This window comes from Coregonus lavaretus (assembly GCF_964263955.1).
Source record: "Coregonus lavaretus genome assembly, chromosome: 22".
In the NCBI taxonomy this organism is placed as follows: Eukaryota; Metazoa; Chordata; class Actinopteri; order Salmoniformes; family Salmonidae; genus Coregonus; species Coregonus lavaretus.
In genome coordinates this window covers 42,953,715-43,097,893 of record NC_140009.1, presented here as the reverse complement: position 1 = coordinate 43,097,893, position 144,179 = coordinate 42,953,715, and the positions used below count along the sequence as shown (strand labels likewise).

General features: G+C 44.0%; 2 protein-coding genes across 2 annotated transcripts in view; both read right to left on the bottom strand.

Annotated features, from left to right (window-relative positions):
- The window catches only part of LOC311149438 (mitogen-activated protein kinase 13-like), a 16,017-nt gene extending 6,470 nt beyond the window's left edge, over positions 1-9,547 (bottom strand). The window contains exons 1-8 of the mRNA XM_084186640.1: positions 9,030-9,547; positions 5,462-5,591; positions 5,147-5,205; positions 4,450-4,555; positions 4,237-4,266; positions 3,682-3,729; positions 3,478-3,592; positions 2,427-2,498 (exon numbers count right to left, since the gene is read on the bottom strand). Coding sequence (XP_084042766.1) covers positions 2,427-2,498; positions 3,478-3,592; positions 3,682-3,729; positions 4,237-4,266; positions 4,450-4,555; positions 5,147-5,205; positions 5,462-5,591; positions 9,030-9,142 — 673 coding nt within the window. The 5' untranslated portion in view covers positions 9,143-9,547. The remainder of the gene's footprint in view (positions 1-2,426; positions 2,499-3,477; positions 3,593-3,681; positions 3,730-4,236; positions 4,267-4,449; positions 4,556-5,146; positions 5,206-5,461; positions 5,592-9,029) is intronic.
- A 64,590-nt stretch (positions 9,548-74,137) lies between these two features.
- On the bottom strand, positions 74,138-141,310 carry LOC311150049 (chemokine-like protein TAFA-5; the record flags this gene model as incomplete). Its single annotated transcript, XM_084187294.1, has 4 exons — positions 74,138-74,161; positions 106,865-106,992; positions 111,870-112,019; positions 141,226-141,310. 4 exons carry the CDS (start codon positions 141,308-141,310, stop codon positions 74,138-74,140), a joined length of 387 nt encoding a protein of 128 aa, XP_084043420.1.
- Positions 141,311-144,179: the final 2,869 nt, after the last annotated feature.

Sequence of the window (144,179 nt, the reverse complement as noted above, 5' to 3'; positions counted from 1 at the left end):
CAGTCTATGAAGTTGGCTTAGTGGTAAACCTCTTTTTAATGGGCGAGGGTGATAACTATTAGCTGTCAATATAGTATTTTTTTCTGTAGGTTTTCTGTAAACTTTAGTACTTAGAGATTGTCCCTTCTTTGTAACAAGTACATCTAAGAAATGTATAAAGTTAATCTTATTTTTCATAGTGAAGGAAATTGATTGTACTCTAGAGTTAATGTAGCTAAGAAATTAATTTAATTTAATTTCGGAACCCGTCCAGAACATAAAGCAATCATCTTTGTGTATTTAACATGATTTTTGTAAGGATAATTTTCATAAATAAAATAAAATTCGAATTTCCCCATTAAGGGATTTGCAGAGTTGGGAGCTAATGGAGTTCGCATTGTGTCACGAATTCCGCCGAGACTGCTCCTCCTCCTTGTTCGGGCAGGCTTCGGCGTTTGTCGTCCCCGGAGTACCAGCTACTACCGCTTGATGTCTCGATGTTTGTTTGGTCTTGTCTTGTTAGTGCACCTGTTTCATGTTATGTATTGATTAGGTCACCTATAAGTTTCCTTTAGTTTTGTTTGCAGTTGTGTGTGATTGTCCGCCTGTCCGTTGGTGTCTCTGTACGTTCTTATTGTGGAACGAGTATTTTACGCACTGTGTTGCATAATCGTTTTGCCTCCTGTGTTTTCGAGGCCATTTGATTTTGTTCTCTATTCAGTCTGAGTAAAGTCGTTTTGACTGAGCCTCTGTGTCCTGCGCCTGACTCCTACACCGCATCCACATCAGCTATTGTGACACATTGCTGTTCCAAAAGTCTGTAGATAGTAATATTTATCAAATAAAAAAGTATTTTTAGCAAGCACTAGTTGTGCAAGCTCATTGATATAATTTGTAGGCACATTGCTTAAGTGGTTGGAGAGGAAGAATTTGAGGGCCTCCATACCTCCATCATTCGGTATATTGGTATATAAATTATATACCAATATTCAGAAATCTCAGGATATAAAATTAACATGGAAAAATATGTAATAATGGCTATAGGAAATTTTTTAATAATAACTCACGATCTACAGCAATCCTTTAAGTGGACCACAAAAAATATAAATACATGTATTCCAATACTCAACAATATGAAAGCAGATCTAATTAAATTGAGTTATCGTCCTATAAATCTTACAGGCTGACTAAACCTCTTTAGAATGGCATGATCGCTCCCAAAGTTTTAGTATTTATTTTCGGTTATAGCAATTACCCCACCGAAGACATTCTTTAAAAAAAGTATACTCGTTCATAACAGACTTTGATAAAATTAATATAATAAAAAGGAAAGTTTTACATCTTCCTAAATCGGAGGGTGGTTTTAACCTTCCAGACATGGAATTGTATCAACTCGCCACCCAAGGCTTTAACTTGCGACATATAGTTAAATGCATTAAAGAGGAACAAATTGAAGATGCGCATGCTCATCACCAGAATCTTTTTACGTGTCTATTTTCAAAGGATAAAGCTAAGAACATTAACAACTTCATAGTTAAGAACACTATAACAATATGGAAGAAAATTACACGTATTCTACAAGAACCAATATCACTCCCTAAAAACAACCTTATGGACCAATCCTTGGATAGCTTTTCAGAATTTACTGATAAATTGATCCACATGGAAACCTAAAGGCATAGATACCATAAAATGATGGGGGTGTGAGCATGCGGGTCTGGGCAGAGGAGATGTAGTTTGTAAGTTGTTGTTCGTATGTGTATGTTTGTATTTGGCATAAAAAATCTAATTAAAAATGAAAGATTAACAATATTACTTAAAAAAGAAGACCGATAGAAGTGTTGGCTACACATACAGTATGGGATGAGGCTAATCATTAATTTTACAATTACATAATCGCAATATTACTATATTATAATGATACTTTGACTCCCAAGTATCGATTTGTAAAAATATAAATCATAATAATAATGTTGTTGCTAGGTAGTGTTATCTAGCGCTAGTCAGCTGTACCTGCACAAAACTCTGGTATTTTTCATCCTAAAGCTTGTTCTCCATCTTCTTTTTAAATAGTGAGCCAACATGTTTTCAGCACTTTTATTTTCATGACTGATAAAAACTCATTTTCTCATGCTCTTGTCTCTGCAGCAGACATATAGTGAGGAATATGTTTGGAACATCAAATCGCAAACAAAATTGCCAAATCAGATCGCAATACGTATAGAATCTTGAGAATCGCAATACATTTCATATCGCCACCTACATTTCGTGATAATATCGTATTGTGAGGTCCTACGCAATTCCCGCCCTACTAATCATAATCTATGGGTTTGTCATGCTTTGATTTTCCATCATTAATAAATGGCTGGCTTGAGTCAGGTCACAGAGTATGTGGTACAAACATTATACAGATAAGAAAAGAGCATAAGTAGAGGGTAAAAGGATACAGTCTTTCCCTTTGAAAAGGGTCTTCCCATTGATCATCTCTCCCATGATACAGCCCACAGACCAGATGTCCACTAGAATGGAGGAACAGATATAACCAATCAATTATTGACAAATAGAAAACAAATTCACACCAAAACGCTATGCTGTTTGCTCAAGGGATTGTATTCTCAAAACAACCCTGTGTACAGAATTGAGTGTAGTAGTATTATGGAGACAACTAGACTCCAAGGCCAGACCGCTCGTACTAACCGATAACACTGATAACACAGCACTCATTGTGAACATACAACTACAACTGTCCCTCATAATGTAACAAATCATTGTAAAAGAGCACATACAGAACCTTATATTACACAGAGGCCTTATTCCTCAATAGTGACTGAGGTGTGACTACTTGTAATACCCTCTACTAAGTAACAAAGTACATACTGTTGCATAAAAACATATTGCACAAATGAAATGAAAGTTGACTTGTGTCAGCTCAGTAACAACCTGTCAGCTCTGCAACATTTCAGGCTGTAGGTAAAACATTCTGCCAGCTCTGTAATGTTTCCGGCTCTACGTAACAGGGTGTCAGCTCTGTAACGTTTCAGGCTTAATGTCAAACAGCCTGTCGGCTCTGTAATGTTTCAGGCTGTACGTAAAAGCCTGTCAGCACTGTAACGTTTCAGGCTGTACGTAAAAGCCTGTCAGCACTGTAACATTTCAGGCTGTACGTAACAGCCTGTCAGCACTGTAACGTTTCAGGCTGTACGTAACAGCCTGTCAGCACTGTAACGTTTCAGGCTGTACGTAACAGCCTGTCAGCACTGTAACGTTTCAGGCTGTACGTAACAGCCTGTCAGCACTGTAACGTTTCAGGCTGTACGTAACAGCCTGTCAGCACTGTAACGTTTTAGGCTGTACGTAACAGCCTGTCAGCACTGTAACGTTTCAGGCTGTACGTAAAAGCCTGTCAGCTCTGTAACATTTTAGGCTCTCAATAAGTTGAGCAGATAGGCCTTTGGAATGAATGAGGGTGAGAGTTTGTAACAGCTATGTTTGTCTTGCCGGTCTGGGTGTAGTGCATCCAGTTTAGAATGACCTCAGGCGCCCGGTACCAGCGGGTCACAACATAGCCCGTCATCTCTGCCTCAGCATGACGAGCCAGACCAAAGTCCAGGATCTGCATCAATAGCAAAGCATAATCTTACACAAAATCCTGGGATTTTCCCCACATTAATTTCTCTAATGAATTTGTATTCATGGACAAACCTTTAATTCACAGTCTTGATTGACAGCCAAGTTACCAGGCTTTAGGTCCTGCAAAATAAACAGTGTGGCCCTTGGCTGAGATTATGTTGCTAGCTTTATGATCATATTCAGCACATTAACTTAATCAATAATGTAATTCCACAAAAAATGGTAAGGAGTTTAGATGAAGGCAAAACAATATTGATGAGGCCAGACCTACCGTATTTTTTTTTATGACATTGTTTGCGATCAGGAAAACTGCAGGTTTGCTTTACACATTTTATTTTAGTTAATGGCCAAGCTAACCCCTTCAATTCACCACACATTACAAATGAACACTGATATTAGTACACACATGGGTGTTGTTCCACAGAGCAACAGCATTGGGCAGGGTGTGTCTTAACAATTCTAGACACGCAGGAAGACAGAGGCATATCTGAGGGAAGCCTACTCATCCTACCTGTTAGGGCAGGGTTAGCCATAACTGATTTAAATAACATTCTCATGCGCCACAATAGAAATAGTGCTGGTTTCAGATGCTGCGGCTGGGTGTTTCCAATGGAGCAGCAAACTTACCCTGTGGATGATGCCAGCTTTGTGAATGTACTGTGAAGGCCAGAAAAACAGAGAAGACATAATTATTGTTAATTGCCGTGATTAAGCATAGCAATGATGATTAACTAAGAGTAGCATTTAATTAACATTGAAATAACATCTGACATAAACATAATCACATTACAAAATACTACATATTTGGTCTGATTGCACATTGTGCACAAACAATCTCACCCTTAGTCCACACAGCATCTGATAGACAAGGAACTGCACACGGTCTTCAGAGAGAAGCCCTTTGACTTTGGAGAGGTCTGTGAACATGTAAGGCATCACCAGGTAGCTGTGGACAGAGACATCATCACTCCATCAATCTAACGCCCCATCACCTATAATGTGAATAATGACACCTGGGTCGCGTTCAGAGGGGTCCAATGTTAGAGAATGTCCAGACAGAAATATAGTATTAGAACAGATGCTTCTCTGTGGTGTATAAGAGGGAATCATGTCAGCTCTATACAATACATTCCTAACTGCAACTTTCAGTATGATGCTTTACGTTGGGGTAAATTCATAGGCCAAGGAGTCAATTTCAGTGCGTGGGCAATATGGATGTCTGTGATGTCCTTAGGGTTCTTCTAATTGGGAAGATAGTGCCTCACAGGGTTATCTGACCTATAGTGTGTTTGGGTTGGCTCTGTCCTGAATAGTGAGAAAGATGTAGGTTACCCTATAGTGCCTGTTCATATTTGTCCTAGGAATGCCCATCCTATTGTTGTGTTATCTAAATAGGAATCAGTACTCGCTCCAAGGGGTTGAGTTAATGATATAGGCCATTAAATCTATATGACCCCCGCCAAATCACCAGACATCCTCCGCCTCTGAATGCCATAGGCATGATTCTGTGTCTGATATCACTGCGGTAAATACTCACAAATCTGTGAAGTCATTGAGCCCAGCGGCAGGAGTAAACACATCCAGAAGCCCTATCACCTGGAGGGAGTTTGCACAGGAGAAAATAAGAAGTTGAGGAATAGGTCCCACGAGAGGGAGGGAGAGAAATGGCTCCCATCATGCCAGCTATACAGTAGCTATTAGACTGAAATTGTGAAACTATGTCAGTTTGCTGCAGTGCAGGCTAAGACATCAAATCTGGGAAGAGCAACACATCGTGGGTGGAAAGATGTGTGAGTCAAAGAGTCTGGAGGGATCAAAGACAACGATAGTGCCAGGATGTGTACATACTCACATTTTCATGTTTCATGTGCTTGAGCAGTCGAAGCTCCCGATAGGCCCTCTTGGCAAAAATCTCGGACTGGAAGGGCCGGTGAAGCTTCTTGATGGCCACTTTCTCATTGGTCTTTACATTTATGACTGAGCTGAGGCAGAACAAATATTGTTATTGCATAACAAAACATCTCAAGAAAAATGTGGCTTCATCCCTTATGAGAAGGTTAGTTAAAAGATAATAAGGTTATAAGGTTACTGAATCAAAGTGACAGATTGAGATGAATACCACATGCTTTCATTTGTTCAGACAAAGATTCTATATTGTACCTCAACATGTTCACTTAAGCTCTGCAACAAGTCATCGTAGGAAAAGCCAGTCATGCTACTATACACCATATCCTGAACACTGTGTGCACAGCCCCCAAGGGAGCCTAACTGGCTATATGAAAATTAGCTAACACATTTAAAGAGTCATTTTTTAATTTATTTTTTACAATAAATCTGGCCTTCATTTTGACAGTTTGTTGCAAAAGTGATCTACCATTGAAATCGTGATGCCTCTACGTTATCTCAAGGGAGGGGTTCGGTATGAAATACACTCCTAAATGTGCTTGATGGTACCATCTCAAGGCCAACTATAAAAGCAGGTGACAGAGCACCTTATTTGGCAATGGTCTTGGTAACTGGAGTGTGCCAATATATGTTGCATGATGCTTCTTTGACTAGACTACTGACGTTACACAAAATTCAAAAGGCAGTAAGGCACATTTCTGCATATGATCAAATGTAAAAATTTTCCTTACCGTTACATACACATCTATGTGCTTTTACGAATAAAAAAAACAAGTAGGCTATGATATTTATACGTTTATATTCGTAGCTACATCAATCGTAACAAGAAATACTGTAGATGACACTTTTTCCCCAACTGCTATGACTGATTGGTGGCGCAGTCCGCTAAAACAGTTGGCTCATAGCTCAATGGTTGCGAATTCTAATCCCACATCTCTCATTTAACTGGACCCACTTCACAGTCACCTAGTAAATAGAGAAGCTATTTCAAGTATTTTGCTCTATGCTCTATGCGATCCGATCTGAAGCGCACTTTAACGGTAGAACAGACGGTTCACCTTTTCCATTGACGTTTGTAGACTACGTCTGAATACTGTAATGTCAAATATCTTAATTAGACAATATTTCATTTTTCAAACATAATACATATCCAGTGCATTCGGAAAGTATTCAGACCTTGACTTTTTCCACATTATGTTACGTTACAGTCTTATTCTAAAATTGATTAAATTGTTTTTTCCCCTCATCAATCTACACACAATACCTGTTTTTATTTCTAAAAACAGGTTTTTAGAAATGTTTGCAAATTTAAAAAACAAAAACAAATGAATTATCACATTTACATAAGTATTCAGACCCTTTACGCAGTACTTTATTGAAGCATCTTTGGCAGCGATTACAGCCTCAAGTCTTCTTGGGTATAACACTACAAGCTTGGCACACCTGTATTTGGGGAGTTTCTCCCATTATTCTCTGCAGATCCTCTCAAGCTATGTCAGGTTGGATGGGAAGCGTTGCTGCACAGCTATTTTCAGGTCTCTCCAGAGATGTTCGATCGGGTTCAAGTCCGGGCTCTGGCTGGGCCACTCAAGGACATTCAGAGACCCGAAGCCACTCCTGTGTTGTCTTGGCTATGTGCTTAGGGTCGTTGTCCTGTTGGAAGGTGAACCTTCACCCCAGTCTGAGGTCCTGAGCGCTCTGGAGAAGGTTTTCATCAATGATCTCTCTGTACTTTGCTCCGTTCATTTTTCCCTCGATCCTGACTAGTCTCCCAGTCCATGCCACTAAAAAACATCCCCCAGCATGATGCTGCCACCACCATGCTTCACTGTAGGGATGGTGCCAGGTTTCCTCCAGACGTGATACTTGGCATTCAGGCCAAATAATTGAATCTTGTTTCTCATGGTCTGAGAGTCCTTTAGGTGGCTTTTGGCAAACTCCAAACGGGCTGTCGCGCCTTTTACTGAGGAGTGGCTTCCATCTGGCCACTCTACCATAAAGGCCTGATTGGTGGAGTGCTGCAGAGATGGTTGTCCTTCTGGAAGGTTCTCCCATCTCCACAGAGGAACTCTGGAGCTCTGTCAGAGTTACCATCAGGTTCTTGGTCACCTTCCTGACCAAGGCCCTTCTCCCCAGATTGCTCAGTTTAGCCGGGCGGCCAGCTCTAGGAAGAGTCTTGGTGGTTCCAAACTTCTTCCATTTAAGAATAATGGAGGCCACTGTGTTCTTGAGGATCTTCAATGCTGCAGAATTTTTTTGGTAACCCCAGATCTGTGCCGCGACACAATACTGTCTCGAGCTCTACGGACAATTACCTGTTTTCGCTGTGAATAAGGCTATAATGTAACAAAATGTGCAAAAAGGGAAGGGGTCTGAATACTTTCCTTATAAATTCCAACAAATTACCATGCACATCTCTCATTGAATTAGGCCTATTAGATAGGCTATTATAAATGTAAAGTTTTTGCTCTCCTTGCTCTCTGAAAGGGAGCACGGTTAATAACATACAGTCGAATTTAACAGGTGAACAGACAGTTGATCTTTTGCGTTGAAGTGTGTAGGCTACCACTGTAAGTATGGCCTACTGTAGTAAAAATATATATATAATCGGAGCAGACAATGTTTCAGAATTCGTGGACAGTGCAGCATATTTAGGTTCGGGAAAAAGTAAATGCAAAACACAACAATTTGCAATCGTTTTTGTCTTTCAGAAACAGCCAGATGGCTACAGCAAATGTCACTGAAAAGAAAACATTCTGCCAACACCTCCAAAGACATTTGATCAAGTTCGCCATTGCTACTTCCTTTATATACTGTCTTGGCCTACTTCCAATACTTCCAGTATACAGTATACAGCAAATAAGCACATTATTGTCACCATAAAAGGTAAATGATGGCGTTTTTCAGGCAGAGTTATAATGCTTGTTCACGCAGTTTTACAACAAGTCTGATTTCTAACAGGAAACATGCGTGTGTCAAGTTCATACATCTCAATATTTTTGTGCGTGAGCAGTCTTTTCAGAAATGGCCATGCAGATATTTAGTGTAAAATTTATGCAACGGTTATAAATGAGGCCCCAGAGCTGTATTTGGTCGAGCTGCAAATCATTTTATTATCAGTGTGCCAGTGCACTTATGTAAGTATGCTTTAGTGAGAAAGTGTTGGGATCAGGTACAACTACATTTACCGACCCCCAAAATGAATATTTATGAGCAATTCCCCGCACCCACAACTTCTCACCTGAATGCATTTTTTGACATTTTTAAGGGGTTGGGCAAAGGCTTAAATTGGGTTTGAGAGTTACTCTTTAAGTAGGTTGCCTATATATTGGTATTGGAGAATCATATAAATGCAGTGACCGAGATTGATTCATTCTTTGTAAGATTGTAACAATCTCGAAAAGCAATTGATGCATTATTGACAGAGTTGAAGAAACCCGATATATCTCTCTCTGTATGGCCTTCTTGAAAACAACAACCATCAGTTTGGGATAGCGATATTGTCAATGACTCACCATACGGAACCGTACGCCCCTGTCCCGATCTGCTTCAATCGCGTGTACTTCTCCGGGATTTCCCATACCGTGCTGTTGATCTCCTCTCGGATGAAGGGTGGCTGAGACTCCATGTTGCTGCGATATGGTGAAAATTCGCTCCACAAAGACAACGAGCTAAAGTATTATACTTTCCCACCTCCCACGCGCTCTTTCTGCAACTTCTTGTTAAAAAGGTCACGGTACCAATCCCAGCCGCAATAATAGCCTACAGTCAATTGCTCACTTGGATAGTGAGGTTTGCCAGGAGAATGAGTGTTGCAAGAGCAGTAGGATACAGTTGTGAGTTGAATGGCGTAACCTACAATTGTACTATTTACGATAGCCTTATACTAACAGTACCCTATCCTCCATAAAGACATCTGACGACCCAATAATGATATAGTCTAATCGTCATCGCCCTTCCAATAATCGTGCTGTTTGACTGCTCGGAAAGCTTGCTAAAAAACGTGCTAAAACGTGTCAGCTGCTATGACTCCGATTTCCGTTCACACCCACACACATAGACAGTAGGTGGGACTGTACTTGTTATGAATAATAACCTCCATATGATTAAATTCATATTAAAATAGTTAAACAAAAATAACATCCTATGAAAATGAAGTCTAATTACTGATTAATAAATTAGGCCTATTTACTTGATTTGATTTAAAGTATTTGTATTAATGGCTAATGTTACTGTATTTATGGGCAAATTTCAACAATCTCACCTTTCAGTGAATATGAGACCTCTGATTAGTCAACATGACTTCATCAGACAGACAAGAACACCTAGGCTCACACTTCCTGGTGGATCAAAAAAGGTTGAGCTAAATAATATTGTTTACACCAATCAATTTCTTGCAGATCTACCAGGGGCACCAAAATGTGTGGCAATACAGGTAGATTTTGGATTGTTTCTAGTATCCAACCTCTACCTACCCTGGGCCTGAATTCACAAAGACAAGACTAGGAGTGCTGATGGGCCTATATGATACCTTTAGTTCATGATTTATAAGATTACATGGACGGGGGGACCTGATCCTAGATCAGCACTCCTACTCCTAGACAGTTATGAATACCTACCCTGTTCTCTACAGTTGGCCGGAGGACAATTCCAAGCTGCCAAGCAAAAAGTTATTAATTGTGATTAGTCATAGTTGTGGCTGGAAGATAATCAGTCACACCACATGAGACTTGTCAGCAATGGTTTAGTGCAGTCGATGTAACTGATTATATATGAAATAACATATAGATACATAAATCTAGTTTGTGGTACTACATGACATGTTATGAAGAACATAGTATACAGCCAGCACTTGTTCTGAGTGGATGCCAAAAGCATTCAGTCTACTCTTTTGAAATTGTTCAGATATTGACCACAAGATGGAGGCAAAGCACAGAATAAAAGAATTGGTGGTATGGGATACCTTTTTGGTCTATGGTAAATAAAAACAGTATTGTCAATTATCTCTCTCTCTCTATCTATCTCTCTCATGTACAAACACACACACACACACACACACACACAGACTTGTCAGGACACACACATACTTCACATGCGCGGTTAAAAATGATGTTTCTATAGATCATCTAATTTTACTCTAAATACATATCTTGTTTTGTGTATGTGAGGGAGAGAGAGAGAGAGAAAGAGGGAGGGAGATAGGAAAGACAAAGCTAGAGAGGAGACAGAGAGGGAGAAAGATAGATAGATAATTTCATCTGATGACCCATGAAAGAGTAGTTTTCAGTAACATGCCCTCTTTTAGAAGGTTGAACTTAGACGTCCATTTTCTGATGTACAGTCGGAAGTTTACATACACTTAGGTTGGAGTCATTAAAACTCGTTTTTCAACCACACCACAAATTTCTTGTTAACAAACTATAGTGTTGTCAAGTTGGTTAGGACATATACTTTGTGCATGACACAAGTAATTTTGCCAACAATTGTTTACAGACAGGTTATTTCAATTATAATTCTTATACTTATAAACTCAGTTTTTCACAATTCCTGACATTTAATTCTAGTAAAAATTCCCTGTCAGTTAGGATCACCACTTTATTTTAAGAATGTGAAATGTCAGAATCATAGTAGAGAGAATGATTTATTTCAGCTTTTATTTCTTTCATCACAATTCCAGTGGGTCAGAAGTTTACATACACTCAATTAGTATTTGGTAGCATTGCCTTTAAATTGTTTAACTTGTGTCAAATGTTTCGGGTAGCCTTCCACAAGCTTCCCACAATAAGTTGGGTGAATCTTGGCCCATTCCTCCTGACAGAGCTGGTGTAACTGAGTCAGGTTTGTAGGCCTCCTTGCTCGCACACGCTTTTTCAGTTCTGCCCACACATTTTCTACAGGATTGAGGTCAGGGCTTTGTGATGGCCACTCCAATACCTTGACTTTGTTGTCCTTAAGCCATTTTGCCACAACTTTGGAAGTATGCTTGGGGTCATTGTCTATTTGAAAGACCCATTTGCGACCAACCTTTAACTTCCTGACTGATGTCTTGAGATGTTGCTTCAATATATCCACATCATTTTCCTTCCTCATGATGCCATCTATTTTGTGAAGTGCACCAGTCCCTCCTGCAGCAAAGCACACCCACAGCATGATGCTGCCACCTCCATGCCTCACGTTTGGGATGGTGTTCTTCGGGTTGCAAGCCTACCCCTTTTTCCTCCAAACATAACAATGGTCATTATGGCCAAACAGTTATATTTGTGTTTAATCAGACCAGAGGACATTTCTCCAAAAAGTACGATCTTTGTCCCCATGTGCAGTTGTAAACCGTAGTCTGGCTTTTTTATGGCGGTTTTGGAGCAGTGGCTTCTTCATTGCTGAGCAGCCTTTCAGGTTATGTCGATATAGGACTCGTTTTACTGTGGATATAGATACTTTTGTACCTGTTTCCTCCAGCATTTTCACAAGGTCCTTTGCTGTTGTTCTGGGATTGATTTGCACTTTTCTCCCCCAAAGTACATTAATCTCTAGGAGACAGAACGGGTCTCCTTCCTGAGCGGTATGACGGCTGCATGGTCCCATGGTGTTTATACTTGCGTACTATTGTTTGTACAGATGAACGTGGTACCTTCAGGCGTTTGGAAATAGCTCCCAAGGATGAACCAGACTTGTGGAAATCTACAATTTTTTTCTGAGGTCTTGGCTGATTTCTTTTGATTTTCGCATGATGTCAAACAAAGAGGCACTGAGTTTGAAGGTAGGCCTTGAAATACATCCACAGGTACACCTCCAATTGACTCAAATGATGTCAATTATCCTATCAGAAGCTTCTAAAGCCATGACATCATTTTCAGGAATTTTCTAAGCTGTTTAAAGGCACAGTCAACTTAGTGACCCACTGAAATTGTGATACAGTGAATAATAAGTGAAATGTCTGTAAACAATTGTTGGAAAAATTACTTGTGTCATGCACAAAGTAGATGTCCAAACCGACTTGCCTAAACAATAGTTTGTTAACAAGACATTTGTGGAGTGGTTGAAAAACAAGTTTTAATGACTCCAACCTAAATGTAACTTCCAACTTCAACTGTAGCCTTGTATTACCACTTACAGTGCCCATTTGCTCCCCCTCTCATTTCTGGCACAGGAAGACTGGAAAGTCACTCTGCATGTGGCCCATGAATAAGTCAGCAAGGTGGAGAATTCATGGGCATTGTTAAGTTTGGTTTTAGAGTAGAGCACTGTAAGCACCCACATAAAAAAATACTACAGTTTACTATAGTCCCCTGTAGCTCAGTTGGTAGCGCATGGCGCTTGCAACGCCAGGGTTGTGGGTTCGTTTCCCACGAGGGGCCAGTATGAAAATGTATGCACTCACGAACTGTAAGTCGCGCTGGATGAGAGCGTCTGCTAAATGACTAAAATGTAAATGTACACTATAGAATTCTGTAGTAAACTGTAGTATACTATGCCACACACTGTAGTATCCCTCGATAATGTGTAGTACTTACTGTAGAATACTATAGTAAATACTACAGTATTATCCATAAAACAAAACTGTAGTAAATACTACAGAAACGTCTGCAAAAACACTAGATATTTTAAACTATATAGTAAATACTAGAATATTACATTTGCATATATCCTGCCCATTCCCTCCTGCAAATCCCAATTTGTGCCACCCGTAAGTGAGAAGCCAAGTATAGAACATATATTATTTTCCCTACAGACGCATACTTGGGTTCAAGTCCGGGCTCTTGCTGGGCCACATTCAGAGACTTGTTCCGAAACCAGTCATGTGTTGTCTTGGATGTGTGCTTAGGGTTGTTGTCCTGTTGGAAGATGAACCTTCGCCACAGTCTGAGGTCCTGAGCACTCTGGAGCAGGTTTTCATCAAGGATCTCTCTGTACTTTACTCCATTCATCTTTCCCTCGATCCTGACTAGTCTCCCTGCCACTGAAAAACATCCCCACAGCATGATGCTGCCACCACCATGCTTCACCGTAGGGATGGTGCCAGGTTTCCTCCAGACGTCACGCTTGGCATTTAGGCCAAAGAGTTCAATCTTGGTTTGATCAGACCAGAGAATCTTGTTTCTCATGGTCTGAGAGTCCTTTAGGTGGCTTTTGGCAAACTCCAAGTGGGCTGTTATGTGCCTTTTACTGAGGAGCGGCTTCCGTTTTTAATTGGTGGAGTGCTGCAGAGATGGTTGTCCTTCTGGACGGTTCTCCCATCTCCACAGAGGAACTCTTGAGCTCTGTCAGAGTGACCATCAGGTTCTTGGTCACCTCCCTGACCAAGGCCCTTCTCCCCCATTGCTCAGTTTGGCTGGGCGGCCAGATCTAGGAAGAGTCTTGGTGATTCCAAACTTCTTCCATTTAAGATTGACGGAGGCAACTGTGTTCTTGGGGACCTTCAATGCTGCAGAAATGTTTTGGTACCCTTCCCTAGATCTGTGCCTCGATACAATACTGTCTCAACCTCATGGCGTGGTTTTTGCTCTGAGATGCACTATCAACTGTGGGACTTTACATAGACAGGTGTGTACCTTTCCAAATCATGTCCATCAATTGAATATACCACAGGTGGACTCCAACCAAGTTGTAGAAACCTCTCAAGGATGATCAATGGAAACAGGATGCACCTGAGCTCAATTTCGAGTCTGATAGCAAAGGGTCTGAATACTTATGTAAATAAGGTATTTCTAGTTTTATTTGTAATAAATGTGCAAAAATGTATAACAAGCTGTTTTTGCTTTGTCATTATGGGGTATTGTGTGTACATTGATGAGGAATAAAATTAATTTAATCAATTTTAGAATAAGGCTGTAACGTAACAAAATGTGGAAAAAGGGAAGGGATCTGAATACTTTCCGAATGCATTACCTACCTTCCTAACGGTTATAAAAAATTTGCTCTTTTAGTATTTCTCCAGTAGGTTTCCTCAAGGAGAAACCCTCCCACTTCTATGTCATAGATAATAAAACACAAACACTTTAGTAAATACTACAGTATATTACAATCCGCAATAACACTACAGTAAATACACTGAACAAAAATATCAATGCAACATGTAAAGTGTTGGTCCCATGTTTCTTGAGCTGAAATAAAAGATCCCAGAAATGTTCCATGCGCACAAAAAGCTTATTTTTCAGGAACGTTATGCACAAATTTGTTTACATCCCTGTTAGTGAGCATTTCTCATTTGCCAAGATAATCTTTCCACCTGACAGATGTGGCATATCAATAAACTGATTATTAAACAGCATGATCATTACACAGGTGCACCTTGTGCTGGGTACAATAAAAGGCCACACTAAAATGTGCAGTTTTGTCACACAACACAATGCCAAAGATGTCTCAAGTTTTGAGAGAGTGTGCAATTGACATGCTGGCTGCAGGAATGTCCACCAGAGCTGTTGCCAGATAATTGAATGTTAATTTCTCTACCATAAGCCGTCTCCAACGTCATTTTAGAGAATTTGGCAGTACGTCCAACCGGCCTCACAACCGCAGACCACGTGTAATCACGCCAGTCCAGGACCTCCACATCTGGCTTCTTCACCTGCGAAATTGTCTGAGACCAGCCACCTGATGAAACTGTGGAACTGCACAACCAAAGAATGTCTGCACAAACTGTCAGCAAACGTCTCAGGGAAGCTCATGTGCGTGCTCATCATCCTCAGCAGGGTCTTGACCTGACTGCAGTTCGGTGTCGTAACCGACTTCAGTGGGCAAATGCTCACCTTCGATGCCCACTGGCTCGGTGGAAAAGTGTGCACTTCATGGATGAATCCCGGTTTCAACTGTACCGGGCAGATGTCAATGTTGTGAACAGAGTGCCCCATTGTGGTGCTGGGGTTATGGTATAGGCAGGCATAAGCTACAGACAATGAACACAATTGCATTTTAGCGATGGCAATTTGAATGCACAGAGAAACCGTGACGAGATCCTGAGACTGATTGTCGTGTGTTGCGGGTGATTTGGACGGTGTCAGGCCAGGAGGGTAAATCACAGAATAAATGGTTTATTCGCTAAGACAGTGGTACTGTCACGGTTTCGGCCGAGGCTGCCTCTCTTCCTTGCTCGGGCAGGCTTCGGCGTTCGTCGTCTCCGGAATACTAGCTGCCACCGTTGCATGTTTCTATGTTCGTTTGCTTTTGTCTGATTGTTGTTACACCTGTTATCGTTCGGCTTACGAGGGGGTCCATCTCCTGCACCAACTGTGGTCGGGGAGGACACACCGCGGCTAGGTGCTGGGGATGGCCTCCTAGGGGAGAGGACGACAGGTCCCGCACTGGGGAGTCCTTACAGGTGAGTAGGCGCCCCACTCACCCAGAGCTCTCTGTTGCACATTTCTGTATCCCTGTGCGTTTTCCACAGGTAGCACCTCAAAATCCCAGCATAAGGCGCTGGTAGATTCAGGCGCGGCTGGGAATTTTGTTGATAAGAAGTTTTGTTTAGCCTCAGGGATTTCCCTTCTCCCTGTTGACGTCCCCTTCCCCGTTCATGCCCTAGATAGCCGTCCGTTGGGTGCGGGCTTGATCAGGGAGGTCACTGCGCCACTTAGGATGTGTGCGCAGGGGGGTCATCAGGAGATGATCCAGCTATTTCTGATCGACTCGCCTGCGTATCCGGTGGTGCTGGGCATGCCCTGGTTGAGTACCCATAACCCATCTATTTCGTGGCAGGAGAGGGCTCTGATGGAGTGGTCTGCCCAGTGTGTGTGTTGATGTTTAGGCGTTTCCATAGGGGCTACCTCGGTGGAGAGTCCAAACCAGGTGCCCGCATTGCACGTTCCCCCTGAGTATGGGGATTTGGCTATTGTGTTCAGTAAGTCGAGGGCGACGCAGTTGCCTCCCCATAGGCAGGGAGATTGTGCGATAGACCTCCAGGCAGGAGCTGCGCTCCCACGGAGCCATGTGTATCCTCTGTCTCAGGAGGAGAAGAGAGCTATGGAGACATACATAGACGAATCTCTGAGACAAGGATACATACGGCCATCCACTTCCCCTGCGTCCTCGAGTTTCTTTTTTGTGAAGAAAAAGGATGGAGGATTACGCCTGTGCATTGATTACCGTGGTCTCAATCAGATCACGGTGAAGTACAGTTATCCACTCCCGCTGATTGCGACCATGACGGAGTCATTGCACGGGGCGCGTTTCTTCACTAAATTAGATCTCAGGAGCGCGTACAACTTGGTGCGCATTAGGGGGGGCGATGAATGGAAGACAGCCTTTAGTACCACCTCGGGCCATTACGAGTATCTTGTCATGCCATACGGGTTGATGAACGCTCCTTCAGTTTTCCAATCATTCGTGGATGAGATCTTCAGGGACATGCAGGGGCAGGGGGTGGTCGTGTACATCGATGACATTCTCGTGTACTCGCCTACCCGAGTCGAGCATGTGGCCCTGGTGCGCCAAGTGTTGCGGAGGCTGTTGGAGCACGACCTGTATGTCAAGGCAGAGAAGTGTCTGTTCTTCCAGGAGTCGGTCTCCTTTTTGGGTTATCAGTTGTCTGCGTCAGGGGTGAAGATGGAGGTAGACCGGGTGTCAGCCGTGCGTAATTGGCAAACGCCAACCACTGTGAAGGAGGTGCAGCAGTTTTTGGGGTTTGCGAATTATTACCGGAGGTTTATCCGGGGTTTTGGACAGGTGGCAGCTCCCATAACGTCTCTTTTGAAGGGGGGTCCGGTGCGTCTGCAGTGGTCAGCCGAGGCGGACAGGGCGTTTGGGAGGCTGAAGGACCTGTTTACCTCGGCTCCGGTGCTGGCGCATCCGGATCCCTCTTTGCCATTTCAGGTAGAGGTGGACGCGTCAGAGGCCGGTATAGGAGCCGTGCTGTCGCAACGGTCCGGCGCGCCACCTAAACTCCGCCCCTGTGCTTTTTATTCCAAGAAGCTCAGTCCGGCGGAGCGAAACTATGACGTAGGGGACAGGGAGCTGTTAGCCGTGGTACAGGCCCTAAAGGTGTGGAGGCACTGGCTTGAGGGGGCTCAACACCCTTTCCTCATTTTGACGGACCACCGTAACCTGGAGTACATCCGGGCTCTGAGGAGGCTGAACCCTCGCCAGGCGAGGTGGAATATGTTTTTGACCCGGTTCACATTTAAGATCACGTACATCCCTGGGTCACAGAACGGTAAGGCAGACGCACTGTCTCGGCGGTATGACACGGAGGAGAGGTCCGTGGAGCCCACTCCCATACTGCCGGAGTCTTGTCTGGTGGCACCGGTAGTGTGGGAGGTCGATGCTGAACTCGAGCGGGCGTTACGCACCGACCCTAGTCCACCTCAATGCCCGGAGGGTCGGAAGTACGTTCCGCTCGAGGTTCGGGATCGATTGATCTATTGGGCTCACACGTCACCCTCCTCTGGACACCCTGGTATCGGCCGGAGAGTGCACTGTCTTAGTGCCAAGTACTGGTGGCCCACGTTGGCGATGGATGTGAGGGTTTATGTTTCCTCCTGCTCGGTGTGCGCCCAGTGTAAGGCGCCTAGACATCTGCCAAGGGGTAAGTTACTACCCCTGCCCGTTCCACAACGACCATGGTCTCACCTCTCGGTGGATTTCCTCACTGACCTTCCTCCGTCACAGGGAAATACCACTATACTGGTCGTTGTGGACCGGTTTTCTAAGGCCTGTCGTTTGCTCCCTATGCCGGGTCTTCCTACTGCCCTGCAAACCGCCGAAGCACTATTCACCCATGTGTTCCGGCACTACGGGGTACCCGAGGATATTGTGTCTGATCGAGGTCCCCAATTTACCTCCAGAGTCTGGAGAGCTTTTATGGAGTGGTTGGGGGTCTCTGTGAGCCTCACCTCGGGTTACCACCCGGAGAGTAATGGGCAGGTGGAACGCGTGAACCAGGATGTGGGTAGGTTTCTTAGAACATACTGCCAGGACCGGCCGGAGGAGTGGGCAAGGTACGTTCCCTGGGCCGAAATGGCCCAGAATTCCCTACGCCATTCCTCCACTAACCTAACCCCTTTCCAATGTTTGTTGGGTTACCAGCCGGTTCTGGCACCTTGGCAGCAGAGCCAGATCGAGGCTCCTGCGGTGGATGAGTGGGCGCGGCGCTCGGAGGAGACATGGAACGCTGCACACGTCCACCTGCAGCGGGCCCTCCGTCGTCATAAGGCGAGCGCCGATCTCCACCGCAGTGAGGGACCGGTGTACGCACCTGGTGATCGAGTCTGGCTCTCTACCAGAAACCTGCCCCCCCGCCTGCCCTGTCGGAAACTGGGTCGGCGGTTTGTAGGGCCATTTAAAGTCCTGAGAAGGTTGAACGAGGTGTGTTACAAATTACAACTACCTGTTGAGTATAAAAGTATTAACCCCTCGTTCCATGTGTCTCTTCTCAGGCCGGTGGTAGCTGGCCCACTCCAAGAAAGTGAGATCAGGGAGACTCCTCCGCCCCCATTGGACACCGAGAGGGCACCGGCGTACTCTGTGCGGTCCATCTTGGATTCGAGACGTCGGATGGGGGGTCTCCAATATCTAGTGGAGTGGGAGGGGTACGGCCCGGAGGAACGGTGCTGGGTGCCGAGGAGAGACATTTTGGACCCGTCTCTCCTGACGGAATTCCATCGTGGGCACCCGACACACCCTGCTCCGCGTCCTCCTGGTCGTCCCCGAGGCCGGAGTCGGCGCACGTCTGGAGCCGCGCGTCAAGGGGGGGGTACTGTCACGGTTTCGGCCGAGGCTGCCTCTCTTCCTTGCTCGGGCAGGCTTCGGCGTTCATCGTCTCCGGAATACTAGCTGCCACTGTTGCATGTTTCTATGTTCGTTTGCTTTTGTCTGATTGTTGTTACACCTGTTATCGTTTAGTGTAATTAGTGTCCTATATAGTTCTCGTTGTGTTTGTCTAGTGTTGTGTGTGATTGTTTTCACTGTCGTGCGTTTAGCTTATGTATTTACTGTTTGCTCGGTTGAGCTGCTCTCCATTCTGTGTTTGGAGTATTTTGTCGCACGTGTTTTGTGCGCCCGCTTTATTTCGCCTGCGTGCGGAGTTTCTTGCCTCAGGGCATTTGTTTTCGTGCTGTGTTTGCTGCAAACTACTAAAGTATTTTGGACTTACTTTGTGCGTCCTGCGCCTGATTCCACCACCACACCCACCTACAGCTACACTGACAGGTACGCAGCAATGCGTAAAACATTCCAGTGCGGTATTACGGCGCACTGTAGAAAACAAGGCACACGGGTGAATATCCCGGCGATACAAAATACAAGATACAGTAGCTCCACCGAGCTATAGTAACCTCCACAATAAACAATCACACACAAAGACAAGGGGGGCAGAGGGAATACTTATCCAGGTACTGATGAGGGGATATGAACCAGGTGTGTGTAATAAACAAGACAAAACAAATGGAATGATGAGATGAGGAGCGGCGGTGGCTAGAAGGCCGGTGACGACGAACGCCGAAGCCTGCCCGAACAAGGAGAGGAGGCAGCCTCGGAGGAAGTCGTGACAGTACACCCCCCCCCACCCCTTGACACGCAGCTCCAGCAGCGCGCTGACACCGGCCTCGGGGACGGCCAGGAGGATGCGGAGCAAGGCGGGCCAGATGGTGGAAATCCCGCAACAGGGAGGGATCGAAGACATCCCTCACTGGGACCCAGCACCGCTTCTCCGGACCGTACCCCTCCCACTCCACAAGGTACTGTAGGCCCCCCACCCGACGCCTTGAATCCAGGATGGAACGGACGGAGTATGCCGGGGCCCCCTCAATGTCCAGAGGGGGAGGAGGGACCTCCCGCACCTCCGACTCCTGGAGCGGAGCAGCCACCGCCGGTCTGAGATTCCGGGTCGAGAGCCAGACCTGATCACCCGGTACAAAGACCGGGGCCTCACTGTGGTGGCGGTCAGCATTGGCCTTCTGTCGATGCACGGTGCGCTGGAGGTGGATGTGGGCAGCATTCCGCATCTCCTCCATGCGTTGAAACCAGCTCTGATGCCACGGTGCCAGGACCGGCTGATAACCTAAAACACATTGAAATAGAGATAGGTTAGTGGAGGAGTGGCAGAGACAGTTCTGGGCATATTCGGCCCATGGCAAGAACACCGACCACTTCCCCGGCCGGTCCTGGCAGTAGGACCGCAGGAACCTACCCAAATCCTGATTCACCTGTTCCACCTGTCCATTAGACTCGGGGTGAAACCCAGAGGTCAGGCTGACCGAGACCCCCAGACGTTCCATGAACGCCTTCCAGACCCTGGATGTAAACTGTGGACCCCGGTCAGACACTACGTCCTCTGACACCCCGTAGTGCCGGAAGACGTGAGTAAACAGGGCTTCCACAGTTTGCAGGGCCGTGGGGAGACCGGGCAGAGGAAGGAGGCGGCAGGCTTTAGAAAAGCGGTCCACAACAACCAGGGTGGTGGTGTTACCCTGAGAGAGGGGAAGATCAGTGAGGAAGTCAATTGACAAGTGGGACCATGGGACGTTGTGGAACTGGTAAGGGATGTAACTTACACTCTGGGAGGTGCCTAGGTGCCTTACTCTGGGCGCACACCGAGCAGGAGGAGACATACACCCTCACGTACTTAGCCAAGGTAGGCCACCAGTACTTCCCGTTCAGGCAGCGCGCTGTACAGTTGATACCTGGGTGACCAGAGGAGAGAGACGTGTGCCCAATAGATAAGATGGTCACGGACAAGAGACGGCACATCCTGCAGCCCAGCTGGGCACTGAGGTGGAGATGGCTCTGTGTGTAATGCCCACACTACCGGTGCCACAATGCAGGGGGCCGGGAGTATGGGGGTGTTGTCTATGGGCCTCTCCTCTGTGTCGTACAGCCATGACAGTGCGTCTGCCTTCACGTTCTTAGTACCTGGTATGTATGACAACATGAAATCAAACCGGGTGAAGAACAAGGCCCACCTGGCCTGGCAAGGGTTCAGACACGGTTACGGTGGTCAGTCCAGATGAGGAAAGGGTGCCTCCACATTGTCAGGGCTCTGACAACCGCCAACAGCTCCCGATCACCAACGTCGTAGTTCTGCTCCACCGGGCTGAGCTTCTTAGAGAAGAAGGCAGAAGGCACAGGGGCAGAACTTGGGTGGCGTGCCTATCCCTACCTCGGACGCATCCACCTCCACTACGAACGGTAATGATGGATTGGGATGGGCCAGTACCGGGGCTGAGGTGAACAGTGCCCTCAGGTTACTGAAAGCCCTGTCAGCCTCAGCAGACCAGCAGACCAGTGGAGCTGGGACGGCCCACCCTTCAACAGAGAGGTGATGGGAGCTTCGACCTTGCCAAAGCCCCAATTAAACCTCCGATAGTAATTGGCAAACCCAATAAAGCGCTGCACCTCCTATACCGTGGTTGGAGTCGCCCAATAATGCACGGCTGAAATGAGGTCTCCCTCCATCTCCACACCTGAGGTGGTGATGTGGCATCCGAGGAAGGAGACGGACTGTTGGAAGAACAGACACTTTTCTGCCTTGAAATACAGGTCATGCTTCAACAGTCAGCCCAGCACTCTGCAAACCAGAGACACATGCTCGGCGCGCATAGCGGAATACACCAGAATGTCATCGATGTAGACCACCAAACCGCGACCAAGCATGTCCCGAAACATCTCGTTCACAAAGGACTGGAAGACTGATGGAGCATTCATCAACCCGTACGGCATCACCAGGTTTCCGTAATGCCCCATGGTTGTGCTGCATGCTGTCTTCCACTCGTCCCCTTCCCGGACACGCACCAGGTTGTATGCACTCCGGAGATCTAATTTCGTGAAGAAGCGTGCCCCATGCATTGATTCGATAACAGAGGAGATGAGGGGTAGAGGGTAACTATAGCGAATGGTAGTTTGATTAAGTGCCCGGTAATCAATGCAAGGGTGCATACCTCCGTCTTTCTTCTTCACGAAAAATAAACTTGAGGAGGTGGGCGAAGTGGAGGGTTGTATGAACCCCTGGCACAGGGACTCGGAGACGTATGTCTCCATCGCCTCCGTTTCAGCCTGCGACAGGGAATATACATGACTCCTGGGAGGCACAGCGTCTAACCAGAGGTTTATCACGCAATCCCCTCCCGATGAGGTGGTAATTTGGTTGCATGCGTTTTGGAAAATGCGTGCGCCAAGTCGAGGTATTCGGGGGAATGCGCACGGTGGAGGTAATGTCAGGACTTTCCACCGTGGTTGCACCAACGGAAACAGCTAGACACCTACCCTGACACTCTCGCGACCACCTCGTGAGAACCCTCTGCGGCCATGAAAAGGTGGGGTCGTGTAGTGCGCGCCAGGGAAGACCCAACACAACAGGGAAATCAGGGGACTCAATAATAAAAAAAGGCGATTTGCTCCCTATGTTTCTCCTGCATAATCATTGTGACTGGTGCTGTAACCTCCCTAACATAACCTGACCCTAATTGTCGACTGTCAAGTGCTTTGATGGGCAATGGAATGGGTAGGGGAACCAATGTGATACATAGACTGTTAGCTAAAGACCTGGCCATGAAGTTCCCAGCTGCGCTTGAATCGACCAGCGCCTTACACTGGGGAACTACCGTGTGCTCAGGGAAGGTGACGTGTATGGTGAAGTATGCAGCAGAGGGCTCTGAACGAGTGTGGGTTTGCCCTACCTGGGGTGACGCGAGAGTGCCCTGCCTGTCGCCTCCAGACCCAGAAGAACTCTGACGACAGCGTGCAGCAGAGTGTCCTCTCTTGCCACAAGAGTGACACTGGAGCTGTCGTCCTTCGTTCTCCCGGATCGTAGCACCACACAGCTCCATCGGAACGTAATCCGGGTTTAAGGGAGGTGAAACGGGCAGGCCCCTTCCAGGACGTCCTCTTGAAGCCAGCAGGTTGTCCAACTGGATGGCCATGTCCACCAGCTGGTTGAAAGTCTACGTGGATTCCCGGCAGGCTAGCTCCATTCGGATGTCCTCTCACAGGCTGCACCGGAAGCGGTCGATGAGGGCCTACTCATTCCACCCGGACCCAGCCGCTAGAGTTCTAAACTCCAGGGCAAAGTCCTGCGAGGTCCTCATCCCCTGCCTCAGATGGACCAGCCGCTCGCCCGCTTCTCTTCCTTCGGGAGGGTGATCGAAGACTGCCCGGAAGAGGCGAGCGAACTCCCCGTAGTCCAACGCGTCTCCTCCTTCACTCCAGACCGCGTTGGCCCACTCCAGGGCTTTCCCCGAGAGGCAGGAGACAAGGACGGACACCTTCTCCCGCTCTGATGGAGCCGGGCTGATGGTAGAAAAATAGAGGTCCAGCTGCAGGAGGAATCCCTAGCAGCGAGCAGCTGTCCCATCATACTCCCTCGGTCGGGATAGGTGAATCCCTCTGTGTGCTGGGTGTGGGTGGCTGTTTGCTCAGCTGGTCCCGAAGGGTCGGGTCCTCTCCTCTCCAGGCGTTGGACGACCTGGAGAACCCGATCCATCGCTTCGCCCAAGCTGGCTAGCATGTTGGAATGCTCCCGGACTCGCTCCACGACTCCAGGCATATTCCCGTCTCCTGCTGACTCCATGATATTAGGTGTGTGATTCTGTGGCGGGTGATTTGGACGGAGTCAGGCGCAGAAGGGTAAATCACAGAATAAACTGTTTATTCGGTAAGACAGCGGTATTACGGCGCACTGGAGAAAACAAGGCACACGGGTGAATATCCCGGCGATACAAAATACTCCACCGAGCTATAGTAACCTCCACAACAAAATCACACACAAAGACAAGGGGGGCGGAGGGAATACTTATACAGGTACTGATGAGGGGATATCAACCAAGTGTGTGTAATAAACAAGACAAAACAAATGGAATGATGAGATAATAATAATATAATATGCCATTTAGCAGACTCTTTTATCCAAAGCGACTTACAGTCATGCATGCATACATTTTTAGGTATGGGTGGTGCCGGGGATCAAACCCACTACCCTGACGTTATAAGCGCCATGCTCTACCAATTGAGCTACAGAGGAGCGGCAGTGGCCAGAAGGCCGGTGACAACGAATGCCGAAGCCTGCCCGAACAAGGAGAGGAGGCAGCTTCGGAGGAAGTAGTGACATCGTGCCATTCAGCCGCTACCATCACCTCATGTTTCAGCATGATAATGCACGGCCCCATGTCGCAAGGATCTGTACATAATTCCTGGAAGCTGAAAATGTCCATGTTCTTCCATGGCCTGCATACTCACCAGACATGTCACCCATTGAACATGTTTGGGATGCTCTGGATTGACGTGTACGACGGCTTATTCCAGTTCCCGCCAATGTCCAGCAACAACCAATGAAGAGGAGTGGGGCTACATTCCACAGGCCACAATCAACAGCCTCATCAACTCTAAGTGATGGAGATGTGTCTCGCTGCATAATGCAAATGGTGGTCACACCAGATGCTGACTGGTTTTCTGATCAATGCCCCTTCTTTTTTTAAAGGTATCTTTGACCAACAGATGCATATCTGTATTCCCAGTAGTGAAATCCATAGATTAGGGCCCAATTTATTTCTTTCAATTGACTGATTTGACTGAATTCATTGTTTAGTCTACATTTAGGTTGAGACTATTGCTATTATTGCTTTTCATATGACCACTGGGGACCACATTTGGACTGTACTGGCAGCTGTAAGAGAAAGAGTGAGAGATTCTGATAAGTAAAATATGACTTATACTACATTACATTCATCTAGACTTACACGCTATATACGACATACTGATGACAGCATAATCCATTTGATTCCTCTAATCTTTTTCACTCTCGTTACTCAGCTTAATTTGTGATGTGTGTGTAGATCATGTTCACACCACAGTAATTAGTCCCTATCCCAATATATTTTTGCTATGTGAAGCTTAAACCTAGAGTCCTTAATTGAAACAATAACAAAGTGGTTTGCCTGCCTCTGTTTTGGTAAAAAGCTGAGGGATGGGCCTCGAGAAATGTAACCACTCTCAAATTAATAGACAGTGCTATGGATGCAAGGACTGACCATTTCATTTCATTTCGTTTTCGTCATTTAGCAGACGCTCTTATCCTGAGCGACTTACAAATTGGTGCATTCACCTTATGATAGCCAGTGGGACAACCACTTTACAATATATATATATATATATATATATATATAAAAATTGGGGGGGGGGGGTGGGGTAAAGGGGGGTAGAAGGATTACTTTATCCTATCCCAGGTATTCCTTAAAGAGGTGGGGTTTCAAGTGTCTCCGGAAGGTGGTGAGTGACTCCGCTGTCCTGGCGTCGTGAGGGAGCTTGTTCCACCATTGGGGTGCCAGAGCAGCAAACAGTTTTGACTGGGCTGAGCGGGAACTGTGCTTCCGCAGAGGTAGGGGGGCCAGCAGGCCAGAGGTTGATGAACGCAATGCCCTCGTTTTGGGTGTAGGGACTGATCAGAGCCTGAAGGTACGGAGGTGCCGTTCCCCTCACAGCTCCGTAGGCAAGCACCATGGTCTTGTAGCAGATGCGAGCTTCAACTGGAAGCCAGTGGAGTGTGCGGAGGAGCGGGGTGACGTGAGAGAACTTGGGAAGGTTGAACACCAGACGGGCTGCGGCGTTCTGGATGAGTTGTAGGGGTTTAATGGCACAGGCAGGGAGCCCAGCCAACAGCGAGTTGCAGTAATCCAGACGGGAGATGACAAGTGCCTGGATTAGGACCTGTGCCGCTTCCTGTGTAAGGCAGGGTCGTTGTTGGGCGGCCGGCCGTCACAAGTCGCAAGATTTCATCTGGAGAGAGAAGGGGAGAAAGAAGTCAAAGCATAGGGTAGGGCAGTGTGAGCAGGACCAGCGGTGTCATTTGACTTAACAAACGAGGATCGGATGTCATCAACCTTCTTTTCAAAATAGTTAACGAAGTCATCCACAGAGAGGGAGGAGGGGGGAGGGCAGCCAGCCATGATATCAACATTATAGTTTTAACCATGTTTTGAGCCTATACGATGTTTGTTTATATTTACAATGTTTACAAACATTGGACTAAAACAACCTTATATTTTAGATTCTGATTGGGTACGACAGTTGAACTAAGCGCATGAGGCATTTATAAGTTATAGTTTTCTGAAAATATTAAGACCCCTTGATGTTTTCCACATTTTGTCACGTTACAACCTTATTCTAAAATTGAATAAATTGTTTTTCCCCCTCATCAATCTACACACAATACCCCATAATAACAAAGCAAAAACAGGTTTTTGGAAATGTTTGCAAATTAAAAAAACTAAAACAAATGAAATATCACATTTACACTACCAGTCAAAAGTTTGGACACACCTACTCATTCAAGGGTTTTTCGTTATTTAAAATTGTTATTGCATTGTAGAATAATAATGAAGACATCAAAACTATGAAATAACACACATGGAATCATGTAGTAACCAAAAAAGTGTTAAACAAATCAAAATATATTTTATATTTGAGATTCTTCAAATAGCCACTCTTTGCCTTGATGACAGCTTTGCACACTCTTAGCATTCTCTCAACCAGCTTCATGAGGTAGTCACCTGTAATGCATTTCAATTAACAGGTGTGCCATCTTAAAAGTTACTTTGTGGAATTTCTTTCCTTCTTAATGCGTTTGAGCCAATCAGTTGTGTTGTGACAAGGTGGGGGGGGGGGGGGGGGGGTCAGTCAATACGGAACATGAAGGTCAGTCAATACGGAACATTCAAAGTTTATTCAAGTGCAGTCGCAAAAACCATCAAGCGGTATGATGAAACTGGCTTTCATGAGGACCGCCACAGGAATGGAAGACCCAGAGTTACCTCTTTTGCAGAGGATAAGTTCAATAGAGTTACCAGCCTCAGAAATTGAAGCCCAAATAAATGCTTCGCAGAGTTCAAGTAACAGACACATCTCAACATCAACTGTTCAGAGGGAACTGTGTGAATCAGGCCTTCATGGTCGAATTGCTGCAAAAAAACACTACTAAAGGACACCAATAATAAGAAGAGACTTCCTTGGGCCAAGAAACACGAGCAATGGACATTAGACCAGTGGAAATGTGTCCTTTGGTCTGGAGTCCAAATTGGAGATTTTTGGTTCCAACTGCCGTGTCTTGGTGAGACGTGGTGTGGGTGAACAGATATCCGCATGTCTATTTTCCACTGTAAAATATGGAGGAGGAGGTGTTATGGTGTGTGGGTGCTTTGCTGGTGACACTGTCTGTAATTTATTTAGAATTCAAGGCACACTTAACCAGCATGGCTACCACAGCATTCTGCTGTGATAGACCATCTCATCTGGTTTGCGCTTAGTGGGACTATCATTTGTTTTTCAAAAGGACAATTACCCAACATACCTAAAGGCTGTGTAAGGGCTATTTTACCAAGAAGGAGAGTGATGGAGTGCTGCATCAGATGACCTGGCCTCCCCAATCCCCCGACCTCAACCCAATTGAGATGGTTTGGGATGAGTCGGACGGCAGAGTGAAGGAAAAGCAGCCAACAAGTGCTCAGCATATGTGGGAACTCCTTCAAGACTGTTCGAAAAGCATTCCAGGTGAAGCTGGTTGAGAGAATGCCAAGAGTGTGCAAAGCTGTCATCAAGGCAAAGGGTGGCTATTTGAAAAATCTAAAATCTCAAGTATATTTTGATTTGTTTAACACATTTTTGGTTACTACATGATTCCATATGTGTTATTTCATAATTTTGATGTCTTCACTATTATTCTACAATGTAGACTATTGACAAACTATTGACTGGTACTGTACATAAGTATTCAGACCCTTTACTCAGAACTTTGTTGAAGCACCTTTGGCAGCGATTACAGCCTCGAGTCTTCTTGGAGAGAAGAATGGGAGTAACTCCCCATAAACAGGTGTGTCAAGCTTGTAGCATCATACCCAAGAAGACTCGATGCTGTAATCGCTGTCAAAGCTACTTCAACAATGTACTGAGTAAAAGGTCTGAATAGTTATGTAAATGTAATATTTCAGTTATTTATTTTTTATAAATTAGCAAAAATGTCAAAACAACAGTTTTTGCTTTGTCATTATGGGGTATTGTGTGTAGACAGATGAAACAATTTAATTTATTTTAAAATAAGATTGTAAAGTAACAGAATGTGGAAAAAGTAAAGGGGTCTGAATACTTTCCGAAGCCACTGCACCAAAAATGAATGTAGCAACTAAGGATTCTAGCTTTAATGCAGGCCAAAATTCCCATCTGGACAATTTAATTGGATGGACAGACAACGTTGTTATCACAACCCGTCTAATGCTGCCTCGATGCTGCTAGGTGTAAAGGAGGTCACACTGATTGCTTAGCGAGTATCGCTTCCTCCTGATTTGGCTCATACTGAGGCTCGAACCCAGGACCTCTGCCTTGAAATCACACACGCCATCGATAAGCTAGTTATTCGGCAGCGCAAGTGGAGACATTTATGGCTGAAAAAGATCCCCGTCTGATACATTCACACCCAAAACCCACTCCACAGTGACCCCAGCTTTGAGCTGAGCGCAACTGCAGATTTGAATCATTTGGCACCATTGTAAAAGATGCCACACTGCTTGCATAGCCAGTATCGCTTCCTCCTCATTCGGCTCATACCGATGCTCAAACCCAGGACACACATGTCCGACCTCCTGAAGCATCTTACCCACTTGTGCAGTTGAAAACCTAACAATTCTGCAGTGCAAGTGGAGCTAGCTATTCTGCTACATAGGCAGATACCTGATTCTTTGATAAAACAACTGATATTGAATGAGAATTGTGGCCAAGCACTGAGAGAGAGAGAGAGAGAGAGAGAGAGAGAGAGAGAGAGAGAGCGATACAGAGATAGAGATAGAGGGATAGAGAGAAGGTAGCCCACCCTTTCATGAAAGGCCACGGCGTGAGGAAGACATCCATTCTCTACATGCCATGGGTCTACGGCCTCTAATTAGTCTTCCCAAACAAATCAAATCAAATTTTATTTGTCACATGTGCCAAATACAACAGGTGTAGACCTTACAGTGAAATGCTTACCAACAATACCTTAACCAACAATGCAGTTTTAAGAAAGAATACCTAAAAAAAAGAGAAATAAAAGTAACAAATAATTAAAGAGCAGCAGTAAAATAACAATAGCGAGGCTATAGTTGAAGTCGGAAGTTTACATATACTTAGGTTGGAGTCATTAAAACCCGTTTGTCAACCACTCCACACATTTCTTGTTAACAAACTATAGTTTTGGCAAGTCGTTTAGGACATCTACTTTGTACATGACACAAGTAATTCTTCCAACAATTGTTTACAGACAGATTATTTCACTTATAATTTACTGTATCACAATTCCAGTGGGTCAGAAGTTTACATACATTAAGTTGACTGTGCCTTTAAACAGCTTGGAAAATTCCAGAAAATGGTATCATGGCTTTAGAAGCTTCTGATAGGCTAATTGACATCATTTGAGTCCGTTGGAGGTGTACCTGTGGATGTATTTCAAGGCCTACCTTCAAACTCAGTGCCTCTTCGCTTGACATCATGGGAAAATCAAAAGAAATCATACAAGACCTCAGAAAAAGAATTGTAGACCTCCACAAGTCTGGTTCATCCTTGGGAGCAATTTCCAAATGCCTGAAGGTACCACGTTCATCTGTACAAACAATAGTACGCAAGTATAAACACCATCGGACCACGCAGCCGTCATACCGCTCAGTAAGGAGACACGTTCTCTCTCCGAGAGATGAACGTACCTTGGTGCGAAAAGTGCAAATCAATCCCAGAACAACAGCAAAGGACCTTGTGAAGATGCTGGAGGAAACAGGTACAAAAGTATCTATATCCACAGTAAAACGAGTCCTATATCGACATAACCTGAAAGGCCGCTCAGCAAGGAAGAAGCCACTGTTCCAAAACCGCCATAAAAAAGCCAGACTATGGTTTGCAACTGCACATGGGGACAAATATTGTACTTTTTGGGAAAAATGTCCTCTGGTCTGATTAAACAAAAATATAACTGTTTGGCCATAATGACCATCGTTAAGTTTAGAGGAAAAAGGGGGGCTTAGAAGCCGAAGAACACAATCCCAACCATGAAGCACGGGGGTGGCAGCATCATGCTGTGGGGGTGCTTTGCTGCAGGAGGAACTGGTGCACTTCACAAAATAGATGGCATCATGAGGAAGGAAAATTATGTGGATATATTGAAGCAACATCTCAAGACATCAGTCAGGAAGTTAAAGCTTGGTCGCAAATGGGTCTTCCAAATGGACAATGACCCAAAGCATAATTCCAAAGTTGTGGACAACAAAGTCAAGGTATTGGAGTGGCCATCACAAAGCCAATGCAATGCAAATAGTGTGGGTAGCCATTTGATTAGATGTTCAGGAGTCTTATGGCTTGGGGGTAGAAGCTGTTTAGAAGCCACTTGGACCTAGACTTGACGCTCCGGCGCTGCTTGCCATGCGGTAGCAGAGAGAACAGTCTATGACTAGGGTAGCTGGAGATTTTGGCAATTTTTAGGGCCTTCCTCTGACACCGCCTGGTATAGAGGTCCAGGATGGCAGGAAGTTTGGCCCCAGTGATGTACTGGGCCATACGCACCACCCTCTGTAGTGCCTTTCGGTTGAAGGCCGAGCAGTTACCATACCAGGCAGTGACGCAACCAGTCAGGATGCTCTCGATGGTGCAGCTGTAGAACCTTTTGAGGATCTGAGGACCCATGCCAAATCTTTTCAGTGTCCTTAGTGGGAATAGGTTTTGTCGTGCCCTCTTCACGACTGTCTTGGTGTGCTTGGACCATGTTAGTTTGTTGATGATGTGGACACCAAGGAACTTGAAGCTCTCAACCTGCTCCACTACAGCAACCGCCGATGAGAATGGGGGCGTGCTCGGTTCTCTTCTTTTTCCTGTAGTCCACAATCATCTCCTTTGTCTTGATCACGTTGAGGGAGAGGTTGTTGTCATGGCAGCACACGGACAGGTCTCTGACCTCCTCCCTATAGGCTGTCTTGTCATTGTTGGTGATCAGTCCGACCACTGTTGTCATGAGTCATGAGTGAACAGGGAGTACAGGGGGGGACTGAGCATGCACCCCTGAGGGGCCCCTGTGTTGAGGATCAGCGTGGCAGATGTGTTGTTACCTACCCTTACCACCTGGAGGCGGCCCGTCAGGAAGTCCAGGATCCAGTTGCAGAGGGAGGTGTTTAGTCCCAGGGTCCTTAGCTTAGTGATGAGCTTTGAAGGCACTATGGTGTCGAACGCTGAGCTGTAGTCAGTGAATACCATTCTCACATAGGTGTTCCTTTTGTCCAGGTGTGAAAGGGCAGTGTGGAGCGCAATAGAGATTGCATCATCTGTGGATCTGTTTGGGCGGTATGCAAATTGGTGTGGGTCTAGGGTTTCTGCGATAATGGTGTTGATGTGAGTCATAACCAGCCTTTCAATGAACTTCATGGCTACAGACGTGAGTGCTACGGGTCGGTAGTCATTTAGGCAGGTTACCTTAGTGTTCTTGGGCACAGGGACTATGGTGGTCTGCTTGAAACATGTTGGTATTACAGACTCAGACAGGGAGAGGTTGACAATGTCAGTGAAGACACTTGCCAGTTGGTTAGCGCATGCTCTGAGTACACGTCCTGGTAATCCGTCTGGCCTTGCAGCCTTGTGAATGTTGACCTGTTTAAAGGTCTTACTCACATCGGCTACGGAGAGTGTGATCACACTGTCTTTCGGAACAGCTGATGCTCTCATGCATGTTTCATTGTTACTTGCCTCGAAGCGAGCATAGAACTAATTTAGCTCGTCTGGTAGGCTCGTGTCACTGGGCAGCTCGTGGCTGTGCTTCCCTTTGTAGTCTGTAATAGTTTGCAAGCCCTGCCACATTTGACGAGCGTCTGAGCCCGTGTAGCATGATTCGATCTTAGTCCTTGATGCTTTGCATTTTTAATTGTTTGTCAGAGTGCATACCGGGATTTCTTATAAGCTTCCGGGTTAGAGTCCCGCTCCTTGAAAGCGGCAGCTCTAACCTTTAGCTCAGTGTGGATGTTGCCTGTAATCCATGGCTTCTGGTTGGGGTATGTACGTACAGTCACTGTGGGGACGACGTTATCAATGCACTTATTGATGAAGCCAGTGACTGATGTGGTGTACTCCTCAATGCCATCGGAAGAATCCCGGAACATATTCCAGTCTGTACTAGCAAAACAGTCCTATAGCTTAGCATCTGCTTCATCTGACCACTGTTTTATTGACCGAGTCACTGGTGCTTCCTGCTTTCATTTTTACTTGTAAGCAGGAATCAGGAGGATAGAATTATGGTCAGATTTGCCAAATGGATGGCGAGGGAGAGCTTTGTACGCGTCTCTGTGTGTGGAGTAAAGGTGGTCTACAGTTTTTTTCCCTCTGGTTGCACATTTAACATGCTGGAGGTAAAACGGATTTGGTGTCATCTAAAGGTGTCATCTGAAAGGCGCAAAAGATAATTAATTATTGGTATTAATCTATGATGCTATCTCTCAGTGTGTTTTGGTTAAGGCAGGGGGAGACAGGGATGGAGTCCCAAATGGCACCCTATTTCCTATGTAGTGCACTACTTTTGACCTGAGGTGTATACTACAAAGCAGGATCAATGTGTTAGCCAGCTATATATATATTTTTCGGTTCAATAAGAAAGCCAAACTTAGATACTGTGTTTTTGGTTGATGAGTCAATTAGACCATGCCCATTTCAAGCTTATCTTTATAAAAAAAAATACTTTATTTCAGAATATTTAGGCAGGAAATCTGGCATACTCATTGATTCCTCGTTGTAGTATACCCCTAAGGGCCCGTGGGGCTTTGGTCAATAGTAGAACACTATATAGGGAATGCCATTTGAGACACTGTCAGGGTGACAGTGGCATTTAGTTCTGATTAATGAAGTGACTTTTCCTACAGCCTCGGCTGTGTCACCGAAAATCTATTCCTCGGGGTCTCGAAGGAAGACCCTATGCACTCAGCATCCAAATGCACTAGACACTAGCATAGTGTTGACCTCCAGAGCGGGCAGCTATGATTGTTGTCCTGCTGCTGAAGCAGATTATGTGTATTCCTCTTGTTTTAATTTACATAATACAAAGCAAGCTATAATGACACTAAAGCCAACTCAAAGGCCTGCTCTCTCAGTCTATACACGGATGATGAAGATGATGCTGATGATGATAGTTATGACGACGATGATTGGATGGTGACAGTGATGATGATAGTGATGACGCACACACACACACATACTCTATGGTCACTCACTATTCCACTAAGTGTGAACACCATAATCAATCAACACACCCATTGCCACCCACTCTTAGTTATACAAGGCTAAACTGTCACCCAGATCCTGCCAACCTGGCCAGCCAATAGCATGGCACACTCTTGAGGAGGCCCCACAGTGCTACTGTACTTAGCCCGAGAGGCATGTACTTATCTGTTCCATCGTTTGTCTTATTTGCTCATTAATGTTGGTAGTGGGGTAGTGCATGAGAGATTTTAGCTTACCACTATTTGTTTTTTTGGGCGATATGCCCACTGGTGAGTCAATCAATTCTAATCGGTTGTGTGGTCTGAAATATGCGCTCCTGTGTTTGGGCTCCTGATTACGTGTGTGTGTGTGCTCCGGTGTCTGTCTATGTGTATGCACACCTGTGTGTGTGTGTGCTCCTGTGTGTGTGGGTGTGCGTATCCGCACCTGTGTGTTTGTACGTGTGTCCATGTATGTGCTAGTGTGTGTACGGCTCCAATGTGTGTTTGTATCAGGGGATGCTCCTCAGAGGAGGAAGGGGAGGACCATTCAGTGAATTTCATAAAAATAAAAATAGTGAAACGTAAAAAAAGTTACAACTATACTACAGTAAATATAGTCACATCACCAAATAACTTATTAAAACACACTGTTTTGCAATGAAGGTCTATAGTAGCTTCAACCACACCTTCTAGGGTAGCACCATGGTGTAGCCGGAGGACAGCTATTTTCAATCCTCCTCTGGGTACATTGACTTCAATTCAAAACCTAGGAGGCTCATGGTTCTCACCCCCTTCCATAGCTCTTGCAGTATGAACTGACATGTTGTCCATCCAATCAAAGGATCAGAGAATGAATCTAGTACCTAAAGCATAAGCTACAGCTAGCACTTCAGTTCATAAAGTGTGGTGAGTAGTCGACTCAAAGAGAAAAAAAGACAATAGTTCAACAAATTAATTTCTTCAAAAATGAAGGTGAAGCAGCAGCAGAGAGAGAGAGAGAGATATTCAGTAGTATTTCTTTGTAGTATTTATATCTTAGTTTACCTTTCACTTATGTAGCTAATGCAGCTAATATAGCCTACTCAACAACCTGACTCAACAACCTGACTATTTATGTTAGCTAGCTGGCTAAGGCTATGCAACAAGTCAACTCTTCCAAGATTAGGTAAGCTTTAGTTTTTATACATTTATTGCCACCGGGGCCCGCTGGTGTAACTGCTAAACTGCTTGCTGTATACTGTACTGTGTGATTATACACATGGATTGGATTGGGGGTTTAGGTGTTAGTTCTAGTTTGTTGACTATAATGCTGTTAGCGGTTATGGTATGAAGGTTTGGCTTCAGAGGTTTTTGCACCTGGTCACAGATAGCTGTTGTATTGTGCACTGAGTCCACAAGCGAAGGGAAAAGGTGAGAGAAGGAAATCGCGTAGATGCGAGAAGGAATTATACAACGAGCAAAGTGATGATGCTGTATGTGGCTGCTATGAAATAAAACTGTGTGTGCAGGGGATCAGGGGTGTATTCATTTTGCCGATTCTGTTGCAAAACGTTTCTTAAACAGAAGGAAATGGAACAAACTGCTATGGACCTACCTGAATTTGTCCAATATAAACTATTGTTTTATTTGCAAAAAGGAACATTTTGCAACTGTTTGGACTAATGATTGCAGTATTGAATGTGTCACTGTTTGTCACCTTGAATACACCTACACTACCAGTAAAAAATGTGGACACACCTACTCATTCCAGGGTTTTTCTTTATTTTTACAATTGTTTACATTGTAGAATAATAGTGAAGACATCAAAACTATGAAATAACACAGTATTAAATGAAAAAAACAAAAGGTATGCACTCGCTCTGGATAAGAGCATCTGCTAAATGACTAAAATGTTAAAAAAAATATGGAATCATGTAGTAACCAAAAAAGTGTTAAACAAATCAAAATATATTTTAGATTTTAGATTCTTCAAAGTAGCCACCCTTTGCCTTGATGACATCTTTGCACACTCTTGGCATTCTCTCAACCAGCTTCATGAGGTAGTCACCTGGAACGCATTTCAATTAACAGGTGTGCCTTGGTAAAAGTTATTTCCTTCTTAATGTGTTTAAAGAAAAACCCTGGAATTAATAGGTTCGTCCAAACTTTTGACTGGTACTGTATACATATACATATATACATATATACATATATATATATATATATATATATATATATATATATATATATATATATATATACAAATCTTATTTTTTGGGGGGGTGGGGGGTGGGGTGATTCCGCGCCCCCCCCCCCCTGCCGACTCCTGCCCCACAGTTTGGGAACCTCTGACCTAACCTATCAATGCCATCCAATATGCTGAAATAAAAATAAGGCCATGTTCATAAGAAAAACAATCGTCCTCCCTAATCTTAAACTGGTTTGTGCGTGTGTACATGTGGGTGTGTTGGTGAGCATATGTCACAGTGTGTTAGCGTCCTAGGGAGAAAACGTGTTACTTACTTCTGTCATACCCCCTCGTCCGCTGTCAGGCGTGAGGTGACAGTGATGCAACGTGTCCGGCTCCCTGACCCAGAAGCCCTGTCACCTGGAGGAAGTAGTACTAACCACCCTGGACAGCCAGCCACCACTGGTAGTTCTACTACTCTGGACTCTACTCTTGCCCTCCCTTGCTTTTCCATATCTGTCCCCCCCCCCCTCTCTCTCTCCCCTCTCTCAGTCTCTCTTTCTCCTCTCTTGGTCTCTCTCTCTCTCCCCTCTCTCGGTCTTGGTCCCCTCTCTCGGTCTCTCTCCCCTCTCTCGGACTCTCTCTCTCCCCTCTCTCGGTCTTTCTCCCCTCTCTCGGACTCTCTCTCTCCCCTCTCTCGGTCTTTCTCCCCTCTCTCTCTCCTCTTCATCTCTCTCTCTCTCTCGGTTGGTCTCTCTTGCTCTCTCTCTCACTCTCTCTCTCTCTCTCTCATAGTCTCTCTGCCTGTCCTGTTGCCCTCGCTCCCTCCCCCTCTCTGTCCTGTCCAATGTCCTGTCCTTGTCTAAGGATGTTTGGCCTCCCACTCTGAAGGCCTATTTGGTCCACAGCTAAAAGGATAAGGTAGGAGGCCTCTCACTAGTTACACCACCTCTCCCTTCACTTTAGAGCTATTTAAGAGAAGGGCCCGGAGTTTGACCTGACCTTGTGACCTGCCCAGGAAAAACTCTAGACCCTTATAGCCCAGAGCCATATATTTGGAGAGTGGGCCAACTTTTAGAATTTTAATTCTGGACATACAGTTAGATAACAGCCTGTAGTTATAGATAAAGCTGTATTCACGTCAAATAAAACAATGACGGATGGGTGTCTGTGTGTGTGTGTGAGTGAGTGAATGAGTGAGAGAGCGAGACGAAGAGAAAGTAAGAGACACACAGTCTGCTCGAATGCAGCAGACATGTATCTGATTAATGATGCCTATTCCTCCTTATGCACACCCTAAGCAAACAGAGCGACAGAGCGTCATATATGGTCCATCACAGAATTTGAACCTACATATAATATGTAGAAAACAACGCTCTGTCACTGCATTTGCGTAGTTTGCGTAAAGTGGGTTACACATAAACAGAGGACTGACAGCGATTTCCTACTGCTGCAATTAGTCTGAACTATCTGCCTCTCTCAGTGACAGAACAGACACCTCTGTTTCCTCCATGTTGACAACAACACAGCTGATTGGTGCTGGTGATGGAGAGGTTCGGAATGACATACAATATATCATTAATTTTCACTTTTTGTTGTCAGTCCTATATCTTTTTCTATCACCCTCTGATTTTCTTTGTCTTTTCTTCACCACTCATCTCTCTCTGTCTCTCACTCACATGCACACGGAAACACACACATGCACACGCAAACCCACACAAGCGCACACACACACACACTCATTTTGAATGGCATAAAGAGGGAGCCAACTGTCATCATTTATCATGGTTAAGGGAATGTCTTTATGATATAGCCTATTTACTGCTGTCGTTGTAGTATATAGATATTATATACCGGGTTTCCTCAAACTCATGTGAAAGGTAGACTAATAATTGAAATACAGAAAATATACTAAACCATACAAATCACATTACATTTGTAAATGATAGAAAATCATTAATTAAGGTATGCAAATATCTCATTGTACTGATCTAGACAACAATGTATCAACAAATGATACACATGTAGCACACCCTCACATTGCTCCAAATCAATAACAATAACGGGGGGCCAGTATGAAAAAAATTATAACATATATATATTAAAAATATTTATGTATGCACTCACTAACTGTAAGTCGCTCTGGATAAGAGCGTCTGCTAAATGACTAAAATGTAAAATGTAAATGTAAATAACAAGCACAAACACAACACATATCTATAGACCTTTTAGTGCCACCACAGTAGCAACTTAAAAACCCAGACCCCTGCAATAACATGTGAGCAGCAGGCAGAACCCAGTCAAGATTATCCACTGATATCCCATTCACTCCCATGAATGACAAATAGTCATTTTATTATCTCGCATTTACAAGATTCCAGACGCGACCTGCTTTATTACGCGCTTTCTCTTCTTCTTCTGCTATCAAAGTGCTGCATCATTACACGAGATAATGCCATTTTTACAAAGTTGACAGCCTCAGAGGTTTTTGTTTTATTTTGTTAAAAAAAAAAAATATGAGCACCGGGGCTGCTGTTGTAGAATGGTGATGAAACCATATGGAGATGGGGAGGCATAAATTACTTCTTAGGAGTGCAGCGAGATGTGAAGGACGGACTGACGGGAGTGCGGCAAGCACGCTAATGAGCTACACGCTTTTCACCGAGACACAGGGGGGAGAGAGAGAACAAGGGAGAGGGAGAGAGGGCGAGGTATAAAGAGAGGGGAGAGAAAGAGAGAATTGTAATTCTATCATATGAAATGGATGATGGACATCCACAAATTAATACATAACATACTAAACGTAACATATCAAACTAATTAGAGTATCCCGGATTTAAGTTTATTTTGTTATGTCTACCCCTGAGTCCAGGTTGTTACTGGAGTTAAGAGTTCATTACTATATGGCCTCTGTGCTTCACTCATTAATGTAAATGTCCTCCATTTTATGTGAGAGCTTGGCTTAGTTGCAAATTGCTTGTCCCACTAATATTTTATTAGGGTCTGTAAGTGTGCACTCTTTCAAACTCACTTTCAGTCAAACTCACTCACTCAATTAATGAATCACATATTCTGTCTCTCTCTCGCACACACGGACACACGTGCAGGCATGCACTCATATGTGCACGCACGCACGTGCACACACCTCTTAGCTTTTGTTTTTGTTCAACATAAATTTGATTCAAGAGCAGAAAAATAACATGAAGAACACAAGAGCGTAATGAGGTTCTCATGCTGGCAAGGGTACATTTTGCATGTACACTCTTAGAAATAAATGGCTATCTAGAACCTAAAAGGGTTATTCGGCTGTCCCCATAGGATAACAATTTCAAGAACCTTTGATTCCAGGTAGAACTCTTTTGGGTTCCATGTAGAGCCCTTTCTACAGAGGGTTCTACATGTGACCCAAAAGGGTTCTGCCTGGAACCAAAAAGGGTTCTACATGGAACCAAAAAGGAACCACTTATCGCGACTGCCAATTTTTGTTTCTTTTCTAAGAGCAAGCATTTAAAAAGTCTGAGTAGGACAGACAGACAGACGTACGGACGGACAGACGGAAAGACGGAAAGACGGAAAGACGGACAGACAAAGATAGCGGGAAGAGGGAGAGAGAGAGAGAGCGAGAGAGATAGAGAGAGAGAGAGAAAGAGAGAGAGAGATGCCAGAGAGAGTGAAATGTATGGAGTATGGAGGAATTCTAATGTAATTCGGAATAAACATATTTGAGGCAGGGTGCTGTAAGTGATGAAACAAAGCTAACCCGATGTGGGGCCTTTATATGTTTCTACACATCCTTGCAATGATCATGGCTCACTGTCGGGAAATGGAGTCGAATGATGGACAGATGGATGATGATGAACTGAGATCATAACAGTCTTCGGCTGTCCCTATGTAGGAGAAACCTCTTTAGTTAAAATAGTTCTACATTGAACCAGAAAGGGTTCTCCTACAGGGACAGCCAAAAAAACCTTTATGGTTCTACGTAGTACCTTTTTTGTAATAGATCTTACAGATTTGTGTGTGATAATCAGCAGAAATGTCTGTCTCACCTTGAAAAGTTGCCACTAAATCTGCCACTAAAAGTTGTCACCACCATGTCAAAACCCAAAGCCGCTATCTCTTCCTCTTTGGTAATGATCTGACCCTGTCAGTGTCTGGATCCCACTGGGGAGAGGGTGAGCTGATAAAAAGAGAGTGCCATGGACTGCAGATGCTTTGATGACATGGTGTGGAAGGACGATTAAATCTTCTTAGACACAAAATGGACTCCCTGCGGTCTCAATTACCCAGCAACCCCTGTTGATATCATGGCCGTCTCTCCTCTCTCCCCTGCTACGGCAACACCGGGATGGCTCAGACCCACTCAGTGACTTCCTCTCTATACCACAGCGATCAGACAAAATCTCTTTTCATGACAGTGAATCTCCTGAAGGGATTCGTGATGGTGCTCATCATCATCTCACGGCTCAGTCCAGATAACTCCAACTGACCCGAGGTGGATCAGAAGCAACAACCGGCCTCAATGACCCAGAACATGCATATGGAAGGAAGATACCATCCAAATAATATTTATGTTTTTTCGGCAAAGCCCACACAATAAACAACCGAAAACATGTCAGGCTTTTTAATGGTGTTGGCCAACACTGGGGTTTCGATAAATCAATCTATACCTGTGTAACAGGGTAGATTCTGTCCGTCCCTCACTGTGCTCAAACCAGCAATCTCCTCTTCCCAACAATACCTCAGCACTCTAAGCAGCATTACCTGTCGCAAAAGGTAACAACTTGCAGAGCAAGGGTAACAACTACTTCTTGGTCTCAGAGCGGGTGACGTCACCGATTTGACGCTATTAGCGCACACAGCTAACTAGCAAGCCATTCCACATCGGCTACACTTGAATTTTCTCATTATCTTTTTATCCTGCTTAGTGGTTGTATTTCTAACCCAGCATCTATTACAAGCTTTGGGGCATGGTGATATAAAATGATTGCAGATATGGACTTTCACGGAGGTACTTACTCTGAGAACAATGGAAGGTCAAGTGTGAGAGTGCGGTAGCCATTTTGAAAAGACCACTGTCTAGTTCTCATTGAAATGAATTTAAACAACTTTGGTCTGTGAGGCTTTTCAGAGATAAAATTGTCATGCTAATTTGTTTTGATTGCTACATTGGAGTGGCTAAACAAAATGAATCACTGAGCCAGATGCGACCACAGAGGCATAAAGGGGATATTTCATAGTCAATTACACTGATCGACTTGTGGCATTGATCTTTGTGCATTTCTGATCTAACATTCACACATGGGAAATTGCTATCCATACTTTTTTTAGCGTTCATTTGGATGTTGAATAATTGCCCTATGAGAACTCAGAGAAGGCTGTAATGCTGAATGAACTTTTTCAGTGAAAATAATATATAAAATTAACGCTATAACAAGAATGGATTTTGCTTTATTTTGCCACTTCACGGAGGAAATATCTCAATGAAAGGTATGATAAGTAACAAGTAGGCCTACCTCTGATGACTACAGCTAATAATTTTGCACCTGCTCTTTTTGTTTCTTGATAAGGTATAGGTTAGAACATGTTTTATATGTTTGTTTTCTATAAGGTGACAGTAAAGGTATCATTACGAGTGTGTCAGTCATTTTATTCGTTGGGGACATCTAACAAGAAAATGTATCCAATAGCACAGCCCTTTGTTGTATTACTTCAGCTTCTCAAAGTTGAGAAGAACAAAGTCATAAGAAGGCCTTACCAAGAAAATCTTCCAAAAGGACTAATTCGAGGAGTTTGAGCACTCAACAATAAAAAAGCAGAGATGTATTTATTTTAGCTCACTTTAATCCATTGTACAAAATCATGTTTATGTCATTCCTATATAATCTTAATTCTACCACAACTAGGGAAAACCCCCATTCCAAACCCTATTGGCATGCCAGTCTAACACATAACCACCATTAGTCCATTAGAGACCAAAAACTGTCATCCATCTCCAGACCAATGAGCAGACAGCTCTGTCGTCTAAGAAATCCTCAATGGTGCATGGAGATTCAGCTTTCTGCTGGATGAGATGAGTACCGCTTTCCAGTGAGCCTTGTGGACAGAGCCCACCCTGGGGACAGAGGGCAACTCATGTTGGATCTCTCTCCCTCCCCCTCTTGGTCAATTGTGGGGCTGTTGGGGCCCTTTAGGGTTTTGATAGGAGCGGTGGGGGACTTGAGATTTGCAGACTGGCTCCCGCCTCAGTATTCAGTGAGTCCCCCCATCCACACTCCTGACACCTTCAATCTGTCACAGTCGAAACCCAAGGGACCAGCGCCTCAGACTGCTGGGACAGTTTAACAATGCATGGAGCTGAGAGTTGAGCTAATCGAGATTGGCAATGACAAATCGCCTGGAATACCGACTTTGTTTACTTTTCAGACATTTTAAAGCCGAGGATATCTATTTTATTTGGGCACAGGAAGAAACAATGTCCTAGAGGGCAAGCAGGGGCGTCATGCACCCCTCGCCTTCTGGATGATAGCGGGGTGAACAGGCCATGGATTGGGTGGTTGATGTCCTTCATGATCTTTTTGGCCTTCCTGTGACATCGGGTGCTGTAGATGTCCTGGACGGCAGGCAGTGTGCCCCCAGGGATGCGTTGGGCAGACCACACCACCCCTGGAGAGCCCTGCTGTTGCGGGTGGTACAGTTGCCATACCAGGCGTTGATACATCCAGACAGGATGCTCTCAATTGTGCATCTGTAAAAGTTTGTGAGTGTCTTAGGGGCCAAGCCAACTTTCTCCTGAGGTTGAAGAGGCGCTGTTGCACCTTCTTCGCCACATTGTCTGTGTGGGTGGACCATTTCAGATTGCCAGTGATGTGTACGCAGAGGAACTTGACGTTTTTCACCTTCTCCACTGCAGTCCGGTCGATGTGGATAGGGGCGTGCTCCCTCTGCTGTCTCCGGAAGTCCACAATCAGCTCCTTCGTTTTGTTGATGTTGAGGGAGAAGTTATTTTCCTGGCACTACTCCGCCAGCACCCTCACCTGCTCCCTGTAGGCTGTCTCGTCATTGTTGGTAATCAGGCCTAATACTGTTGTGTCGTCTGCAAACTTGATAATTGAGTTGGAGGTGTACGTGAACAGGGAGTACAGGAGGGGGCTGAGCCCGCACCCTTGTGGGGCCCCTGTGTTGAGAATCAGCGTAGTGGAGGTGTTGTTTCCTACCTTCACCACCTGGGGGCGGCCCGTCAGGAAGTCCAGGTCCCAATTGCACAGGTCAGGGTTCAGACCCAGGGCCCCGAGCTTAATGATGAGCTTGGAGGGTACTATGGTGTTGAGGGCTGAGCTATAGTCAATTAACAACATTCTTACATAGGTATTCCTCTTGTCCAGATGGGATAGGGCAGTGTGCAGTGCGATGGCGATTGCATCATCTGTGGATCTGTTGGGGCGGTAAGCAAATTGAAGTGGGTCTAGCGTGTCAGGTAAGGTGGAGGTGATATGATCCTTAACTAGCCTCTCAAAGGACTTCATGATGACAGAAGTGAGTGCTACGGGGCGATAGTCATTTAGTTCAGTTACCTTTGCTTTCTTGGGTACAGGAACAATGGTGGACAGCAGACTGGGATAGGGAGAGATTGAATATGTCCGTAAACACTCCAGCCAGCTGGTCTGTGCATACTGTGAGGACGCGGGTAGGGATGCCTTCTGTGCCGACAGCCTTGTGAGGGTTAACTCGCTTAAATGTCTTACTCACGTCGGCCACGGAGAATGAGAAACCACAGTCCTTGGGAGCGGGCAGCGTCGGTGGCACTGTGTTATCCTCAATGCGGATGAAGAAGGTGTTTCGCTTGTCCGGGAGCAAGACGTCAGTGTCCGTGACGTGGCTGGTTTTCCCTTGGTAATCCGTGATTGTCTGTAAACCCTGCCACATACGTCTCGTGTCTTAGCCGTTGAATTCTGACTCCACTTTGTCTCTGTATTGACGTTATGCCTATTTGATTGCATTACGGAGGGAATAACTACACTGTTTGTAGTCAACCATATTCCCAGTCACCTTGCCGTGGTTAAATGCTGTGGTTTGCACTTTTAGTATTGCGCGAATGCTGCCATCTATCTATGGTTTTTGGTTTGGGTAGGTTTTAATAGTCACAGTGAGAACAACATCCCCTATACACCTTCTGATTAACTCATTCACTGTGTCCGTGTCTACGTCAACGTTATTCTCAGAGGCAACCCGGAACATATCCCAGTCCGCCTGATCAAAACAATCTTGAAGCATGCATTCCGATTGGTCAGACCAGCATTGATTAGACCTTAGCATGGGTACTTCCTGTTTGAGTTTCTGCCTATCGGAAGGGAGGAGCAGAATGGAGTTGTGATCTGATTTGCCAAAGGGAGGGCGGGGGAGGGCCCTGTAGCCATCCCGGAAGGGAGAGTAGCAACGGTTGAGAGTTTTTGAAGCGCGAGTACTACAGGCAATATGTTGATAGAATTCTGGTAGCGTTTTTCTCATATTTGCTTTGTTAAAATCCCCAGCTACAATAAATGCAGCCTCAGGATATGTGGTTTCCAGTTTGCACAAAGTCCAGTGTAGTTCCTTGAGGGCCGTTGTGGTATTGGCTTGAGGGGGAATATACACAGCTGTGACTATAACCGAAGAGAATTCTCTTGAGAGGTAATACGGTAGGCATTTGATTTTGAGGTATTCTAGGTCGGGTGAACAAAAGGACTTGAGTTCCTGTACGTTATCACGATCAAACCATGAGTAGTTAATCATGAAACATACACCACCGCCTTTCCTCTTCCTGGAGAGTTCTTTATTCCTGTCTTATTCGATGCACTGAGAACCCAGCTGGCTGTATTGGCGAAAACAGTAAATCCGGAGAGAGCCATGATTCCGTGAAACAGAGTATGTTACAGTCCCTGATGTCTCTATGGAAGGAGATCCTCGCCCTGAGCTCGTCTACTTTTTCCAGGGACTGAACATTAGCGAGTAATATACTCAGAAGCGGTGGATGGTGTGCACGCCTCCTGAGTCAGACTAGAAGTCTACTCCGAATACCTCTTCTCCACAGGCAGCATCTTGGAGCGGCCTCTGGAATAAGTTCAATTGCCCTGGGGGGTACGAACAAAGGATCCAATTCGGGAAAGTCATATTTCTGGACGTAATGCTGGTGAGTTACCGTTGCTCTGATACCCAAAAGTTATTTCCGTCTGTACGTAATAACACAAAAAACATTCTGGGCTAATAATGTAAGAAATAACACACAAAAAAAACTAAATACGGCAAAGTTGCTTAGGAACTAGAAGCAGAACTTCCATGTCTGTCGGTGTCCAAAAAACTAAAATATTTCCTGAGCTTTCTTATATCTCCTAGATGTGAATACTGAAGATCTCCTAGATATAAGACAGACACTTCAAAACATTATTCCTTATGATAATTTATTTTACTGTCTTTTTTTACATGTCTGTGTTATTTAGTGCGTTTCTATGGGCTATAGTAGACCTTTTTTATACATGAAGGGGTCCTAAAATTATAAATAAAATAGCTAAATGATCCATGGTATGACCATCTTAAAACAATTCCATACGCTACCGGTCAAAAGTTTTACAATACCTGATGCTGCACTCCATCACTCTCCTTCTTGGTAAAATAGCCCTTACACAGCCTGGAGGTGTGTTGGGTCATTGTCCTGTTGAAAAACACAGGATAGTCCCACTAAACCCAAACCAGATGGGATGGCATATCGGTGCAGAATGCTGTGGAAGCCATGCTGGTTAAGTGTGCCTTGAATTCTAAACAAATTACAGACAGTGTCACCAGCAAAGCACCCCCACACCATTACACCTCCTCCTGTTTTACAGTGGGAAATACACATGCAGAGATCATCCGTTCACCCACACCGCGTCTCATAAAGACAAGGAGGTTGGAACCATAAATCTCCAATTTGGACTCCAGACCAAAGGACAAATGTCCACCTGTCTAATGTCCATTGCTCGTGTTTCTTGGCCCAAGCAAGTCTCTTCTTATTATTGGTGTCCTTTAGTAGTGGTTTCTTTGCAGCAATTCGACCATGAAGGCCTGAATCACACAGTCTCCTCAGAACAGTTGATGTTGAGATGTGTCTGTTACTTGAACTCTGTGAAGCATTTATTTGGGCTGCAATTTCTAAGGCTGGTAACTCTAATGAACTTATCCTCTGCAGCAGAGGTAACTCTGGGTCTTCCATTCCTGTGGCGGTCCTCATGAGAGCCGGTTTCATCATAGCGCTTGATGGTTTTTGCGGCTGCACTTGAAGAAACTTTCAAAGTTCTTGAAATGTTCCGTATTGACTGACCTTCAAGTCTTAAAGTAATGATGGGCTGTTGTTTCTCTTTGCTTATTTGAGCTGTTCTTGCTGTAATATGGACTTGGTCTTTTACCAAATATGGCTATCTTCTTTATACCCCCTCTACCTTGTCACAACACAACTGATTGGCTCAAACGCATAAACAAATTCCAGAAATTAACTTTTAAGAAGGCACACCTGTTAATTGAAATACATTCCAGGTGACTACCTCATGAAGCTGGTTGAGAGAATGCCAAGGGTGTGCAAAGCTTTCATCAAGGCAAAGGGTGGCTATTTGAAGAATCTCAAATATAAAATATTTTTTGATTTGTTTAACACTTTTTTGGTTACTACATGATTCCATATTTGTTATTTCATAGTTTTCATGTCTTCACTATTATTCTACAATGTAGAAAATAGTAAAAATAAAGAAAAACCCTTGAATGAGTAGGTTTTCTAAAACTTTTGACCGGTAGTGTATGTTGCCTTAGCCTTTTACAGGTTGAACAGTTACCACTAGCCGGCCTCTGCCCAGTACCCTGCCCTGAACCTTGGTCACTGTTACCACCTGCACCTTAGAGACTGATGCCCTGTCAATAATTCCATAATTGAATACTTCCAGTTTTCTCGTCAGTGGATGAAACTGTGGAGTTCTACAACAAATCCCTGAGCAGTGTGCTTTACCTCCATGCCCCCTTAAGAACATGGGATATTACATTCGCTCACTCAGCTCCCTGGTTTACTCCAAAATGGAGAAACATGAAATCCACTGGACGCATCCTGGAGTGGCGTCTCAGAAACTCAGGCCACATCATCCACAAACTGTCCCTTCAAGAGCACCAAAGGCCCTATTCCAAGGCCTTTAAAAAGGCACGGTCGACGTTCTACTCCAACCTCATCAATAAAAATCCTGGAAAATCAAAGCACCCGTTTTCCACCATAAACCATATTTTGAAACCCCAGTCCCAGATCGAGACAAAGGACGAGCAGTTTAACAACTTCATTTACTTTTTTTAAACAAAAGGTCAGCAACATCAGATCTCTCATCTCTAGCTCTACTACTCTGTCTCCACCCGCCCTCAACCATCCACCAACGCCACCTCAGCCTCTCTCCTACTTCCTTGAAGTCACACAGGGAGGTATTGAGAAAACTATGTCCATAATGAAAACCTCCTCCTGTACCTTGGATCATATTCCAACAGTCCTGCTCAAATCATGCACCCATGCACTCAGCCCTCTGATGACCCAGATGTTTAATCCACCCCCTCCAATCTGGCAGTGTCCCACCTGCATTTAAGACCGCTGTCATCAGACCCTTCTGAAGAAGCCCACCCTGGACCTGAAAGTGCTGGCCAATTACAGGCCAATATCGAACCTCCCCTTCCTCACCAAGGTGTTGGAAAAAAGTTGTTGCTGTACAGCTCCAGGACCATCTCAATCAGAACAACCTATTTGAGAACTTCCAGTCTGGTATCTGGCCGGCCCACAGCACTGAAACGGCCCTACTCAGGGTCACCAATGACCTACTGATGGCGGCTGATGCATGCTCCCCCTGTCTCCTGATCCTCCTGGACTTGAGTGCAGCGTTAGACACTGTTGTGTTCACCACCTCATCCTCCTGGAACGCCTCCGGGACACCATCAGACTGTCTGAACCAGCTCTGAGTTGGTTCCACTCTTACCTCTCAGACAGGACTGAGTATGTGTCATTTGGTAGGTCCAGGTCCCGGACCTACCACGTCTCTTGCGGTGTACCACAAGGATCTGTTGTTGGACCCATCCTCTTCATCCTGTACATGCTCCCCCTCGGTCGTGTCATTAGCCAGCATGGAATCTCATTCCACTGCTATGCTGATGACACCCAGCTGTATGTAAAAACTGCCCCAAGTCCCCCTGATTCATGTGCCCGTCTGAAAACCTTCCTTGAGGAGATAAGGGCATGGATGAAGCAAAACGTCCTTCAACTGAACAGCAACAAAACCGAGGCCCTACTTGTTGGCACCCCCTACCAGGTCCAGCACTCACCAATAACACACCTCACCATTGCATGACAGAACATCCCTCTCTCAGTTTTCAATCTGGGAGTAAAGCTCGATTCCTCCCTGACCTTTGACAGCCACATCAAACAACTGTGTAAATCGTCATTCTATCACCTCAAGAACATTTCCAAACTCCGTCCCGCCCTCACTCAGTCTGATGCAGAGAAGCTTGTCCCTGCCTTTATCTCCTCATGGCTGGACTACTGCAACACACTCTTCATCGGATCCCTGGCAGGAGTCTCCAGAAGCTCCAATACATCCAGTAAAGCGCTGCCAGGATCCTGATGAGAGTGCGGAAACACCATCACATCAACCCCATCCTGGCAACTCTGCACTGGCTTCCCGTCTCATTCTGGATTGAATTCAAAACCGTCCTGCTGGCTTTCCAGTGTATTCATGGCAATGACCTTCCTTATTTCAAAGAACTGCTCTCCCTTCATAACCCCACTCAGGTCAAGCGATAGCCTGCTCCCCCACACCCCCAGGACCTAGCTCCGCTCTTGAGGGAATAAGGCTTTCAGCTCGACCGTCCCCAGCCTCTGGAATGCCCTCCCGGACCTTCTGAAGGCATTACAGACTCTGGGTTCCTTTAAAACAGGCCTAAAGACCTTTCTCTTAAGGAAAGCTTTCTGTTGATAGCTGTGCTCCTTGGTGTCCTTGTCCCTTATAGCGTCAGCTGTGTTCTTTATGTCAGTTGCCCTGTCTAGTTATGTGCATTTTTTTGTTTTTCTATTTTGTTTTTATTTATGCACTTTGAGATTATTCTGTAATGAAAAGCGCTTTAGAAATTTAATACATTTATATTATTAATGTTTACATACTGTTTTACCCACTTTATATGTATATACTGTATTCTAGTGATGGCTCATCCTATATAACTACTGCTGTACACACCTGTTCTATTCATATACTGTCCATACACACACACACACTATTCTGGACTCGTTCTGATATCATTCTGATATATCTTAATTTCTTTCTTTTTACTTTTTGAATTATGTGCGTATTGTTTTGTATTGCTAGGCATTATTAGTGCACTGTTGGAGCTAGAAACACAAGCATTTGGCTGCAGCTGTGCCAGGTAGCATAGCGCCAGGTTGCTGGTTCGAATCCCCGAGCTGACTAGGTGAAAACTCTGTCAATGTGCCTTTGAGCAGGGCACTTAACCCTAATTGCTCCTTTAAGTCACTCTGGTTAAGAGCGTTTGCTTAATGTAAAAATAAAATCTGTGTAATAAACTTTGATTTGATTTCTGTACACACATCCTCTGCTATGCAATTGGCTTTTCTTTGCTGCTTATTATTGCTGCTGCATTGTCTGTTTTCTGCTAGCCCACTATTACCCCAGCCTCCACCTATTTGGTTCTGCTTTTTGTTCCTGTCAGGGGGTTATATCTCGCTCAATGCCTGTAGTTAAATAATAATGGTAATAATTGACACATTGCTCTGGCAGTGAGCTCCCCTGAATTAGCAGAGCCAACCAAGGCCTTCTGTATTGTCATCCATTTTCTAGTCGTATGGTCATCTATTTTTCTAGTCATCTAATAAATGCTTAAACAAATATGTGGGTTTTCTGTTTGAATTCTGACCCTGAGTGTTAAAAGTCCCAAACAGTGAAAATAATGTATTTCGTCAAATGTGATTATATTTGGATAATACCAGTTCAAAGTAGGTGAACCAAGTATGAACAATGACTGTAGCTGGTACATTGGTAAAGTTTGATCATAAAGTTACTGGTCCCCTTCGCCCATTGTCAAACATTTGGATTCAGGAGGCAGGCATTACCAAGGATTTACTTCTGGCTTTATACAACATCTTATCATCTTAACTAATTTAAATATGTACTGCCTTAAAACTGTCATCACATGTGTACCTACACCTTGCTTTGGCTTAGTTTACAAATCATAAACTAGCTACTAGTATCTACAGTGGGGAAAAAAAGTATTTAGTCAGCCACCAATTGTGCAAGTTCTCCCACTTAAAAAGATGAGAGAGGCCTGTAATTTTCATCATAGGTACACGTCAACTATGACAGACAAAATGAGGAAAAAAAATCCAGAAAATCACATTGTAGGATTTTTTATGAATTTATTTGCAAATTATGGTGGAAAATAAGTATTTGGTCAATAACAAAAGTTTCTCAATACTTTGTTATATACCCTTTGTTGGCAATGACACAGGTCAAACGTTTTCTGTAAGTCTTCACAAGGTTTTCACACACTGTTGCTGGTATTTTGGCCCATTCCTCCATGCAGATCTCCTCTAGAGCAGTGATGTTTTGGGGCTGTCGCTGGGCAACACGGACTTTCAACTCCCTCCAAAGATTTTCTATGGGGTTGAGATCTGGAGACTGGATAGGCCACTCCAGGACCTTGAAATGCTTCTTACGAAGCCACTCCTTCGTTGCCCGGGCGGTGTGTTTGGGATCATTGTCATGCTGAAAGACCCAGCCACGTTTCATCTTCAATGCCCTTGCTGATGGAAGGAGGTTTTCACTCAAAATCTCACGATACATGGCCCCATTCCTTCTTTCCTTTACACGGATCAGTCGTCCTGGTCCTTTTGCAGAAAAACAGCCCCAAAGCATGATGTTTCCACCCCCATGCTTCACAGTAGGTATGGTGTTCTTTGGATGCAACTCAGCATTCTTTGTCCTCCAAACACGACGAGTTGAGTTTTTACCAAAAAGTTATATTTTGGTTTCATCTGACCATATGACATTCTCCCAATCCTCTTCTCGATCATCCAAATGCACTCTAGCAAACTTCAGATGGGCCTGGACATATACTGGCTTAAGCAGGGGGACACGTCTGGCACTGCAGGATTTGGGTCCCTGGCGGCGTAGTGTGTTACTGATGGTAGGCTTTGTTACTTTGGTCCCAGCTCTCTGCAGGTCATTCACTAGGTCCCCCCGTGTGGTTCTGGGATTTTTGCACACCGTTCTTGTGATCATTTTGACCCCACGGGCTGAGATCTTGCGTGGAGCCCCAGATTGAGGGAGATTATCAGTGGTCTTGTATGTCTTCCATTTCCTAATAATTGCTCCCACAGTTGATTTCTTCAAACCAAGCTGCTTACCTATTGCAGATTCAGTCTTCCCAGCCTGGTGCAGGTCTACAATTTTGTTTATGGTGTCCTTTGACAGCTCTTTGGTCTTGGCCATAGTGGAGTTTGGAGTGTGACTGTTTGAGGTTGTGGACAGGTGTCTTTTATACTAATAACAAGTTCAAACAGGTGCCATTAATACAGGTAACGAGTGGAGGACAGAGGAGCCTCTTAAAGAAGAAGTTACAGGTCTGTGAGAGCCAGAAATCTTGCTTGTTTGTAGGTGACCAAATACTTATTTTCCACCATAATTTGCAAATAAATTAATTAAAAATCCTACAATGTGATTTTCTGGATTTTTTTTCTCTCAATTTGTCTGTCATAGTTGACGTGTACCTATGATGAAAATTACAGGCCTCTCTCATCTTTTTAAGTGGGAGAACTTGCACAATTGGTGACTGACTAAATACTTTTTTTCCCCACTGTATCTCAAGCAGAACGTACGACCAAAGATACTGGTAACCTTTCATCTGTGGTGTGACTGTTAGTTAGCAAGCTACTTACCAGCATGCCAGCAAAAGCATTCTGTGTTGTGACTGGATGCCATAGTGTAAAATTAACCTTACACTATTTTCGGAAGAATGAAGACATCCGACAGCAGTGGCTGCTTTTAATTTTGGGTGGACAGGCTGCACCAGAAATTACGATCATGTCACATGTGTGCAGTGCACATTTCGAGTGAAGTTGCTTTATCAATTGGGGAGAACATTAGATGGGTCTTGCCAGGAAGCTAATCATGAAGACAGATGCTGTATGATTACTGACAGTGGATCTTGCAAGTGCTGCCCATAATGTAAGTATCAGAGTTTGATGAGTCTGACACGGTAGCCAACATTTTGGGGGGATCGTGGGGGTAACGTTAGATAATGCAACTGTGGCTGTGGCTGCTTTAACTTGTGAACAGTATATTTTCTGTAACACACCTGATAGTCACTATTTGGTTTTTGTTCTCCCATCCCTAAGCCCCCTTACATTGAGTCTTATAACTGCCAGCACACAGCTTACAGTTGTTGGGGGGAGGGGGGGCTTCCCAGGCAACCACCGCAGTAGGAATGCTGTGATAAAAAATCAGCTTTCATAAGGAAAAGAACAGGGATATGCTTTGAAGCCTGTGAAGAACGACCCAACATACTGTAAGTCAGGGTCTACAAATTGTTTTCTGAGGTCTTGGCTGAAGAGAGCTGGGACCACAGTCTCAAAGAAAACCATTAGTAACACACTACGCCGTCATGGATTAAAATCCTGCAGCGCACGCGAGGTCCCCCAGCTCAAGCATGTCCAGGCCCGTCTGAAGTTTGCCAATGACCATCTGGATGATCCAGAGGAGGAATGGGAGAAGGTCATGTGGTCTGATGAGACAAAAATAGAGCTTTTTGGTCTAAACTCCACTCGCCGTGTTTGGAGGAAGAAGAAGGATGAGTACAATCCCAAGAACACCATCCCAACCGTGAAGCATGGAGGTGGAAACAACATTCTCTGGGGATGCTTTTCTGCAAAGGGGACAGGACGACTGCACTGTATTGAGGGGAGGATGGATGGGGCCATGTATCGCGAGATCTTGGCCAACAACCTCCTTCCCTCAGTAAGAGCATTGAAGATGGGTCGTGGCTGGGTCTTCCAGCATGACAACGACCCAAAACACAAAGCCAGGGCAACTAAGGAGTGGCTCCGTAAGAAGCATCTCAAGGTCCTGGAGTGGCCTAGCCAGTCTCCAGACCTGAACCCAATATAACATCTTTGGAGGGAGCTGAAAGTCCGTATTGCCCAGCGACAGCCCCGAAACCTGAAGGATCTGGAGAAGGTCTGTATGGAGGAGTGGGCCTAAATCCCTGCTGCAGTGTGTGCAAACCTGGTCAAGACCTACAGGAAACGTATGATCTCTGTAATTGCAAACAAAGGTTTCTGTACCAAATATTAAGTTCTGCTTTTCTGATGTATCAAATACTTATGTCATGCAATAAAATGCAAATTAATTACTTAAAAATCATACAATGTGATTTTCTGGATTTTTGTTTTAGATTCCGTCTCTCACAGTTGAAGTGTACCTGTGATACAAATTACAGACCTCTACATGCTTTGTAAGTAGGAAAACCTGCAAAATCGGCAGTGTATCAAATACTTGTTCTCCCCACTGTATATATATATATGGCCCCCCCACTTCTAAAACCAAAGTTGCGCCCCTGCTGTCATAGTCATAGTTATTCATTTCAAATCTGCATCAGTTGTGCATTTCAAGCACACACAAATTCTAAATACAAAACATTGAAAAGTTTCACAAAAGTGCACACGTGCCCAGTGACAGAGCCCTGACAAGGAGAAGGCCATAGCTGGATTCATCTCTCACTTCAATCTTGGGGGTGACTGAAGCCAAGTGGGTGACTGGCCTGCTTGATTGAAGCGGGGTACATGGGTGCCCCTCCTCTCCCACTCACCTCCGCATCAATCTCTGTAGTTGGTTTCCTAAAGCTTACGTCATTAATTATGATATCACATTTTGTTACTTATTTGGTATTGTTTTTTTCAAGCATTCGGACAGGAGACGAGTGTTACAAATTGTACACATCAATGGGTCCTGCACACTGTAAGGCGGCCGGGTGCCTATATTAGGCTTACGGCTAATATGTTTTTTTTTTTATGTCAAATGGATGTCTCACCATTATTTCTCACCTTTATTTCTCATGAGTGTTAATGTTGATCAATATTTTGGCACCAATAAATTGTCCTGTACACTTATTGCATGATGTTGTCATGTACATTCCATTATGTCTAAGCTTCTAATGTGGCTCAGGTGTTACTAATTATTGTGAAGAAGTGTATCTGTGAACTGTGTTCTGTAATTAGTTACAAAACAATAGAAATGCAATTGTGTATTGCTGCTGTTTGTCTGATATCCAACAGTCCATGATCTGATCTGTTGACCATGAGAGCATTTTGCAGAGAAAATGGGTTGAGGCATACTATTTTGGCTCGGAATGACATGTGGCCCATTGTTTACCTTGTTACCTGGCAATGACCACAAGGGTGTTTCAAAGCCAGTGGCGGCTGGTGAAAAATATTCTCGGTGGGGCTGTGCCATACTTTTTTTTCTCCTGTAACCATCGCGATATATTTTAACACAAACTGCAGGACAGCAGTGCTCAGTGAAACATTCAGTAATTATTTAATGCCAATATTAAAAAGTTGAGGCATTCTTACACAAAAACATATTACACAAACCCAAGCCTTTCATTTGCATTTAAAGTGAACTTTTCACCATTGGCAGTAAACAGGCAACGCAACAGGCATGCTGTCAGAACAGAGTGGAAAGTGGACAATAACATGAAATTATTATAAAGTTTATAGGAAATCTTACACTGTATAAAAGGATGTATAATATAGAAATGGATATCAAGTGGATGAACTCAAACCTTTGACTGGAAGAATAGCATACAGTATTTTATGATCATACTAAATGTGACTAATTGTTAATGTGCTCCAGAACTGCAACAATTAATTGATACAAAACAACATATATACAGTAATATTAGCAAAGACACTATTAAGACTTTCTAGAGTACCATATATAACTGGATTTTTTATGCTAAGGTCAACTATATACAAAGAAACATGCGGCCAGAGCTGCTCTGTGTGTGTGTGTCTGTCATCTTATTTGTACAGGAATTTTGCCCGTCTGTCCTTCTGAGTGGCAAAACTCTCAATCACCCTTTGATTAAAGTCAGGAATGTCCCTGACAAGTTTCTTCTCCATGGAGAGCATGGCCAGAGCGTTCAGGCGATCCTGTGTCATGCTGTTTCTCAGGAAGGTCTTGATCCTTTTCAGTGTAGAGAAGCACCTTTCTGACTCAGCAGTTGTCATGGGTGTGGTGATGAGGATCTTGAGGAGGCTGGCAGTCTCTGTGAAAGTGCTCTGAAGGTTGTTCTCCATGAAGAACTGGTACAGGGGCACTGCACCACTACAAGCCTTGAACTCACTGTTCTCATAGATGAGGGACAGTTCGGTTTTGAGCTTGGCCTTGTTCAACATGGGGTACGCCTCCACGGTTGTGTCAAGCGCTGTATCGGGGAACTTCACACTGTGTTGTGGGAACAACTCTCCGTGCAATAGTGTTGCGCTGATGAGGTGCTGGGTGAAGGAGAACCTCTCTTTGGCATGACTCAGGATGGTATCACATACCTGTAAAAGATACATCATCAGCTTTAATTTGCAATTAAGCTATTTTGATGCAAGTGATCCTGACTGACACATGCCTATGTCCAACTCAAGTATATGATTACCAAGGTGCTGATTGTTCAGGGTTTTGGCTACATACTACCAGGCCTGAAAAAAGTTCTAGGGGGAAACACTGACAATTACATCACAACTTACCTCTATAGCCAACCTCTGTTGTTCTCCTGGTCCCAGCATCCTCCGTCGCTTGATGGGCTGTTGCTGCTCGTCAGATGCGCTGTCCCCACACAAAGAGGGAATTGAGGCCCTGGGTCCAAAAAATAAAGTTTAATTTGATAACTTGCAATCAGACTTCTTAACTCACTGTAATTCCCCCTCAACACACAACCAGTGACTTTTATATATATATATATATACAGTGGGGAAAAAAAGTATTTAGTCAGCCACCAATTGTGCAAGTTCTCCCACTTAAAAAGATGAGAGAGGCCTGTAATTTTCATCATAGGTACACGTCAACTATGACAGACAAATTGAGAAAAAAAAATCCAGAAAATCACATTGTAGGATTTTTAATGAATTTATTTGCAAATTATGGAGGAAAATAAGTATTTGGTCAATAACAAAAGTTTTTCAATACTTTGTTATATACCCTTTGTTGGCAATGACACAGATCAAACGTTTTCTGTAAGTCTTCACAAGGTTTTCACACACTGTTGCTGGTATTTTGGCCCATTCCTCCATGCAGATCTCCTCTAGAGCAGTGATGTTTTGGGGCTGTCGCTGGGCAACATGGACTTTCAACTCCCTCCAAAGATTTTCTATGGGGTTGAGATCTGGAGACTGGCTAGGCCACTCCAGGACCTTGAAATGCTTCTTACGAAGCCACTCCTTCGTTGCCCGGGCGGTGTGTTTGGGATCATTGTCATGCTGAAAGACCCAGCCACGTTTCATCTTCAATGCCCTTGCTGATAGAAGGAGGTTTTCACTCAAAATCTCACGATACATGGCCCCATTCATTCTTTCCTTTACACGGATCAGTCGTCCTGGTCCCTTTGCAGAAAAACAGCCCCAAAACATGATGTTTCCACCCCCATGCTTCACAGTAGGTATGGTGTTCTTTGGATGCAACTCAGCATTCTTTGTCCTCCAAACACGACGAGTTGAGTTTTTACCAAAAAGTTCTATTTTGGTTTCATCTGACCATATTACATTCTCCCAATCCTCTTCTGGATCATCCAAATGCACTCTAGCAAACTTCAGACGGGCCTGGACATGTACTGGCTTAAGCAGGGGTACACGTCTTGCACTGCAGGATTTGAGTCCCTGGCGGCGTAGTGTGTTACTGATGGTAGGCTTTGTTACTTTGGTCCCAGCTCTCTGCAGGTCATTCACTAGGTCCCCCCGTGTGGTTTTGGGATTTTTGCTCACCGTTCTTGTCATAATTTTGACCCCACAGGGTGAGATCTTGCGTGGAGCCCCAGATCGAGGGAGATTATCAGTGGTCTTGTATGTCTTCCATTTCCTAATAATTGTTCCCACAGTTGATTTCTTCAAACCAAGCTGCTTACCTATTGCAGATTCAGTCTTCCCAGCCTGGTGCAGGTCTACAATTTTGTTTATGGTGTCCTTTGACAGCTCTTTGGTCTTGGCCATAGTGGAGTTTGGAGTGTGACTGTTTGAGGTTGTGGACAGGTGTCTTTTATACTGATAACAAGTACAAACAGGTGCCATTAATACAGGTAACGAGTGGAGGACAGAGGAGCCTCTTAAAGAAGAAGTTACAGGTCTGTGAGAGCCAGAAATCTTGATTGTTTGTAGGTGACCAAATACTTATTTTCCACCATAATTTGCAAATAAATTCATAAAAAATCCTACAATGTGATTTTTTGGAAACATTTTTCTCAATTTGTCTGTCATAGTTGACGTGAACCTATGATGAAAATTACAGGCCTCTCTCATCTTTTTAAGTGGGAGAACTTGCACAATTGGTTGCTGACTAAATACTTTTTTTCCCCACTGTATATATATATATATATAAAAGTCACTGGTTGTGTGTTGAGGGGGAATTACAGTGAGTTAAGAAGTCTGATTGCAAGTTATCAAATTAAACTTTATTTTTTGGACCCAGGGCCTCAATTCCCTCTTTGTGTGGGGACAGCGCATCTGACGAGCAGCAACAGTTTAGTTGCTGACTAAATACTTTTTTTCCCCACTGTATATATATATATATATATATATATATATATATATATATATATATATATATATATATATATATATATATATATATATATATAGACAGACAGACAGACAGACAGATAGTGTGTATATACACACAAACTATGTCTAGTAACTGCTTTTAACCTGTGATGTACATAATTAACTGATGTTATTACGTTTTAAAGCCTTTTTCTATTACATTTGTGAGAGGGATGCAACATCATTTTGTTCTGCTGTGCACTTAGCAATAAAGTTAATCTTCAATAACAACTAGGCCTCTTCTAGAAATTGACCTGGTGGACACCTGAATAATTATTACAAACTGTGTAGTACTTTCCTGCATTATTATCAACGTCTGATTGTGTCTTCTCTTTCCTTTTAAAATACTAAAACAAATATAATTGTGACGGCTCTATGATAATCACTCACTTTGATGACCAGACACATTTAGGCTTTTAAACTGTTGTAAGTGAACTATTCATCTTTCTAACAACATCTTTATCAGCCAATAGTAAATATAGTTATTTACCTGATTGTTAGCATGCTGTCTGTGAACCTCTGGACAAGTGCTTTAATGAAGACAGGGTCGATGTTCCTCTTCTGCAGCTGGCTGAAAAGCATGTCCACATTTGGCATGATCTTGTGGAACAGTGCCAGGAAAAAACAGAAAGCCTCGTCTTCGAGCATCCTCACAAAGCCCCCCGCCTCTCTGACAGTCGGGGCATCAAAGTTCCCAGAGTCTCTGATGGTCTGGAAACACGTTAGGAGGTCATCCCTGTACTCGTACACAGTGTTTACAGCGCGACTGTGGAAGTTCCACCGTGTTGTAGAGGCTCTGGGGAGTCTATGCGCAACCACTTCGTCAAGCACGGTGGTTCGCTTGGGAGACCTGGAGAAGAAAGCAGAAAATCCTGCAAGGTCGGAAAAGAAAGTGCCGATCCTGGGGATGCGTGAAGTAGCCTGCTGCATGATGAGGTTCAGCTGATGTGCATAGCAGTGGACGTAGTGCGCATTTTCGTACACATCCACTATTTTACGCTGCACTCCGCCGGTGGCTCCCCTCATCACACTTGCTCCGTCGTAAGCCTGGGCAATAAGTTTGGCCTTTTGTCCATGTGAGAGTATGGTGCTGAGCCTCTCCAGCAGCGCTGTAGCGATGGTGTTGGCGGTTGCGTTCTCGATCAAAATGAACTCGAAAAAACGCTCTTGGACGTTACTTTTAGCATCGATGTAGCGTATCACAAGCACCAACTGGCAGTGGGTGGAAACGTCAGTCGTCTCGTCAGCTTGAATGGCGATAAAATCAGCACTCTTTACTTCCTCCAGGATGTAATCCTTAAGCACTGACAGCATACAGTCCAACAGCTCGTTCTGTATCGTCTTTGACGTGCCCTTAAAAACGGTAGCTGTCTTCAGGTGCTCCTCCAGCACACTGTCGAGGGAGGCAACAAAATCCACTAAGCCCCGGAAAATGCCGGGGTTGTCCGAGGAGTCAGTCTCCTCGTGCCCACGCAAGGCCAACTCAAAAGCCCCACAGAACTTCACACAATCGATAATTTTGGATAGAATGTGCCTGTTTTTATCCACCTCCTCATTGTGTTTCCTCACCGCAATCCTGTGGCCGTCATCCAGCTGCGTAGCAATGTTCACCCTTCCTAATACAGCTAGCTTTACAGAGTTGTCCATGTGTGCCCTGGTGTTCTCATGTTTCTTTACCTTCTCTGATAGGTGCTTCATATCCCTCACTCCGGTACCTGTCCATGCTGAATCTGACCCCGTCGTTTTAAAAAGCAAGCACGGAAAGCAAAATAAAGCATTAGCATCAGTGCACCCAGCTAGCCAAGCCTTCCTGGTGTACCAGCTACGGGAGAAGCCGCGCATATACTGCTTCCCTTTCTCGCTAGCCTGCTGTCTGATTGAGAGGTCAGGTTGATCTGGGCCCAGCTCTTTCACCCGAACTTTCTCTGACAAAGTTCTCCTCTCAAACGGATCTTGGAGGAGAGATTTCACCGAGTTAGGGTTGGGTCTTGGAGGAGTAACGTTTGCGCTCGCCATTGTCGTCTAGTAAAAATGGCGCCACTGGAGCCCGGTCCTTATTTTATCAGGGGCGAGCTTGGGGCGATAAAATAATCGCCCTCCTTGGATTCGATTTAAGATCGCTGATTGGCTACATTTTATGTCATACATTCATATCTTAAATTAGCAATTGGCTTAACTGCTACGTAGACCCGCCTCCTCGGGGCACTTTCTGTATCGCCCAGAGCTGACGAGGCGTTTGACAGGCAGAGGAAAGGTTGCGAATATGATTTTCTATCATATCTTACACATATTACTGTGTGCATTCCATATTTCAAACACACAAATATTGACATACTGATGTTTTTATTATTATTATTATTATTTTTATTTATTTTTTATTTTATTTTTTAAAATAATTTTATTTAAGGGGGCGGCGCCCTAGCGCCCTCTATCGGCCAGCCGCCACTGTTCAAAGCGCTGTCAGTCAAGGCGAGCTCATTAATATAAGCTCCCCGCCCACTCAGCCTGTTCTTTCAGGCTTCCTGATAGTTAGAGTTGAGAGAAAAGGTACAATTTCTGAAATTCAGAGCATTTTAATAGCGTAAAAATATTATAGGTCATGTTTTAGTAATTCAAAGGCTATTTTTACTTGGGAAATAGGATGACTGTGCAGGACCTTTAAGACAACCTTGAGGGAATAAGATGTCTATTCATAATTTTAAAAACTCACAACAGTTCAGTCGGTGTCTGTGAATGATTGATGGATAGACACACGAAGAACCAACCATGTCATTTGACCTGAGTTTTAAATGGTGCCACTCAACATTTAAAATCCAATACGGAAGTCAATAGTCAAACACAGAGATTCAGACATCATCAGAGTCACTTCCATAAGCCAATGTCACTGCGTTCCTTTACAGTCTGGGCCACAGGGACAGGAATGCCTAGTCCTGGACTTAAAAAGCACTTTCATTGGAGATTTTCCATTGAGCAATCCGGGATTCGAAGAATAACAAAGCAGTCATCCTGCAACCGATTTGGGTCCCAAACTGGATCTACCAATCCAGGATTGCCCCTTTAAGTGCCCCCAACACAACCAAGAAATGAGAATGGGTGCACATCTGCCAATATGTTACAATATGTTACAGCTTGAAACTGCTGCGGGGAAATCCTTCTGGTGGCATGAGACACTTACCATTAGAGGAACAGGGATGGCAGAGGTACGTATACCAACAGAATGGATGGATGAACATGGAGAGCAACCTACAAACAGAAAGAGAACATATGGTCTTTTCATTCTTGAAATGACTGGTGTGTGGGACTTTAGACTAGCGCTTCTGGTTGAGAACCTTTTTTAATCCCATTCTCATATCATTAATTTGTGTGTGTGTTCATGTTTTTGAATTTAAAGTTACATAATGTGTGTGTTTGTGTGTGTGTCATGCTCAAAAGGACAGCGATGCTGCAGTACAATGGCTAAATTCAGCCCCTCCTTGCCTCACTAAGTGAGGGGAGTGAAGGATGTTGTGCTATGCATAAATGCTCGCAGCACTTTATTAAGACCTATAAAAAAACACCATTAAAATTCACAACTCAAGGAGTGTCGCCTGACCCCTGGAGAATTATAAATTAGCCACGTTGCTCAAGCCAAACGACAATTTCAGACCGTTATCTTCTCTCTATTCCCCCAGTCTCACTGCACACCGAAAAGTCCGCTATATAGCTATAATGGGGCTGGTTGTATGTTTTGAAGTGACGAAACGCTGACGTTGCTTCAATCAAATGGTTCTACTTTCTTTCCCATTAGAACAGGCTGGTGGTGGACCTTAGGCGTCACTGATGCCCAGTTGGCTTAATTGCCTTTTTTTACCAGTTCTTTGTATCTTTTGAAACAAGTGCACATTAATGAGACTGGGAGAGCGAGTGTGCGATATGTGGCCCGTCATGCAGAAAACAGTTTGGCCTGAGAGCAGGGGAACTAAATGCTTAGTCTCTGTGACTGCACAGTGCCGCATCAGAGCGAATAAAGCACAACTCGACTGTGGGGGCACAGGGGATCAGATGAGACCGAGACCACTGCTCTTCATTCCTCACACACACAGACACACACAGAGACACATGCAGAGACACACACACACACACACGCCTGTTGCCCCATAAGTGTTTGCCCATAATGACGATGCGCTAGCTAAAGCCCCTAGCGCGTCATTGGCTTCTCATTAGCGCAATGCTAAGATAAATGGGTAAGTAAATGGTATTTTATGCAGGCATAAAGTTAATTTGCTATGCCACAGCACTCTTTAACGATGCTGTGTTTAGAGAGTCCAAGGCCTCTGGAGTGTGTTTGTCGTATTAGCTGTGTTGTGGCAGGATTCAGCCATTAAAGATAATGGGGCCAATGTGACCTAAAATTTACCTCACACTGATTGTAGATGTTCAGCTCTTCAAAAAGCTGTTTTGCTATTTGAAGAGTCACAGGAAAAATATGCATTTGAGTCAAAAGGTCACAGTTCGACCACATACAAATGTATTTTCTTTAAATGTTTTCCCAATGGCGAAGATGCATAAAGATAAAGGAATTCAGATATTGTGTCATTGTTTTTTAGCACTACCCACACAGTTCTTAAACTACGGCGTGCAACATGGTTCAATGTGCCAGTAAATCAGCACAATATACTTTTTAGTGTTTTCAAATTGCCGCCATCTTAGAGCTAGAATTGGGATCATGTATACTGCGCTAATGCTGATACAAAAAAAGGAGTAACGCAGAGCAATGAGCAATGCGATGAACTTAGCAAACGAGCCATTAGTGGCAAGTACATGGGGAATGTCATCTTTATTGTCATGCCCTGACTCAGGGGACGCTTATATGTTGAGTCAGGGTGTGTATATTCCTTGTTGTGCTTTTTCTATGTTGTATATTCTATGTTTCTATTTCTATGTTTGGCCGGGTGTGATTCCCATTCAGAGGCAGCTGTTGCTCGTTGTCTCTGATTGGGGATCATACTTAGGCAGACAGTTTTCCTGCCTGTGTTGTGGGATCTTGTTTGTGTTCGGTGAGTTTGGGCTTGTTAGTGATTAGCCTTCCAACGTCACGGTTCGTTGCCTTTTGTTGTTTTTGTATGTTTATTCAGTACAATAAACATGGATGCATTTCACGCTGTGCCTTGGTCTGACATGTTCATCAACGATCGTGACATTTATGCCCCTTTTCCATTGTATTGTTCAAAGTGCAATCCTTTAAAAGTATGGTAACAGAGAGGACCACATATAAAGAGAAACGGAAGACTTCCTTACATTTCTTTGTTCTCTAACTTTGATTGCTACCATTCATATCTTCTCTTCAAGACGACATAGAACTTTTCTTTTATCATACGTCTGATGTGGATTCATAACTTCATCCATGGAATTAGATTAAATCAAGAGCATTTTATTTGTGTTGGGTAAAAAAAAACAAGACAAAGGAGTGAAAGAAAATGACATGGGTACAGCTGGGAGTAATCAAAGTTAAGTGTGATCAGGTGAGAATTGTGGTGTTCTTTTCACACATACCACTGACGACATTTACATGCAAACCAATATTCCATTATTATTCGGGATACTCAAGTATTCTGTTTTTGAGTTGACTCATATAAACATCATATCCCATTTACAATAACATGAATAAGCTTGTATCCCGGTTTTGAAAAACCCAAATAAGATGCCTGACACCTCCACTTTATTTGTATTTTTTTGAAGATTCTCATAATCCATTGGATAATTTGTAAATGTTCACTTATATTTTGAGCTAGTATGTATATATATATATATATATATATATATATATATATATATATATACAGTGGGGAAAAAAAGTATTTAGTCAGCCACCAATTGTGCAAGTTCTCCCACTTAAAAAGATGAGAGAGGCCTGTAATTTTCATCATAGGTACACGTCAACTATGACAGACAAATTAAGGGAAAAAAATCCAGAAAATCACATTGTAGGATTTTTAATGAATTTATTTGCAAATTATGGTGGAAAATAAGTATTTGGTCACCGACAAACAAGCAAGATTTCTGGCTCTCACAGACCTGTAACTTCTTCTTTAAGAGGCTCCTCTGTCCTCCACTCGTTACCTGTATTAATGGCACCTGTTTGAACTTGTTATCAGTATAAAAGACACCTGTCCACAACCTCAAACAGTCACACTCCAAACTCCACTATGGCCAAGACCAAAGAGCTGTCAAAGGACACCAGAAACAAAATTGTAGACCTGCACCAGGCTGGGAAGACTGAATCTGCAATAGGTAATCAGCTTTGTTTGAAGAAATCAACTGTGGGAGCAATTATTAGGAAATGGAAGACATACAAGACCACTGATAATCTCCCACGATCTGGGGCTCCACGCAAGATCTCACCCCGTGGGGTCAAAATGATCACAAGAACGGTGAGCAAAAATCCCGAACCACACAGGGGGACCTAGTGAATGACCTGCAGAGAGCTGGGACCAAAGTAACAAAGCCTACCATTAGTAACACACTACGCCGCCAGGGACTAAAATCCTGCAGTGCCAGACGTGTCCCCCTGCTTAAGCCAGTACATGTCCAGGCCCGTCTGAAGTTTGCTCGAGTGCATTTGGATGATCCAGAAGAGGATTGGGAGAATGTCATATGAAACCAAAATAGAACTTTTTGGTAAAAACTCAACTCGTCGTGTTTGTAGGACAAAGAATGATGAGTTGCATCCAAAGAACACCATACCTACTGTGAAGCATTGGGGTGGAAACATCATGCTTTGGGGCTGTTTTTCTGCAAATGGACCAGGACGACTGATCCGTGTAAAGGAAAGAATGAATGGGACCATGTATCGTGAGATTTTGAGTGAAAACCTCCTTCCATCAGCAAGGGCATTGAAGATGAAACGTGGCTGGGTCTTTCAGCATGACAATGATCCCAAACACACCGCCCGGGCAACGAAGGAGTGGCTTCGTAAGAAGCATTTCAAGGTCCTGGAGTGGCCTAGCCAGTCTCCAGATCTCAACCCCATAGAAAATCTTTGGAGGGAGTTGAAAGTCTGTGTTGCCCAGCGACAGCCCCAAAACATCACTGCTCTAGAGGAGATCTGCATGGAGGAATGGGCCAAAATACCAGCAACAGTGTGTGAAAACCTTGTGAAGACTTACAGAAAACGTTTGACCTGTGTCATTGCCAACAAAGGGTATATAACAAAGTATTGAGAAACTTTTGTTATTGACCAAATACTTATTTTCCACCATAATTTGCAAATAAATTCATAAAAAATCCTACAATGTGATTTTCTGAATAATTTTTTCTCATTTTGTCTGTCATAGTTGACGTGTACCTATGATGAAAATTACAGGCCTCTCTCATCTTTTTAAGTGGGGGAACTTGCACAATTGGTGGCTGACTAAATACTTATTTTCCCCACTGTATATATATATTGTATATATATGACCATTATATAAATGGTATAATTGCGTGATATGATAGCATTTTGCATTCCTGCTCACCCCGTCGCCCCAAGTTTAGCTTCGCTACATGTTCCACTGCTTTGATTGGTGTAACGTTAGCTAGAAACCACAAGTGTCTATCCAGATAATTAAAAGGCACCTGCAGAAAAAAAAATCAAGAAACGTATAGTTTTCTTTCAATAGTTATCCATATTACCGGAGCTTCATCTTATTCTTTCTAACTATTTGTATGGCGGATTCGCGGCCACAATTTATGGAAGATGCCAAAACTTTGGAGATAACAATAGATGGCGAAGTCAAAGTGGTTTCCATCTATGGGGTTGTTTTCCCCTAAATCAATGCTTATGACAAATCCAGATCCAGAACCAGCCACCGAGCCAGCTGGCTAATCTTTTGAATAAGGTGTAGTTAAAAAAACCCAGCATCAACAGCAACAACATATACTATTAGCTAGCTAGTTAGATAAGGTATTTTTATTTATTTTTATTTTTTATTTAACCTTTATTTAACCAGGTAAGCCAGTTGAGAGCAAGTTCTCATTTATAACTGCGACCTGGCCAAGATAAAGAAAAGCAACAATAAAAACAACAACACAGAGTTACATATGGGGTAAAACAAAACATAAAGTCAAAAATACAACAGAAAATATATATACAGTGTGTTCAAATGTAGCAAGTTATGGAGGTAAATAAATAACAATATGGGGATGAGGTAGTTGGGTGGGCTAATTTCAGATGGGCTGTGTACAGGTGCAGTGATCGGTAAGGTGCTCTGACAACTGATGCTTAAAGTTAGTGAGGGAGATAAGAGTCTCCAGATTCAGAGATTTTTGCAATTCGTTCCAGTCATTGGCAGCAGAGAACTGGAAGGAATGGCGGCCAAAGGAGGTGTTGGCTTTGGGGATGACCAGTGAGATATACCTGCTGGAGCGCATACTACGGGTGGGTGTTGCTATGGTGACCAATGAGCTAAGATAAGGCGGGGATTTGCCTAGCAGTGATTTATATGTGGCCTGGAGCCAGTGGGTTTGGCAACAATTATTTTTACATTTTTTAATTTTTAGTCATTTAGCAGACGCTCTTATCCAGAGCGACTTACAGGAGCAATTAGGGTTAAGTGCCTTGCTCAAGGGCACATCGACAGATTTTTCACCTAGTCGGCTCGGGAATATGTAGTGAGGACCAGCCAACAAGAGCGTACAGGTCACAGTGGTGGGTAGTATATGGGGCTTTGGTGACAAAACGGATGGCAATGTGATAGACTACATCCAATTAGCTGAGTAGAGTGTTGGAGGCTATTTTGTTAATGACATCGCCGAAGTCAAGGATCGGTAGGATAGTCAGTTTTACGAGGGCATATTTGGCAGGATGAGTGAAGGAGGCTTTGTTGCGAAATAGGAAGCCGATTCTAGATTTAACTTTGGATTTGAGATGCTTAATGTGAGTCTGGAAGGAGAGTTTATTGTCTAACCAGACACCTAAGTATTTGTAGTTGTCCACATATTCTAGGTCAGACCCGTCGAGAGTAGTGATTCTAGTCGGGTGGGCGGGTGCCAGCAGCGTTCGATTGAAGAGCATGCATTTAGTTTTACTAGTGTTTAAGAGCAGTTGGAGGCTACTGAAGCTGTATGGCATTGAAGCTCGTTTTGAGGTTTGTTAACACAATGTCCAATGAAGGGCCAGATGTATACAAAATGGTGTTGTCTGCGTAGAGGTGGATCTGAGAGTCACCAGCAGCAAGAGCGACATCATTGATATACACAGAGAAAAGAGTCGGCCCAAGAATTGAACCCTGTGGCACCCCCATAGAGACTGCCATAGGTCCAGACAACAGGCCCTCCGATTTGACACATTGAACTCTATCTGAGAAGTAGTTGGTGAACCAGGCGAGGCAGTCATTTGAGAAACCAAGGCTATTTAGTCTGCCAATAAGAATGCGGTGGTTGACAGAGTCGAAAGCCTTGGCCAGGTCGATGAAGACGGCTGCACAGTACTGTCTATTATCGATTGCGGTTATAATATCGTTTAGGACCTTGAGCGTGGCTGAGGTGCACCCATGACCAGCTCGGAAACCGGATTGCATAGCGGAGAAGGTACGGTGGGATTCGAAATGGTCGGTGATCTGTTTGTTAACTTGGCTTTCAAAAACTTTTGAAAGGCAGGGCAGGAAGGATATAGGTCTGTAACAGTTTGGATCTAGAGTGTCACCCCCTTTGAATAGGGGGATGACTGCGGCAGCTTTCCAATCTCTGGGGATCTCAGATGTTACGAAAGAGAGGTTGAACAGGCTAGTAATAGGGTTGCGACAATTTCGGCGGCTAGATTTAGAAAGAAAGGGTCCAGATTGACTAGCCCAGATGATCTGTAGGGGTCCAGACTTTGCAGCTCTTTCAGAACATCAGCTGTCTGAATTTGTGTGAAGGAGAAGTGGGGGGGGGGGGGGATGGGAAAGTTGCAGCGGAGGGTGCAGAGCTGGTGGCCAGGGTAGTGGTAGCCAGGTGGAAAGCATGGCCAGCCGTAGCAAAATGCTTGTTGATATTCTCGATTATTGTAGATTTATCAGTGGTGATAGTGTTTCCTAGCCTCAGTGCAGTGGGCAGCTGGGAGGAGGTGCTCTTATTCTCCATGGACTTTACAGTGTCCCAAAACTTTTTGGAGTTAGTGCTACAGGATGCAGATTTCTGTTTGAAAAAGGTAGCCTTTGCTTTCCTAACTGCTTGTGTATATTGGTTCCTAACTTCCCTGAAAAGTTGCATATCGCGGGGGCTATTTGATGCTAATGCAGTACACCACAGGATGTTTTTGTGCTGGTCAAGGGCAGTCAAGTCTGAGGAGAACCAGGGGCTATATCTGTTCTTAGTTCTGTATTTTTTGAATGGGGCATGTTTATTTAAGATTGAGAGGAAATTACTTTTAAAGAACAACCAGGCATCCTCTACTGACGGAATGAGATCGATATCCATCCAGGATATCTGGGACAGGTCAGTTAGGAAGGCCTGCTCGCTAAAGTGTTTTAGGGAGCGTTTGACATTGATGAGGGGTGGTCGTTTGACCACGGACCCGTTACGGACGCAGGCAATAAGGCAGTGATCGCTGAGATCCTGGTTGAAGACAGCGGAGGTGTATTTAGAGGGTAAGTTAGTCAGGATGATATCTATGAGGGTGCCCATGCTTACGGAATTAGGGTTGTACCTGGTAGGTTCGTTGATAATTTGTGTGAAATTGAGGGCATCTAGTTTGGATTGTAGGATGGCCGGGGTGTTAAGCATATCCCAATTTAGGTCACCAAGCAGTATGAACTCTGAGGATAAATGGGGGGCAATCAATTCACATATGGTGTCCAGGGCACAGCTGGGGCTGAGGGGGGTCTGTAGCAAGCGGCAACTGTGAGAGACTTATTTCTGGAAAGGTGGATTTTTAGAAGTAGAAGCTCAAACTGTTTGGGCACAGACCTGGATAGTATGATAGAGCTCTGCAGGCTAGTAAGGTTAGTATGCTAGCTAGCTACACTGACAGTTGTCAGTGCCCTATTTGTTGATGTTTATGAACTCCATGTGGAAATGTCCACACCCAATTCATGAATATGTACAATATGTCCTTTAAAACCTGTCAACAAACTGATGTAATTTGGAAATTTTGCAAGGAAAATCTCCCCGTTCCCCAAATGTCTTCGCTCCGCAAGAGAAGCAGAAATGAAAGAGAATACTTTACAGATGTCAACTAGATTGTTGATGATCATTCTATCGATTTATGACATTATGACATTATTCTAGATTATCAAGTAATGACAAAAGAGAAGCTAATTATGGAGAAGTTGACTAACAAATAGCCTACTTAATGTCAGAAATTATTTGCAGAAAAATATCTAAATGAGGCAACCACCAAAAAAAACAAATTATTAATATTTTGTTTATTCATGTTACAGGGATACTCGTGAGCGGGATATCAAAGGTGCACGTAAACATCTTATCCTGAATAAGACCTTAACCGGGATATGAGCTATTATCCGGAATACTTTGCGCATGTAAACGTTGTCGCTATGAAGCAAGCATCAAGCACACAACTACATTCACAAACGCACACACGGCCACACTGAAAACGCACAGACACACGCACACACACACACAAGAAGGCAATTCAATTAGCCCCAGGGATGAGAGGCTGTCTTTTTATCCTCATGTTTCTCAAAGGACAATACCTCAATTTCAGTGATATGCGTACAATATCCTTATGATCTCACTCTTTTGTAACGCTCACTCTCTCATATTCTTGTAACATAAATTCAAGTTGACTTGCCTAGTAAAATAAAGGTTAAATAAAGGTTAACTTAATAATAAGTTAATAATATTCACGGTACAGTATACACGGTGAATGTACACATTATATCCAATATAAACAGCAGCACTTTGCAAGTGTCATAACTCCATACTACATCAATGTGTTTCATATAAAAACATAGGCAATTTAAACCATAACTTTGAAATAATGAATTGATACTACACATTGATGGACATACTTACTGTTTTTAACTTATGTGACATAGATCTTTCTATATATTTATTTCTGTATTGAAAACATTGATTCGGTTGTAATGATGCTTTAAATCAATGATCATCCCCTAAAACATGATTATACAAGTTTGCAAGAAAGTGAGCTTCATGTAAAGTGACAAGGTTCTGACATAAGTACAGTACTGGATGTGTCAAACTTAAGAACAAGATTATGTCAACTGTTTACCATTTTACAGTGTATATCAGGAGGCATGCACACACACACACCAAGATGCTCACGCACATACACACCAAATAATTAGAACACAGGATAAAGGGCCAGGCAGGTGTAGTACATCAGTAAGTGTCGCATGAAGCTCTCCTATAGCTCAGTGAAGTGGGTGGTTTATTGACAGACAGTATTGGGGAATCCTTACTCGCAACAGTCCCATCAATCCTATGCACCAGATAAACAATGCTTTGTCAATGTCAAGTTAAATAGTCACTGACAAATCCATCCAAGAGTTTCTCCTCCAAGCTGTAAATGTAGAGCATATAGTTAGTTGATCCTTTTTTCACTGTAGAAGTTGCCAAAAACAGAAGAGAGTATGATGCTCTCATAGGATTTTCTTATTTTCATCTCAAATTCTCTTGGGACCCAACCCTCAGACTGGCACCCATTAGTATCATATCCTGCTTCCACAAACTCCTGTGTCCACCAAACTCATCATGGCTCTTCAGCAGGACAAACCAACACCTTGACCAAACAGACTATTTCCTTGGGTGAAATGTCCATGAATGGTTCTTGTATCGGTACTCATCCTAAAAGGGGGGCAAAGGATCTTTTGACTAGTCTAAGCCAAGTCCCCCCCCCCCCCCCCCCCCTCCCTCCCACACACACACACACAAACACACAAAATGCCTTCAGATTTGTTTCCATAGGGATAGGTGGTGAAATGGTTGTTTCCTTACACATGCATAGACTCCCAATGATATCCTGCTTGCCGTGCTGAAACAACCCAGGTTATATACAGTAGTTTTTGTATTTCAGTTTGTGACGTGGCATGTGGGTCCCAATGACGATGCTGTGGTGTGTTGCTTTCATTGGCTGGTACAGACCTCTGTGCACTGTCACATAGTAGGGCTCCTCTGATTTGTGGAGTGGGGGTGTGTAGTGGTTTGAGCAAAAAATTGGCGAATGGACACAAAATGTGTTTTCCTGGTGATTGGCCTCGGTTCCCCTTCTGCCATGATTGGCAATAAAAAACCTGGAATGGGGGTAGGGTGTTGGAGAGAGGGAGAAAGAGGGGTAAACAATAGAATTGAGAAAACAAGGTATTTCATCACTCATGGTTGTTCACTGTCATTTATACAGGATTACATTTTACATATTTAGCAGACACTCTTATCCAGAGCGACTTACAGTTAGTGAGTGCATACATTTTCATACTGGCATCCCCGTGGGAAACGAACCCACAACCCTGGCGTTGCAAGCGCCATGCTCTACCAACTGAGCTACTGGGGACTTAATCTTGAGCGAACAATGGACTTTTTAATAGGAAAAAAAGAAATCAACTTCCCAAGTAAGCTGACTTTACAAACACTTATAATATTCCAACAAGTGGTGTATAATGACGGCTTAAGGATGATGTACAGTGGGGGAAAAAAGTATTTAGTCAGCCACCAATTGTGCAAGTTCTCCCACTTAAAAAGATGAGAGAGGCCTGTAATTTTCATCATAGGTACACGTCAACTATGACAGACAAATTGAGACATTTTATTCCAGAAAATCACATTGTAGGATTTTTAATGCATTTATTTGCAAATGATGGTGGAAAAAAATTTGGTCACCTACAAACAAGCAAGGCTCTCACAGACCTGTAACTTCTTCTTTAAGAGGCTCCTCTGTCCTCCACTCGTTACCTGTATTAATGGCACCTGTTTGAACTTGTTATCAGTATAAAAGACACCTGTCCACAACCTCAAACAGTCACACTCCAAACTCCACTATGGCCAAGACCAAAGAGCTGTCAAAGGACACCATAAACAAAATTGTAGACCTGCACCAGGCTGGGAAGACTGAATCTGCAATAGGTAAGCAGCTTGGTTTGAAGAAATCAACTGTGGGAGCAATTATTAGGAAATGGAAGACATACAAGACCACTGATAATCTCCCTCAATCTGGGGCTCCACGCAAGATCTCACCCTGTGGGGTCAAAATGATCACAAGAACGGTGAGCAAAAATCCCAGAACCACACGGGGGGACCTAGTGAATGACCTGCAGAGAGCTGGGACCAAAGTAACAAAGCCTACCATCAGTAACACACTACGCCGCCAGGGACTCAAATCCTGCAGTGCCAGACGTGTCCCCCTGCTTAAGCCAGTACATGTCCAGGCCCGTCTGAAGTTTGCTAGAGTGCATTTGGATGATCCAGAAGAGGATTGGGAGAATGTCATATGGTCAGATGAAACCAAAATATAACTTTTTGGTAAAAACTCAACTCGTCATGTTTGGAGGACAAAGAATGCTGAGTTGCATCCAAAGAAAACCATACCTACTGTGAAGCATGGGGGTGGAAACATCATGCTTTGGGGCTGTTTTTCTGCAAAGGGACCAGGATGACCGTGTAAAGGAAAGAATGAATGGGGCCATGTATCGTGAGATTTTGAGTGAAAACCTCCTTCCATCAGCAAGGGCATTGAAGATTAAACGTGGCTGGGTCTTTCAGCATGACAATGATCCCAAACACACCGCCCGGGCAATGAAGGAGTGGCTTCGTAAGAAGCATTTCAAGGTCCTGGAGTGGCCTAGCCAGTCTCCAGATCTCAACCCCATAGAAAATCTTTGGAGGGAGTTGAAAGTCCGTGTTGCCCAGCGACAGCCCCAAAACATCACTGCTCTAGAGGAGATCTGCATGGAGGAATGGGCCAAAATACCAGCAACAGTGTGTGAAAACCATGTGAAGACTTACAGAAAACGTTTGACCTGTGTCATTGCCAACAAAGGGTATATAACAAAGTATTGAGAAACTTTTGTTATTGACCAAATACTTTTTTTCCACCATAATTTGCAAATAAATTCATAAAATATCCTACAATGTGATTTTCTGGATTTTTTTTCCTCATTTTGTCTGTCATAGTTGACGTGTACCTATGATGAAAATTACAGGCCTCTCTCATCTTTTTAAGTGGGAGAACTTGCACAATTGGTGGCTGACTAAATACTTTTTTTCCCCACTGTAGCTTACTTTGAACAGGTCTCTCTTGTAAAAGAGATTTGATCACAATGAGAATAACCTGTATAAATAAAGGTTAAATAAAACATACTATTTTCATCCTCCATATCTTTTTCTGCATACTTAATGTACTATTCTAAAGCTACTTTTTATTAACATTTCATTGAGTTCAAAGATAATAAAACCATATAAAAAATGTCTACATATATAAATGATTCACCATGAGCAATGGTCAAATTAGACACCCTAGACAGCCCATATGAATCTTTCATACATTGAAATATGAGTCTGCAAATCTGCAAAGAAATTCATGAATTTGAGGCCACCCGGAAAATAAATATTTACGACACCCTCAATCCCCCTTTTTCTCCCGGTCTCTGGTAATTGTCTGTGATTCATTTTGTTTTCTCTGTGGAAGAAGGAAAATCAATCTTACACTATTGGCTGTGAGACATATAGGCATTGAGATTCTGCAATATCGCCCAATTTGACAGTCAGTCTTTTTCTAGGCTGGGATTCACACAGCCCTGCACTATGGAGAAATAATATTCCTATTGCTTCACATAAAAGGTATTTACATGGAATAAATTAACTAAATAAGCAATTGGATAAACTGCAGTAGCCAATGTTTACCGGGTGAAACAAAAAATGAGTTTATGGATTTTTGCCCAGTTCAGCATTTTCTGCGGTCCGGGTTTAACTTAATACGGTTATTAGTTTTCTTTCCTTCTCAGCCCAAAAATATCCTTCTCAGTCCAAAAATAATGCAATCTCTTAGTCTTCTTAAACAACGCAGCCATTTGAAGTAGCCTGGTCCTTTGACGTAGCCTCGTTGGGCTTTATTAATTTGTAACCCTCTGCATTAGGTTATTTTCTAGCACTATAGCGCCCTTAGATTTTTCTTTTGCCCTTTTTATTACATGCATCAAAGCCATTTTCGCAGAGGAAAATGCAGCCACCAATTATGTATTTTCTGTGTAAAAGAGAAAAACGTTGCTATGATTAGGTGGATGTTGCCCTTACTATATATAAGTGCCGAGGCCAGTTTTACCTTTAAAACTCCAACGATTAAAGTTAGCATTGGTAGACGGTAAGATGGTCTCAGATCTGCACTTCTGCTCGTCTTACAGACCAGATAGCTGGCAGTGCATAAAAGAAACAACATACACTTTGAGAGAATCGATTGAGCCAGACTCACCTACCCACTGTGTTCTAAACTCCTTACGATGGCTCCTTAGGCAAAGGCTAGAAAGAAGATAAAAGAAAAGATTGAAAGGCAGAGAAACTTCAGGACAGACCACAGCTCTCTTCTATCAAAGTACACGATCATACTTTATTCCTGCCAAATGGCAAGGAGCATGAAGCATATAACAGATGTCCCTTTCGAAGCACAGATGGCAAGACATTCAATTATATTTAAGGCTAGATGATGGAAACTTAAGGTTAGGTTTACTTGTCAAATGTTGCACTTTTTCTGACCTTTGAACTACACACTACCAGGAAATACTAGCAGGTAAGATGGGTCCAGATGGACGCCTGAGCCATGGTTCCTGAGGCATTACCTTCCAGTGTCACAATAGAACAATTCGAATATGCTGTGTGTCCAGTGAAAATCAAACTACATGCTTGCTGCATGTTGTTTAATAGTAAAGGAATAGTTCTTTCTTTCCACTTCATTATCTATTCTCTCTGAATAAGCACTAATCTTTTTGTGTGTCTCATTCATTTCCCAGAGCACTTTCTGTTGTTTCCCTCACATTTTCGAAGAAACTCGTGAGGGCATTTAAACTGGTAAGGCATCGAAAACAACTGTTTGCCTTTTGCCCAGAGGGACGGAAACAACTGCTAGTGCTTTCTAGCTGTGGGGAATGAATGACATACTTCCAAGGAGCTAATGTCTAAGCTGATCATAATCAGGAAGCTAATGGTCTGTGGAGCCAATCGAGGCCATGGTGCAGTGGGGAGTGGTAAACACATTGGCATTCCCAGGAGCCTCTTCTCTGCTGTGCGGGACTCCTGCAGCAACAACGGGCACAGTTGGTATTCCACTTCCCACCCATCTGTTGGTCAGTCGGTAGTTCAGTCGATAGATCAGTCGTGTCTGTCTGTCTGTCTGTCTGTCTGAGTGCCCTACCTAGCGCTATCAGAGAAACACTCCTCAGAGCAGTGCTGATCCACCGCACCTCTCCGACAACATGTAATCTAAATGCTAAGTACTTCTACTGCATCTTTAAATCAAAATAAGAAAAGAGTGAGAGGGGAAAAAAAGCTTATATGACCACAATAGAATCTAATTAAAAGGCTAACAAGGTGAGTTGGGTCCAGGAGAGGAGGTGTGGGAGAGACATAGTGGCCTGTACCACTGCCAGTCAAACAAACAGCTGGGCAATGCCTAGTGTTCACAGGACAAGAAACCTAAGGACATCGCAGACTATGTCCTCTCCTTAGGCTACCAAGAGAAAGATAGAAAAAAAAGAATGGGAGAGGGATGGAGAAAGAGAGGGATACAACAAAGGTAATGAGTGTTACACTAATTAGCTATTCTTTGTTTTATTGAAAGGCATAAACCCTGACTCTGAGCTCCATGGACTGTATGTGTCAAGCTTCTCAGAGTAGGAGTGCTGACCTAACCCTAAAAGAGAATGTGTCTCTATGTAACCGGCTTCACCGTGCTGCTAACGGCTTCGCTTCCGGCCTTTGCCGGGTGGGGTTAACATCTCAAGCTCAGAGCCACAAACAACCATTAGAATTGCTCTTATTCTGCCTCCAGTCAGAGCCCCAAATACACAACATGCCAGAGTGCATGCTATCAGACCAGGGCGGGGAGTTTGTGTACTCATCCAGGCAACACACCATTGTCATTCATTTTAATTGCTAACGAAGATGAAAAACAGTCACTATCTAACAGCTGGGCTGGTCCCATTTCTCTGTACATTATTTGTTGGATGAGATCTGCAGCAAAACATACCATAGCACTTTCTATCTTTAGGCCTATTGCTAGAATTGCTACTGTTGTGTATTGGGGTTGTGCCGCAAGAGCATCATGGGGGTTGCATGTTATAGATAAATGGTTGAACTGATTCCTGTCTCCCGTCTCATCATTATTGAATTGTTATAAAGTCTTGGTTATGAAACCCACGAGACATAACAAAAGATTGGCGACAAGTAAGTCTGAAACTACAGGAACTATTCTGTCCAGAAGAAGTCGTTTTAACATGTTTTTTATTACAAGTTTAAAACTGTTATTTTCCGTGGTACAGTCTAGGCTAATATTAGCACAGTGTATTGTTAGCAGAGGCAAGTGCATTGTCGAGCTAGCTAAGAGAGATAGTTAGCATCGTCATGGGCGGCAGAAAAGGATTCGAAACGGATGTCAGGAAGAGGGAGAATCAGTGACAATGTTTGCTGCTGCATTAAAGACACTATCAGAGCACTTTGAGTTTAATGATGCTCTAGATGACATGGGCTACGGAGTGAAGCTACACAAAAGAGACTATTGACTGAAAGTAATCTGACCTTGGCAAAGGCCATTGAAGTCAGTGTGTCCATGGAACTAGCTACTAAAAAGGCTCAGCAGTTGAGTTCATCAGGACAAGTGCAGAGTTGCAACTGAAAATCAGAGACAGGGAAATCAAGGCACATGCTCCGCTGTGGCAAGGCGGGACATTAGATGTCTACATGCTGGTGTAAGGACATGGATTGCTGAGCCTGTGGTGAAAAGGGCCACATCAAACAAGCCTGCAGAAACAAAAAGAGCTCAGAGAAAATGTTAAAGACTGAAAACAAGAAAGAGACATTCCAAAGAAAGAAAAAGAGATGTTCACACTGTTGAGCAGGAGAACACTGAGGTGAGTGACTCATCAGACGAGGAAGTCACACTGAATATACTGACTGTTACTGGGGAGCTGCACGGCTACTATGGCTCTCCCTTGCTAGAAGAGCAGCCGGTGCGTATAGAGATTGACACAGGGGCAGCTGTATCTCGTGTCAGACACAGTCTACAAAAAGACACTGCAACACCTTCCACTTCAGCCAGCACACATCGTGTTAAAGACATACACAGGTGAATCTGTCGCCGTGAGAGGCATCCCTGAGGTCACAGTTCAGTTAAACAGACACATTGAAAAGCTGCCACTCCACATCGTGAAAAGAGACTATCCATCACTACTGGGACATTCATGGTTGGATAAAATCACATTGGACTGGCCATCAATGTGTACAATATTAGGCCCTAATCTATGGATTCCACATGACTGGGAATACAGATATGCATCTGTTGGTCACAGATACCTTTTTTAAAAAGGTAGGGGCGTGGATCAGAAAATCATTCAGTATCTCTTTTGACCACCATTTGCTCATGCAGCACAACACATATCCTTCGCATAGAGTTGATCAGGCTGTTGATTGTGGCCTGTGGAATGTTGTCCCACTCCTCTTCAATGGCTGTGTGAAGTTGCTGGATATTGGCGGGTACTGGAACACGCTGTCGTACACGTCGATCCAGAGCATCCCAAACACGCTCAATGGGTGACATGTTTGGTGAGTATGCAGGCTATTGAAGAACTGGGACATTTTCAGCTTCCAATAATTATGCCGTGCATTATCATGATGAAACATGAGGTGATGGCAGCAGATGAATGGCACGACAATGGGCCTCAAGATCTCGTCACGGTATCTCTCTACATTCAAATTTCCATAGATAAAATGCAATTGTGTTTGTTGTCCTTAGCTTATGCCCACCCATACCATTACTCCAGCGCCACCATGGGGCACTCTGTTCACAACGTTGACATCAGCAAACCATTCGCCCACACGACACCATACACGCTGTCTGCCATCTGCCCGGTACAGTTGAAACTGGGATTCATCCATGAAGAGCACATTTCTCCAGCGTAACAGTGGCCATTGAAGGTGAGCATTTGCCCATTGAAGTCAGTTACGATGCCGAACTGCAGTCAGGTCAAGACCCTGGTGAGGACGACGAGCCCGTAGATGAGCTTCCCTGTGACGGTTTGTGCAGAAATTCTTTGGTTGTGCAAACTAACAGTTTCATCAGCTGTCCGGATGGCTGGTTCAGACGATCCCGCAAGTGAAGAAGCCAGATGTTGAGGTCCTGGGCAGGCGTGGTCACACGTGGTCTGCAGTTGTGAGGCCGGTTGGACATACAGTACTGCCAAATTCTCTAAAATTACGTAGGAGGCGGCTTAAGGTAGATACATTACCATTTAATTCTCTGCCAACCGCTCTGGTGGACATTCCTGCAGTCAGCATGCCAATTGCATTATTCTTCCAATCATCGGTTGAATACCTCGGGCACGTCATCGACGCCCCGGGTCTTCACAAGGCTCCGTCCAAGGTTAACACTAGAACCGCTAAAGCAGTCATCTTGACTGCTCATTATTTATTTATTTTATTACTCAGACTTGTTTTTACTCATGCCCCCCTCCGTTCCTAATTAAGTATATATAACATACTGCCATTGTTAGTCTTTATATCACAAACAGAACTTGAGTTATAACCAGTTTTAGGAGGTCATAAAAAATATATATATCCCCCATTGCCCCTCCTTCTCCCAACAGTAGGGCCTGCTCCGCTCCTTTTTTCCAACAGTTGAAAGTGCAGTGCCCAGCTGATAATCCCCCTAGCAATTGCCTCCAAACTGAACCAAAACTAGACCGAAACTAATTTCACACATATAACAACAGATGAAATAAATGAAGTAAAGTATGATGGGGGAGAATGGGTGAGTTGATGAGCGACGGGAAGCAAAATAAGCTTAATTATGTAATCACCAATTGTGAATGAAGAACAGGGCAGGCCCTTTTATTGTAATGATCCATATTAATTATAGGCCTAATCTTAAAATGCTATGTACCCTATATCAGTTCACCAAATCAAAGCAGTCTACTCTGGCCTACTTGGAGTAGGCTACACAGCGAGAGCGTGAGTAATTGTACATGCTGAACGGCTTTCAATCTCTGGGAAAATATCCACATCGGGCAGCAGGCGCGAGTGTCAAATAAAATAAAATAAAATTGTATTTGCCACGTGTCGAATACTTACAGTGAAATGCTTACAAGCCCTTAACCAACAATGCAGTTTTTTAAGAAAATAAAAAATAAACAAATATATAAGTAAAAAATAGAAAATAGCAAATAATTAAAGCAGCAGTAAAATAAAATAACAGTAGGAAGGCTATATACAGGGGGTACCGGTACAGAGTCAATGTGCAGGGGCACTGGTAAGTCGAGGTAATTGAGGTAATATGTACATGTGGGTAGAGATAAAGTGACTATGCATAAATAATAAACAGAGTGGCAGCAGCGTAAAAGAGGGGGGTGGGGTGGGGTGGGGTGGGGGTGGGCAATGCAAATAGTCCGGGTAGCCATGATTAGCTGTTCAGGAGTCTTATGGCTTGGGGGTAGAAGCTGTTTAGAAGCCACTTGGACCTCGACTTGGTGCTCCGGCGCCGCTTGCCGTGCGGTAGCAGAGAGAACAGTCAATGACTAAGGTGGCTGGAGTCTTTGACAGTTTTTAGGGCCTTCCTATGACACCGCCTGGTATAGAGGTCCTGGATGGCAGGAAGCTTGGCCCCAGTGATGTACTGGGCCGTACGCACTACCCTCTGTAGTGCCATGTGGTCGGAGGCCGAGCAGTTGCTATACCAGCCAGTGATGCAACCAGTCAAGATACTCTCGATGGTGCAGCTGTAGAACTTTTTGAGGATCTGAGGACCCATGCCAAATCTTTTCAGTCTCCTGAGGGGGAATAGGCTTTGTCGTGCCCTCTTCACGACTGTATTGGTGTGTTTGGACCATGATAGTTTGTTGGTGATGTGGACACCAAGGAACTTGAAGCTCTCAACCTGTTCCACTACAGCCCCGTCAATGAGAATGGGGGCGTGCACAGTCCTCTGTTTTTATACTGTAGTCCACAATCATCTCACGTTGAGGGAGATGTTGTTATCCTGGCACCACACAGCCATATCTCTGACTTCCTCACTATAGGCTGTCTTATCGTTGTCAGTGATCAGGCCTACCACTGTTGTGTCGTAGGCAAACTTAATGATGGTGTTGGAGTCATGCCTGGCTATGCAGTCATGGATGAACAGGGAGTACAGGAGGGGACTGAGCACGCACCCCTGAGGGGCCCCCGTGTTGAGGATCAGCGTGGCAGATGTGTTGTTACCTACCCTTACCACCTGGGGGCGGCCCGTCAGGAAGTCCAGGATCCAGTTGCAGAGGGAGGTGTTTAGTCCCAGGTCCTTAGCATAGTGATGAGCTTTGAGGGCACTGATGTTGAACGCTGAGCTGTAGTCAATGAATAGCATTCTCACGTAGGTGTTCCTCTTGTCCAGGTGGGAAAGGGCAGTGTGGAGTGCAATAGAGATTGCATCATCTGTGGATCTGTTGGGGCAGTATGCAAATTGGAGTGGGTCTAGGGTTTCTGAGATAATGGTGTTGATGTGAGCCATGACCAGCCTTTCAAAGCACGTGAGTGCTACAGATCGGTAGTCATTTAGGCAGGTTATCTTAGTGTTCTTGGGCACAGGGACTATGGTGTTCTGCTTGAAACTTGTTGGTATTACAGACTCAGTCAGGGACATGTTGAAAATGTCAGTGAAGACGTACACGTCCTTCTCGGAGTACACGTCCTGGTAATCCGTCTGGCCATGGGGCCTTGTGAATGTTGACCTGTTTAATGGTCTTACTCACATCGGCTACGGAGGGCGTGATCACATAGTCATCCGGAACAGCTGATGCTCTCATGCATGCTTCAGTGTTACTTGCCTCGAAGCGAGCATAGAAGTGATTTAGCTCGTCTGGTAGGCTTGTGTCACTGGGCAGCTCGCGGCTGTGCTTCCCTTTGTAGTCTGTAATAGTGTTCAAGCCCTGTCACATCCGACGAGCGTCAGAGCCGGTATAGTACGATTCAATCTTAGTCCTGTATTGACTGTTTGCCCGTTTGATGGTTCGTCAGATGGCATAGTGGGATTTCTTACAGTGAGGGAAAAAAGTATTTGATCCCCTGTTGATTTTGTACGTTTGCCCACTGACAAAGAAATTATCAGTCTATAATTTTAATGGTAGGTTTATTTGAACAGTGAGAGACAGAATAACAACAACAAAAAATCCAGAAAAACGCATGTCAAAATGTTATAAATTGATTTGCATTTTAATGAGGGAAATAAGTATTTGACCCCCTCTAAATCAGAAAGATTTCTGGCTCCCAGGTGTCTTTTATACAGGTAATGAGCTGAGATTAGGAGCACACTCATAGAGGGAGTGCTCCTAATCTCAGTTTGTTACCTGTTAAAAGACACCTGTCCACAGAAGCAATCAATCAATCAGATTCCAAACTCTCCACAATGGCCAAGACTAAAGAGATATCCAAAGCTGTCAGGGACAAGATTGTAGACCTACACAAGGCTGGAATATGCTACAAGACCATCGCCAAGCAGCTTGGTGAGAAGGTGACAACAGTTGGTGCGATTATTCGCAAATGGAAGAAACACAAAATAACTGTTAATATCCCTCGGCCTGGGGCTCCGTGCAAGATCTCACCTCGTGGAGTTGCAATGATCATGAGAACGGTGAGGAATCAGCCCAGAACTACACGGGAGGATCTTGTCAATGATCTCAAGGCAGCTGGGACCATAGTCACCAAGAAAACAATTGGTAACACACTACGCCGTGAAGGACTGAAATCCTGCAGCGCCCGCAAGGTCCCCCTGCTCAAGAAAGCACATATACAGGCCCCTCTGAAGTTTGCCAATGAACATCTGAATGATTCAGAGGAGAACTGGGTGAAAGTGTTGTGGTCAGATGAGACCAAAATCGAGCTCTTTGGCATCAACTCAACTCGCCGTGTTTGGAGGATGAGGAATGCTGCCTATGACCCCAAGAACACCATCCCCACCGTCAAACATGGAGGTGAAAACATTATGCTTTGGGTTTTTTTTTCTGCTAAGGGGACAGGACAACTGCACCACATCAAAGGGATGTTGGACGGGGCCATGTACCATCAAATCTTGGGTGAGAACCTCCTTCCCTCAGCCAGGGCATTGAACATGGGTCGTGGATGGGTATTCCAGCATGACAATGACCCAAAACACACGGCCAAGGCAACAAAGGAGTTGCTCAAGAAGAAGAACATTAAGGTCCTGGAGTGACCTAGCCAGTCTCCAGACCTTAATTCCATAGAAGATCTGTGGAGGGAGCTGAAGGTTCGAGTTGCCAAACGTCAGCCTCGAAACCTTAATGACTTGGAGAAGATCTGCAAAGAGGAGTGGAACAAAATCCCTCCTGATATGTGTGCAAACCTGGTGGCCAACTACAAGAAATGTCTGACCTCTGTGATTGCCAACAAGGGTTTTGCCACCAAGTACTAAGTAATGTTTTGCAGAGGGGTCAAATACTTATTTCCCTCATTAAAATGCAAATCAATTTATAACATTTTTGACATGCGTTTTTCTGGATTTTTTGTTGTTGTTATTCTGTCTCTCACTCTTCAAATAAACCTACCATTCAAATTATAGACTGATCATGTCTTTGTCAGTGGGAAAACATACAAAATCAGCAGGGGATCAAATACCTTTTTTCCCTCACTGTATAAGCATCCGGGTTAGAGTCTCGCTCCTTGAAAGCGGCAGCTCTACCGTTTAGCTCAGTGCGGATGTTGCCGGTAATCCATGGCTTCTGGTTGGGGTACGTACGGTCACTGTGGGGACGACGTCATCGATGCACTTATTGATGAAGCCAGTGACTGATGTGGTGTACTCCTCAATGCTATTGGAAGAATCCCGGAACATATTCCAGTCTGTGCTAGCAACACAGTCCAGTAGCTTAACATCTGCGTCATCTGACCACTTCCTTATTAACCGAGTCACTGGTGCTTCCTGCTTTAGTTTTTGCTTATATGCAGGAATCAGGAGGATAGAGTTATGGTCAGATTTGCCAAATGGAGGGCGAGCGAGAGCTTTGTACGTGTCTCTGTGTGTGGAGTAAAGGTGGTCTAGAGTTTTTTTCCCTCTAGTTGCACGTTTAACATGCTGGTAGAAATGAGGTAGATCGGATTTAAGTTTCCCTGCATTAAAGTCCCCAGCCACTAGGAGCGCTGCCTCTGGATGAGCGTTTTTTCTGTTTACTTATGGCCTTATACAGCTCATTGAGTGCAATCTTAGTGCCAGCATTGGTTTGTGGTGGTAAATGGACAGCTATGAAAAATATAGATGAAAACTCTCTTGGTAAATAGTGTGGTCTACAGCTTATCATGAGATACTCTACCTCGGGCGAGCAAAACCTTGAGACTTCCTTAGTATTAGACTTTATGCACCAGCTGTTGTTTACAAATACACACAGACCGCCACCCCTTGTCTTACCGGAGTCAGCCGTTCTATCCTGCCGATGTAGCGTACAACCCGCCAGCTGTATGTTATCCATGTCGTCGTTCAGCCATGACTCGGTGAAACATAAGATATTACAGTTTTTAATGTCCCATTAGTAGGATAACCTTAATCTTAGGTCATCTAATTCATTTTCAAATGATTTAACATTGGCTAATAGGAATGATGGAAGAGGCAGTTTACTCACACGCCGTTGGATCCTACGTCCACGATATCTCTGTCTCTTTCTCATGTGAATGACGGGGATTTGGGCATTGTCGGGTGTCTGTAGAATATCCTTTGCATCCGACTCGTTGAAGAAAAAATCTTCGTCCAATACGAGTTGAGTATTCACTGTCCTGATATCCAGAAGCTCTTTTTGGTCATAAGAGACAGTGGCAGAAACATTATGTACAGAATAAATTACAAATAACGCGAAAAAACACACATAAAAGTATAATTGGTTAGAGGGCTGTAAAACGGCAGTGATTTTCTCCAGCGCCATTCTAGATGGAGAATGTGATGATGAGGCTTGTGGAACTTCACGTTTGGCAAGGGGAGCAATGTCACCATGGACAATTTCTTCACATCACTGGCGAACAAGTTGCTTGCAAAGAAAACAAGTCTGGCTGGCACCATGAACAAAGTGAGATGGGATTTCAAAGTGTGTCAAGCTACAAAAATGTTGTAAACTGTTAGGACAAGGGATAAGAGCTAAATTAAATCCAACTGATGCCAGTGCGTGAAAATGCACACAAGCTGACAATAATTGACTATTTTTGACTGCTGTCATATCGACACTTACAGTATATTCATTATAATGCCATTATTGCTTTTGTGCCGAGTTTACTATTTATCAAGGCCACTTGGCGCTTATAATGATGTTTAGGCTACTAATGTTTTCATAATTTGACTGTGCCTCTTTTGACCGTGATTCTTGGTGGTTAGGGTATTTAAAAAAATTAAAAAATAAGCTGTTACCATGTTCCAACACATGCTTTCTGTTTCATAGTTGTAACAAAGACACTCAATGAATAAAATTGATTGAACACTAGAATTTTGGCATTTTTTTTGTTTTTCCATATAGCCTACAGCAGGGTTCTTCAATTCGGGTCCTGGAGGGCCGAAACACCTCTGTTTTTCATCCTCTCCTTCTAATCAGGGGCTAATTCAGACCTGGGACACCAGGTGAGTGCAATTAACTACCAGGTAGAAATAAAAAACAGAAGTGTTTCGGCCCTCCAGGACCGGAATTGAAGAACCCTGGCCTACAGTAACATAAACTAATGAAAATGTTATTGTGTTATTTGAAATAAAATACAAATTGTATTCTAATGTTACCCAAGGCCTTTATAAACACAACCAAATGATTATTTTTGCTATAGCATATATTAAATATATGAATTACACTGTTAGAATGTTGCAGTCAGAATTACTGCTCACTAGCTTAAAGGGGGGTCCATTGACACCCAGCCGTTCTAGTGTTAAGGCTATCTTGGACGCCCAAGCTCCTCAGAACGTGAGCCAACTACGTTCTTTCCTGTGGTTATTGAATTACTATGGACACTTAATCCCGAGCTTAGCAATAAAGCTGAAACCGCTACATCAGTTGCTTTGTCAGGACAAAACATGGAAATGAACAGAATAATGTGAGGAAGCATTCGTGAAAACCAAGGAAACTCCTGAAATCATCGTCATTGCTCATCCAACTAGCTTGTGATGCTTCTTTATGGTGTGGGAACAGTCGTGTCCCATATCATTGCTTCCAGGCAAAGAAGCCGATTACTTTCACATTGAGGATATTGAACAAAGCAGAAAGTAACTACGCACAGATAGAACGAGAAGCCATAGGCATCGTTTTTGGTGTGCGTAAGTTTCACCAGTATCTGTACGGGAGGAAGTTCACCCTTCTTACAGATCAACGTCCGCTGATGACCATCTTTGGACTGCATACTGGGATTCTTTTTTTGGGGGGGGGGATTCCGTCAATTGCATTTTCAGCACACACTTATGAAATCAAGTACCACAAGTCAGAACTGCACTGCAACACAGATGGACTTTCCAGGTTGTCACTAATTGTGGTCAAGCCGGAGTCACGCCAAGTTGAGATCTTCTACTTCAGACGAGTGGAAAACGCACCAGTCACTTCAACACAATTGCGGAGAAACACCAGAAACGACCCAGTGATCTGAATTGATGGACATTGTCATCAAAGGTAAAGTCGCAGGAGATGATCCGGAAATGAAACCTTACATTTCCAGGAGAACTGAGCTGCCAGTACAGTCCGGTTGTCTGCTGTGGGGAGGAGAGTTATCATTCAGCCTTCACTGAGGAAACCAGTATTGCAACAGCTAAACTCAGGTCATTGTGGAATGGTTCGCATGAAGGAAATCGCACAAAGCTACTTCTGGTGGAAAGCAAAAACATGTTCCTCATGTCATAAGGTTCTCAACTTGCACCTCTTCCTACATGGGATTGCCCGGAGGCGGCATGGCAATGCATACATATCGACTTCGCAGGTCAATTAGAATACAGAATGTTTCCTGTTGTCGTGGATACTCATAGAAATTGGCTAGAGGTTGCCATCATGAGTTCTACTAATGCAGAGAAGACCATCGAGAAGCTTGGAGAAGTGTTTAGTCGGTTCGGATCGCCACTCCAACTCGTTAGCAACAACGGACGACAACTAGTGTCCCAGGAAATGGCCACGTTCCTACAGGTGAATGGCGTAGAGCACATCAGGTCTGCACCATATCATCCATCAACCAACGGGCTGGCGGAGAGGTTTTTACAGACCATGAAACATGCCTTAGAAGCGTCTCAAGGTCAAGGGACACAACACCACGCTTGAACAGCTTCCTGCTATCCTACAAGAACACGCCTCTCAAGCAACAACCAAGGCATCGCCTGCATCGCCACTCATGAAGCGAGTGCTACTTACAAGCTTCGACCTACTCAAACCTCCGAACGCAAAGGAGACGTCAACAAGAGAGCCAAGTCAAATGTTGTGAACTAAGAGCAAAGGACAGAGCTTTCAATCCTGGAGAAACTGTCTTAGCTAGGAACTACCTCAAAAGACCAAAGTGGGTTCCTACTACAGACATAGCTCAGACTGGTCCTGTTTTACACTGTCCAGACTGCATAGGATGTCATCTGGAAAAGGCACACAGATCAGTTACTGTTGAGAAAAGCAACACTGACAGAACCACCAGTCGTCAGTGGTCCAGAACTGTTACTGGGTGACACTCTGACCCAGCAGTCGTCATCTAGGGGCTCACAGTCATCTTCTCAGGCCACCAACTCAGCCGCACCGACACAAGTGTATGAAAAGACTTTGACACAGGCTACTCACATGCCTAAACCTGTGCAAACGCCACAGTCTAAAGACATTGTTGAGAGTCAGCTTGACTGCCGTTACCCTACAAGAGATAGGTGGGCACCTAGATGCTTGGACTTGTGAAAACAGACTTAATCTCCCGACAGTTCATGTAGGAGGGGAGGAGTTGTTGTGTATTGGGGTTGTGTCACACAGCCTAGCACTAAAGAGCGTTGGGCCAGTAACCGAAAGGTCGCTAGTTCCAATCCCCAAGCTGAATACAGAAGTTTACATACACCTTAGCCAAATACATTTAAACTCAGTTTTTCACACTTCCTGACATTTAATCCTATAAAAAATTCCCTGTCTTAGTTCAGTTAGGATCACCACTTTATTTTAAGAATGTGAAATGTCAGAATAATAGTAGAGAGAATAATTTAATTGAGCTTTTATTTCTTTCACCACATTCCCAGTGGGTCAGAAGTTTACATATACTGTACTCAATTAGTATTTGGTAGCTTTGCCTTTAAATTGTTTAACTTGGGTCAAACGTTTCAGGTAGCCTTCCACAAGCTTCCCACAATAAGTTGAAGACCCATTTGCGACCAAGCTTTAACTTCCTGACTGATGTCTTACATTTACATTTACATTTTAGTCATTTAGCAGACGCTCTTATCCAGAGCGACTTACAGGAGCAATTAGGGTTAAGTGCCTTGCTCAAGGGCACATTAACGTCATTTAGCAGACGCTCTTAGCCAGAGCGACTCACAAATTGGTGCGTTCACCCTATAGCCAGTGGGATAACCACTTTACAATTTTTTTTTTGGGGGGGGGGGGTAGAAGGATTACTTTATCCTATCCCAGGTATTCCTTAAAGAGGTGGGGTTTCAAATGTCTCCGGAAGGTGGTGAGTGACTCCGCTGTCCTGGCGTCGTGAGGGAGCTTGTTCCACCATTGGGGTGCCAGAGCAGCGAACAGTTTTGACTGGGCTGAGCGGGAACTATGCTTCCGCAGAGGAAGGGGACCAGCAGGCCAGAGGTGGATGAACGCAATGCCCTCGTTTGGGTGTAGGGACTGATCAGAGCCTGAAGGTACAGAGGTGCCGTTCCCCTCACTGCTCCATAGGCAAGCACCATGGTCTTGTAGCGGATGCGAGCTTCAACTGGAAGCCAGTGGAGTGTGCGGAGGAGGGGGGTGACGTGAGAGAACTTGGGAAGGTTGAACACCAGACGGGCTGCGGCATTCTGGATGAGTTGTAGGGGTTTAATGGCACAGGCAGGGAGGCCAGCCAACAGCGAGTTGCAGTAGTCCAGACGGGAGGTGACAAGTGCCTGGATTAGGACCTGTGCCGCTTCCTGTGTAAGGCAGGGTCGTACTCTCCGAATGTTGTAGAGCATGAACCTGCAGGAGCGGGTCACCGCCTTGATGTTGGCGGAGAACGACAGGGTGTTGTCCAGGGTCACGCCTAGGCTCTTCGCACTCTGGGAGGAGGACACAGCGGAGTTGTCAACCGTGATGGCGAGATCATGGAACGGGCAGTCCTTCCCCGGGAGGAAGAGCAGCTCCGTCTTGCCAGGGTTCAGCTTGAGGTGGTGATCCGTCATCCATACTGATATGTCTGCCAGACATGCAGAGATGCGATTCGCCACCTGGTTATCAGAAGGGGGAAAGGAGAAGATTAGTTGTGTATCGTCAGCGTAGCAATGATAGGAAAGGCCATGTGAGGATATGACAGAGCCAAGTGACTTGGTGTATAGGGAGAAAAGGAGAGGGCCTAGAACTGAGCCCTGGGGGACACCAGTGGTGAGAGCACGTGGTGCGGAGACAGCTTCTCGCCACGCCACTTGGTAGGAGCGACCGGTCAGGTAGGACGCAATCCAGGAGTGAGCCGCGCCGGAGATGCCCAGCTCGGAGAGGGTGGAGAGGAGGATCTGATGGTTCACAGTATCAAAGGCAGCAGACAGGTCTAGAAGGACAAGAGCAGAGGAGAGAGAGTTAGCTTTAGCAGTGCGGAGAGCCTCCGTGACACAGAGAAGAGCAGTCTCAGTTGAATGACCAGTCCTGAAACCTGACTGGTTTGGATCAAGAAGGTCATTCTGAGAGAGATAGCAAGAGAGTTGGCTAAAGACGGCACGCTCAATAGTTTTGGAAAGAAAAGAAAGAAGGGATACTGGTCTGTAGTTGTTGACATCAGTGGGATCGAGTGTTGGTTTTTTGAGAAGGGGAGCAACTCTCGCTCTCTTGAAGACGGAAGGGACATGGCCAGCGGTCAAAGATGAGTTGATCAGCGAGGTGAGGTAGGGGAGAAGGTCACCGGAGATGGTCTGGAGAAGAGAGGAGGGGATGGGGTCAAGCGGGCAGGTTGTTGGGCGGCCTGCAGTCACAAGTCGCAGGATTTTATCTGGAGAGAGAGGGGAGAAAGAAGTCAAAGCATAGGGTAGGGCAGTGTGAGTAGGACCAGCAGTGTCATTAGACTTAACAAACGAGGATCGAATGTCGTCAACCTTCTTTTCAAAGTGGTTGACGAAGTCATCCACAGAGAGAGAGGAGGGGGGGAGGGGGGGGGAGGATTCAGCAGGGAGGAAAATGTGGCAAAGAGCTTCCTAGGGTTAGAGGCAGATGCTTGGAATTTAGAGAGGTAGAAAGTGGCCTTAGCAGCAGAAACAGATGAAGAAAATGTAGAGAGGAGGGAGTGAAAAGATGCCAGGTCGGCAGGGAGTTTAGTTTTCTTCCATTTCCGCTCCGCTGCCCGGAGCTCTGTTCTGTGAGCTCGCAATGAGTCATCAAGCCACGGAGCTGGAGGGGAGGACCGAGCCGGCCGGGAGGATAGGGGACATAGAGAGTCAAAGGATGCAGAAAGGGAGGAGAGGAGGGTTGAGGAGGCAGAATCAGGAGAATGGAGGGAGAAGGATTGAGCAGAGGGAAGAGATGATAGGATGGAAGAGGAGAGAGTAGTGGGAGAGAGAGAGCGAAGGTTGCGGCGGCCCATTACCATCTGTGTAGGGGCAGAGTGAGTAGTGTGGGAGGAGAGCGAGAGAGAAAAGGAAACAAAGTAGTGGTCGGAGACATGGAGGGGAGTTGCAGTGAGATTAGTAGAAGAGCAGCATCTAGTAAAGATGAGGTCAAGCGTATTGCCTGCCTTGTGAGTAGGGGGGGACGGTGAGAGGGTGAGGTCAAAAGAGGAGAGGAGTGGAAAGAAGGAGGCAGAGAGAAATGAGTCAAATGTGGACATAGGGAGGTTGAAAACCCCAAAACTGTGAGGGGTGAGCCATCCTCAGGAAAGGAACTTATCAAGGCGTCAAGCGCATTGATGAACTCTCCAAGGGAACCTGGAGGGCGATAGATGACAAGGATATTAAGCTTAAATGGGCTAGTGACTGTGACAGCATGGAATTCAAATGAGGAGATAGACAGATGGGTTAGGGGAAAAATTGAGAATGTCCACTTGGGAGAGATGAGGATTCCTGTGCCACCACCCCTCTGACCAGATGCTCTCGGGGTATGCGAGAACACATGGTCAGACGAGGAGAGAGCAGTAGGAGTAGCAGTGTTTTCAGTGGTAATCCATGTTTCCGTCAGCGCCAGGAAGTCGAGGGACTGGAGATTAGCATAGGCTGGGATGAAGTCAGCTTTGTTGGCAGCAGAACGGCAGTTCCAGAGGCTGCCTGAAACCTGGAACTCCAGGTGTGGGGTGCGTGCAGGGACCACCAGGTTAGAGAGGCAGCAGCCACGCGGTGTGGGGCGTTTGTGTAGCCTGTGCAGAGAGGAGAGAACAGGGATAGGCAGAGGCATAGTTGACAGGCTGTAGCAAATGGCTACAATAATGCAGAGGAGATCGGAATGAAATGAACTGAACATCTGGGAGAGTAGAGAGCAGGGCCTCCCTCACCAAAAAACTTCTACCTCAGAAACTATAATTGTTTCACTGAACCACCCGAGCAAAAACTCTACCAACTTCCACCTTTAGAAATCAGAATTGTTGTGAACCACAGCGGTTCAATGTTTAAAGGAATAGACTCAACCCACTTTATTCAGCTAGCTAACTATGATACCATAGCTAACTAGCATGCTAGCATCCAAAAAAAACACACAGTTTAGCACCAACACTTGGTCACAACAAACCACCAATAGTGTGTTTAACACACTAAGCAGATAATTCGTGTCCGTGTCTGTTGGCTAGCTAGCAATGGCCACTGTGTTGACCTTGTTTGAAGAGCGGCTAGCTAGCTAGCTTCGTGCTACCCCCGGCACCGCCGAAGAACAATGCCAACCCACAGTAACTACCCACAACAGCCCACGATGCCTAGCTATGACGCCATAGCTAACTAGCATGCTAGCATCCAATAACACACAGTTTAGCACCAATACTTGGTTACAACAAACTACCAGGAGTGTGTTAAAAAAAAAAAATGTTTTTAACGTTGGCTAGCTTTAACTCCCAAATATAACTCTCCCAACTTCCACCTCAGAAACTATAATTGTTGTAAACTACAGCGGTTCAATGTTTCTAGGAATAGACTAACTCAGTTTATTCAGCTAGCTAACTAGGTGCAGTATTATTCTGTGAAAATCGTCCGGGCATCAAGTCATATGACGCCACAGCCAGCTAGCATGCCGGGCTCCAACAACACGGTTTAACGCCAATACTCTGCCACAACAAACCACCAGTGTATCAACACGCAAGCAGATCGTTCGTGTCCGTGTCTAACGTTGTGGGTTAGTCCCGACAGCTTGAGTGAGTCCGTCGTCAACTTATTCAGCCAGTTAGTTAGCTAGAATAGTTAGCAAACTAGCTAGCCATTGCTTTCAGACAAAGAAGAACCCCTCCTTTCACGGCACAAACACACAGAGAGAGCCAAACGAACGTTAACTAGTCACCCATGTCCCAAATTCCTTGAACGACTCGGGCTATCAATATGTAAAAAGCAAAACAAATGTAGGTTATGACTTACCCCTAGCAGCTACTGTTAGCTAGCCAAGTGCAAAGCTAGCCACTGAATTGACTCAGCCAGTTCGCGTCTGTTCACACGGTCGTTCCAGCTATTGTTTAGTAGTAGCTAACCAGGTAGCAACAAGCTAGCTAATATTTCAAGCACAGTAGCCACTTGCTACCTAACGTTAACGGTTCAGACAATGAGGTTAGGAAAGAGCTGAATGGTAGGCAATTATTGTATGTAACTATTGTAGGCAGCCAGCTGGCGTAATTACAGGCACTCTCAGGCGTGAAATAACTGTACCGTTGCTAATAGCTACTCGCTAGCTAGTCCCGGTGGTGGGTTAGCTAGCTAGCTTCGTGCAACGCTGGGCACAGCCGAATACAATACTAACCTACAATAATTACATACAACAACCCACAATAACTACCTACAATATCTAACTACAATCTAAATACATAGTTTAAGCCTTACTCGATAAAGCCCAAGCTATGTGTAAAGCCAAGCTTACCCGACGCCAAGCCAAGCTTACCCGACGAACTCCATCTCTGGAAGATAGACCAGATGTTGAGATGTTGCTTCAATATTTGCCTTCCTCATGATGCCATCTATTTTGTGAAGTGCACCAGTACCTCCTGCAGCAAAGCACCACCACAGCATGATAATGCCACCCCCGTACTTCACGGTTGGGATGGTGTTCTTCGGCTTGCAAGCGTTCCCCTTTGTCCTCCAAACATAACGATGGTCATTATGGCCAAACGGTTCTATTTTTGTTTCATCAGACAAGAGGACATTTCTCCAAAACGTACGATCTTTGTCCCCATGTGCAGTTGCAAACCATAGTCTGGCTTTTTTATGGCGGTTTTGGAGCAGTGGCTTCTTCCTTGCTTAGCGGCCTTTCAGGTTATGTCGATATAGGACTCGTTTTACTGTGGATATAGATACTTTTGTCCCTGTTTCCTCCAGCATCTTCACAAGGTCCTTTGCTGTTGTTCTGGGATTGATTTGCACTTTTCTCACCAAGGTATGTTCATCTCTAGGTGACAGAACGCGTCTCCTTCCTGAGCGGTATGACAGCTGCGTGGTCCCATAGTGTTAATACTTGCGTACTATTGTTTGTACAGATGAACATGGTACCTTCAGGTGTTTGGAAATTGCTCTCAAGGATGAACCAGACTTGTGGATGTCTTCAATTTATTTTCTGAGGTCTTGGCTGCTTTCATTTGATTTTCCCATGATGTCAAGCAAAGAGGCACTGAGTTTGAAGGTAGGCCTTGAAATACATCTCCAATTGACTCAAATGATGTCAATTAGCCTATCAGAAGCTTCTAAAGCCATGACATCATTTTCTGGAATTTTCCAAGCTGTTTAAAGGCACAGTCAACTTAGTGTATGTAAACTTCTGACCCACTGGAATTGTGATACAGTGAATTATAAGTGAAATAATCTGTCTGTAAACAATTGTTGGAAAAATTACTTGTCATGCAAAAACTATAACTATAGTTTGTTAACAAGAAATTTGTGGAGTGGTTGAAAAACGAGTTTTAATGACTCCAACCTAAGTGTATGTAAACTTCCGACTTCAACTGTATATGTTATATATATCGATAACAGTCAATTATTAAATAATTACCTCTTATCAGTCTTATTCTGAACGTCACATAATCCTTAACCTGCAAGAACCCTAACCTTATTGATGAATCAGCAATACACAAATTGGCTTAATTATTTATTGACTAACTAACTAAATAATAACACAATACAAACACACACATACATAGGTTATTGATTACTAACATAATACAATGAAAACAGGTACCTAGTGGACTGGACTAACAATAGCATGAATGCTTGAGTAGAAGAAGGGTCAGAGTGGAAGGGAGAGACAGAGATTCAAACTATCGTGGTTACTTTGGAAACTACGCTCACAAAAATCAGAATACTTATGCACCCTAATAACGCTAATTCGGATTAGAAATGCAACATGTATTTACGTGTAGCTGTCCTCGATAGTTGAGTTGATGATGTAGGACTCTGGATTGCCCACCAGAGATCCCAATGTCCTAGGTAGAGTTTCTGGTCGTAGTAGTGGTTATAATTGATACTTCAGCTGTACCAGCGGTTGTCTGAGAGGGATTGTCCTCTCCTCTCGTGTCTTTAGTGAAAGTTCTCTAGACGACTATACATGCCAGCTGCAAGTGTACCCCCCCTGAGATACAGTTATGTTTTTACACTGTCTTTAATGACATCACAACATAGTAACACATTTGACATGATTGTTATTTAAGTTCCCACAATCTTTTAAGTAGGAATATTGTTTCATTATCCACTTTTGGATGTTGGAGTCTTGGCGGGAAGACTTCCTTTGTCTCACAGGGAAATTCCCTCTCCCAAAACTGCATGGCACGGAAAAGTACGTTTCTGCAAGGAAGTTACGACCGGTCATAAAACTGTCCCCCAGGAAAGGGGGTGTTCAGACCTTTGCCTATCCGGCATCTTTGATCCTCAGCCCATGATGGCAAGTCATGACAGTGTCTATGAACGGGGTAGGTTGGACGGTTACCCACCTATGATTGACGTACCATTGGGTCGTACTAATTAACTAATTGATGTGCATCCTTTCATATTTAGTAGGGAGCACAATCCAGACCATGGCCGATAGAAATGAGGTGTATAGAAGAGACCTTATTTTACATCGCATGGAATCAAGAGCAACCAGAGCCATTCTACATTTAATTTCTATCTGCTGCATTCTGAACGTTACACCTCAACAGAACACAGGTCTTTTTTTACACCAGACAAAAGTCTGTGGAAAAGAAAACAGAGCTGAGTAAAACAAAAATGTCAGTTCAAAAAGTAGGCAATGACATAAGTTGACATGGGAAGCAGGCTAAAAGTGCTCTAAGTGACAGGGGAAAGGACTGTGTTCAGACAGGGACTCTGACAGGAACAAGAGAGGAGTAACATACGCCGAGGAGAAAATAAAAGGAAAAAATAGATGAATTAATAGAGTGTGGCAGCACAAGAGAAGTTTAAAAAAAAGACTGGAAGCCACTTTATTTATACCTACATGGGGCTGTGGATAAAGTCATGAAATTCACTGGCTCTTAAAATGGCGCTAAAACATCAAGGCCATTGGAACGTCAAAGAGAAGAGGGAACAAATAGGGGAATCATATTGAAATGATTTCAGCAGTCAGCTTTCATTCTTTGGTTTTAAGTCATCTTTCTTTCTACATGTAATCTTTCTTTCTACATATGTTTCCGTCTATCCATACTGTTTCATACTTTACACACCTATCCCTCTTTCCTCTTGTTAACACACAATATTCCTCTGCTCTCTGTGTGTCATTCAAGCATACTTAAAAAATATATATATAATGAAATAATTAGTTACCCCTTATACAACTGGGGGGGGGGGGGCAATCAATACATTACAATCAATACACTACAGCATAAATTACAGCCTGTATGAAAACCAAAGGGATATCCAGGGGCTTTTTCCTTCCTTTGAGAACTGGGCTCGTTTGAAGTCTGTCTCCTCCAATATTGAGCAGGGGATATCAAAAGAACTTTGGGCATTAAGAAATGATGCATTCTGGTTTCGTAATACTGCCATTAAAATACATTTTACAAGATGGAGTTATCAACACTTCCATATTTTAGTTGGTCAGATTAATCAGATGAATTGATCGAAGGCCAAAATTCAAAAGCAACGCTTTTCAATGCATAGGTTTGTCATAATAGGGCAGGGTTTTGCAGACCCAGATGAAGTCAACTGCTGGATGAAAAAACATGCTCAATGGAGATTCTTCATTGAAAGTGCTTTTTACTCCAGGGTCCAGGAAATGGGTCCTTAGAGTCTACAATAATTTAATGTTGGCTAACAACTTGAGGGAGAGGGAACAGTTGGCAGAAAGCCATCAGGGCATCAGGAGAAAAATGTTCAAGATGTGATGCAATTTTTGTGACCCATTGGGTCATCCTGCGTGTGCTGTTCCGTTTATAGAGCACTAACTATTTCAGCCAAAATGCATGACTGCAGCTTCCTCTAGCCCTTGCAACATCACAAAACACATTTCATACAGCATCCATTCTTATATTCTCCCTTAAATAAAATAACACTATTTAAAAAAATTTATTTATTTATTTATTATTTAGCAGACACTCTTATCCAGAGCGACTTACAGTTAGTGAGTGCATACATTATTCTTTTATTTTTTTCATACTGGCCCCCCGTGGGAATCGAACCCACAACCCTGGCGTTGCAAACGCCATGCTCTACCAACTGAGCTACCTCCCTGCCGGCCATTCCCTCCCCTACCCTGGACGACGCTGGGCCAATTGTGCGCCGCCCCATTGGTCTCCCGGTTGCAGCCGGCTACAGCAGAGCCTGGATTTATTGCTTATTACATTACAGTGGCCTCAAATACTGTACAGTAGCCTACGCACAAAGAGCTCAGTCATCACTAGCTAGCAAGTGACCTCACTCTGCTACATTCATACAACAGAAGACAGCTAACAGTTCTTCCCACCTGCCTTTCCCGTCCTCTCTCGTTGTCATTGCAAAATGTATCCGTTGCTAAATGTTTTGCTACTGTTTGCACTAATGAATACGACCCAGATTCAAAACATCAGCTAATAAACAGCGACTTGGACAGTTACACTCAAATACTTCCTTGATGCATAGCACCTGTCTGAATGGCTAGACAAGACCTCCCGGCTGTCATGCCACGACGTTCACCGCATATTCTTCCCAACCAATGTCTGGGCATCCCCTCCAGAGAATAACATATTTGAACCTTTCAGCAGCTCGATAGTGAGACAAATTGCAAGCTTGTTTCGGGCCCCTCGTGAGTGATTCATATTAATAGCTGGCTGGCGTGGAGCATGCGGCATATGCAAACTCCATTAGTCGGTTATAACAGAGAGTATGACCTGACAATGCCTCTGCTACAGGTTCTGGGGGTGGGGTGGAGAGGGGGGAAGGCTGCATTTAGAAAGTGTTGCAGGTGCAAGGGGTTGTGTATGCTACAGCCGAAACACACACATAAGTAAGAACACACATACACACACGTACACACACAAGTATGCACGCAGGCACGCACACACACAGAGATACACACACATTTACATACATATAAAGACACACACACACACACACACACACTAGCACACTGGCAGACACACACACACTATGCCTGGCTGCATGCCCAACTGCAGTCTGTGTCACTCCATCTATTTCCTTAGCTCTCTCGTCCCTCTTTCTCCATCCTAGTCTGTTCAGCCCTCGTTAAGCATATTTCTAATTTCCATCCATCTTGAACATTCTTTCCTCCATATTGTGGTCTATCAGTCAGTGGCTCTGCTCTTCATCAAAGGCATCATCAATACACAATATTCTTACCCCAAAAACCCCAAAAGGTCCTTCAACAGCTAATTGACAAACCATGCTATATGTAATCTGCATTTTCAGCCAATGAAAAACAGTAAACAGTCAAGCACAGCTCATCTGTCAGAGTGAATGATGTAGGGATGAGTGCAGAAGCATGAAATGTGCAGCAGCTGCCTGTGGCTCCCTGACAGGAGACTATAACACACACTGAAACCCATCAGGCATGCATGATGCAGTCTCTGGATGACCTTACATCTCTCAGTCTCTCTGACAGGCACAAGCACACAGGCAGGCAGGCACAGGCAAACACAGGAACACACACACCCTATTGATGTGCAGGTTGACTCATAACCTGCAGTCCCCGCGTGTAGCGGGTGATTCGGACGGAGTCAGGCGCAGGAGGTGTGAATCACAGAAAATGGTTTATTCGTCCAATACAGCAGTTAGCAGCAATGCGTAAACCAAATACAGTGCGCCTTCAATGCGTACTAGGAAAACGAAAACACACGGGTGAATATCCCGCCGATAAAAGTACATAATGCTCAACCGAGCTAGCGACACCTCCACATGGAACAATAACACACAAAGACATGGGGGAGCAGAGGGAATACTTATACAGAGACTGATGAGGGGATATGGACCAGGTGTGTGTGAAAAACAAGACAAAACAAATGGAATGATGAAAAGAGGAGCGGCAGTGGCTAGAAGGCCGGTGACGACGAACGCCGAAGCCTACCCGAACAAGGAGGCAGCTTCGGAGGAAGTCGTGACACCGCGGATGGGTTTAGGGTCATTAAATATTGTGTGGCTGAAGGGCGGGTTGAATAAAGAGAAACAATACCTTAAAAAATTATTAAATGTATAATTATTGTGCAATTTATATAGTCTACATTGAGTTTTTTTCCCCACTATTTTAGGCTATCTGGTATTAGTGCATAAACCTAAGCTTTAGGGCTTAACTGTATGCACGCCAAATTGCCTACACAGCCAATCGCCAAATAATGCTTCTGTGAATGGGCAGAACATTTTAAATATCAATCCACGGAAGCAAAAAGGACATTGTCAAAGTTTAATTTAATAAGACAAAAGCTTCAGAAAAGTCATGTTTGGAAAATATTTGGTGAAGTGGTAAAAGAGGATGATAGCAGTGCCGGCTATGCAGTGGAGATTTTAGCATGTAAATCTTGGTAGGGCAAACGAAACCAAAAGATGGGGATGCATGCCAGCAAAGCCACTACACAACACAACACTAAACAATACATTAATTTCACTATAATGGTGACAAACTGTGCCCACAAACTTTTTGGACTTGCATAAAGCTGTCCGAACAGCAGAGTTCCAACAGCAGTCCCAACACCTTACCACTGCTACACCTGGCTATCAGCGGAGCCTTGTCTGGCAGCGAAACAGTTTACTGCCTTTAAAAAAAACATAGCTGATATGGCTGACTTGCTTAAACAAATGTGGTTTCTACTGACAATTGAGATGTACAAACTATGGCATAAGGGGACCATGAGCGGACAAGAGGCAATCCATAATTTCGATTAAGACATTAATGAACTTTTGAAATGTACAGCGACAGAATTCAGAACATGGGCCATTCTTACAGTATTCTCTCTGTACACCAAGTCAGAACCATAGGATAAATAAAGGGGCATATAAGCAGACAATGAAAGCTCTTACAATATTCGATGATGACATTTCTCTAAAACAGGCTATAGGCTAAATGTGCACCACCAAGTAAGAACAGTAGGCTAAGTTATGAGGGGAAAAGGGACCAAATTATTAGGGTGAGACACATGGGTTACTAACAGCTTATCATACAACATACACTTAGTATTACTTTCTTAGCTACAGTATACATATCTCCCTGGTATATTACATCATTTGTGACTCGTTTCAGGAAACTAGGCATATGTCGCGCTTCACTACTTCACAGGAGAGCCATTTGAACGTAAACTTCTATATTTGATCAAAATGCGTTTTTTTTGGCAGAAATTTCTTCTGGAACATGTGAACTTTCATGTGCCTTAATAACAAACTTGTATGCCATCTGTATATACAAATAAAATGGTTCAATTACGAGCCTAGTTGGTTTAGTCACAGAAAAAGACAGCAACCTTCCCGCTAGCCATGATTGGCTGAGATAATGAGTGGGCTGGACATGCCGAGAGATGAGTTCGGATTGATCTGCCATGTAGCACGCCTATGTCTATTTGAGCTGGTCAGTATGTGTAGGTAATCCTGTCTAACACAGTTTTAAAAATATATATATATTGCGTAGTTGAACTTCATAAGTGTTGCTCTCCACTTTCTGGAGGACCGAGCTTTGAAATCAGTGGAATTAGAGTATGATAGCTAAGGAGATGGAGAAAACACCTGTCTCCGGATTACCTGTCTCTTCAAACTAAGGGCAACCATGGCATCTATGACAGAGAGGAAGAAGCGTCCATCCATGTATACGGGTAAGATAGTCTAGCTAGCTACTACACGGGGGCCCCTCAGGGGTGTGAACTCAGTCCCCTCCTGTACTCCCTGTTCACCCATGACTGCATGGCCAGGCACGACTCCAACACCATCATTAAGTTTGCCGACGACACAACAGTGGTAGGCCTGATCACCGACAATTATGAGACAGCCTATAGGGAGGAGGTCAGAGACCTGGCCATGTGGTGCCAGGATAACAACCTTTCCCTCAACGTGATCAAGACAAAGGAGATGATTGTGGACTACAGGGAAAAAAAGAGGACTGAGCACGCCCCCATTCTCATCTACAGGGCTGTAGTGGAACAGGTTGAGAGCTTCAAGTTCCTTGGTGTCCACATACCAAAAAACTATTATGGTCCAAACACACCAATACAGTCGTGAAGAGGCCAATACAAAGCCTATTCCCCCTCAGGAGACTGAAAAGATTTGGCATGGGTCCTCAGACCTCAAAACGTTTTACAACTGCACCATCGAGAGCATCCTGACTGGTTACATCCCTGCCTGGTATGGCAACTGCTCGGCCTCCGACCGCAAGGCACTACAGAGGGTAGTGCGTACGGCACAGCACATCACTGGGGCCAAGCTTCCTGCCATCCTGGACCTCTATACCAGGCGGTGTCAGAGGAAGGCCCTAAAAATTATCAAAGACTCCAGCAACCCTAGTCATAGACTGTGCTCTCTGCTACCGCATGGCAAGCGGTACTGGAGCGCCAAGTCTAGGTCCAAAAGGCTTCTTAACAGTTTCTACCCCCAAGCCATAAGACTCCTGAACAGCTAATCATGGCTACCCGGACTATTTGCATTTCCCCCCCCCCAACCCCCCAACCCCCTCTTTTACGCTGCTGTTACTCTGTTTATTATTTATGCATAGTCACTTTACCTCAATTACCTCGACTAACCGGTGCCCCCGCACATTGACTCTGTACCGGTACCCCCTGTATATAACCTCCCTACTGTTATTTTATTTTACTGCGGCTCTTTAATTATTTGCTATTTTTATTTTGTTGGTTAAGGGCTTGTAAGTAAACATTTCACTGTAATGTCTACACCTGTTGTATTCGGCGCATGTGGCAAATACAATTTTATTTTATTTATAGATATTACACTTTTCTAATTTTGTCAGAAAGTTAAAGTGTACTGTTAGCTAGCTATCTAATGTTAGCTGGCTGGCGCGCTAGCTAACGTCACGTGTATGATTTGTGTAGTAATATTATTCATATCTCAGAGCCATATGCTTTGCTAGTTATAGCCTAATGTTAGCTGGCTAACATTGAACCTGGTTGGTTAGCTACCTGCAGATTCATGCAGGGTAGTAACGTCATGAGTTGGGATTATGGTTAATTGTATACCTAGCTAGTATCGTGTCGCGTCAGAATGCTGGTGCTCATTGCTGTCAAACAAAGGAGTCCGCTCATACTGAACTTTGATCATAAGGTTTATTCATATCACAAGCTTTCAGCATGAGCTTACAGGTGTCAAGATCACCCGGAGAACGGCATCCCCGATTGCAATGGCCGCTCTGACTCCCTCTTTGTCTTGCTCATACTTATAAACAATGCAAACAGATGGGTTGCTCCCTCTTCTGGCCAATCACCAGTCTCCCCTGGGGCGTCACCCTCCAAACGGCTACATTTGAACTAAGATAAACATCCTCTGGTTCCATTAAGAAAGTCATAATCTTTAATACACTACACTAGCTAGCTAGCCACTATGCAAGTAACCATTTCAATAGAAATTCACTGTGACAACTGTTGATAGATGTAGCTGGTAAATTCCCTCTGGTTATAGACGAGAGTGCTCTGAAATCTGAGTACGAGTGTGCCAGAACGCAGAATAACTGACACATTTACGAACGATTGAATATGGCCGATGTCAGTAAACGTTGGCAAAAAGAGCGTAATTAAATTGTTGCCAGCAGCACAGTTGCAGTCACCAACGCTCTGGATAACATAAAAACTGCCTAACCAGCTCTGCTAGGGCGAGTAATATGGTCAGTGAGCTGTTCTCTCATTTGTGTCTGGAAGTAGCTAGCCAACGTTAGCCAGTTAGCTTGAGTGCTTGACTGCTGATGTTAGGACAGAGCGCTCGGATCAACCCTTAAAGAGATGGGAGGGGCTAAAGCTTAAGAGGGTGTGAACGATGCTGAATGGGTGTAGACAAAGAAGAGCTCTCCAGTAGGTACCAAAACATTGAGGCCATTTTCTCAAAATTGAGGTTACAAGTTTATCAACTTTTAAAGCAGAATTACTTACCCATTGTTCCTCAACTGTAGTGTATGATATACAAATGTCTAGCTCTGAGTCTCTACTTTTATCCAATAAAAAAAAAACAATTTCAAATTTTGCATAAGACCGAATCGAGCCGGTCGGTCACATTTATGCAGCAACATACAATACATTTTTGGACTCACCTTGTTGTGCTGTGCTCACATGAACAGGAAGGTGGCGCGGCAGTTTGTCATCAAACTTTGTCATCACAGTCTGGCATTCTCTGGATTTATGGTGCTTTCAAGACAACTGGGAACGTCAAATCATGACGTCAGTGGTCTTCAGGTCGGAGCTCTAGAAAGAGGCCAGAGTTCCTGACTTGGAATTGCGAGTTGGATGACCGTTTTTTTTCAGTTCCCTGTTGTCTTGAACTCACTGAAGTCGGAGATTTCCCAGTTCTGAGTTTCAAGTTGTTTTGAACGCGGAAGAAGTCATGCTGGATTGACAGCATGGCCCCAATGTTGAATGTTTATCCTTTTAAGCTTGGAAAGCAGGCTAGTGATTGCTTTGCAATGCTTGCAGTTAGCCACTGATTCCTTCCAAACCACTCATTGTTGAATTTTCCATTTCCAACTTGTTGTGTAATGTTTATGTCCAATGGTCGATGAGCACCGAAAGGTTTTATCTATAATTTCTCTTCATAATTTCTCTTCATCAAATCAAATCAAATGTATTTATTGGTCACATGCGCCGAATACAACAGGTGCAGACATTACAGTGAAATGCTTACTTACAGCCCTTAACCAACAGTGCATTTATTTTAAACAAAAAAAGTAAAAATAAAACAACAACAAAAAAAAGTGTTGAGAAAAAAAAGAGCAGAAGTAAAATAAAGTGACAGTAGGGAGGCTATATATACAGGGGGGTACCGTTGCAGAGTCAATGTGCGGGGGCACCGGCTAGTTGAGGTAGTTGAGGTAATATGTACATGTGGGTAGAGTTAAAGTGACTATGCATAAATCATTAACAGAGTAGCAGCAGCGTAAAAAGGATGGGTGCAAATAGTTTGCAGTGCAAATAGTCCGGGTAGCCATAATTAGCTGTTCAGAAGTCTTATGGCATGGGGGTAGAAGCTGTTGAGAAGTCTTTTGGACCTAGACTTGGCACTCCGGTACCGCTTGCCGTGCGGTAGCAGAGAGAACAGTCTATGACTAGGGTGGCTGGAGTCTTTGACACTTTTGAGGGCCTTCCTCTGACACCGCCTGGTATAGAGGTCCTGGATGGCAGGAAGCTTTGCCCCAGTGATGTACTAGGCCGTACGCACTACCCTCTGTAGTGCCTTGCGGTCGGAGGCCAAGCAGTTGCCATACCAGGCGGTGATGCAACCAGTCAGGATGCTCTCGATGGTGCAGCTGTAGAATTTTTTGAGGATCTGAGGACCCATGCCAAATCTTTTCAGTCTCCTGAGGGGGAATAGGCTTTGTCGTGCCCTCTTCACGACTGTCTTGGTGTGTTTGGACCATGATAGTTCGTTGGTGATGTGGACACCAAGGAACTTGAAGCTCTCAACCTGTTCCACTACAGCCCCGTCGATGAGAATGGGGGCGTGCTCAGTCCTCTTTTTTTTCCTGTAGTCCACAATCATCTCCTTTGTCTTGGTCACGTTGAGGGAGAGGTTGTTGTCCTGGCACCACACGGCCAGATCTCTGACCTCCTCCCTATAGGCTGTCTCATCGTTGTCGGTGATCAGGCCTACCACTGTTGTGTCGTCGGCAAACTTAATGATGGTGTTGGAGTCGTGCCTGGCCATGCAGTCATGGGTGAACAGAGCGTACAGGAGGGGACTGAGCACGCACCCCTGAGGGGCCCCCGTGTTGAGGATCAGTGTGGCAGATGTGTTGTTACCTACCCTTACCACCTGGGGGCGGCCCGTCAGGAAGTCCAGGATCCAGTTGCAGAGGGAGGTGTTTAGTCCCAGGATCCTTAGCTTAGTGATGAGCTTAGAGGGCACTATGGTGTTGAATGCTGAGCTGTAGTCAATGAATAGCATTCTCACGTAGGTGTTCCTCTTGTCCAGGTGGGAAAGGGCAGTGTGGAGTGCAATAGAGATTGCATCATCTGTGGATCTGTTGGGGCGGTATGCAAATTGGAGTGGGTCTAGGGTTTCTGGGATAATGCTGTTGATGTGAGCCATGACCAGCCTTTCAAAGCACTTCATGGCTACAGACGTCAGTGCTACGGGTCGGTAGTCATTTAGGCAGGTTATCTTAGAGTCCTTGGGCACGGGGACTATGGTGGTCTGCTTGAAACATGTTGGTATTACAGACTCAGTCAGGGACATGTTGAAAATGTCAGTGAAGACACTTGCCAGTTGGTCAGCACATGCTCGGAGTACACGTCCTGGTAATCCGTCTGGCCCTGCGGCCTTGTGAATGTTGACCTGCTTAAAAGTCTTACTCACATCGGCTACGGAGAGCGTGATCACATAGTCATCCAGAACAGCTGGTGCTCTCATGCATGCTTCAGTGTTGCTTGCCTCGAAGCGAGCATAGAAGTGGTTTAGCTCGTCTGGTAGGCTTGTGTCACTGGGCAGCTCCCGGCTGTGCTTCCCTTTGTAGTCTGTAATAGTTTTCAAGCCCTGCCACATCCGATGAGCGTCAGAGCCAGTGTAGTACGATTCAATCTTAGTCCTGTATTGACTCTTTGCCTGTTTGATGGTTCGTCGGAGGTCATAGCGGGATTTCTTATAAGCGTCCGGGTTAGAGTCCCATTCCTTGAAAGCGGCAGCTCTACCCTTTAGCTCAGTGCGGATGTTTCATGTAATCCATGGCTTCTGGTTGGGGTATGTACATACGGTCACTGTGGGGACGACATCATCGATGCACTTATTGATGAAGCCAGTGACTGATGTGGTGTACTCCTCAATGCTGTCTGAAGAATCCCGGAACATGTTCCAGTCTGTGCTAGCAAAACAGTCCTGTAGCTTAGCATCTGCGTCATCTGACCACTTTTTTATTAACCGAGTCACTGGTGCTTCCTGCTTTAGTTTTTGCTTAAAAGCAGGAATCAGGAGGATAGAGTTATGGTCAGATTTGCCAAATGGAGGGTGAGGGAGAGCTTTGTATGCGTCTCTGTGTGTGGGGTAAAGGTGGTCTAGAGTTTTTTTTCCTCTGGTTGCACATTTAACATGCTGGTAGAAATTAGGTAGAACGGATTTCAGTTTCCCTGCATTAAAGTCCCCGGCCACTAGGAGCGCTGCATCTGGATGAGCGTTTTCCTGTTGATTAATGGCCTTGTACAACTCATTCAGTGCAATCTTAATGCCAGCATTGGTTTGTGGTGGTAAATAGACAGCTATGAAAAATATAGATGAAAACTCTCTTGGTAAATAGTGTGGTCTACAGCTTATCATAAGATACTCTACCTCAGGCGAGCAAAACCTCGAGACTTCCTTAGTATTTGATTTTGTGCACCAGCTGTTGTTTACAAATATACACAGACCGCCACCCCTTGTCTTACCGGAGTCAGCCGTTCTATCCTGCCGATGTAGCGCATAGCCCGCTAGCTGTATGTTATCCATGTCGTCGTTCAGCCACGACTCGGTGAAACTTAAGATATTACAGTTTTTAATGTCCCGTTGGTAGGATAACCGTAATCTTAGGTCATCCAATTTATTTTCCAATGATTGAAGATTGGCTAATAGGATTGATGGGAGCGGCAGTTTACTCGCTCGCCGTCGGATCCTTACAAGGCATCCCGACCTACGTCCACGATATCTCCGTCTCTTCCTCATGCGAATGACGGGGATTTGGGCCTTGTCGGGTGTCTGTAGGATATCCTTCGCGGCCACCTCGTTTAAGAAAAATTATTCGTCCAATACGAGGTGAGTAATCGCTGTCCTGATATCCAGAAGCTCTTTTTGGTTATAAGAGACGATGGCAGAAACATTATGTACAAAATAAATTACAAATAACGCGGAAAAACACACATAATAGTACAATTGGTTAGAGGGCTGTAAAACGGCAGCCATCTTCTCTTACTGCCTTTGTTATGTGTCCCACATGTATTTATATAAAAAACAACAACGTGTTAACAACCCAATATCGTTAATCAATCAGGTTGTCACCGAAATATTTATAATAGTAGCATTACGTTGTTTAAAAAAAATTTTTTTATGCCAATACAATACTCGCTTAATACTTTGGGATACTGGTGCACATGTAGTCAGAAAGGCCCTTTTTTCGTGTAGGCAACAGTAGGCCTACACAATTTTCTTCATAACTCATTTAATATTTCGTGGAGCCTACATTACAAAATGTTCTTCATAATGCATTTAATACACGGCTCCACTTTTTAGTGTACATTACACCATTTCTTTAATGATGCATTTTATACAAGCCTGTGTCGAGTTTTATGAGTGTTGACAGATTTTGTGGTATCGATGAAGATATTTTATTGGGAAATGGGGATACATTCTTATGATGGGAAATTATAATACACACACACGCACACAAACACTATCTAATTATAGGCAAGTTGACTAACAAATAGCCTACAAAGATGTCGTAAATTATAAGCAAAAACATATCTAAATCAGGGAAAACCAAATCCTACACCCACTGTCAAAAAAATCATTCTGCAGTCTTTGACTGTAGCCTATAGCACATTTTCTATATTTGCGGGTTAGGGTTGGGTGCGGGCCTCAGATTTTCACTTTATCACATATAGTCGTGCAGTTGCGGATGGGTTATTAGCAATTGCGGGCAGGTGCGGGTGAACAAACAGCTTACCCGCGCACCACTAACACACACATTGTATGCACAATCCAACGTGGTGAAACACAAAGCCGATGGTTGGCCAAGGCATTCCAGCTGCCGGGCCGCCTCGGGTCCTCAACCCTGGCAAGCTGTTGGGCTGGCCACAAAAATGCCAGCTCTCTCTCTCTCTCTCTGTCACCCCCCCCCCCACACACACACACACACACACAATTGCACACGCACATACACACTTACTCACACACACTCTCTCTCTTTCTCTATGTCTCTCACTTGGTGTATCATAATTGTGTATCAAAGTAATGTACAACCAATGATAACTGCACAGTTACAGATCCACATTATTCAAAATCCATATAAATTCCCCTTTCTCCATCCCTGTTACAATGCTAATGGCAGTTGCATGTTTCAATATGTACTCCATACATGACTCTCTGAGGCTACATCTTACCGTGACTGTCTTGATGTGGCCACTGCCTTTGGTACAGGTCCAGCCAGAGCGGTTGAAGAGGAGGCCACACACCTCTCCCTCCAAGCAAGGCGCCATCTCACACCACTGTCTGCTCCTCACAATACGCACTGAGGGGACAGAAAGAAGGGAGAGAAGAGAGAGAGAGAGACAGAGAGACAGAGAAAGAGAGGGGGGGGACCAAGAGTTAGAACCAAGCTCGATTTAGCTACTGTGTATCAACCTTTTAAGTCATACTTTAGTGCATTTCAACAGTAATAAAAACCAGAGAGCAAGGAGAGTGTGAGAGAGCGAGGAGAGAGAGAGAGGGGGGAGAGAGACGGGGGAGAGAGATTATATATATCTAGATAGAGAGAGAGAGAGTGAAAGAGAGGTACTTCACAATCAGTGGTTCTTGATTAGATCCTTTGAATGTCATCAGTCTAGACGTAACGTAATGATGGCCACTCTTGTGGGGGGGAGAAAAAGATAGAAAGAGAAGCTGAATAACCATCAAGACCTCTACATTTCCATTTACCTCCACAGTTATATTTACAGGCAAAGTTCCCAAACCCACTATGGTAAGTAGTGATCAATTGCAGTTGCCACAAATCAAATCAACTGACCACCAATGTCTTCACTATGTCTCTATGCTGTAATTCCATTAAGAGATGTAATGACAGAAAGCGTTCCCATTCTCCATAGTGGCAGCCAGTGAGCAACAGGTCCGTCTTTAATGGACTGACTATTAACGGAGCGCGAGTTCCGCGACGGGCAGCCAGTAGGGGTGTAACAGTATAAGTATTTGTACCGAACCGTCCGGTGCAGGGACCTCGGTTCAGTCTGCACTGGGAACCTGAAGGAATACATAAAATAAATATTTACCAGATAAAAACCCTATGCTGTGTTGTAGGCCTATGCCTCTTGAGTAAATCTGAGCTGAATTTTGTTTTTTCAGGCTATTCCATTAAAACAACTAGAGATTATGCGCACATTCTAATCTTAATAGCCTCAATTCAAACTGTCCTTTTGTGAGGCGCAACCGGAACTAGTTCTGTACGATGGCAGCTGATTCTGACTGGGCCAAAGAAATGCGGCCATTCTCGGGGGTTGAGAATAGGGGGTTTCAGCACCTCCCGAAAGTGCTTGAGCCACGTTAGGAACTTCCCTCTTGCATCCATTTCAGCAAACAGGTAGTACCCACTTTACATAAGCAAACCAAAGCCGAAGTTTTCAATAACAGTGACAGCCCATCACATTATGGTCCGTGCTATCCGGGTTCCTTGGGACGTCCCTACCCCACTGAACTTGAAATGTAAAATGGTTAATGTAAGGGTTAGGGTTACGTAAGGGTTATGGTTAAGGTTAGGGTTAGGGTAGGAATGTCCCAAGGATCCCAGAAATCACTGACTATCACATTACAACGGAGTGGGAGATGTACCGTTCTACAGACACACCCCCTTTATGAGAGTCATAAGTGAGCATCTGGCACTAAAGGAGGCAGTGTCATGGTGCGTTCATAACCAAGTGGGACGTGGGAATTTACCACATACGACTGGGAAAAATCCCCTTGAATGGTCCTAAAACTGGTAATTATCAGTGAGAAACCCTGTATGTGGCAGGGGCTACAGTCCATTATGGATTACAAAGGAAGATCCAACCGTGATCTGCACAACAATGCCTCTCAACCAGATGCACTCAACACATTTTATGCACGCTTTGACAACCACAACATTGTGCCGGGTGTGAGGGCTGTCACCGACCCAGAGGATTGGGTGATCTCGCTCTCCGAGGCCGACGTGAGAAAGGTCTTTAATCAGGTCAACACCCGCAAGGCCGCGGGGCCCGACGGTATTCCAGGGCGCGTTCTCAGAGCATGCGCAGAACAGCTTGCAGGCATATTCATGGTGATTTTAAAACTCTCCTTTCCCAGTCTGTAATCCCCACGTTTTAAAATGACCACCATCATTCCTGTCCCCAAGGCTTCATGGCACAATGACTACCGCCCTGTAGCACTCACTTCTGTAATCATGAAGTGCTTTGAGAGGCCACTCGGACGCTCAACACAGGGGCCCCATAGGGGTGGGTGCTTAGTCCCCTCCTGTACTCCCTGTTCGCCCACGACTGCGTGGCCACGCTGGTATTTAAGACTTCACAACTGGTAAATTCCCACCTCCCACATTGTTACAAATGCAGCATCAGAGTGGAAACTTGTGAGGCCCAACATAACAATCCGGTCACAACAGACAATGCAAGGAACATTGTGAATGCTGAACATTGGAATTACATTTTCCCGCTGTACTGAAACCGAACCGTGACCCCTAAACCGCAATACGTACCAAACCGTGGGTTTGGGGAACCCTTACAACCCTATCAGCCAATAATAATCAATTTCCTGCTGCTGTAATCATAGTCCTCTCTTACTTAATTAGCATTGACGGAGCGATATGGGGAGCTGTCTGCAGAGACAGTATTACAAAGACTGCGTGGTACCAGATAGGCACACGTTACGCCAGATATGGCCTGTTGTTTATGTACTGCAGAGCAGTGCGGGCCAGGGGTAGTCAAGTTTGGTTGATCTCCATGTCAGATAAAGATGATCAAGGAGTGTCACGCCCTGACATAGAGATATCTAGTTAGTTTGGTCAGGGTGTGAATATCTATGTGATTATCTAGAATGTGTATTTCTATGTTGGCCGGGTGTGGTTCCCAATCAGAGGCAGCTGTCGATCGTTGTCTCTGATTGGGGATCATACTTAGGTAGCCATTTTGCCTACCTATGTTGTGGGATTTTGTTTCTGTTTGGCGTGTTTGATGTTTAGCCTCTTGAACTTCACATTCTGTTGGATTTTGTTATTTTGTCCGTGTTTGTATAATAAACGACTACGTACGCATGCCACGCTGCACCTTGGTCCGATCCTTTACTCAACGAACGTGACAGAAGATCCCACCACCAACGGACCAAGCAGCATGGCCAGGAGGAGCAGACACCCTGGACACAGGTGGAGAAGACATTTTGGACATTGGAGAAGATATTAGCCTGTAAAGGACCCTGGGCGAAGGAGGAAGCCCAGGCAGGAGAGGATCAACGGCGACGCCGACGGTACCGACCGCTAAGGAAGCCAGAGAGGCAGCCCCAATAATATTTTGGGGGGAGGGCACACAGGGTGGTGGGCGACGCAGCAGGAGGCCCTGGAAGACCTGCAGCTCAGCACTCTGAGAGAGGAGACCACCACCTTACGGGGGCTGATAGAGAAGAGGGAGCAGGTTTTCTCCCTTCAGAAGGAGGCGCTGCAGGAGGCCCACAGGGAGAAGGAGTCAGTGGATGCATGGAGAGAGGAGCTGGCCAGGCAACATGAGGAGCTGAGAGAGGAGTTAACCCTCCAGCAGCAGAGAGCTCGGGCCTTAGAGCAGAGGCTGGTGGAGCCAGGTTTAGCAGAGCCAACTCCCCGCACTCGCTTTGAGGAGCGTGTGACCGTGCAGGCACCAGGCTATGCGCCGGCTTTACGCACTGTGCCGCCAGTGCGCCTTCACAGACCGGTATGGCCCATGCCTGCTCCTCGCACCAAACCAGTGTTGCGTGTCTCCAGACCGGTGCACTCCATGCCTGCTCCTCGCACCAAACCAGTGGTGCGTGTCTCCAGCCCGGTACGGCCCGTTCCTGCTCCTCGCACCAAACCAGTGGTGCGTGTCTCCAGTCCTGTACAGTCCGTACAGGACCGTACGTGAAGTTCAAGAGGCTAAACATCAAACACGCCAAACAGAAACAAGATCCCACAACATAGGAAGGCAACAAGGTACGGCCCGTGCCTGCTCCTCGCACCAGACTAGTGGTGCGTGTCCCCAGCCCGGTACGGTCCAGTCCAGGGTCAGAGCAGTCCGCTCCACTGGTGCCTAGTCCAGCTCCGGTCAGCTGCTCCACTCCAGTGCCAGAGCAGTCCGCTCCACCGATGCCTAGTCCAGCTCTGGTCAGCTGCTCCACTCCAGTGCCAGAGCAGTCCGCTCCACCGGTGCCTAGTCTAGCTCCGGTCAGCTGCTCCACTCCAGTGCCAGTGCAGTCCGCTCCACCGGTGCCTAGTCCAGGTCCGGTCGTCTACTCTCCCACACCAGGGTCCAGACAGGACTTGGTACATCGCGGGAGGACTGCAGAGCCAGAACCAGACGTCAACCCCTCTTCAGGGTCGGGGCCTCCCACACCAGGGTCCAGACAGGGCTTGGTGCATCACAGGAGGATTCCCGGTCCAGGCCCAGACGTCAACCCCTCTCCAGGGTCGGGGCCTCCCACACCAGGGTCCAGACAGGGCTTGGTGCATCGTGGGAGGACTGAGAGGGGAAGCATCGCGCCGGGGTCCAGACCGGACCAGGTGTGCAACGGGGAGCCAGAAAAGGAGAGGACAGTAAGGTTGACGTCGCGCCGGAGCCGGAGCCGCCACCGAGGCTAAATGCCCACCTGGACCCTCCCCTAATGAGTCAGGTTTTGCGGCCGGAGTCCGCACCTTTGGGGGAGGGGGGTACTGTCACGCCCTGACATAGAGATCTCTAGTTGGTTTGGTCAGGGTGTGAATATCTATGTGATTATCTAGAATGTGTATTTCTATGTTGGCCGGGTGTGGTTCCCAATCAGAGGCAGCTGTCGATCGTTGTCTCTGATTGGGGATCATACTTAGGTAGCCATTTTGCCTACGTATGTTGTGGGATCTTGTTTCTGTTTGGTGTGTTTGATGTTTAGCCTCTTGAACGTCACGTTCTGTTGGATTTTGTGATTTTGTCGGTGTTTGTATAATAAACGACTATGTACGCATACCACGCTGCACCTTGGTCCCATCCTTTACTCAACGAACGTGACATGGAGAGATACAGCTAGGGTTGGAAAATTCCCAAGTTTTCCAGAAATCCCAGTTGGAAGATTCCTAGAATCAGGAGGGAATAAGCATGAAATCCGAAATCCTCCGATGAATTTTATAACACTAGATACAGCCTTAACTTAACTGAAATTGTTGACACTCACCATCGACGCAGGCAGGCCTGGCCTTCGTGGTGCCAGCGATCTGGCCTCTCCTGCAGGCACAGCGGGCAGTCTGATGGGCGATGGTGCATCTGGGCACGCTGCTGTCTCTGTTGAGCATCACAATCTCACAGGTGCCCACAGCCAACTGGCCTGCAGAGACAACAAAGGGAGAGTCCATTCCTTTGTCTGTATCTCCAATGGCATCCTATATTCCCTATGTAGCGCACTACTTTTAACCAAAAGTAGTGCACTATACATGAAATAAGATGCAATTTCAGACACAGTCTATGTTACATTACAGTCATTCAGCAGAAGCTCTCATCCAGACCAGTATTCAAATAGCATTTATTTTCTTTCTAATGCTTCAGCTGCGCTTGATTGAGCTGCCTGGCACAGTGGAATCAATGGAATAGTCCCTTGCTCAATTTTAGGTCATAGGTGCTTCTTTATGACTTTGCCAGAAATTAAATATTAAGACGTACAAGGTTGCTCCATGAAAATTAACTTTCAGCTCTACTTCCTGGCTTGAGACATTATTTCACCTCATTCCCACAATGCAGTTCAAACAGGGGTGAAAATAAGACAGTAAGGTCTGGTACGGCGTCCCGGCAAAATAAGTAGTGGGGGTACGCAGTACAGGTAAAGCATGAGCCAAACAAAATGTCAAGAAAACTGTACACCATTATCTATCAATACCGCATGTCAGAGGCATGAAAAATGAGCGAATGGACTTGAAAACGGGTGGTACAGCCTACGCTCCAAAATGCAATGTGGTTCGAGGAGAACGCAGACATTTTGCCAAGGCAGAGATGAGTGGCCGACACTGAGCTGGTGTAACTGGTTTGTAGGTCTCCTTGCTCGAACACGCTTTTTCAGTTCTGCCCACAAATGTTCTATAGGATTGAGGTCAGGGCTTTGTGATGGCCACTCCAATACCTTGACTTTGTTGTCCTTAAGCCATTTTGCTACAACTTTGGAAGTATGCTTGGGGTCATTGTCCATTTGGAAGACCCATTCTTTAATTTCCTGACTGATGTCTTGAGATGTTGCTTCAATATATCCACATCATTTTCCTTCCTCATGATGCCATCTATTTTGTGAAGTGCACCAGTCCCTCCTGCAGCAAAGCACCCCCACAGCATGATGCTGCCACCCCCGTGCTTCACGGTTGGGATGGTGTTCTTCGGCTTGCAAGCAGTCCCCTTTTTCCTCCAAACATAACGATGGTCATTATGGCCAAAAAGTTATATTTTTGTTTCATCAGACCAGAGGACATTTCTCCAAAAAGTAAGATCTTTGTCCACATGTGCAGTTGCAAACCGTAGTCTGGCTTTTTTATGGCGGTTTTGGAGCAATGGCTTCTTCCTTGCTGAGCGGCCTTTCCCTGTCTCTGTTATTATTACCCTACATCCTGTCCATCAATCACACTACCCTAAACATCAGTAATCTACTTTGACACAAGGAATGTAGACTCAGTGGAACCAAATCACTTATCCAGTAACTCTATCTCTGTCCCCACAATACTATGACATGCCATCATTACAACAACACAAAAATCCATAAAAACACATGTCAAAAATGTTATAAATTGATTTGCATTTTAATGAGGGAAATAAGTATTTGACCCCTCTGCAAAACATGACTTAGTACTTGGTGGCAAAACCCTTGTTGACAATCACAGAGACGTTTCTTGTAGTTGGCCACCAGGTTTGCACACATCTCAGGAGGGATTTTGTTCCACTCCTCTTTGCAGATCTTCTCCAAGTCATTAAGGTTTCGAGGCTGACGTTTGGCGGCTCGAACCTTCAGCTCCCTCCACAGAATTTCTATGGGATAAAGGTCTGAATTTTCCAAGCTGTTCAAAGGCACAGTCAACTTAGTGTATGTAAACTTCTGACCCACTGGAATTGTGATACAGTGAATTATAAGTGAAATAATCTGTCTGTAAACAATTGTTGGAAAAATTACTTGTGTCATGCACAAAGTAGATGTCCTAACCGACATCCAAAAACTATAGTTTGATAACAAGAAATTAGTGGAGTGGTTGAAAAACGAGTTTTAATGACTCCAACCTAAGTGTATGTAAACTTCCGACTTCAACTGTAGGAGGTCCTGTACCAGGAATAAATAAAATCTACTTCACACCCTGAATTCAAACAGAAACAAAACGTATGACCACTGTTGGTAGCTGGTCAATAAATAATCTCATCACACACAGTTGAATCAGTCTCCATCAGTCTTCCCTGCTGAACACCAAATATAACAATTAGTGAATGATGCCAATGTAGCAGAAAAGTTAAAAAATTAAGCTGCCTTGTTAAAGTCAATTAGGAAATACCGACTTGTTATTCCGAGTTGGATGACCGTTCAAAATGTTTTTTCCTTGTCCAAGTATGTTTTTCAGAGTTCCCTGTTGTATTGAAAGTACCATCAGTTACGGCTTCGATTATAAACCTGAAAGGATCGTCTGTAGCCCCACCTTTCACTACAGCGGAGCTAAATAGCTAGCATTTGGAACAACGTATTTGGAGTAAACTTGAGTTAACCGAAGGCCTAAGCATGTATCAATTGAAGAGTCATCTGAAGCTTGAGAGTAGAGGAATGCTGTGGTGTATTCCGCTATGCGTGCCGAGCATGTGTTCCTGGTTCGCAAAGTGCTGGCCCGACTGTTGGAACATGACCTTTATGCCAAGGCAGAAAAGTGTCTGTTTTTCCAACAGTCCTCTCCTTCCTCGGATACCGCATTACCACCTCAGGTGTGGAGATGGAGGGAGATCGCATTTCAGCCGTGCGTAATTGGCTGACTCCAACCATGGTTAAGGAGGTGCAGTGCTTTATTGGCTTTGCCAACTACAATCAGAGGTTTATCCGGGGCTTTGGCAAGGTCGCAGCTCCCATCACATCTCTGTTGAAGGGTGGGCCGTCCCGGCTCCGCTGGTCTGCTGAGGCTGACAGGGCCTTCAGTAACCTGAGGGTTCTGTTCACCTCAGCCCCTGTACAATCCTGATCCATCCCTACCGTTCGTAGTGTAGGTGGATGCGTCCGAGGTAGGGATAGGCACTGTCCTATCTCAACGCTCTGGCACACCACCCAAGCTCCGCCCCTGTGCCTTCTTCTCCAAGAAGCTCAGCCCGGTGGAGCAGAACTACAATGTTGGTGATCGGGCGTTGTTGGCTGTTGTCCAAGCCCTGACCATGTGGAGGCACTGGCTCGAGGGGCGAAACACCCTTTCCTCGTCTGGACGGATCATCATAACCTGGAGTACATCCGGGCAGTAAGGAGGCTGAATCCTCGCCAGGCCAGGTGGGCCCTATTCTTCACCCGGTTTGATTTTACACTATCTTACATCCCGGGTACGAAGAACGTGAAGGCAGACGCACTGACCTCTGGGTTTTACCCCGACAGTAATGGGCAGGTGGAACGGGTAAATCAATATGTGGGTAGGTTCCTGCGGTCCTACTGCCAGGACCGGCTGGGGGAGTGGTCGGTTTTCTTGCCATGGGCAGAATATGCTCAGAACTCTCTCCCCCACTCCTCCACTAACCTATCGCCCTTTCAATGTGTTTTAGGTTATCAGCCGGTTCTGGCACCGTGGCATCAGAGCCAGACCGAAGCTCCTGCAGTGGATGACTGGTTTCGGCGCGCGGAGGAGATGTGGAATGCTGCTCACGTTTACCTCCAGCGCGCCGTGCGTCGCCAGAAGGCCAGCGCTGACCGCCACTGCCGTGAGGCCCCGGTCTTGGTACCGGATGATCGGGTCTAGATACTGAAGTGTTTTTGACGCGTAACTCTGTATTTGCGGAATAAAGCCTGTTATTCTGTGATTTACCCTCCTGCGCCTGACTCCTTCGACATCACCTCATCACACTGACGAAGGCCAATAGGCCGACATGTAAGCTTCAATAAAAAAGTGATACTAGCAAGAGCAGGTATCTTTTTTCTTTCAACGTATATAATCGTTACCATGCACCTGCAACAAGATGTGCGAGTGATTTTTTAAAATGTTGAACGTAAAATACAAACACCCAACAGTAGATGTACTGATATCATTTAAAAAAAAGTATTATTACAAACAAGAAACACTTTAAAATGAGAGAATAAATCCAGTTTGGGTTTTAAAAAATGACTTGACCAAAAACAGTACAAAATAAAGAAATAATAGTTATGAATAAAAAACGACTTACACCACCACCACCACAGAAGCTTTGCTATTCACCATCTTCCAAGTTGTTTTGTTGTTTACTTGGAGATCTAACTTTCAAAACTCGCAGCCCCTCTTCCAATGCATTGTGGCTGTGAAATTCCTGAAATTTTGCTGCGAATTCTACTAGATGAAAAGCCTAAATGAGTATGACATCCGGGCATTTAAAGTATACTTCATTTTCTAAATGTCACATACTATCAAACTTTCTTTTTTTGCATACTCAAACGGCCTACTATTTAGGACGCAAGTATGGGTATTCGGACACCGCCAGTCTCACACACTCAGTCTCACACAGTCTCACACACCCCCCCTCCCCACTACATATTCAGCACATCCCCGTCCCTCCCCCCACTCTGTCAGGCAGTTTGTTGGAGGTTACGGCTCTGCCATCAGATATCAATGCTCTCCCCATGTTTCAACAGCTACCAGATGAATGGGACCACATGCGATAAGCCTAGAGGAGCGAGGGAGGGAGGAGGGAGAGAGAGAGAGATGGAGGGAGACAGTGCAGAACATTACAGGCTTCTAAATGTGCCCTAAGCCACTGCAGCCCACTCCATCACGCCGAGCAGGAGTTAATTCATATGACAGGGTGTTTCTGTCACTTGGTGGCGCAGAGACGCTTGGCCTCGCCTCTATTTCAGATTATGAAATGCACTTACGGCAGGGCACAGAGTGAGGGATGGCAGGGGGGTCACCCACGCTCTGGTTTCCATCACACATGACATCTACAGGCGCTGGCACCCGCTACCGAGTAGAGAGACTAGCTCCACTGGGGAAATTATCTTATCACTGAGTCACACACACACACGTGCCCATTTACAGAGATGCATGGATACACACACACACACACCCACACACATACACACACACACATGCAAACACATGCACACACACAAAACCTCAAAGCGAATTCACAGTGTGCAGTTTGATTTCGAATGTGCAATTTTCATGTAAACGTATTGAAATTATGGTTATATGTGTGACTTAAGTTTCAATAATTCAGTATACTGTATTTACTGTATACTCCAGGCAAAAGCTATGGGATCAAAAACATGTTTTAACTATGGCTTAAATTATGATATTATTATTATCATTATTATTAATGTTCCACATTTTCTGCTAACTTAACACGGCAGCAACAGTAGGAGTTGGTCGTCTGGTAAGTTTTCAAAATACCTCTCATTAAACTTTGACGCCTACAGTAGATTAACATACATTTATGTCCCTGTAATGTTTAACCTACTGTCAAATAAAATAAAATAGTATTTGTCACATGCGCCGAATACAACAGGTGAAATGCTTACTTTACAAGCCCTTAACCAACAATGCCATTTTAAGAAAGAATACCAAAAAAATACCAAAAACACATTAAACAAAAAAAAATTAAGAAATAAAACAAACAAATATTTAAAGAGCATCAGTAAAATAACAATAATGAGGCTATACACAGGGGGTACCAGTACAGAGTCAATGTGCGTGGGCACAGGTTAGTCGAGGTAATTGAGGTAATACAGTGGGGAAAAATAGTATTTAGTCAGCCACCAATTGTGCAAGTTCTCCCACTTAAAAAGATGAGAGAGGCCTGTAACTTTCATCATAGGTACACGTCAACTATGACAAACAAAATGAGGAAAAAAAATCCAGAAAATCACATTGTAGGATTTTTTATGAATTTATTTGCAAATTATGGTGGAAAATACGTATTTCGTCAATAACAAAAGTTTCTCAATACTTTGTTATACACCCTTTGTTGGCAATGACACAGGTCAAACGTTTTCTGTAAGTCTTCACAAGGTTTTCACACACTGTTGCTGGTATTTTGGCCCATTCCTCCATGCAGATCACCTCTAGAGCAGTGATGTTTTGGGGCTGTCGCTGGGCAACACGGACTTTCAACTCCCTCCAAAGATTTTCTATGGGGTTGAGATCTGGAGACTGGCTAGGCCACTCCAGGACCTTGAAATGCTTCTTACGAAGCCACTCCTTCGTTGCCCGGGCGGTGTGTTTGGGATCATTGTCATGCTGAAAGACCCAGCTACGTTTCATCTTCAATGCCCTTGCTGATGGAAGGAGGTTTTCACTCAAAATCTCACGATACATGGCCCCATTCATTCTTTCCTTTACACGGATCAGTCGTCCTGGTCCCTTTGCAGCCCCAAAGCATGATGTTTCCACCCCCATGCTTCACAGTAGGTATGGTGTTCTTTGGATGCAACTCAGCATTCTTTGTCCTCCAAACACGACGAGTTGAGTTTTGACCAAAAAGTTCTATTTTGGTTTCATCTGACATTCTCCCAATCCTCTTCTGGATCATCCAAATGCACTCTAGCAAACTTCAGACGGGCCTGGACATGCTTAAGCAGGGGGACACGTCTGGCACTGCAGGATTTGAGTCCCTGGCGGCGTAGTGTGTTACTGATGGTAGGCTTTGTTACTTTGGTCCCAGCTCTCTGCAGGTCATTCACTAGGTCCCCCCGTGTGGTTCTGGGATTTTTGCTCACCGTTCTTGTGATCATTTTGACCCCACGGGGTGAGATATTGCGTGGAGCCCCAGATCGAGGGAGATTATCAGTGGTCTTGTATGTCTTCCATTTCTTAATAATTGCTCCCACAGTTGATTTCTTCAAACCAAGCTGCTTACCTATTGCAGATTCAGTCTTCCCAGCCTGGTGCAGGTCTACAATTTTGTTTCTGGTGTCCTTTGACAGCTCTTTGGTCTTGGCCATAGTGGAGTTTGGAGTGTGACTGTTTGAGGTTGTGGACAGGTGTCTTTTATACTGATAACAAGTTCAAACAGGTGCCATTAATACAGGTAACGAGTGGAGGACAGAGGAGCCTCTTAAAGAAGAAGTTACAGGTCTGTGAGAGCCAGAAATCTTGCTTGTTTGTAGGTGACCAAATACTTATTTTCCACCATAATTTGCAAATAAATTCATTAAAAATCCTACAATGTGATTTTCTGGATTTTTACAGGCCTCTCTCATCTTTTTAAGTGTGAGAACTTGCACAATTGGTGGCTGACTAAATACTTTTTTCCCCCACTGTATGTACATTTGAAGTCGGAAGTTTACATACACTTAGGTTGGAGTCATTAAAACTCGTTTTTCAACCACTCCACAAATTTCTTGTTACCAAACTATAGTTTTGGCAAGTCGGTTAGGACATCTACTTTGTGCATGACACAAGTAATTTTTCCAACAATTGTTTACAGACAGATTATTTCACTTGTAATTCACAGTATCACAATTCCAGTGGGTCAGAAGTTTACATACACTAAGTTGACTGTGTCTTTAAACAGCTTGGAAAATTCCAGAAAATTATGTAATGGCTTTAGAAGCTTCTGATAGGCTAATTGACATCATTTGAGTTAATTGGAGGTGTACCTGTGGATGTATTTCAAGGCCTACCTTCAAACTCATAGCCTCTTTGCTTGACATCATGGGAAAATCAAAATAAATCAACCAAGACCTCAGAAAAGAAATTGTAGACCTCAAAAAGTCTGGTTCATCCTTGGTGCAAAAAGTGCAAATCAATCCCAGAACAACAGCAAAGGACCTTGTGAAGATGCTGGAGGAAACAGGTACAAAATTATCTATATCCACAGTAAAACAACTCCTATATCGACATAACCTGAAAGGCCGCTCAGCAAGGAAGAAGCCACTGCTCCAAAACCGCCATCGAAAAGCCAGACTACGGTTTGCAACTGCACATGTGGACAAAGATTGTACTTTTTGGAGAAATGTCCTCTGGTCTGATGAAACAAAAATAGAACTGTTAGGCCATAATGACCATCGTTATGTTTGGAGGAAAAAGAGGGTCATTTGCAAGCCGAAGAACACCATCCCAACCGTGAAGCACGGGGGTGGCAGCATCATGCTGTGGGGGTGCTTTGCTGCAGGAGGGACTGGTGCACTTCACAAAATAGATGGCATTATGAGGAAGGACAATTATTTGGATATATTGAAGCAACATCTCAAGACATCAGTCAGGAAGTTAAAGCTTGGTCGCAAATGAGTCTTCCAAATGGACAATGACCCCAAGCATACTTCCAAAGTTGTGGCAAAATAGTCTGAGTAGCCATATGATTAGATGTTCAGGAGTCTTATAGCTTGGGGGTAGAAGCTGTTTAGAAGCCTCTTGGACCAAGACTTGGCGCTCCGGTATCGCTGGACGTGCGGTAGCAGAGAGAACAGTCTCTGACAATTTTTAGGTCCTTCCTCTGACACCGCCTGGTATAGAGGTCCTGGAAGGCAGGAAGCTTGGCCCCAGTGATGTACTGGGCCGTACGCACCACCCTCTGTGGCACCTTTCGGTCGGAGGCCGAGCAGTTGCCACACCAGGCAGTGATACAACCAGTCAGAATGCTCTCGATGGTGCAGCTGTAGAACATTTTGAGTATCTGAGGACCCATGCCAAATCTTTTCAGTCTCCTTAGGGGGAATAGGTTTTGTAGTGCCCTCTTCACGACTGTCTTGGTGTGCTTGGATCATGTTAGTTTGTTGGTGATGTGGACACCAAGGAACTTGAAGCCCTCAACCTGCTCCACTACAGCCCTGTTGATGAGAATGGGGGCGTGCACGGTCCTCTTAATTTTCCTGTAGTCCACAATGATCTCCTTTGTCTTGATCACGTTGAGGGAGAGGTTGTTGTCCTGGCACCACACGGACAGGTCTCTGACCTCCTCCCTATAGGCTGTCTTGTCGTTGTCAGTGATCAGGCCAACCACTGTTGTGTCATTGGCAAACTTAATGATGGTGTTGGAGTCGTGCCTGGCCAAACAGTCATGAGTGATTTCTTATAAGCTTCCGGGTTAGAGTCCCGTCCTTGAAAGCGGCAGCTCTACCCTTTAGCTCGGTGCGGATGTTGCCTGTAATCCATGGCTTCTGGTTGGGGTATGTACATACAGTCACTGTGGGGACGACATCATCGATGCACTTATTGATGAAACCAGTGACTGATGTGTACTCCTCAATGCCATCGGAATAATCCCGGAATATATTCCAGTCTGTGCTAGCAAAACAGTCCTGTAGTTTAGCAACTGCGTCATCTGACCACTGTTTTATTGACCGAGTCACTGGTTCTTCCTGCTTTAGTTTTTGCTTGTAAGCAGGAATCAGGAGGATATAATTATGTTCAGATTTGCCAAATGAAGGGCGAGGGAGAGCTTTGTACGTGTCTCTGTGTGTGGAGTAAAGGTGGTCTAGAGTCTTTTTCCCTCTGGTTGCACATTTAACATGCTGGTAGAAATTAGGTAAAACGGATTTAAGTTTCCCTGCATTAAAGTCCCCGGGCACTAGGAGCGCCGCCTCTGGATGAGCGTTTTCCTGTTTGCTTATGGCCGTATACAGTTCATTGAGTGCGGTCTTAGTGCCAGCATCAATTTGTGGTGGTAAATAGACAGCTACGAAGAATATAGATGAAAACTCTCTTGGTAGGTAGTGTGGTCTACAGCTTATCATGAGATACTCTACCTCAGATCAGCAAAACCTTGAGACTTCCTTAGATATCGTGCACCAGCTGTTGTTTACAAATATACATAGACCACCACCCCTTGTCTTACCAGAGGCTGCTGTTCTATCCTGCCGATACAGTGTATAACCCGCCAGCTGTATGTTATTCATGTCGTCGTTCAGCCATGACTCGGTGAAACATACGTTTTTAATGTCCCTTTGATAGGATATACGTGCTTCTAGTTCGTCCACTTTATTATCAAGCGACTGTACATTGGCCAATAGTGTCACGACTTCCTTCGAAGGTGCCGCCTCTCCTTGTTCGGGCAGGCTTCGGCATTCATCGTCACAGGCCTTCTAGCCACTGATGCTCCTCTTCTCATCATACCATTTAGTTTTTTACACACACCTGGTTCATATCCCCTCATCATTCCATGTATAAGTATTCCGTCTGCCCCCCATGTCTTTGTGTGTGATTGTTTCCATGTGGAGGTGTCGATAGCTCGGTGGAGCATTATGTACTTTATTGCCGGGATATTCACCCGTGTGTTTTGTTTTTCCCAGTGCGCCATGAAGTCGCACTGTAGTTGTTTTACGCATTGCTGCGAACCGCTGTATTGGCAGAATAAACCATTATTCTGTGATTTACACCTCTTGCTCCTGACTCCGTCCAAATCACCCTCTACAGAATCGCACACCCAACAGCATGGAGTCAGCAGGAGCAGGGAATATGCCTGGAGTCTTTGAGCAGGTCCGGGAGCATTCCAACATATTAGCCAGCTTGGGCGAAGCGATGGATCGGGTTCTTCAGGCCGTCCAGCGCCTGGAGAGGAGAGGACCCGACCCTGCGGAACCAGCTGAGCGACCGGATCCAGCCACCCAGACACCAGCACCCAGAGGTATTCACCTGTATAACGGGACAGCGGCCCGCTGCCAGGGTTTCCTCCTGCAGCTGGACCTCTATTTCAACACCATCAGCCCTGCTCCATCGGATCGGGAGAAGGTGCCCGACCCTCGTCTCTTGCCTCTCGGGGAAAGCCCTGGAGGATGAGACGCTTTGGATAACTACAGAGAGTTCGCTCGCCTCTTCCGGGCAGTCTTCAATCATCCCCCCCAAAGAAGAGAGGTGGGCGAGCGTCTGGTCCATCTGAGGCAGTGGACGAGGACCGCGCAAGAATTTGCCCTGGAGTTTAGAACTCTAGCGGCTGGGTCCGGGTGGAAAGAGGGAGCCCTCATCGACCACTTCCGATGCAGCCTGCGTGAGGACGTCCGAAGGGCGCTAGCCTGACGGGATACCACGTTGACCTTCAACCAACTGGTGGACATGGCCATCCAGTTGGACAACCTGCTGGCTTCGAGAGGACGTCCTGGAAGGGGCCAGCCCGTTTCACCCCCACTCAACCCGGATCACGTTCCGATGGAGCTGGGTGGTCAGCGTTCCGGGAGAATGGAGGATGACAGATCCAGTGTCACTCTTGTGGCAAGAGAGGACATTCTGCTGCACGATGTCGTCAGAGTTCTTCTGGTTCTGGAGGCGGCAGGCAGGGCACTCTCACGTCACCCCAGGTAGCGCAAACCCACACCCGTTCAGAGCCCTCTGCTGCGCATTTCACCATCCACGTTAACTTCCCTGATTACACTGCACTTTCCCCTCCAACCGCAGGATGGTTGCCAGCACGCTGTCCATGGCACTGCCGAGTCTGGAGAGACAGTCCTCGTGATGCTGGACTATCTCTACAATGGTCGCCAGCTGGGCCTTTCCCGCTGTCTCCATTTTTATGGGTTGATTATTCTGTCACATTGTATAATGATTAGAAGACAGGCGCAGGAATACGTATTAGGGGTTTATTTCTCCACCCAACACAAACACGTGTATATATATATATATATATATATATATATATATATATATATATATACAGTGGGGGAAAAAAGTATTTAGTCAGCCACCAATTGTGCAAGTTCTCCCACTTAAAAAGATGAGAGAGGCCTGTAATTTTCATCATAGGTACACGTCAACTATGACAGACAAAATGAGAAAAAAAAATCCAGAAAATCACATTGTAGGATTTTTTATGAATTTATTTGCAAATTATGGTGGAAAATAAGTATTTGGTCAATAACAAAAGTTTCTCAATACTTTGTTATATACCCTTTGTTGGCAATGACACAGGTCAAACGTTTTCTGTAAGTCTTCACAAGGTTTTCACACACTGTTGCTGGTATTTTGGCCCATTCCTCCATGCAGATCTCCTCTAGAGCAGTGATGTTTTGGGGCTGTCGCTGGGCAACACAGACTTTCAACTCCCTCCAAAGATTTTCTATGGGGTTGAGATCAGGAGACTGGCTAGGCCACTCCAGGACCTTGAAATGCTTCTTACGAAGCCACTCCTTCATTGCCCGGGCGGTGTGTTTGGGATCATTGTCATGCTGAAAGACCCAGCCACGTTTCATCTTCAATGCCCTTGCTGATGGAAGGAGGTTTTCACTCAAAATCTCACGATACATGGCCCCATTCATTCGTTCCTTTACACGGATCAGTCGTCCTGGTCCCTTTGCAGAAAAACAGCCCCAAAGCATGATGTTTCCACCCCCATACTTCACAGTAGGTATGGTGTTCTTTGGATGCAACTCAGCATTCTTTGTCCTCCAAACACGACGAGTTGAGTTTTTACCAAAAAGTTCTATTTTGGTTTCATCTGACCATATGACATTCTCCCAATCCTCTTCTGGATCATCCAAATGGACTCTAGCAAACTTCAGACAGGCCTGGACATTTACTGGCTTAAGCAGGCGGACACGTCTTGCACTGCAGGATTTGAGTCCCTGGCGGCGTAGTGTGTTACTGATGGTAGGCTTTGTTACTTTGGTCCCAGCTCTCTGCAGGTCATTCACTAGGTCCCCCCGTGTGGTTCTGGGATTTTTGCTCACCGTTCTTGTGATCATTTTGACCCTACGGGGTGAGATCTTGCGTGGAGCCCCAGATCGAGGGAGATTATCAGTGGTCTTGTATGTCTTCCATTTCCTAATAATTGCTCCCACAGTTGATTTCTTCAAACCAAGCTGCTTACCTATTGCAGATTCAGTCTTCCCAGCCTGGTGCAGATCTACAATTTTGTTTCTGGTGTCCTTTGTCAGCTCTTTGGTCTTGGCCATAGTGGAGTTTGGAGTGTGACTGTTTGAGGTTGTGGACAGGTGTCTTTTATACTGATAACAAGTTCAAACAGATGCCATTAATACAGGTAACGAGTGGAGGACAGAGGAGCCTCTTAAAGAAGAAGTTACAGGTCTGTGAGAGCCAGAAATCTTGCTTCTTTGTAGGTGACCAAATACTTATTTTCCACCATAATTTGCAAATAAATTCATAAAAAATCCTACAATGTGATTTTCTGGATTTTTTTCTCTCAATTTGTCTTTCATAGTTGACGTGTACCTATGATGAAAATTACAGGCCTCTCTCATCTTTTTAAGTGGGAGAACTTGCACAAATAGTGGCTGACTAAATACTTTTTTGCCCCACTGTATATATATATATATATATATATATATATATATATATATATATATATATATATATAGTGGGGAGAACAAGTATTTGAACACTTGCCGTGTTTGGAGGAAGAAGAAGGATGAGTACAACCCCAAGAACACCATCCCAACCGTGAAGCATGGAGGTGGAAACATCATTCTTTAGGGATGCTTTTCTGCAAAGGGGACAGGACGACTGCACCGTATTGAGGGGAGGATGGATGGGGCGATGTATCGCGAGATCTTGGCCAACAACCTCCTTCCCTCAGTAAGAGCATTGAAGATGGGTCGTGGCTGGGTCTTCCAGCATGACAACACACAGCCAGGGCAACTAAGGAGTGGCTCCGTAAGAAGCATGTCAAGGTCCTGGAGTGGCCTAGCCAGTCTCCAGACCTGAACCCAATAGAAAATCTTTGGAGGGAGCTGAAAGTCTGTATTGCCCAGCGACAGCCCCGAAACCTGAAGGATCTGGAGAAGGTCTGTATGGAGGAGTGGGCCAAAATCCCTGCTGCAGTGTGTGCAAACCTGGTCAAGACCTACAGGAAACGTATGATCTCTGTAATTGCAAACAAAGGCTTCTGTACCAAATATTAAGTTCAGCTTTTCTGATGTATCAAATACTTATGTCATGCAATAAAATGCAAATTAATTACTTATTTACTGGAATTACTGGATTTTTGTTTTAGATTCAGTCTCTCACAGTTGAAGTGTACCCATGATAAAAATTACAGACCTCAACATGCTTTGTAAGTAGGAAAACCTGCAAAATCGGCAGTGTATCAAATACTTGTTCTCCCCACTGTATATATTTATATATATATATATATATATATATATATATACACAAAAGGGATGTAACCCAAACAAAGAGCGAGGTGTAACCTCTACACAAGGACAATGGGGAACAGAGGGCACATATATACACATACTAATCAGGGGGAATGGGAACCAGGTGTGCGTAATGAGATAAGACAGTCCGGGGTTGGTGGTAATGATCCATGTCAGTGACGCCTAGAAAGCCGGTGACGTAGACCTCCGGAACTGGTGAGCAGCAGTACCTGGGGGATCCGTGACAACTGTAGTATTTACTGTAGTATTTTTGCATATATGACTGTAGTATACTGTAGTGTTTATTGTAGTGTTTTTGCGAACATTACTATAATATACTTTAGTATTTACCAGGGGTGAAAGTAAGATGATACGGTCTGGTACTGCGTCCCGGCAAAATATACAGTGGGGTACGCCGTACCGGTAAAACATGAGCCTATTACAATAATCAAAAACAAAATGTCAAGAAAACTGTAGGCTATTACACCATTATTTATCATTACCACATGTCAGAGGCATGAAAAATGAGCGGACTTGAAAACAGGTGGTATAGCCTACGCTCCAAAATGCGATGTGGGTCGAGGAGAACACAGACATTTACCAAGGCAGAGATGAGTGGCCGACACCGAGACGCGCACAGACAGCAGTGGATGCATCAATTCTGCCCTAATGACAATCGCCAAATGTCATTACACTTTTTGGTGTTTTGTGTAACAGATATCTCTTTCCATTGACCACTGTTTGGAGGCTGGAAATATGTTGGGAGTGGATGAATGTGCATGGGTAGCCTAGTAAAGGAGACCTTTGAAGTGATTGTTTGAAAATCAGATAAAAAAACACCAAAACTCATTGTGTTTATGCCACAATAAAAAGTAATACATTTTAAAAGTTAAATGACAAATCTTTAAAACTAGGCCCACAGAGCTCCTATTGAACTAATAGGGATTCTATATGTAATTCTATGATTAGGCCAATACAATGTTACGGTGCACAAGAAATGAAATCTACTTTCACCCTTGGTATTTACTAATAGTGTTTTTTTTTTTTTTTTCTTTTGTTTCATTATCTTTTTTATAATAATATTTTTGTTCAATTGTTTGGGCTTTCTGATCGAGGAAACCTACTGGACAAATACTAAAAGCGCAAATTGTCCATAACCTGTAAGTTGTTAGGACTGGGATCTGAACGGCTATGTTCAGCGCTTCTGCTCTTTTCTCTAACATATAGGGAACACAATATATGGTATATACTTAGCATGTAGGTTTCTCACTCATGGGTGGCACAAATTAGGATAGTGGGGAGGGGAATGGGCATAGTAAGCACTACACAATCGAGGGATACTACAGTGTGTAGTATAGTATTCAACAGCATACACAATTCTATAGAGGGCTTCCAGTTGCGTCACAAATCATCTAGCAACTACACCAGGTGCCATTTTGGAAGACTAAAGTCAGTCTGTTGAAAGTTCCCCAATCGTCCACATGGCTGGCTGTGTTTTGCTACCACCCGGAAACGTCGGGAAGATTGCCTATTATTTCATATTTCTAAGGACCCAGAAAATGGAGGCAGTGGAAGAACCTATTCAAGTAAGTAAATATATTTTGAAAATGATAAAAAATGATGTATTATTAGCTAGCTTGCTACAGAAACTTAGTGTACAGGCTAACTCAAATGAGCTGCTCACCAGCTTGCTAACTTCATATTAGCTAGTTAGCTAGCGATTTACGTATTTATTGTTGTAACTCTAAATGCATTTGTAGCTAGGTAGCTAGCTAACAGCCATGGAAGATGGTGAAAGGATTAGGTAGCAGTTCCATCTGTCAGAAGGGAGAGTAGGCTACTCTGGATAGGGCAGGTACCTTTGTGGGAGGACATTATGAAAATATTCTCCAGTTCCAGTCCCTAGTGAGAAAAACTGAGGACAGAGAGATATTGCAACATAATATTCAGGGCTGTCTAATTTCAGTATAATGCAGCCTGTTTCTTTTGTGATGTTTTCTGTCCTCAGATACAGAGATCCGTAAAACCCTGTCTGCAGATGAAGAGGTCCCAATGAATGTCCCAAGAGAATAAGGGTACATCCTTGTATACCATGGATTATATGTGTATCTATGTTAGCACATTTTGTGAACAGTTTAAAAGTCACACACAATGTATAAACCTATTACAACTGGAGCATGCCAACCCTGCTGGGTGTGCAGGCTTCTGTTCCAGCCCAGCACTAACACATCTGATTTAATGTACCAAACCTAATGAGTTAATAATCAAGTGTGCTATTGCTAGGCAGGAACATAAGTCTGCTCCCCCCGTAGATCAGGGATCAGTGGAGCGAAGTTGGCCACCTCTGGTATTTACTTTTTGTTGTTCACCTGAAATTATGTTTTAGTAATAATAGCCTACGTGTTACTAAAATGTCTAACCTTTACATATGAGTTAGCTTACTTGTACACTTTGAAATGATATGAAATAGTGTTGATTCTTTGAAGTTAAGTTTAAACTTGTTTTCATTGTTAACTTAACTATTATTCAAGATGAACTAGGGTTGATGTTGATCACAATCCTGCAATAAAGAGGGAAGGGAATCTGTCTCTAATTTCTGTTTCAAGTTAAACAATTTAAAGGCAATGCTACCAAATACTAATTGAGTGTATTTAAACTTCAGACCCACTGGGAATGTGATGAAAGAAATAAAAGCTTAAATAAATCATTCTCTCTACTATTATTCTGACATTTCACATTCTTAAAATAAAGTGGTGATCCTAACTGACCTAAGACAGGGAATTTTTACTAGGATTAAATGTCAGGTATTGTGAAAAACTGAGTTTAAATGTATTTGGCTAAGGTGTATGTAAACTTCCGACTTCAACTGTATATTGTTGGGCTGGAACAACCAATAGTCAACACAGCAGGTTGTCCTATACCATTGAGGCCTTTGTCCTATGTCCATACATTTTCTCTCCTTATTAATAAAGTTCTCAACAAATTATCATTGGGTTATTATATTAATATATGATAACCACTGGAGTTTTTGGGACAATAATGTCCTCCAGGGTATATGGACGTCATATCATATAATTTGCGTCTCCCCTTTCCATGGTCATGGCTAGAAGGAATCCAACTTTTGTCAAATTAACATAATATTTGACATTTCATAGCAGATTAGGAGAATTTACGCAGCAGGTTAGGAGAAAGGTTAGGGTTAGCTAAAATGCAAAAAAAACTATGTTTGAAGTTATTTTGACAAAAGCTGGATCCCTTTTAGGGATGGTTGCATATGGTTGCATTCAAGACAAGGTTGTTTTTTATTGATCTGTTGTCAGTTGGCTACCATCGTATTATAACATATTCTGCTAATGTCTCCAGTCATATAAAGTGTAGTAGAATTCCATGAAATATTTATCAAACGCCACATTTTTCAAAGGAAAGAAACGTCTCTGATGTAGCCTATAAGCCTATACCACTATGCGCTTATTAAAACCCTAAATTATCACTATCCAATCTACTCATAACATTAGGAATAGTAGGCTTACATTAGTGTGAAAATGTGATGATAGAGGCATGCAATCCTTTGTTATAAAGGTGCATTTTTATGGTGAAAATATTGCTTCCCCAAAACTTGAAACTCATGCGACACATGCTAAGAGCTAGACTACAAGCTATCTAGCTAGCTAATTTTGGCTAACTTACTGTAGACAGTGTTGTTGTTAACACCTGGTTACAGCTAAACTAAATTAGAAATCGATCAAACTTGATTTACCAGTGATGAATTGATCATAGGATACCCTGTAATGACAGCTGTCTGGGTTCAGGTCTAGACCGGCAAAAAGGTTTCTTCGCTTTTCTTACAGTTCTTGAGTCTTATCTCATTCGTATCAACAAAGGTGTTTCATGATTGCGGGGAATATTTTTTTTCCCCACTGTCTTTCCTGCCTTGTTAGAGCAGCCAAATATTCCACAGAAAATTACAGTAGTGATGAATCAACTAGTTTTAGGCACTGTTATCATGCAGTTTGGGGTAGCCACTCAGCTGTTTTTGTCAGAAGAATTAATGCGATGGTCTTCCAACATGGCCACAAGGAGGCGTCTTACGTCAACTACAAGACCTCTATAGTAAGTACTATACATGATCGAGGGACACTACAGTGAAGTGTGAGTGAAGTATTGTATACTACAGTTTACTACAGAATACTATAGTAAGTACTATAGTATTCTATAGTAAACTGTAGTATTTTCTATGTGGGAGTGATTGGTAGATGGGTAACAATAACAAATCATACATTGAATATCTCTTTAAGCATGGTCAAGTTAATAATTGTACTGTGGATTATATATTAAACGACCTAGACATATCAAAGATAGTCGCCCTTCTGAACTGAGCTGCAGCACAGGAACGAAACTGCTCGAAGATGTTACCATGAGGCCATTGGTGATTTAAAACAGCTACAGAGTTCTATGTCTGTGATTGTAGAAAACTGATGATGGATCAATGTTGTAGTGACTCCACAATAATGACATGAATGACAGAGTGAAAAGAAGAATACAAATATACAGAATATAAATATTCCAAAACTTGCATCTTGTATGCAACAAGTCACTAAAGTAATAATGTCACACCATATATGGACACTCAATCATTACGGTATTTTTTATTGGTAAATTTACAAACATATATAATGATAAATAGACTTGAAACTTGTATCTCATTATGGTGTATGGTGAACTAAGTATAGCCAGTTATAATTGTAATGGCTTAGCTGATAATAACAAAAGAAGAACAATATTTACATGGCTCAAAGAGAAGGAATATAATATATATTGTATACAGGAAACTCATTCAACAATTCGAGATGAAGTAGCGTGGAAAAAATAATGGGGGGGGGGGGGGGTTGGAATATACTTCTCCCATGGGCAAAGAAATTCAAAAGGGGTGATGATATTAATTAATAGTAATTTCGATCCGAATGTGCAAATTGTCCAAATAGATACGCAAGGTAGATGGATTATTTTAAATATGTTATTGGACCATAAACAGATATGGCTCATTAACCTTTACGGACCAAATAATGATGATCCACAATTCTTTGACAATATATATAATAAATGATCAACCCTGCAAGCAATTCAAGACAATATTATTATGGTGAGGGATTATAATACTGTTTTAAATAGCTCAACGGACCTTCTCCTTTCCCCCTTCTGATAACCAGGTGGCGAATCGCATCTCTGCATGTCTGGCAGACATATCAGTATGGATGACGGATCACCACCTCAAGCTGAACCTTGGCAAGACGGAGCTGCTCTTCCTCCCGGGGAAGGACTGCCCGTTCCATTATCTCGCCATCACGGTTGACAACTCCATTGTGTCCTCCTCCCAGAGTGCGAAGAGCCTTGGCGTGACCCTGGACAACACCCTGTCGTTCTCCGCTAACATCAAGGCGGTGACCCGATCCTGTAGGTTCATGCTCTACAACATTCGGAGAGTACAAACCTGCCTTACACAGGAAGCGGCACAGGTCCTAATCCAGGCACTTGTCATCTCCCGTCTGGATTACTGCAACTCGCTGTTGGCTGGGCTCCCTGACTGTGCCATTAAACCCCTACAACTCATCCAGAATGCCGCAGCCCGTCTGGTGTTCAACCTTCCCAAGTTCTCTCACGTCACCCCGCTCCTCCGCACACTCCACTGGCTTCCAGTTGAAGCTCGCATCTGTTACAAGACCATGGTGCTTGCCTATGGAGCTGTGAGGGGAACGGCACCTCCGTACCTTCAGGCTCTGATCAGTCCCTACACCCAAACGAGGGCATTGCGTTCATCCACCTCTGGCCTGCTGGCTCCCCTTCCTCTGCGGAAGCATAGTTCCCCCTCAGCCCAGTCAAAACTGTTCGCTGCTCTGGCACCCCAATGGTGGAACAAGCTCCCTCACGACGCCAGGACAGCGGAGTCACTCACCACCTTCCGGAGACATTTGAAACCCCACCTCTTTAAGGAATACCTGGGATAGGATAAAGTAATCCTTCTCCCCCCCCCCCCCCAAAAAAAAACAAAACAAAACAAAAACAATTGTAAAGTGGTTATGCCACTGGCTATAAGGTGAATGCACCAATTTGTAAGTCGCTCTGGATAAGAGCGTCTGCTAAATGACGTAAATGTAAAGGAAATCACACCACAAACAATCACCCACATGCTCTTAAGGAAATTGTGAATGTCATGGATACATTAGCACTAGTAGATATATGGAGGCTTAAATATACTGATCTAGTGAGATATACATGGCGGAGACTGAATCAAGCTAGTCGTCTTGACTTCTTTCTTATCTCATTCTCGTTGGCACCAAAAGTTTAAAAAAGTGTTGATAGGGGACAGAATGCGGTCGGACCATCATATAATAGGCATATACATTACTCTTACTGAATTTCCACGTGGGCGAGGATATTGGAAATTTAATCAAAGCCTATTGGATGATAATTTATTTATAATTAGAACAAAGGAATTTATAACTGTCTTTTTCCAACATAACATAGGTACAGTGAATCCCCTTATTGTATGGGACACGTTTAAATGTGCCTTTAGAGGCCATGCAATTCAGAACTCATCTCGAAAACAAAAGCAATTTAGGTCAAAAGAGTTTATACTAAGAAAGGAAATAGAAAGTCTAACAGAACAGATAGATGGCAATAAAAACTGTAACATAGAGGCTCAGAATAAATTAGAGGAAAAACAAAAAGAAATGGAGAAACTTATTCAAGAAAGATCAAATGTAATATATTATCAAAATAAAGCAAACTGAATGGAATATGGGGAAAAATGCACAAAATTATTTTTTAATCTTCAACATAGGAATGCTACCAAAAAGAACTTAATGAAACTGGTTACAATTGACGGAGTCACCCATAATTCACCAAATGATATTTTGAAAGAAGAAACAAAGTACTTTAAGCATATGTTTTCTTTTCAGTCGCCTCCATCTCCTCTAACTGAAGCTAATTGTAGAGATTTTTTTTCTATTGATAATGTCAAATTAACAGCCACACAGAAAGACTAATGTGAAGGTGAAATTACAGAGGAGGAACTTCTGGATGCAATTAAAGACTTTAAGTCTGGGAAAACTCCAGGGTTGGATGGCATACCAGTCGAGGTATACCAAACCTTTTTTGATACACTAAGAGGACCGTTATTAGCATGTTTTAACCACTCCTATGTAAATGATAGATTATCTGACACTCAAGAAGAAGGTCTGATCTCATTATTACTGAAACAGGATACAAGTGGAAAATATAAAGATCCAGTCCATTTACAAAATTGGAGGCCCCTTACACTTCAGTGTTGTGATGCAAAAATTCTAGCAAAATGTATAGCACATAGAATTAAAAAGGTATTGTCGGATATTATTCATTCTAATCAGACAGGTTTTTTACATGGAAGATACATTGGAGATAATATAAGGCAAGTATTGGAAACAATAGAACACTATGGAAAATATGGGAAACCAGGCCTGCTATTCATAGCAGACTTCGAAAAGGCATTTGATCAAGTTCAACTGGGGTTTATATATAAATGCCTGGAGCATTTCAATTTTGGAGAATCTCTTATAAAATGGGTCAAAATCATGTATAGTAACCCTAGGTGTAAAATAGTAAATAATGGCTATTTCTCAGAAAGTTTTAAACTGTCAAGAGGAGTGAAAAAAGGTTGTCCACTATCAGCATATCTATTTATTGTGGCCATCGAGATGTTAGCTATTAAAATCAGATCCAATAATAATATCAGAGGATTAGAAATCCAGGGCTTAAAAACAAAGGTGTCATTGTACGCTGATGATTCATGTTTTCTTTTAAATCCACAACTAGAATCCCTCCACAGCCTCATGGAGGATCTAGATACATTTTCTAACCTCTCTGGATTACAACCAAATTATGACAAATGTACTATTTACGTATTGGATCACTAAAAAATACAATTTTTACATTACCATGTAGTTTACCAATAAAATGGTCTGATGGTGATGTGGATATACTCGGAATACATATCCCAAAGGAAATAAATGATCTCACTTCAATACATTTTAATAGAAAGTTAGAAAAAATAGATAAGATCTTACTACCATGGAAAGGAAAATACCTGTCAATTTGTGGAAAAATGACCCTGATTAACTCTTTAGTATTATCCCAGTTTACCTATTTGCTTATGGTCTTGCCTACGCCTAGCAAACAGTTTTTTTAATTATATGAGAAAAAAATATTCAATTTTATTTGGAACGGCAAGCCAGACAAAATTAAAAGGGCATATTTATATAATGAATATGAATTCGGAGGACAGAAATTATTAAATATTAAAGCATTAGAGCTATCACTAAAAGCTTCAGTCATACAAAAGTTATACTTAAATCCAAACGGGTTCTCAAGCAAATTAGTAAGATTGTCTCACCCAAGAAAGGCCTTTTTCCCTTTATTCAGATTACAACTCATTTGCAGTTATTTGAAAAGGAAATCATCTCCCAAATATCACTATTTCTAAAACAAGCCATAGAAAGTTGGTTGCAATTTTAATTTAATCCTCCAGAAACGACAGAACAAATAATGCAACAAATATTGTGGTTAAATTCAAATATACTAATTGACAAAAAAACGTACTTTTTTGACAGAATGTTTAAAAAAGGTATAATCTTCGTAAATGATATCATCGGTAGGACTGGTGGAGTTATGTCGCACATGCAGCTAACAAAAACATATGGAAATGTCTGCTCTACCCAAAATTACAACCAAATAATTGCAGCCTTACCGCAAAAGTGGAATAGGAAAGTGGAAGGGGGAGAAAGTAAGGAACTTGTCTGTCGGCCTTGCATTAAAGAACATAATTGGTTAAGGAAAACTGTGATAAATAAAAAAGTATATCAGTTTCACTTAAGGACCAAAGGATTGACAGCCGTCCCATATAGATTGCAAAATAGTTGGGAAGAGATTTTTGACGTACCGATCCCATGGCATAGTGTTTATGAACTGACACGCAAAACGACACCGGATTCAAAAATTAGAATCTTTCAAATTAAATTATTTTATAAAATTCTTGCTACCAATAGAATGTTATTTATATGGGGGATACAATCTTCCCAGCTCTGCAGATTTTGCTGCGAAGAGACAGAATCATTAGATCATTTGTTTTGGTTCTGTCCATTTGTAGCTTGTTTTTGGACACAGGTCCAGGAATGGCTAAAGGATTGCAATATTTACCTGGAGCTAACCTTGCAGATAGCATTACTGGGTGATCTGAAAAGTCATAGTCAATCGATCAATAATATAATAATACTTTTAGCAAAAATGTTTATTTTTAATTCACAATCTGTAGAAGCAATGAGAATAGAAAGGTTCAGAACTTTTGTAAAACATCACAGTACGGTTGAAATATATATGGCAAATAGAAATCCTATATGGATGGTGTTAAGCGATAGATGGGTGGTGTTGAATGGAGTTGAAGGATGGGACTAATAACACATAACAACAAATAATAACAAAGATAGCTAATAATGTAAGCATACTGTGTCCATAATAAGTATATAGGTTGTATGTTGGGAGCTTTTGGGAAAGAGCACAGTTAGAAAGATATGGCATATAGAAGCAAACCGGATGGACATCATGAAAATGATCGGAGAGGTTGAGAGTAGAAGTTCAGGAGCAAAAAATATATATATAAATATATATATATATATATATATATATATATATATATATATATATATATATATATTTATAATATAATTATTGTAAAATTAACTGTGTCCATAAGGTGTAGATAGTAAGTATAGACCGGAAGTAGAGGCCTGGGCATTGTTGTTCACTAATTAACTCCAAGTAGGGAAAGGATGGCGGGGTTGAAAAGTAATAAAGGGGAGTATATATTTAAAAAACATGGGGGATTGGAAGTGATGCAGACAATTACATTGATAGAAGATACAATCTATCTGCAATATTAAGCTGATCCATTCCCCACCCCCACAAAATAAAAAAAATAAAAAAATACTGTCACACCAGCCTTCGCTTTGGCTCCCCCTCCTGTCCAGCTCAGGCGTTCGGTGTCGCTGGCCTTCTAGCTGCTGACGAACCTGCTGCTGGCAAATGCCCTTCACTCATCAACCCCGGACTTGTCTCTTCATCATTACACACACCTGGTTCCAATCCCCACTCTATCACTGTATATATAGTCCCTCTGTCATTTGTCTTTGTCGGTCATTGTATATGTTGCTTGTTTTCCTGAGAGGTATTGCACTTACTATTTCCAGAGTACTTTATATTTTGCACTGTGGGTTTCGTCCCGCTTTAAGCTATTGTGCTTTAATAAATTCAGTAGTTCTAAACCTGTGACTGCCTCCTGCCTACTCCTCCCTGGACTTCCAACCATCTTTGTACATTTTAAAGTTGAATGTTTTTATTCCCATTTATCAGCCAAAACATGACACCAACCCTTTATTCAAGAGCATGTTATGTCTCAACCAATGGTGGGCACAACACAAAAACCTCAGATGATGTAAAATAGGATCTAAGCTACAACATATGCAAATATGAAAAAAATCTATGTTTATTTCAAGAAATTATAAGATAGTTTGACAACCCTGTTTGAAAGCTTTTAAATAATATAAATCTCAATGTTAATATTTTCCAGTGAAGAAGACATGGATATCTCATGGTATGGAAGGGTATGCAAAAGGGATCCATTTTGAACACTTATCTCTTGAACGTTTTGGCATTCAGGTCCAAAAAGTCACTTTCTGAGCACTTCTACAATTGGCAAATATGTACCGAAGTTTTTGTTCAAATCAAAAGGGGTGCTGTCAAAAAGTGATTGAATTCAAAGGGATTTACCTCTACTCATAATGCCCAAGAGTATGCTTGGGCCATTCATTCTCTTTGGTTTTTGGTCATCAATGCTTGTTTCTGAAAAGTAGTCCAAGCCCAGATTGTGGATTGCAATACACTACTTTTCTTAGGTAAGGAGGCATTTTTGTGATTAAGTAATTTGGGTAAACCTTTAAAATGCAGGAAGGAGCACCTTTCATGGAATAAAATGATTAAAAAGACTGGAAGGAAAAGGACAAGGACAATTACTGATAATATTTACACTTTCCACCCACACTCTCCCTGACATCAAGCATTTTAAACTCCAATGCACTCCACAGAGAAAATAACTACACACTCAACCGCAAGTGAGTCAAACTGCTGATGCAAAATATAATTCCTATTCAGGGAGCTGTAAAATATGGGCCTTTGAGTGCAGCAACATTGATTTTGCTGTAAAAATATTTTCATTTTTCCATAAACATCCCCATAGTTTTATGGCTTCATTACCTGCGAAACAGGAGTAGTGGTTTACTTGCAATTTATCATCAATTTATGATCAAAATCGTCCTCACTGTGACTTGTCACCACTGAATTGAGCTGCCGGAGAAGACTGCTTCAAATGGACTTAGTAGGCTGGACATAGCAGGCTACAGCTAAAGTGACAAACTTACCATTCCATCATCACCACCTTACGATGCTGATATAGTCCAAACAACACCTACCTCCACCTCATAAATCAAAGAGAACATTTCTCTCTCTCCACCCTCTCCTCTGACCCACATCCAAAACAAAGGTGCTGAGGTTGAAGTGAAGAGAGGGGAGCTACTGGTCCACTGAACAACTGGAGGAATTGGCTCCGGGGAGGGAAATACAGACATTTCCAAATTTATCGTTGAATAAACTGCTGAGCGTAGAGAGGGGCTTGACAGGCCATCCATCTGTGTGGGGCTGGGGCCCAATGGTGTGAACTGGACAGGCTACTGCACTTTGATTTCCTGTCGCTGCCGCTGTGACGGATGGCTCCGCTATAGAGGGGAGGCGATGCAGCCAGTCATGGCGGGATTCACGACCGGCTCGCCAATACCTCTTTTTGTTAGGCAACTAGGGTCTTCCAGGGGCCTCTGGGGGAGGTGGAGGTGGAGATGGGCCCTAGGAGAACTGAGTAGCTGTGTAAGGTCTGGTGTGGTTGAGATACACTATACATACAAAAGTATGTGGACACGCTTTCAAATTAGTGGATTCTGATATTTCAGCCACACCCATTGCTGACAGGTGTATAAAATCGAGCACACAGCCATGCAATCTCCATAGACAAACATTGGCAGTAGAATGGCTTCCTGAAGCGCTCAGTGACTTTCAACGTGGCACCGTCATAGGATGCCACCTTCAGTCAAATGTCTGCCCTGCTAGAGCTGCCCTGGTCAACTGTAAGTGCTGTTATTGTGAAGTGGAAATGTCTAGGAGCAACAACGGCTCAGCCGCGAAGTGGTAGGCCACACAAGCTCACAGAATGGGACCAGCGAGTGCTAAGGCATGCAGCGCATAAAAATTGTCTGTCCTCGGTTGCAACACTCACTACCGAGTTCCAAACTGCCTCTGGAAGCAACGTCATGACAAGAACTGTTAGTCGGGAGCTTTATGAAATCGGATTCCATGGCCGAGCAGCCGCACACAAGCCTAAGATTACCATGCGCAATGCCAAGAGTCGGCTGGAGTGGTGTAAAGCTTGCCGCCATCGGACTCTGGAGCAGTGGAAATGCGTTCTCTAGAGTGATGAATCACGCTTCACAATCTGGCAGTCCGACGGACGAATCTGGGTTTGGTGGATGCCAGGAGAACGCTACCTCCCCCAATGCATAGTGCCAACTGTAAAGTTTGGTGGAGGAGGAATAATGGCTGGGGCTGTTTTTCATGGTTCGGGCTAGGCCCCTTAGTTCCAGTGAAGGGAAATCTTAACGCTACAGCATACAATGACATTCTAGACGATTCTGTGCTTCCAACTTTGTGGCAACAGTTTGGGGAAGGCCCTTTCCTGTTTCAGCATGACAATGCCCCCGTGCACAAAGGGAGGTCCATACAGAAATGGTTTGTCGAGATCGTGTGGAAGAACTTGACTGGCCTACATAGAGCCCTGACAACCCCTTCAAACATCTTTGGGATGAATTGGAACACCGATTGCAAGCCAGGCCTAATCGCCTAAAATCAGTGCCCGACCTCACTAATGCTCTTTTGGCTGAATGGAAGCAAGTCCCTGCAGCAATGTTCCAACATCTAGTGGAAAGCCTTCCCAAAAGAGACTGTTATAGCAGCAAAGGGAGGACTAACTCCATATTAATGCACATGATTTTGGAATGAGATGTTCGACGAGCAGGTGTCCACATACCTTTGGTCATGTAGTGTATGTGCACACTCATACAATAGGGAAGTTGAGGTGAATTTATGTCCATACTATCTAAGAGGTATCTGACTTGAGTGATGGGAAACTTGAGAAGACTTCAAAATGCTGGAGGAGCGCCCAATCCTAAATCAAATCGAGCCATATACTAGCCTCTATGGACGTGTGAAGATCTGAGAGGATTGGACAGGTGTAAGCGATATGGATGGAATTCCATCTAGTCAATCAGAGGGCAAGGTGGAGCTACTTAGTCTGGTTGACTTCAAACTCTAAGTATTCCTGACTTTAGAGTCCGGAAAGGCTCCTTGATGTTGTAGGCACAATGCGTCAATAATGAAGGGGGCTGTGCTTTTTTACTGATTGATTCTCCTCTGTGTCTTTCTCATTCAAACACCCACATGGACAACCACACACAGCCCCCAAGTGCCGTCCCCTTCCAATACAACTGTTGGATTTTCTAATCCAAACAACGAGAGGTCTCAACAACCCAGGAAAAAATTAATGTTTGAGAACAGCGTGGGAATATTGCACCAACAAACAGACTCCTGTCCAGACCAGCTCTTCCTCGCTGTACCACGTGAGTAGCATCAGCCAGGCTGGGAGCTACTACCATATTATATCTAATCCTTTCAGATCTCCACAAGTGCACAGGAGGTAGGGGCAAGTGATCGATTTGGGATCGAAGGAAAGAGAAGTCAATGGGGATAAAATGTTTGTCTACGTTTATTCTCAACAATGTTTCCAAAAGATCAACATGGCTGCCCAAGGATGTCCTCATCTTTGTGACTATGGATCCTTCTTGTTTGGTTGAGAATAAAATAATAGTAATTTATCCCAAAACTGAACTACTGTAGGCTACATAGAGAAAAGGTCAAGGTGCAGGTTTGATCAACATCGTGAGGGCAGGCCATAGTATTCCATAGTTCAGGGCTTTATAGAGTCTGACTAAAGTATATAGATCATTTGTGAAGGATGTAGTGTTCTTGTGTGGTTCAGTTGATAGAGCACGCTTGCAATGCCAAAGGGGGTTCGACTACCGCTGGGGCCACCCATAAGTAAAATGTATGCACGCATGACTGTAAGTTGCTTTGGATAAAAGCATCTGCTAAATGGCATATATTATTATAATAGTGTATATGCATACTTTATGTAGGCCTATGTTTTATAAAGCCTTTAGACATTCCCTAGGGGCTTTATCTGTAGCCTCAATTACTTACAGCATGGGAGTGGGTTGTGAAAGATGAAACTCAATTGATCGGCTAGTTTCTACAGCCTGTAACAAGGTAATGAATGAATAATAGGATTGTAACAGACTCAAACACAGCATCCTTTTGTCAATCATTTTGGGTCAAAGAAATTAATATCCTTTTTAAGGATAAAATATTGTTGGTTTGAGAGAAGAGGAGCCGAGGAGGACATATTAGGCATTTGCCTTGTGAACCAGAGAGAAGAAAATTAACACAGTAGTAATAAGTGAATAACCAAGTTCCTAAGCTTTGGTGTCCTTCCCTGTTAGACAGAAATCGTTGCCGATGTAACGGACAGAAACATGGTTTTGCTTTCCATTCTGTGGACTAGTGAAGGTGTAGTTGCACTAGCGCATACATAATTCAACAGGGTAGGCTACTACTGTCATGACATAGCAAGGAATGAATACAAACCAGTATGAAATCATAAGGCACATGATGACGAATAATAGAGTAGGCCTAATAGCAAAATGAATAGGCTACATCACAGCCAGGGATAGTCCAAAGCATACATGACAGTAGCAGTGCTTCCCGCATTCATCTTTTGAGTAGCCTAACAACAATTATAAACCCGGTAGTTTGGGTCCTGGATGCTGATTGGCTAAAAGCTGTGGTTTATCAGACATTATAAACTGGGTGGTTCGAGCCCTGAATGCTGATTGGCTACAATACCAACCCTAACAGAGGGTAATTTTTGATGTAAAAAAGCAATAAAACAAAGCAAAACAACATTCTGTATCTATAATTATACACTGAGATCAAGGAGTATCAAGACAATGATCCATTTGCATCTGTCCTGTCTCCTTGCATTAATTAGAATGTACAGTAAGTATAGTAACCGTGGCATGCATCATGTAGGCTATGCACTTACCCTCTCTCAGGCGATGGGAGTAGATGACCCACAGGAGCAGCAGACAGCAGAGTGACGCTCCTCCACCTGCTGAGAGCGTCTTCATTCCCTTTTCCCGACCGCAGCCGTTCTCCCCAGTCTCGACGTATCCCTCCTTATTCCTACTTTTAATGTGGTTTTAAGGTGGTGATAGCCCATCGTTGGCATCCATTTTGCGGCGTAAATTAGTGGAGGAAAATCCAAAATATTATGATTGACACGATCCCTTATGTTAAAATGCCCCTTTTATCATCTTCTGTGACTGTCTGTCAATGATTTGCAGGGAATGGAACACCGATACAAGCATCATAGCCCAAAGTTTAATCAAAATGAGATGTCAATTTGGCAAGTTTCTAAATACATTCAAATGCAGAAGAAAATTATAATGAAACATCAGCGATATGAAATAGCCTACCATTAATCCCGGTGGAGGTTACAGGTTTATCCCATATAGACCGTCAGGTTTATCCATCCACGGACTGCAGATGGAGAGATTAGCCTTCTGCAAGACGCGGAGGCGAACACAAAGATCTCAGCAAGAATCGTAAGCAACTTTGCGCTTGAACGTGAATAGCCTACGACGACGCAACCTGTACCCACTGACTGTTCTTTCAGCCCAATAAAAATGAAAGTTAGGCTAGTGAAAATCAAAACAGGATATACATTTCTGCAAGGTAACTTGTGACGTGCAAGCGACTGCAATAAACATCAACATGTTAAGGCCGCTTATAAAAGTGCTGTTTTGTTGGATTCGTTTTGTATTATACACTCACAAAAGCATATCGCATTTGTCAGTTATTATAATTATTTGGCCAAGATTGATAATTAAAACGAGTCTATCGGTGTCTCCATCTCTTTCGAAGTGTTCCCACTGGGCACAGACATCAGTTCGACGTCTAGTTTTGATTTACGTTTGGTTGAGTTGTCAACTAACATGAATTCAACGTTAAATAAACCAACAAAAATCACCATGTTATTGGATTTATGTTAAAAGTTGGTTGAAGTTGGGTGATTAGTTCTTGCAAATCCAATACATTTCCAGGTTGATTCAACTTCATCACATTTAAAAAATTTTGTTGAAATAAGTGGAAACAACATTGATTCAACCAGTTTTTGCCCAATGGTAAAAACAGCTATAAGCCTATGAGTCGCTGCAACCTGGTCTCAGAGCGTTTCGTAATATTCTGTACATAAATACAGGTCTCCATTAATTATGTATGTTACATATATTACCATAATACATAAATATGTAAAAAAAATAAAATAAAAAAAAAGATTTCCTAAATTAAACCATCATCTGAGAATATGTAAAAAATATTTCACAAATTACAGTATATGGGATGGGCAACTTTGATGGCCACAAAAAATCTGAACACATCATGAGGGGCTTCAGTGGCTCGCAGGTCTGTATACCCACATGCAGCCATAGCCGGCAATAGCCTTTTGGGGGTCCTAAGTGACATTTTATTGCCCCCCAGTTTTTAAGCTAATTTCCTGCATTTCTACACATTTTGCTCTGACATGCCATATTATGATATCTGAGTGAGAGTGAAAACAAAATCAATGGGGGCCTCGTGGTCATTAATTTGATTGTGATTAATACAAGTTTATATACAGTTGAAGTCGGAAGGTTACATACTGTCACGACTTCCGCCGAGGCTGCCTCCCTTCCTTATTCGGGCAGGTTTCGGCGTTCATCGTCACCGGCTTACTAGCTGCTGCCGATCCATTTATCATCACTCCACTAGTCTTGTCTAATTAATCACACACACCTGGTCCTTATCCCCAATTAGTCATTGTATAAGTGTTCCCTCTGCGTCCTTGTCTGTGTGGGTGATTGTTTGTTGTGAGATGTGTGTAGCTCAGTTGAGCTACCCTTACCTTGTTGTTGCCAGGGTAGATATTTCCCCTGTGCCTGAGTTTTGTTGTCACATGCTTGCGCAACTGTTTATCGACGGAATAAACTTTTTGGATGCACATTACTCTCCTGCGCCTGACTACTTCTATCACACGCATCACACATACACTTAGGTTGGAGTAATTAAAACTTGTTTTTCAACCACTCCACAAATTTCTTGTTAACAAACTATAGTTTTGGCAAGTCGGTTAGGACATCTACTTTGTGTATGACACAAGTCATTTTTCTAACAATTGTTTACAGACAGATTATTTAACTTATAATTCACTGTATCACAATTCCAGAGGGTCAGAAGTTTACATACACTTAGTTGACTGTGCCTTTAAACAGCTTGGAAAATTCCAGAAAATGATGTCATGGCTTTAGAAGCTTCTGATAGGCTAATTGACATCATTTGAATCAATTGGCGGTGTACCTGTGGATGTATTTCAAGGCCTACCTTCAAACTCAGTGCCTCTTTGTTTGACATCATGGGAAAATCTAAAGAAATCAGCCAAGACCTCAGAAAAAATTGTAGACCTCCACAAGTCTGGTTCATCCTTGGGAGCAATTTCCAAACGCCTGAAGGTACCACGTTCATCTGTAGAAACAATAGTACGCAAGTATAAACACCATGGGACCACGCAGCCGTCATACCGCTCAGGAGGAGACGCATTCTGTCTCCTAGAGATGAACGTACTTTGGTGAGAAAAGTGCAAATCAGTCCCAGAACAACAGCAAAGGACCTTGTGAAGATGCTGGAGGAAACAGGTACAAAAGTATCTTTATCCACAGTAAAACGATTCCTATATCGACATAACCTGAAATGCCGCTCAGCAAGGAAGAAGCCACTGCTCCCAAACCGCCATAAAAAAGCCAGACAACGGTTTGCAACTGCACATGGGGACAAAGATCGTAGTTTTTGGAGAAATGTCCTCTGGTCTGATGAAACAAAAATATAACTGTTTGGCCATAATCAGGGGCGGCCTGTTCAATAGGGCGATATGGGCGACGCACTGCCAAACGGGAAAAGGAAGGG